The following is a 127,588-nucleotide window of genomic DNA, read 5'->3' on the forward strand; positions in this document are numbered from 1 at the left end:
CGATTCAGGGTCTCTTCTGATTCCATACAAATTTTAGGATTATTTGCTCCAGCTCTTTGAAGAATACCGGTGGGATTTTGATCGGAATGGCATTAAAAGTATAGATTGCTCTAGGCAGTATAGACATTTTAACAATGTTTATTCTTCCGATCCAAGAGCATGGAATGGTCTTCCATCTTTTTGTGTCTTCTTCAATTTCTTTCATGAGTGTTCTGTAGTTCCTCGAGTACAGATCCTTTACCTCTTTGGTTAGGTTTATTCCCAGGTATCTTATGGTTCTTGGTGCTATAGTAAATGTAATCAATTCTCTAATTTCCCTTTCTGTATAAGAAAGCCACTGATTTCTGCACATTGACTTTGTATCCTGCCATGTTGCTGAATTGCTGTATGAGTTCTAGTAGTTTGGGGGTGGAGTCTTTTGGGTTTTCCATATAAAGAATCATGTCATCTGTGAAGAGAGAGAGTCTGACTTCTTCATTGCCAATTTGGATACCTTTTATTTCTCTTTGTTGTCTGATTGCTGTTGCTAGGACTTTTAATACTATGTTGAACAAGAGTGGTGAGAGTGAGCATCCTGGTCGTGTTCCTGATCTCAACAGGTAGGCTGCAAGCTTTTTCCCATTGAGGATGATATTTGCTGTGGGTCTTTCATAGATAGATTTTATGAAGTTCAGGAATGTTCCCTCTATTCCTATACTTTGAAGCATTTGTACATAATACTATAATCTCAGGAAAACAAATAACAACAAAAACACTAGGCCACCTACTAATTAATTTTAATTTCTTTTCAGGGTTCCAGAATTTATTGTTTATGCACACACCCAGTGCTCCATGAAATACTTACCCTCCTTAATACCCAGCCCCAGAATCACCCATCCCTCCACCCCCTCCCTTCCAAGACCCTCAGTTTGTTTCTAAGAGTCCACAGTCTCTCATGGCTCATCTCCCCCTCTGATTTTCCCCAATTCATTTTTCTTTTCCTTCTACTAATGTCCTCCATGTTATTCCTTATGCTCCACAAGTAAGTGAAACCATATAATTGAGTCATTCTGCTTGACTTATTTCACTCAGCATAATCTCCTCCAGTCCCATCCATGTTGCTACAAAAGCTGGGTATACATCCTTTTTGATAGCTGAGTAATATTCCTTTGCATATATGGACCATATCTTCTTTATCCATTTGTCTATTGAAGGGCATCTTGGCTCTTTCCACTGTTTGGTTATTGTGGATATTGCTGCTATGAACATTGGAGTACCTATGGCCCATCTTTTCACTACATCTGTATCTTTGAGGTAAATACCCAGTAGTACAGTTGAAGGGTCATAGGATAGCTCTATTTTTAATTTTTTGAGGCATTTCCACACTATTTTCCAAAGTGGCTGCACCAGCTTGCATTCCCAACAGTGTAAGAGGGTTCCTCTTTCTCCACATCCTCTCCAACACTTGTTGTTTCCTGCATTGTTAATCTTTGCCATTCTAAGTGGTGTAAGATTGTATCTCAGTGTGGTTTCGATTTGAATTTCCCTGATGGCTAATGATGATGAACACTTTTTCATGTGTCTGTTAGCCATTTGTGTGTCTTTATTGGAGAATTATCTGTTCATGTCTCCTGCCCATTTTTTGACATGATTATCTGCTTTTTGGGTGTTGAGTTTGAAAGTTCTTTATAAATCTTGGATATCAACCCTTTTTCTGTAGTGTCATTTGCAAATATCTTCTCCCATTCTGTGGGTTGCCTCTTTGTTTTGTTGAATGTTTCTTTTGCTGCGCAGCTTTTTATCTTTTAAAAAAATTTTTTTTTATTTATTTGACAGACAGAGATCACAGGCCGAGAGGGAGGCAGGGAGGGGGGAGCAGACTCGCTGCTGAGCAGAGAGCCCGATGTGGTGCTCAGTCCCAGGACCCTGGGATCATGACCTGAGCCGAAAGCAGAGGATTTAACCCACTGAGCCACCCAGGCGCCCTCACAACTTTTTATCTTGATGAAGCCCCAAAACTTCATTTTTTTTTTTTTAACTGGGTGTTAACTAACTGGAATTTTATTTTTAAGTTTCTTGTTAGTGTTCCAGAATTCATTGTTTATGCACCACTCCCAGTGCCCCCATGCAATCCGTGCCCTCCACAATCCCCACCACCTGGTACCCGACCTCGCATGCCCCTCCTCTCCAAAACCCTCGTTAGTTCCTCAGAGTCCACAGTCTCTCATGGCTCGTCTCCCACTCCAACTTCCCCCAACTCTCTTCTGTCCATCTCTGCATGTCCTCCGTGTTGTTACTTGTGCTCGCTTTCATTCCTCTTGCCTTTGAAGATGTGTCTTGAAAGAAGCTGCTGTGGCTGATGTCGAAGAGGTTACTGCCTAGGCCGTCCTCTAAGATTTTGATGGATTTCTGCAACACGTTGAGGTCTTTCATCCATTTAGAGTTCATCTTTGTGTACGGTGTCACAGAATGTTCGAGTTTCATTCTTCTATACGTAGCTGTCCAATCTTCCCAGCACCAGTTATTGAAGAGACTGTCTTTTTTTGACTGTATACTTTTTCCTGCTTTGTTGAAGATTATTTGACCATAGAGTTGAGGGTCTGTATCTAAGCTCTCTACTCTGTTCCACTGGTCTATGTGTCTGCTTTTGTGCCAGTAACGTGCTTTCTTGGTGATCACAGCTTTGTAGTAAAGCTTGAAGTGAGGCAACTTGATGCCCCCAACTTTGGCTTTCCTTTCCAACGTTTTCTTGGCGATTCAGGGTCTTTCTGGTTCCATACAAATTTTAGTATTGTTTGTTCCAGCACTTTGTAAAATGCTATTGGTGTTTTTTTTAATTTTTTATTTTTTATAAACATATAATATATTTTTAACCCCAGGGGTACAGGTCTGTGAATCGCCAGGTTTACACACTTCACAGCACTCACCAAAGCATATACCCTCCCCAATGTCCATAACCCCACCCTCCCTTCTCCCAACCCTCCTCCCCCCAGCAGCCCTCAGTTTGTTTTGTGAGATTAAGAGTCACTTATGGTTTGTCTCCCTCCCAATCCCATCTTGTTTCATTTATTCTTCTCCTACCCCCTTAACCCCCCATGTTGCATCTCCACTTCCTCATATCAGGGAGATCATATGATAGTTGTCTTTCTCTGCTTGACTTATTTCTCTAAGTATGATATGCTCTAGTTCTATCCACATTGCCGCAAATGGCAAGATTTCATTTCTTTTGATGCTGCATAGTATTCCATTGTGTGTATATATACCACATCTTCCTTATCCATTCATCTGTTAATGGACATCTAGGTTCTTCCCATAGTTTGGCTATTGTAGACATTGTTGCTATAAACATTTGGGTGCACGTGGCCCACATACTTTTGTACCGTTAGTGTAAATACCCAGTAGTGTGATTGTTGGGTTGTAGGGTAGCTCTATTTTCAACTTTTTAAGGAACCTCCATGGTGCCTTCCGGAGTGGCTGCACCAGCTTGCATTCCCACCAACAGTGTAGGAGGGTTCCCCTTTCTCCACATCCTCTTCAACATCTGTCATTTCCAGTCTTCTTAATTTTAACCATTCTGACTGGTGTGAGATGATATCTCATTGTGGTTTTGATTTGTATTTCCCTGATGCCAAGTGATGTGGAGCACTTTTTCATGTGTCTATTGGCCATCTGGATGTCTTCTTTGCAGAAATGTCTGTTTATGTTCTCTTCCCATTTCTTTTCTTTTAATTTTACTTATTTATTTGACAGACAGAGATCACAAGTAGGCAGAGAGGCAGACAGAGAATGAGAGGGGGAATCAGGCTCCCCGGCGAGCAGAGAGCCTGATGTGGGGCTTGATCCCAGGACTCTGAGATCATGACCTGAGCTGAAGGCAGAGGCTTAACCCACTGAGCCACCCAGGCGCCCCAACCTCTGCCCATTTCTTGATTGGATTATTTGTTCTTTGGGTGTTGAGTTTGGTAAGCTCTTTATAGGTTTTGGAATCTAGCCCTTTATCTGATATGTCATTTGTGAATATCTTCTCCCATTCTGTCAATTGTCTTTTGGTTTTGTCGACTGTTTCCTTTGCTGTGCAAAATATTTTGATCTTGATGAAGTCCAGATAGCTCATTTTTGCCTTTACTTCCTTGCCTTTAGCTATATCTCTAGGAATAAGTTGATATGGCTGAGGCCAAAGCGATTGCTGTCTGTGTTCTCCTCAAGGGCTTTGATGGATTCCTTTCTCACATTGAGGTCTTTTATCCATTTTGAGTCTATTTTTGTGTGTGGTGTAAGGAAATGGCTCAGTTTCATTCTTCTGCATGTGGTTGTCCAATTTCCCCAGCATCATTTACTGAAGAGACTGTCTTTTTTCCATTGGACATTCTTTTCTGCTTTGATCATAGAGTTGAGGATCTATTTCTGGGCTCTCTATTCTCTTCCATTGATGTATGAGTCTGGTTTTGTGCCAGTACCATACTGCCTTGATGATGACAGCTTTGTAATAGAGCTTGAAGTCTGGAATTGTGGCGCCACCAACTTGGGCTTTCTTTTTCAACATTCTGCTGGCTATTCAGGGTCATTTCTTATAACATATAAATTTTTGGATTATTTGTTCCATTTCTTTGGAAAAAAGGGGGGATGGTATTTTGATAGGGATTGCCTTAAATGTGTAGATTGCTTTAGGTAGCATAGACATTTTCACAATATCTGTTCTCCCAACCCATGAGCATGGAACGTTTTTCTATTTCTTTGTGTCTTCCTCAATTTCTTTCATGAGAATTTTATAGTTTTCTGGGTACAGATTCTTTGCCTCTTTGCTTAGGTTTATTCCTAGGTATTTTATGGTTTGGGGTGAAATTGTAAATGGGATCAACTCCTTAATTTCTCTTTCTTCTCTCTTGCCGTTGGTGTATAGAAATGCAACTGATTTCTGTGCATTGATTTTATATCCTGACACTTTACTGAATTCCTGTATGAGTGCTAGCAGTTATAGAGTGAAGTCTTTCTGGTTTTCCACATAGAGTATCATATCATCTGCAAAGAGTGAGACTTTGACCCCTTCTTTGCTGATTCCAATGCCTTTAATTTCTTTTTGTTTTCTGATTGCTGAGGCTAGGACTTCTAGTACTTTGTTGAATAACAGTGGTGATAATGGACATCTCTGCCATGTTCCTGAACTTAGTGGAAAAACTCTCGTGTTTTCTCCATTGAGAATGATATTCACTGCTGGTTTTTCATAGATGGCTTTGCTGATTTTGAGGTATGTACCCTCTATCCCTACACTGTGAAGAGTTTTGACCAAGAAAGGATGCTGTACTTTGTCAAATGCTTTTTCAGCATCTATCGTCATCTATTGAGAGTATCATATGGTTCTTGTTTTTGCTTTTATTAAGGTATTGTATCACATTGATTGATCTGTGGATGTTGAACCAAACTTGAAGCCCAGGAATAAATCCTACTTTGTCGTGGTGAAAATCTTTTAATGTACTGTTGGATCCTATTGGCTAGTATTTTGGTGAGAATTTTCACATCTGTGCTCATCAAGGATATTGTTCTGTAACTCTCCTTTTTGATGGGGTCCTTGTCTGGTTTTGGGATCAAGGTAATGCTGGCCTCATAAAATGAGTTGGAAGTTTTCCTTCCATTTCAATTTTTTGGAACAGTTTCAGGAGAATAGGAATTAATTCTTCTTTACATGTTTGGTAGAATTCCCCTGGGAAGTTATCTGGCCCTGGGCTCTTGTTTTTTGGGCGATTTTTGATGACTGCTTCACTGTCCTTGTTGGTTATGGGTCTGTTCCGGTTCTCTATCTCATCCTGGTTCAGTTCTAGTAGTTTCTACGTCTCTAGGAATTTCTTCCAGGTTGTCAAACTTGCTGGCATATAGTTGCTCATAATATGATCTTATGTTTATTTGTATTTCTTTGGTGTTAGTTGAGATCTCTTCTCTTTCATTCATGATTTTATTTATTTGGGTCCTTTCTTTTTTTCTTTTTGATAGGCCTGCCCAGGGGGTTATCAATTTTAGTAATTTTTCCACAATGAGATACCACCTTACACCAGTTAGAAAGGCCAAAATTAGCAAGACAGGAAACAACATGTGTTGGAGAGGTTGTGGAGAAAGGGAAACCCTCTTACACTGTTGGTGGGAATGCAAGTTGGTGCAGCCACTTTGGAGAACAGTGTGGAGATTCCTCAAGAAATTAAAAATAGAGCTTCCCAATGACCCTGCAATTGCACTCCTGGGTACTTACCCCAAAGATACAGATGTCATGAAAAGAAGGGCCATCTGTACCCCAATGTTCATAACAGCAATGGCCACGGTCGCCAAACTGTGGAAAGAACCAAAATACCCTTCAACGGACGAATGGATAAGGAGGATGTGGTCCATATACACTATGGAGTATGATGCCTCCATCAGAAAGGACAAATACCCAACTTTTGTAGCAACATGGACGGGACTGGAAGAGATTATGCTGAGTGAAATCAGTCAAGCAGAGAGAATCAATTATCATATGGCTTCACTTATTTGTGGAGCATAACAAATAGCATGGAGGACATGGGGAGTTAGAGAAGAGAAGGGAGTTGGGGGAAATTGGAAGGGGAGGTGAACCATGAGAGACTATGGACTCTGAAAAACAATCTGAGAGGTTTGAAGTGGCGGGGGTGGGGGGGAGGTTGGGGTACCAGGTGGTGGGTATTATAGAGGGCACGGATTGCATGGAGCACTGGGTGTGGTGCAAAAATAATGAATACTGCTATGCTGAAAATAAATAAAAAATAAATTTAAAAAAAAGGAAGCAAGATGCCCTTCAACAGATGAATGGATAAGGAAGATGTGGTCCATATACACTATGGAGTATTATGCCTCCATCAGAAAGGATGAATACTAAACTTTTGTATCAACACGGAGAGGACTGGAAGAGATTATGCTGAGTGAAACAAGTCAAGCAGAGAGAGTCAATTATAATATGGTTTCACTTATTTATAGAGCATAACAAATAACATGGAGGACAAAGGGAAATGGAGAGGTTAAGGGAGTTGAGGGAAATTGGAAGGGGAGGTAAACCATGAGAGACTAAGGACTCTGAAAATCAATCTGAGGGTTTTGAAGGGGCAGGGGTTAGAGGGTGGGGGAACCAGGTGGTGGGTGTGAAAGAAGGCATGGATTTCTGGAGCACGGTGCTGTGTGGTGCTCTTACACTGCCTCTTTGTTTTTTAGACTGTTTCCTTGGCTGTGCATGAGCTTTTCATCTTGATGAAGTCCCAAAAGTTCATTTTGACTTTTGTTTCCTTTGCTTTTGGAGACATATCTTGAAAGAAGTTGCTGTGGCCTATGTCGAAAAGGTTACTGCCTATGTTCTCCTCTAGGATTCTGATGGATTCCTGCCTCATGTTGAGATCTTTTATCCATTTCGAGTTTATCTTTGTTTATGGTGTAAGGGAATGGTCAAGTTTCCTTCTTCTACAAATAGCTGTCCAATTTTCCCAGCACCAATTATTGAAGAGACTGGTGTTTTTTTCCCACTGGATATTTTTTCCTGCTTTGTTGAAGATGATTTGGCCATAGAGTTGAGGGCCAATATCTGGGATCTCTACTCTGTTCCACAGGTCTAGGTGTCTCTTTTTATACCAGTACCATGCTGTCTTGGTGATCACAGCTTTGTAGTAAAGCTTGAAATTAATCAACGTGAGGCTCCCAGTTTTGTTTTTCTTTTTCAACATTTTCTTAACAATTTGGGGTCTCTTCTGGATCCATACAAATTTTAGGACTGTTTGCTTCAGCTCTTTGAAAAATGCCAGTGGAATTTTGATCAGAATGGCATTGGAAGTATAGATTGCTCTAGGCAGTATAGACATTTTAACAATGTTTATTCTTCCTATCCATGAGCATGGAATGGTCTTCCATCTTTTTGTGTCTTCTTAAATTTCTTTCATGAGTGTGTTTCTAATTAGAACATCCACATGGCCCGGAGATGGCAGCAACAGTGGGATCACTTCAGGGCAGGGAATGACGTGATATGTGTTGACACCCAGCTCAGTAACAGACATAATAGTAACAATGACCATATTGGGGACAGCAGATCTCTGATATAGGAGTTCAAAGTGCCTGCCAGTCACTAACCTTATGCAAACAATGTCCCCTTCACTGCCTCCTAGGATTTTTAAGAAACACCAGTGTACTGGTTCACTCAAATGACCTTTCCACCAGAGGCCTTTTTCTTGCCCCATCCCCATCTGCCACAGCTCCATTAGCTTCCCATCAGTGACAGCTTTGAGAATTGAGTGAGTAGAATAAGAAGCCAGGTTACCCCAATATAGGGATGTAATAGCCTTCCCTTTATTTAACATTCTTGTCCTGGCCCCAGGATTCAGGGCTGGCCAGCATCCACCATTGGTTAGGGGACACCATGGGCATCATTGTACAGGATCTACATCCCTAAAAGGCCATAATTTTAGATCTTTGACTTATTTCCCAATAAAGGTACATACATTGGTTTTAACAACACATGTTTATTTGTTAAGGCCAACATTTAAATACTGGCACTAAATACCTAATGACATTTAAATTTAAATTAAATTAAAAAATTTATAATTATGTCTCAGCATTTCTTCATTTACTATATTTGCAATCTCAAAATATGGAAGTGCCCTGGTCCTCTTGATCTCTGAGAGATGCTAGAGCTAGGTGAACCAAGTGGTCTTGAGTCAATACTCTGCTGGAGTTCTTTTTTTTTTTTTCTATGAGACCAGTATTACCTTTATTCAATATCAGAAAAACCCCTATAAAAAGAATTACAGACCAATATCTCCGATGAACATGGATACAAAAATTCTCAACAAGATACCAGCAAATCAAATCAAACAGTACATCAAAAGAGCCATTTGCCATGATTAAGTGGTATTTGTGGTTCAATATTTGCAAATGGATCCAGGTGATATACCACATTAATGAAAGAAAGAATAAGAACCATATGTTCTTCCCAGCAGAATAAGCATTTGACCAAGTACAGCATCCATTTTCAATAGAAACTCTCAACAAAGTAGGTATAGATGGATCATACCCCAACATCATAAAGACCATATATGAAAGACCCACAGCCAACATCACCCTCAATGTGGAAAAACTGAGAACAGAAATGTCCCCTCTGCTGGGGTTCTATTCCTCCTTCCCAGCTAGCAATGCTGACAAAGCCTGAAAACCAAGTTTACAAATTCCAGTGTGCAGACATTTTATTTCCAGTTCAGGTTGGGAAATCTGGACCTAGATCCCTGAGACAAAGGGCTAATATTGACAGGATTTTACTAGGAATAAGGATGATGGGGAGGCACAGAGAAAGTCATGGCATGTGGGCATGGTTAGAATCCCGTTTTGGGGTTTCCAATTACAACCTTGACAGGACAAATGGCCCTCCCCAGGCAAGGCATGTAGTGTGGACACACTGCATCCTCCCAAAGGGAGAAATCAGCTTGACCTTAGCCTCACTCATGTGGAGCATTTCTCCTCCTGTAGGCCTAACTTTGGTGGTTGTAAGAGAACAAGAAAGCTTCTCAGAAGATAACAGGTTCAAGGGACAATAGGAGGTAGTTTCTTATTGGGCAACTTGAGGGTCAGAAGTCCCATGTTCTGGGACAGTCTGTCCACTTGCTTCTGCCATCATTTCTTTATACTGACGCTTGAAGAAGCCAACCTGTGGGGGAGGAAGGAAAAAAGGATTAGGAAACCCAGTGGAAGAGAGGAAAAGAGATGGCTCAGGGGAGAGGGATCACCATTTCTGGAACATCTACTCTATGTTCAAGCACTGTACTAGAGTCTTTGGACATACTGGGTCATTTAGACTTTACCACGATTTGTGAACTAGGTGGAATCACCTTCAGAACAAGAAATCAAGGTCCAGCATGGACCAGACACTGCCTACAGCTACAGACAGAATCAGTGGTGGTGTCAACACCTAATCCAGGCCACTGTTTTTATGTTAATATTTGCCATGAAAAGAAACATGTAGTGAGGAAGACAGTACAAAAGACAGGAAGAAGAGAGTGGAAAAGTCTCACCTTGTACAGGACGGCTGTGATGAGAGCCAACAGCAGCAGTCCTCCCACAGAGCTGCCCACAATGATGGGGATAGGATTGTAGACCTCATACTTCTCCAGCACCGTCTCCATCTGGAGTGGAGATGACCTTATCAGAAAGTATCAGAACTCTTCCTCTCCCAGACTCTTTCTAGGTTCACCAAACTTTAGCTCCCTCCCCTCCTTCCTTTTCTCCAAAAGGTGGGATATAGAAGCACTCATGGGCTTAGGGACAGATTTCCTGCTGATGGACCTTCATCCTTCCTCCCTCCAGGCTTCTGAGCCTCCCACACAGCACCACAGATTTAGCATTAAGAGCCCTCTTACCAGCCTGGCCACTCCTACTACATGGTCACTACCTGAGCTCTCAAGAATGCCTCCTGTCCTGGAAGCTGGGAATACACGGATCTGTTGAACGTGATTTCAGCCACACTCACCACAGATACCTTCTTCTGCAAGGTCTGCAATACAGAGGGGCAGAGCTGGGGACTATCTCTGGGAAAGGCTCAGAGGTCAAGTAAAGTCCTGGTTTGAGGGTGGCCACAGACACATATGGTCCACCTGGATTCAGGGAAGAGACTCTGCTGTTGGGCCCACACACCTGGCTGACCCAACCAAAACTGATGTTGCCCTTCAGGATGAAGTCAAGTTCCTCCTGGATGCCAAAGGAAGGGAGGTCACAACAGAACCTCAGACAGTCAGCAATGGAGCAGTCCTAGGAATAGAGAAGTAACACGAGGCTAGAGATAGGTGGTTTTAAAGATAGAAGACAGCATTAAACTGACTGATGAGAGGAGTAGCCACATTTGAATTCAAGAGGATTGTTCAGCAGACAGCCATCTGAATATAATATTGATTCCTGAATTAAATTCCTCTGAAGTGTGGCTTCAAGTGGAAATGGCCCGTAACCCTCCTTACCAGCACATAACTCTTCTGATTTTTGGTCAGGAAGTCAGACTTTGTGTGAACTATTCTCTCTGAAGAGCACTGAATGGAGGGATTCTAGGAAAATACAAAGCAAGCATTTCAATGGGGTCATTGGGAATTCATGAGGGACAAAGAGAATCCAGGTAAACTACATGAGCTGTACACAGTCCTGGAGTACCTGGGGGTGGAAGACCTCTAATTGTGTCCACACAGGTACCCCATTCAGCTTCACAGGCACAGAGAAGATGATGCTGATAGGCAGGTCCCTCTGTCCCAAGTTGTTCACCTGCACAGAGGACAGTGAGGGCAAAAACCATGTCAAAACCCATTTCTCTCCCTAATTATTGGATACCAGGTCCCTGCCATAGCCCCCAGTCCTGAGTCATCATCACTTACCTGGTATCTATGCTGAGCTTGGCTGCTTTCCTCCTGGTCTGAGGCTGAGAAGTTGAGGTACTTGGTGGACTGTTCAAGGCTGGTGAGAGAAAAGGCATGGATGAATTTGAGGTCCCATGGGGGCCTCCTAAAGAGTTCTGGCTAGCAGCATCACAGGATAGGTAGTCACTGGGGTCTTGGGGTGGTCTTCAATGAAGTCTATTACTGATGTTGGATAATGGGAGTGTTTATGGAGCAGGACTGGGCTTCAGGCTGGGTGCAAGATTCTCAAAAAGAGCTCCCAACAGAGGAAACTAACCAGGGGACTGGGCAGAGACTACAGTGAAATGGACCCAGAACTATGTCATTGACTCACTGGAAAGCATGGGCCAGGCCATCCCTCCCTGTGACTGTTTCCCTTTCAGGCTTTCATGGGCACAGAGGATACTAGATATGCATGTGAGACACAGTAGAATTTTGGAGAGATTTATGCTGATGCTGTTGACAAATGTCTACTGAACACTACCCTTGTCTGGCCTCCCACAGGCCTTTTCTCATCTCCTGTTTCCTTGGCTTTTCTGGGATTGGAGCTTAGAGGTGAGGGAAGGTCTAACAGTAGACTGTTGGCTAGATCTCAGTGTAACAATTCCTCCTGAGGCCTTCCCAGACCCATGTGTGGAGACCCAGTGGCCAGCCTGGTCCCTTGAACATGTGGTCTCACCCCCACCCCTTCTTGCTCTACTTCTTAAGTATCTGTCCTTTGCCAGCAAAGTCCTAAATCTAGACTACTTCTATTCTGAATTCTCATCCCTCTTCTGTGAGCAACTCCCCCCAAATGCCCCAGCTTCATCTTAAGGGCCTCTCTGAACATCCCCACCCACAGAGTTGGATCAGCAGAGCACAACTGAACTGTAGAGCCACATACACTTAGATGTAGTGTACCCTGCATATGGGTCCCCAGGGCACACTCTAGAAAGCAAGCTCAGAGCATGCACCTGGCCAGGCTGCTGAGAGCTCCTGGTATGGAAGTGTGAATTAGAATGTGAAACTGGGTGGAAAAGGATGTCCAATGAGTCACAAGGACAGAACTTGTACAACAGAATGTACCCATACTAAGCCACATGGGTTTGTTGTACATCATGAGTGTACACATCACACAAGGACAGGTCGTTACTTCTGGTTTTGATCATACATAATAGAGGCTCAATAAACCTTTGTTGAATGTTAAATGAATTTATATAAAGCAAATATAGCCCTGTCTTAGAACACAGCAAATGCTAGGAAGGTATTTACAGAAGGAAGGTATATGCTCAAATATATTACTTGACTCCTAAATTTTAAACAACTCATCTATTATCCCTCCTGGAGCAGCATTTTTTTTCCTTTTTTTTAAATTAAATTTATTTATTTTCAGCATAACAGTATTTATTATTTTTGCACCACACCCAGTGCTCCATGCAATCCGTGCCCTCTATAATACCCACTACCTGGTACCCCGACCTCCCACCCCCCGCCCCTTCAAAACCCTCAGATTGTTTTACAGAGTCCATAGTCTCTCGTGGTTCACCTCCCCTTCCAATTTCCCCCAACTCCCTTCTCCTCTCTATCTCCCCATGTCCTCCATGCTATTTGTTATGCTCCACAAATAAGTGAAACCATATGATAATTGACTCTCTCTGCTTGACTGATTTCACTCAGCATCATCTCTTCCAGTCCCGTCCATGTTGCTACAAAAGTTGGGTATTTGTCCTTTCTGATGGAGGCATAATACTCCATAGTGTATATGGACCACATCTTCCTTATCCATTCGTCCGTTGAAGGACATCTTGGTTCTTTCCACAGTTTGGCAACCGTGGCCATTGCTGCTATGAACATTGGGGTACAGATGGCCCTTCTTTTCACGACATCTGTATCTTTGGGGTAAATACCCTGGAGCAGCATTTTAAGGTTTTTCTTTTATCTACCTTCTCCCTGACACTCGGCTTCTGCAGCAAACAGTTCATTTCTTCCTATACCTCCCGAAGGGAACTGGGAAAAGGAGGAATAGCAGTTCTAAAAGACCTATGTGGTGTACATCTGCTCCTTGCAATGAATTGTCTTATCCAAATGCCAAGGTCTCCTTTGAGAATCACTGGCTAAGCTCAAAGTTATGGACTTTTCAACATTTAGCTGAGGCCTCCCTGAAAGGAGTCTCTAGCTGCTCTTGGGAATTCATAATAGCTTCAGGGTACAGAACCACAGAGAGGTCATTGATGAGATTCTACCTTGGATCAGGGTAAACTCCCTCCCCAACAAAGCTGTAAAAACTTTAAGACTGGAAAATGTCTCATATGTCTCAGGAAACCCAGGACAATCTTGGTACTTTTAAGAAAAACTTCTAAGAACCATAACCTCAGGACATCTGAGTGGCTCAGTTGTTTAAGCATCTGCCTTCAGCTTGGGTCATGATCCCAGGATCCTGGGATCAAGCCCCACAGTGGACTCTCTACTCAGTGAGGAGCCTGATTCTCCCTCTCCTTCTGCCTACACTCTGCCTACTTGTGCTGTGTGTGTGTGTGTGTGTGTGTGTGTGTGTGGTGTGTGTGTGTGAAATGAATAATTTTTTAAAAGGACCCATAATCTCTATTAAACGTATGATGTAATGATAATAATATCACAATTATTATCATCATAACAAGCTCACAATAAACACTCAATACTTGATCATCTACCAATAGAAAGGGTGGTGATAAAACCTGAATGTCTCGGGTGTTCAACTGCTGCAGTGGCTGCAACACTTGCCTAGACCCATCAGAGTGGAGAAGTCATGTTATGGTACCTGCTAATCACGGTGTAGATGGCATACTTCACTATGAGCTCCATCTGAAAGGTGCTCTTGCTGGTCCTGGGAGTGTTATTTTCACTGGAGAAAGAGGAGGAGCCTAGTTGGTAAACATCCCAGAGGAGGAGGCAAGGTGCAAGGAGATCTAAATTCGCCCAGCTCACCTGCTCACATTAGCAGTCAGAAGCAGCCGGTCCCCGAGCATGGCCTTGGGGGAGACATCAAAGGTGACCAGGAAAGTGATCTGAGGAAGAGGCAGTAATGAGGGAGGTTACAGGGAATGAGATAGGGTGAGGGCAGGGGAGCTGGGGGTGGACACAAGCAAGACTAACCCGGGCACCCTCATGGAGGATGAGGTGGTTGATGCTGCAGCGAGTGCTCTGAGTACCCTGGCCCTGGGCTGGGTTGCCATCACAGGTCAGGCGTGGGGAGTGTGGCTGCAGCTGGTTCTAGGCAAGGAAGGTGGAAAAAAAACAGGTGAGCATCTGTTCATATTCCAAAGAGACTCCATGAAGTAGTGATAGTTTCTACCTTCAGTGAAGTATCTACCTTCAGATTATGTTTTTAAAAAAAAATCCTCACACTAAAAATAAAATAAAATAAAAATATTTAGACACTATTCGGTCAAACTTCTTCCTAATAGAAATGCCAGATTTATTAGAGTCTACCCCCTTTTTCTTTACTGTTCTTTTTAAAAGGCTTTTTATTATGGAAATTTTGAAACATACTTAGTAGGGTAGAGAGAGACTAGGAAAGTAACGCCCATGTTCCCATCACTCAATTTTAATTACTAGCATTTTTCTACTCTTTTTTGTTTGTTTGTTTGTATTTCCATTTTTTAAATCTATTTATTTTCAGCATAACAGTATTCATTATTTTTGCACCACACCCAGTGCTCCATGCAATCCATGCCCTCTATAATACCCACCACCTGGTACCCCAACCTCCCCCCCCCCGACACTTCAAACCCCTCAGACTGTTTCTTGGAGTTCATAGTCTCTCATGGTTCACCTCCCCTTCCAATTTCTCCCACCTCCCTTCTCCTCTCTATCTCCCCATGTCCTCCATGCTATTTGTTATGCTCCACAAATAAGTGAAGCCATATGATAATTGACTCTCTCTGCTTGACTTATTTCACTCAGCTTTATTCAGCTCTTTGCCACTTTTTTCCTGAAAAATTTAAAGCACATTCTGAATATCACATCATTTTATCCAGAAATACTTTAATGTATGCCATCAACAGATAAGGGGGTTTTTTTGCATTTCTTTTTTTTAAATTTTTTATTTAAATCCAATTTAGTGAACATATACTATATTATTAGTTTCAGGGGTAGAATCTAGTGATTTAACAGTTACGTATAACTAACCCAGTGCTCACTACATCCAGTGCCCTCCTTAAAGCCAATCACCTACTTACCCCATACCCCCAACCCACTTCCCCTCTAGCAACCCTCAGTTTCTTTCCCATAGTTAAGAGCCTCTCATGGTTGGACTCCCTTTCTGTTTTCATCTTATTTTATTTTTCCTTCCCTTCCACTATGTTCATTGCTTTTATTTCTTAAATTCCACATATGAGTGAAATTATATGGTATCTGTTTTTCTCTGACTTATTTTGCTTAGCATAGTACCCTCTAGTTCCAACCACATCATCACATATGACAAAATTTCATTCTTTTTGATGGTTGAGTAATATTATATTATAGATATACCACATACTCTTTATCCATTCATCTGTTGATGGACACCTGTGCTGTTTCCATAGTTTGGCTATTGTGGACATAGCTGCCATAAACAATTGGATGCAGGTGTCCCTTCAGATTACTATGTTTGTATCCTTTGGATAAATACCTAGAAGTAAAATTTCTGGGTCATAGGGTAGCTCCATTTTTAACTTCTTGAGGAACCTCCATACTGTTTTGGAGAGTGGCTATACCAGTTTACATTTCCACCAACAGCGTAAGAGGGTTCCCCTTTCTCCACATCCTCACCAACATCTGTTATTTCCTATCTTGTTAATTTTAGCCACTCCAACTGGTGTGAAGTTGCATCACATTGTGGTTTTGATTTGTATTTCCCTGACCCCTGATTCATATGTTTGTTGTCCATTTATATGTCTTTTTTTCAATGATTTAACTCTTTTTTTTTCATTTATTTATTTTCAGCATAACAGTATTCATTATTTTTGCACCACACCCAGTGCTCCATGCAATCTGTGCCCTCTATAATACCCACCACCTGGTACCCCGACCTCCCATCACCCTGCCACTTCAAACCCCTCAGATTGTTTTTCAGAGTCCATAGTCTCTCATGGTTCACCTCCCCTTCCAATTTCCCCCAACCTCCTTCTAACTCCCCATGTCCTTCATGCTTTTTGTTATGCTCCACAAATAAGTGAAACCATATGATAATTGATTCTCTCTGCTTGACTTATTTCACTCAGCATAATCTCTTCCAGTCCCGTCTATGTTACTACAAAAGTTGGGTATTCGTCCTTTCTGATGGAGGCATAATACTCCATAGTGTATATGGACCACATCTTTCTTATCCATTTGTCCAGTACCAGAAAACAAAAGCCCCAGTTTTCACTGAATCCATCTCCTCGCCATAGGGGGCAGTACAACTCTGCCCGAACAGGGATGCCTGAGTAACAGTGCACCACCAATCCCCTCCACCAGAAGATAGGATGGAGAACAAGAAAACGACAACCCTAAGTTCCCTATAAAACAGGTACATCTTGCTGGGTCATGGTCAATACTTTGGACTCTGTACATTCCCTCAACTGCCCCTAAGGAGAATGACTAAGAGGAGGAACCCAAAAAAAGAATGGACATGGATAAAACCAAGATGTCAGAAATAGACTTCAGAGTAACAATTAGGAAGTCAGTATCTAGGCTTGGGAAAAATATTAATGACAATATAGGGTCTCATCAGGCCAAACTTTAAAATGTTATGAATGAAATGCAGTCTAAATTGATACTCTAATTGCCAGGGCAAACGTGGCAGAAGAAAAAAATTAGTGAGCTAGAAGATAAGATCATAGAAAAGAAGGAGATGGAGGAGGCATGGGAAAAACAGATTAAAGCCCATGAGATCAGATGGAGAGAGATTAATGACTCAATTAAATGTTCCAATATCAGCATTATTGGAATCCCTGAGTGGGTGGAGAGAGATAGATTTCAACAAATCATAACTGAGAACTTCCGTAATCTGGGGAAGGAGACAAGCATTCATGTCCAAGAGGCACAGAGGACCCCTCCTAAGATCAAGAAGAGACCAATGTCATCACATACAATACTAAAATTCGCAAATCTTAAATCCAAGGAAACAATCTTGAAAGCACCAAGGGGGAAGAGATTTATATGTACAGAGGGAGGAGGAATATCAGAATAATATCAGACCTCTCCACAGAGACCTGGAAAGCCAGAAAGAGCTGGAAAGACATATTCAGGGTACTAAATGAGAAGAAGGATATTTTATCCAGCAAGGCTGTCCTTCAGAATGGATGGGGTGACAAGGAGCTTCTAAGACTGGCAGAAACTGAAAGAATATGATCACCAACCCAGCCCTACAAGAAATATTGGGGGGTTTCCTGTAAAAGAGAAAGGCATGAAGAGTGATATACATCAGAAATTTACAGAGACAATCTATAGAAACAAAGACTTTACAGGCAACACGATGAAAATAAAATCTTATCTTTCAATAATCACTCACAACATGAACAGCCTAAATGCTCCCATGAAATGGCACAGGATTGCAAATTGGATGAAATGACAGGACCCATCCATATGCTGTCTACAAGAGACTCGTTCTGAACCTAAAGATACATCCAGACTGAAAGTGAAGGGATGGGGTACTATTTTTCATGCCAACATACCCCAAAGAAAGCTCCGGTAGCAATTTTCATATCAGACAAATTAGACTTTAAGCTAAAGACTGTAGTTAGAGATACAGAAAGACACTATATCATTCTTAAAGGGTCTCTTTACCAAGAAGATCTAACAATTGTAAGTATCTATGCCCCCAACATGGGAGCACCCAACTACATAAACCAACTGTTAACTAAAATAGAGACATATCGATAATAATATGTTAATTGTATGAGACTCCACCATTCTCCTCTCAGCAATAGACAGGTCAACTAAGATCAAAAAAGAAACAAGAGCTTTGAATGACACCCTGGACCAAATGGACCTCACAGATATATACAGAACATTATACCCTAACCCAACAGAATACTCATTGTTCCTGAGCACACATGGAACAGTCTCCAGAACAGACCACATACTGGGTCACAAATCAGGGCTCAACTGATACCAAAAGATTGAGATTATTCTCTTCACATTATCAGACCACAATGCTTTAAAACTGGAACTCAATAACAAGAAAAAAATTGGAAGGAATTCAAACACTTGGAAGCTAAAGGCCATCCTGATCAAGAATGTTTGGATCAACTGGGAAATCAAAGAAGAACTTAAACAACTCATGGAAACCAATGAGAATGAAAACACATCGGTCCCAAACCTATGGGATATGGCAAAGGTGGTCCTAAGTAGAAAATACATAGCCATCCAAGTCTCACTCTAAAAAAAAAAAAAAAAAGAAAAGAAAAGAAAAATCTCAAATACACAAACTAACTTTACACCTTAAAGAACTGGAGAAAGAACAAAAACTAAGCTAAGCAGGAGAAGAGAAATAATTAATATTAGAGCAGAGATCACTGGTATAGAAGCCAGAAGTATAATAATAGAACAGATCAATGAAACTAGAAGGTGATTCTTTGAAAGAATTAATAAGATCGATAAATCACTGACCAGACTTATCCAAAAGAAAAGAGAAAGGACTCAGATAAGTAAAATTATGAACGAAAGGAGAGATATCACGACTAACCCCAAGAAAATAGAAATCATCAGAAATAATTATCAACAGCTACACGGCAATAAGTTAAACAACCTAGAAGAAATGGATGCCTTCCCGGAAATCCATAAACTACCAAGACTGAAAGAGAAAAAAAAATTGACAGTCGGAATAGACCAATAATCAGTAACAAGAGTGAAGCAGTGATCAAAAACCTCCCAAAAAACAAGATTCTAGGACCTGATGGATTCCCAGGGGAATTGTACCAAATAATTAAGGAAGAAATCATACCTATTCTCCAGAAGCTCTTTCAGAAAATAGAAACAGAAGGCAAACTTCCAAACTCATTCTTTGAGGCCAGCATTACCCTGATCCAAAACCAGGCAAAGATCCCATCAGGAAGGGAATTTCAGACCAATATCCCTGATGAAAATGGATGCCAAAATACTCACCAAATCTTAGCCAAAGGATCCAACAGTACATTAAGAGGATTATTCACCATGACTAGGTAGGATTTATCCCTGGGATGCAAAGGTGGCTCAACATTCACAAATCAATCAATGTGACTGAACACATTAATAAGAGGAAAGAGAAGAACCACATGGTCCTCTCAATTGATGCAGAAAAAAACATATAGCATCCTTTCCTGATTAAAACTCTTCAGAGTATAAAAATATATGTTTATAAAAAATAAAAAATTAATAAAAAAAAGAACTCTTCAGAGTATAAGGATAGAGGAAACATTCCTCAATATCATAAAAACTATTCATGAAAAGCCCACAGCAGGTATTATTCTCAACGGGGTAAAGCTGAGAGCCTTTCCCTTAAAATCAGGAACACGACAAGGATGCTCACTCTCACCACTATTGTTCAACATAGTACTAGAAGTCCTAGCAACAGGAATCAGACTACAAAGAGAAATAAAAGGTATCCAAATTGGCAATGAAGAAGTCAAACTCTCCCTCTTCACAGATGACATGATACTTTATATGGAAAACCCAAAAGACTCCACCCCCAAACTATTAGAACTCATTCAGCAATTCAGTAATGTGACAGGATACAAAATCAATGTACAGAAATCAGTTGCTTTCTTATACACTAACAATGAAAATACAGAGAGGGAAATTAAAGAATCGATTCCATTTACTAGAGCACAAAGAACCATAAGATACCTGGGAATAAACCTAACTAAAAAGGTAAAGGATCTGTACTCAAGGAACTACAGAACACTCATGAAAGAAATTGAAGAAGACACAAAAAGATGGAAGACCATTCCATGCTCATGGATCGGAAAAATAAACATTGTTAAAATGTCTATACTGCCTAGAGCAATCTATACTTTCAATGGCATTCCAATAAAAATTCCACTGGCATTTTTCAAAGAGCTGGAGCAAACAATCCTAAAATATGTATGGAACCAGAAGAGACCCTGAATTGCTAAGGAAATGTTGAAAAAAAAAAAAAACTGGGGGCATCACACTGCCTGATTTCAAGCTTTATACAAAGCTGTGATCACCAAGACAGCATGGAACTGACATAAAAACAGACACACAGACCAGTGGAACAGAATAGAGAGTCCAGATATGGACCCTCAACTCTATGGTCAAATCATCTTCAACAAAGCAGGAAAAAATATCCTATGGAAAGAAGACAGTCTCTTAATAAATGGTGCTGGGAAAATTGGACAGCTATGCGTAGAAGAATGAAACTTGACCATTCTCTTACACCAAACACAAAGATAAACTCAATGGCCACAGTTGCCAAACTGTGGAAAGAACCAAGATGCCCTTCAATGAACGAATGGATAAGGAAGATGTGGTCCATATATACCATGGAGTATTATGCCTCCATCAGAAAGGACAAATACCCAACTTTTGTATCAACATGGACAGGACTGGAAGAGATTATGCTGAGTGAAATAAGTCAAGCAGACAGAGTCAATTATCATATGGTTCCACTTATTTGTGGAGCATAACAAATAGCATGGAGTACAAGGGGAGTTAGAGAGGAGAAGGGAGTTGAGGGAAATTGGAAGGGGAGGTGAACCATGAGAGACTATGGACTCTGTAAAACAATCTGAGGAGATTGAAGTGTCAGGGGGGTGGGAGGTTGGGGGATCCAGGTGGTGGGTATTATAGAAGGCATGGATTGCATGGAGCACTGGGGGTGGTGCAAAAACAATTTATGCTGAAAATAAATAAATTTTTTTTAAAAAGACCTCAAGGTGAGGCAGGAATTCATCAGAATCCTAGAGAACATAGGCAGTAACCTCTTTGACATCAGCCACAGGAACTTCTTTCAAGATATGTCTCCAAAGACAAAGGAAACAAAAGCGAAAATGAACTTTTGGGACTTCCTCAAGATCAATAGCTCACACACAACAAAGGAAACAGCCCACAAAACAAAGAGGCAACCCATGGAATGGGAGAAGATATTCACAAATGACAATACAGACAAAGGGCTGATGTCCAAGATCGATAAAGAACTCCTCAAACTCAACACACACAAAACAGATAATCATGTCAAAAAAAAAAAAAAAAAATGGGCAGAAGACATGAATAGACACTTCTCCAATGAAGACATACAAATGGCTAACAGACATATGAAAAAATGCTCATCATCATTAGCCATCAGGGAGATTCAAATCAAAACCCCACATTGAGATACCACCTTACACCAATTAGAATGGCCAAAATCAATGGGACCAGAAACAACAAGTGTCAGAAAAGATATAGAGAAAAGGGAACCCTCTTAAACTGTTGGTGGGAATGTAAGTTGGTGCAGCCACTTTGGAAAACAGTGTGGAGATTCATCAAAAAATTAAAAATAGAGCTACCCTATGACCCTGCCATTGCACTACTAGGTATTTACCCCAAAGATACAGATGTAGTGAAAAGAAGGGCCACAGAAACCCCAGAGTTCATAGCAACAATGGCTACAATCACCAAACTGTGGAAAGAGTGAAGATGCCCTTCAACAGATGAATGGATAAAGAAGATGTGGTCCATATATACAATGGAATATTACAGAGCCATCAGAAAGGATGAATTCCCAACTTTTGTAGCAACATGGACAGGACTGGAGGAGATCTTGCTGAGTGAAATAAGTCAATCAGATATAGTCAATTATTATATGTTTTCACTTATTTGTGGAGCATAAGGAATAACACGGAGGACATTAGGAAAAGGAAAGGAAAAGTGAATAGGGGGTAACGAGAGGGGGAGATGAAGCATGAGAGACTGTGGACTCTGAGAAACAAACTGAAGGGTTTGGAGGGGAGGGGTGGGGGTTAGGTGAGCCTGGTGATGAGTATTAAGGAGGGCACATATTGCATGGAGCACTGGGTGTGGTGCACCAACAATGAATCTTGGAATACTTTAAAAACAAGACAAATTTTTAAAAAGAAAGAAACTAGTATTGTGCCTGGTACTTAATAGGAACTCTCTAAACATTTATTAAATAATTAAAAGAATGAAAAAAAATTAAATTTTTAAAATTTAATCTTTTTTTCAGTTTTTATTATGTTATGTTAGTCACCATACAGTACATCATTAGTTTTTGATGTAATGCTCCATGGTTCATTGCATATGTATAACACCCAGTGCTCCATGCAGTACATGCCCTCCTTAATACCCATCATGTCTTAACAAAAGTTACTCATCTTGTCCTACTTCTCTCTATACGATACTGTAGAGTAAATGAACTTGACCACATGAGGCCCCCACACTTCTTCCTGGATAACCTTTTACCAATTATACCAAACTTAACTATATTCTCCTTGGTTTCAAATGATACCTTCAATGATTCTACATAGTGAATGTATTCGCCCCAATAAATTAAGAGAAGTGCTATATGAACCCCCATGTTACATTTTTGTCTGTGGATATCAAAACTTCCCTTGGCAATATGAATTATTAAATGGCAGGAGCATGGAAGGTACTTGTCTTTTAGGATATTTGGTCATCCCTTTTTTTCATATGTAATTCTAATTAAATCAGCCATTGGACCAGTACTATCAACTATTCTCAGGTTAAAAAGAGAAATCACAAAGTATTCTGATCATCTTCCCAGAAATCAAGAAGATGGAATTGGGTACATGTTTAGGATACACGTTTAGGAGAACATTACTGCCATGGTGGGCAATGGTATCACATGGAAATACAATTTGAAATTTTTCAATAACTTTAGAAATTATAGCAAATGAAACTGCCCAAGACAAACAGCCCAACAAAAGGCCTTAAACCCTTTGGCCAGAATATTGTTTAAGATAATATAATTGCTTTAGATTATATATTAAGATTTTATTTATTTATTTGACAGAGAGAGATCACAAATAGGCAGAGAAGCAGGCAGAGAGAGGGGGGAATCAGGCTTCCTGCTGAGCAGAGAGTCCAATGTGGGGCTTAATCCCAGTAGACTGGGATCATAACCTGAGCTGAAGGCAGAGGCTTAACGCACTGAGCCACCCAGGTACCCTGCTTTAGATTATATTTTAGTAGAGCAATGTGTTTGTGTAGAAGCTAATTCATCCTACAGTACATATATTAATACTTCCTCAGAAATTTGAAGTTTGTCCTCACAAAATAAGAACATGAGCTACTTGGTTACCATAAATCTCCCCTGAAGTCACAGATTCAGATTTGGACTGGTTTTCAGTGTTATTTTCTTGGGTCCTCCAAAAAATTAGGTCAATTTTCCTAGGATATGTAGAATATCCATATTCTTAACTCTTCTTCTTTGCTACTTAATCATAAAATGTAGTATAAAATGTTGTACAAAAACAAAAAAAGTACAAAAATACTGATAATGCAGAATGTTGGCTTACAAACTGGAACAAAGGAATATTTCCAGGTGAGTACAAAAAGTTTCCATTCCTCTAACCCTGGTTTCCACACTATTTCAGCAGGAAATAGCTAAAGCAGTCATCTTCCCAATTCCCTCAAGAATGAGGAATGATCAAAAGACAGTGGAAGTAGAAACCAGTAACCAAAGGGTTAATGGGATTAATAAGTATAACAGCAACTTTTTACCCAGATCTGCTTGTTCTCAGAATACAGCCTGCCACTCAGGTTCTATAGAATCTTTCCTGACACCATGATAGCAGAATATTGATTTAGTTGTCTTACTCAAGACTTCACTGAGAAAATGACCAAAACCAGTCAGGAACACTGTCTCTGAGCATGCACAAGTGTCCAATGGATGAACTTTTGACCTAGAAAGTCCTAAAACCCCACCCTCTGATCGTGTTAAGGATGCCATTTTCTGGTTATGGATTGCATGAAAATACATACAGAAGCTTTTAGCAGGCAGAGATAACAAAATCAACCCTCCCCTACTTAGTAATTTCCTTTATCTATTCTGAAGTCACATCCCTAAACTCCTCTCCCCTAAACAGATCAAAAGGATCTAACCAGATCCTTTTTTATTTGCCTTAAAAATCTCTGACTCTGTCATACCCACCACCTGGCTCCCCCAAGCTCCCACCCCCCGCCCCTTCAAAACCCTCAGATTGTTTTTCAGAGTCCATAGTCTCTCATAGTTCATCTCCCCTTACGGAGGGCACGTATTGCATGGAGCACTGGGTGTGGTGCATAAACAATGAATTCTGTTACACTGAAAAGAAATAAATAAAATTAATAAAAATAAAAGTAAAAATAAATAAATAAATATCTCTGACTCTCCCACTTAGAGGGGGTAGTTTTGAGGCTGGCTTTCCTGTCTCCTGGTTTGGCTGTCTCTTCAATAAATTCTTTCCTTGCTTCAAATTCAATGTCTCAGTGATTGGCTTTGCTGTGCATCAGGCATACAGACAGGTTTGGTTATCAAGGTATGCAAAACCCTTAACTAGAGTTAGTGATAAATTCAACTCTTTCTTATACAGAACAATGTTTTAAAATATTTGATGGTAGAGATATATTTTCTTTCAAAGGAATATTGGTATGATGTGGAATACGAAGAAATTTAAGGCAGGGTCCCCTCTCTCTCCACATTAGCAGCCTTGTGAGAACTCATTCCTAATAGTCAATGTCTCTAAAATGCAATACCCAGAGTTGAACACATTATGAGGCAAAGCAAGCCCCAGAAACATGACTAAATCCATCACCCAACCATGAACAACCTAGACCTCTTGGCTTACAAGAGGCTGCCAAGCAATGGCAGCACCCTCCTGGGCTTTGAACCCAGCACAGGAGTTTCTGCTGATCTCCAGGCATCAGATGCTTTATTCCCCAGAAAGAAATACCTTGCTCTCTGCCACACGTCGATAAGACAACCCCGGAGGGTAGAAGAAGGTGACTGTGGTTCCATAGGAGTCCTCACCATCATTCCACACCATCACTGTCATATTCAGCTCCAGGGTACTCCCCACCAACAGGGTCTTCAAGCTAGGTGTTGGGGTAGAGGGCAGAAGATAATCCTGGAATTGGGGCTAGAAATGGTCTGGAGATGAAACACAGAGTGGGGAGGTAGAGGAGAAACAGGGAAGAGGAGGTCTTTCTGAGCACAGGCTAGAAATGTTAGGGAGAGCCAGGGCAAGAGTCCCAGGCTCCAGAAGAGGTGCTGGGGAACCAGGACGGGTCTAAGGGAGTGGTAGCTCACCCTGAGAAGCCAAAGGAGATGCCAAGGTCATCCTGACAGACATGGTCAGTTCCACAATTCTTCTCAAAGGGGAGCTGAGAGGGAAGGCAAAGCAGGGTTTTCCTCAAGGTCTGGAGTCTACACCCTCCACTCCCTTCTGGAAGATTACAAAACCAAGACTTACAGAGGCTGTGTAATATCTCTGAGCATCCATAGCCAACATAGGCCGGAGATTTCCAAAGGAAAGTATAGGCTTGCCCACCAGGGAGAAGTTGAGACGCAAGGTGATGGGGGTCACCGTGTCCTCCACGCAGGCCTAGAGGATGGACATTAAAGACAGCAGGGACTAAGGAATGCGTCTTCACAGTCACTGTCCAGTTCCTTCATCTGTAAAATGGGGTAATAATGATACCCAGCTTTGTTCAATTGCTACAATTCCACCATGCAGAACCTCTGCTTTGCCTGCTTTCTGCCTTATTCCTTCCCTACAGCATCCCCCATGGCTCACTCATTCTATTCAGGATCTTCCCAAAATTTACCTGATCTAAGAGGTCTCCCAACATCTTCTCTACTCTCCTCCTTGACTTCATCTTTTTTCATAGCATTCATCACTACCTGATATCTATTACCTAGGAAGTTGATTGTTTTTTGCCTTCTCTCAGAGTTTCCGGTGGGCACGACTGTTTTGTCCACTGCCGTGTCCCCAGTGCCTAGGACAGGGCCTATCTAGAGAAGCAGCTCCTCAAAGAATCCCAACTCATCACCCCATAGTTCTCTGAAGCAGTAATACTCTCCTAAAATCCAGCTGTGTAGCCTCAGCAGTTGTAGATGACCCATCCATTTATACATGTGCTTGCTCACTTACTCATCAGCTAACCAGTGTTATATGCCTCCTTATTCCAGGTTCCTTCCCTGCCCATCCCACTGCCAGCCTCAGAATCTCTGCCATCCCCAGGACTCTGAGGTCCACTTACCAGGAGACGCAACTTCACAGTCTCACAGTGTTGACTCAGCCCAAGGACTCGGACACGAGTCAGATTCCGTGTTTTTGTCTCCTCAAAGATGGCACGGGGACTCTGGCGGCCAGGGTCGAGGGTTAGGTCAAAGGTCACAGAGCTTTGGAGGTCACCTGTAGGGGAAAGGAAGATGAGGAGGGCTGAGAGAGCGAGGAACTCCCCAGATGGACAAGTGTCAAGGCAGGAGACAGAAGTCTTGAGCTGAGGGACTCTAAGGACCAGACATCTTGGGTCAGAGAGGCGAGGACTCACCCAGTCGATTCTTGGGACTTTCATAAATACGAAGGCAGACATTAGCATCACCCAGTGCGTTGACAGAGGAGGTCTCTTCCCGACACTCAAACAGAGACCTGGCTATCTCTGCAGGATTGAATTGGATTCGCATCCACACCCTGAGTACAGGTCTGGTCCTATGGGCAGAACACTGAGCTGAGGGTAGGTCCTTGGTCCCAGGAGGGCAAACTGGGATGGGGGTGGGGAGGCTAAAATCCTAAGCAGACTTAGAATGATCTGGAAGTGTTTGATAAGGACTTTCTCACCTGAGCAGCAGCGCCTGTCCCTGGGCCCCCACGGCCAGGTCCACCAGTCCATCCAGGGTAAGGTCTTGGCCCCCACTCAGTGATTGCCCAAAATACTGGAGGCTGGGAGAGAGCTGGGAGGCTGAGATCCTCTGAAAAGAGAGGGAAAGGCAAGGCAGATTAAGGGTGATGGAAACAAGTTGGAAATGAGCAATAAGAGGAACAGGAAGGTGGGAATGTAGGACACAGGAAAAGATGAGTAATGAAAAGATGTCACCAGAAGTACCTAAAAAAGGTGGGAAAATGATGACCAGAGAAAAGATCCCTAAGACATAAATGAAGAAGTGGTGGTTGAAGTGTTGGCCTGGTGACCTGTGTCTCATTCATTCACTCATCCACTTACTCTCAGGTCAGTTTCTGGCTCTTGTCATGAGCCATGAGGCCTTGGGCTAGGATCTAATCTACTGTGCTTCAGTCTCCTCATCTTTCACATGGGGATAATAATATCTTAGACTTTAGCAGTAAGTAGTAAATGAATTAACGCATATATGTCTTTGAGAAAAGTTTTCAATTAGCAATAATCGCACCTCGGATAAACCTCATTGGCTACGATACTGCCACTGCGCAAAGCTTAAATGCATATATGTCTTTGAACAGAAGACATCACTAGTCATTGATTATGATGAGTATTAGAGCTAGAGGGGAAACTCAGAGCTCATTTAACCCCACTTCCATACTTTGCAGAAAGTGCCAAGGCCACAGAGCCTTTAAGAGGTCACCTCCAGACCTGAAATCAAACCCTCTGACTCCGTGTCAGGGCCCCTTTCTGCTTTCCAGGACCACCCTCTCTCTTCAGAGGACAAGGAGGGGGAAAGTTGGGATGAGAAGTGGCTATTGCCACAAGAAAATACTAAGCTCTGGAACATTGCCTCCCTGTGGGTTCCTTCTCTTTTATTTCCATTGTTCCTATAATGACCAACCCTTTGGAGAATGTGCCCTTTAAAATCTCTAAGCACAGCTGGACTGGCAGGCATTAAGCATAGTAATAATAAAATGAAAGATAAATTTACTAATTACTAAGGACATCTAAAAAGAAAGAGGTAGGTAGAGTTAGCACAAATCCAGTCGAGCAGCCTCATGCTCAAGAACACTGATCTCACGGCCACATCCTCAGGTCAGTGTGTGGGCCCCGTGGGAATAAGGCCAGTCCTTCCCAGTCAAGTAATGGGGTGGGATACCTCATAGTAGGAAGGAAGAAAATCATGGTGGACCGGCAAATCTGAAAGGCCTTCTCTTAGAGTCAAGACTTTCAGGTATAACTCAAGTGATACTTGCAATATCAAGTGGTACTTGCAATATCAAGTGGTACTTGCAATTGCGGGTGTTCACACACATGCCTCTAAACTGCGGCAGCAAAGGGAAGGTTAGACCAGTTGGTGTAGAATGAATGCGATTCCCGAACATCTGGTGTTACTGTCAACAAAGACTTTCATTCTCTTCTTAAAGTTCCAAGTTCCTTAGAACCCTTTCAATTGTTAAATTGTATTAACAATCATTGATTATAATACTCTAATACCTATTATATGCCAGGTACATATATATATTTATACTATGTAGATACTGTATATGTACTAACTCATTTAATCCTCACAGTAGCAGCCCAGTGAGATTGGTTCTCTTACTATGACCATTTTACAGATGAGGAAACTGAGCACGGAGACATGTGTAATATCCTATAGCTAGGAAGTAACAGTACTATAGGGATCTTCTTTGACATTTTTTTCTAAAAACTTCTTAAGATGTAATTCATAAAGTATACAACTCAATGGTTTTAAGAAGTTGTCAGAGTTATGCCACCAACACCAAATCAATTTTAGAACATTTTCATCACCCCCCCCCAAAAAACCCTTTATCACTCAGCCCCTTATTCCTATTTTCATCCACCACCAGCACCTGACAACTCTTATCTACTTTCTGTCTCTATGGAGTTACCTATTTACCTTTCATATAAAAAGAATTATATAGTATGTATCCTTTTGTTTCTGGATTCTTTTACTTAGCATAAGGAAAAGAAGGGGTTCATTCATAGAGCAAATACTAGTTCTTCATTCTTTTTATGGCCAAATAGTATTCCATTGTATGCATATCTATTTACAATAGAATGTATGTGTTCACCAGTTAATGGACATTTGGACTGTCTCTACATTTTAGATACCATCAATAATGCTATTATGGACATTCATGTATAACTTTTTGTGTGGACATAGGTTTTCAAAATTTTCTTGAGTCATACAGTGTACAATTGCTAGGTCATACAATGACTCTACAGATAACCTTTCGAGAAACTGCCAGATGTGTTCTAAAGTGACTGCAGCGTTTTATATTCCCACCAGCAGAGTTTGAGGGTACCAAAGTTTCCACATTCTCATCAACACTTGTTATTATCTGTCTTTTTTACTCTAGCCATCATAGTGGCTGTGAAGTAGTGTCTCATAGTGGTTTTGATTTGCTAATGACTGATGATTAATGATGTTCAGCATTTTTTCATATATGTATTGGTCCTTTGTATATCATCTTTGAAGAAATGTCTGTTCAGATCTTTTACCTATTTTTAAATGGGGCTTTCTTTGACTTTTGCCAAGGGAAGAAGTCTTCCCTTTTCAGGGAGCTTTCCCCATCAAGACAGACATCTGGCAGGACAGCTGATGGCATGAGGGAATGGTCATATAGCATCTATGGAGAAGAAGGGGTGGGTAGACAGGCAGACTAAGGCAGCCAGACCTAGATTGGCACCAGGGAGTCATCAAAAGACCAAGAACCGGGTTAGAAGTCAGGAAATTGGAACCTAACTCATCACCATTCCTGATCCACTATAAACCTTGGACAAGTCAAATCACTGGTATTCTCCATGCCCCAGATTTCATTTCTAAAATGAATCTGTTAATACCAGGCCTATGTACCTTATAAAGCCACTGTGGGATTAAAAGTCCTGAATGGAGATCTCACTCAAAAATCAAGTCCTCTGGGGCACCTGGGTGGCTCAGTGGGTTAAGCCGCTGCCTTTGGCTCAAGTCATGATCCCAGGGTCCTGGGATTGAGCCCCGCATCGGGCTCTCTGCTCGGCAGGGAGCCTGCTTCCTCCTCTCTCTCCATCTGCCTCTACTTGTGACCTCTGTCAAGTAAATAAATAAATTAAAAAAATAAATTAAAAAAAATCAAGTCCTCATACAAAGCAGAGAACATTCCAATGTGTTCATTTTTAAGTTCCACAGATTTTGCTTGCTGCCTACAAGGTGCCAGTGCTGGGCAAAGAAGTAAGATGAGGTAAAGGAGAATTTTCTGGTGGCAGACTAGAAAACAAGAAGAAGCAAGGAAAAAGCTGCTGTAACAAAAGAACACGTGACGGGGCCTCACCTGACTGTGGGAGGGGCTGATGCCCAGCCCTGAGGTTCCATGAAAGACGTAGACAGCACCCCGGCTCTCCTGCTCTCCTGGGGCCCCGACGGCCACGTCCGTCAGCTTGTCCCCATTCACATCCCCCAGCACCGTCAGCGCTGCCCCAAAGCGGCCCCAGGGGTGGCCTTGCTCCCCGAAGAGAATGGCCCCACACTGCCACTTAGCCCTCTGCAGAACAAAACCAGTGTCAGGTCCCAACACAGGCAATCCCTCCACCCCTCACCCAGGCCCCACCCAGCCCTGGGCTCATCAGACACTCACCCCCTGGGGCAAGGGGCACACAGACACCTGCCCCCCTCGGGTTGGCTTGTAGTAATGAGGGGCCCCGATGAGGACCAGGTCTGAGCTGCCGTCTCTACCCACATCCACAGCGCAGAGGGAGGCCCCAAAGTAAGAGCCGATCTGCAGGGCACAGCCAAAAGTCATCCCGCCTGCCCCTGCCAGAGGCAGCCCCTTCTGGGACAGGTCCCACTTCTCCCCAGCCACCGGGACGTCCCCCTACAGGCTCCCAGACCCCTTCATCTCCTCTCTCTCTGCCCCTGCAGACCCTGCCTCCCTCACGTTCCACTCTGGCTTCCTCAACATCCAACCTGAGTCCCTGCGACTTCAGCCTTCGGCCTCCATTTCCCAGACGTCTTGGTGAAGATGACAGCCTTCCCAGTATGCTGATGGCGGGGGGCCCCCAGGATCAGGCTCTGGACCCCCTTCCAAAAGGCCAGCTCAGTGGAGTAACCTGAGGAGGGCCCAGCTCAGCACAAAGGCTTCCTCCCCACCCCCGAGCTCCTGCCCACCTGTGCCCCCAACCACAGCCTTTTCTCACCCAGGTAAGAGTCCCTCATGTCCACATTCTCTTGAGACATGTTGATGAAAGTGGGGCTTTGGTTTTGGGGGTACAGGAAGGCACCTCCAGACCAGCTGAAGCTCCCCACTGCCCCCAGAACTGGTCCATCCTGGGAGGAAAGGGTTCCAGGGCTGAGCCAGACCAAGCCTAAAGAAGATGGCCTGTTCCACAGCAAGGCCTGCCACCGACTCTGCTCACTGTCTGGAATTCTCTTCCTCCACTCACTCACCAAACACCCTCCTCACCTTCCCTCCTAGCACTTATCCCTCTTCCTACATCAATGGCTTGAAAGGGGCCCGACTCACAGGTGTGATCACAGCACTGAAGCCCTCCTGGGACATCTCCAGTTCAAAGGAACTACTGCTTATGGTCTGCGTACCTGGTGGAAGGCATGACACCTGGGTTTCAGAGAAAAAGACAGGCTTTGCCAAGTCGGAGAAGGACACCTCCGCTTTAGAGGATCTAATGTGGGAGATTAACACCCAAAAGGATGGGTTTATGCCTGGGATCCAGGTTCAAGAAGCATTTATGGGTGAGGGTTTCTGAAATGAGTATTTTCTTCTGTAGCTTACCCTCAATGGCAAAGATCTTCTCTTTTAGTTGGTTTTGAATGTCTCTCAAAGCATCAAAATTCTCCACTCTAAAAATGTACTCCTGTGAGGGCTTCGATGCAATGTCATTTAATTCTTTCCGGGAACGTTGATTTTGAAAAGCTGATCCCACCTGTCCCCAGTGAAGACCAACTCAGTGAAAACAATCATGAATCTAATATGCCTGGCACATGCTGGATGCTGACATACGCCAGTAACCCCTCAAGGTCAATATTATTACACACAGTGTACAGATGAGAAAAGTGAGGCTCAAACAGCATCAAGGAGGGTAGGGAAAAGGATCAGGGTCCCCAGACACAGCTTTCATCCTGAAGGTAGTAGAAGCTGAGAGAGCTGGCAGGAGGGAGCTTCCCCTCCCTAGAAAGGGAAGTTGCCTTAAGAGGAAGCAAGGGGAGGAAGTGTGACAGGGTATGTCCACATCCTACCCCAACTGCATAGCGGATGATGCCCGCAGCCTCAGCCATAGGGATGACATCCTCATAACCCAGGCGGTCGCCTTGTTTTTGCCCATCTGTGATGACAATGAGGATCTTGGAGGCATCTTTTCGGGCTCCTTTTGAGGCAGTGAACAGTTCGTTTCTGTCAGAGAAAAGGATCCAGAGACCTATGAACAGGCCTGCCGCTCGCTCCTAATGCCTTTGGGGAAGGAGATGCTCCCTATCCCTTGGAGGCCCTGCTCCCACCCCTAGGTCCCCAGCTGGATGAGGAAACCACAGGCTGAATTTCAGTACCAACCTGTCCCTCTCTCATGGAGAGAGATGAGGCCCAAAGGAAGACCCAGATGCTTTAGGGAAGGACCCAGGAGAAGCCAGGACTCACGTGACCATTCGGATGGCTGTGGCTGTGTGAGTGTACCCTCCCAGCTGGTCCACAAAATCCAACAGGGCTAGTGGGTTTGAGCTGTCTGTGAACTTTTTGAAAGTGAAGTGCTCCCGGAACTTGTTGGAAAACTGCATCAGGGAGAACTGAGGGAATTGCAGGGGCTGGGGGCCAAGGCCGCCGGAGCAGAACCGCAGGCTGTCCGCCACCAGCCTCCCACACGGGCCCTGCACACTTCCCTTCCCTCTCCCAACGGCACACCTGGGTGCTGGGTTTCTGGAACTGGCTCATCACAGCCTTCACAAAATTCAGCATCTTGGCAAAATCAGGGAAGGAGATGCTGCCCGAGCCATCGATCAGGAACACGATATCCTGCTCTTGCCTTGGACACTCTGGGAAAAGAGGTGGCACCCGTCCGCCAAAGAGCACTCCAGAGCCGAGGACCTCAACCTCTTGGCTGTAAGAACTCTCCACCCCCGACCCAAGGGCTTCCACAAACCCTGCATAGAACGGGGCCCTTTGGCCTCCTAAAGTCCTTAAAGAAGCTACATCTGTGACACAGCTGCTCACACCTGTGTAGTCAGCCTGGTTTATTAAAAAAAAAAAAAAGTAAAACTTCCTCAGATCCAATCTGAGGGGTTTGAAGCGGCGGGGGGTGGGTGGTTGAGGGAACCAGGTGGTGGGTATTAGAGAGGGCACGGATTGCATGGAGCACTGGCTGTGGTGCAGAAACAAGGAATACTGTTATGCTGAAAATTTAAAAAAAAAAAAAAAAGAAGTTCCTCGAATCCAGACGGTAAGAAGCTAGGAGCCATTCCCCACGGTAGCTTGGCTGTCCATGTCTCTTTCCCAAGCTCTACTCTACCTCTTTCCCCACATCTCCATGATCTAGCACGAAGGGGGACTGCTTCTGCCCTGGCCAGAGTCCATCTTCATTAGTCAGTGCCAAACTGTACTTTTGCTGAATATTTTTAATGTCACCCCGACAACAGCCACATACTGGCCCTTTTCTGTTCTCAGCTTAAATATAGGCTCTTAAGCCCCTCCTGAGTGAATTCAGAAGTGGTCAAAAAAAAAAAAAAAAAAAGAGGAACCTCTCCCAGGTTCCCCTTTCTGTTCCAGAGGTTCCCACCTGGGTGTTCTGAAGGGAGCCCAGGCTCCTATGAGTAAAGTCTAGAGTCTACGAGGTACTGTAAGCGCACTCCATTCAGTGGCCAGATGTCAATCTCCACAGGAGCCTGAGGGTAAATGTGAGACCAAGGAGAGGCCTAGGACTGCCGTGGTTAGATCTGAAAACTTACTGTTCTTACTCCGTATCTCCCACCTCTATCAACATGGGGAAAGCCAGACCCTATGCCTCAACCTGCATGCACACACACACATGCATACATGTACCTATATACATGTGTGCGTATGCATGTGTGTGCATATATGTGTGTATACACATACATTCATACATACATATTCACATATACATACACACATATACAGATGCATGCTCATACGCACACACAGACACACATACTCATGTATACGTTTGCATGGAAATAGACATCAGACACATGCATACACATATATATGCATACGCACAGATGTATACATCCATCCATACACACACACACACCACTCAGACTGGCTTCACTCTCATGACACATTTCCACAAACCAAGTGGTTAGACCCTAGGAGGTACTGTGTGCAAATAAATCCCCTTCTCCTAAAATAATAGCAGCGAACATTAAATGAGCCTTCACCACTTGCCAGGCACTGTGTTAAACCCTGGCCATGGATAATCTTCTGTCCCTCTTAGGCTTGGTTGTGTCATTATCACCATCAGACAGATGAAAAAACTGAGTCTCCAAGAGGGTAAGTGGGACAGTGACAGGGCAAGGTGTAAAATCAGGCAGTGACTCTCCAGCCCACATTTGGAACCACTCTCCCATCCAGTAATGTTTTTTTCCAGATATCCTTTTTTTTATCCAGTCACAAGGCGTGTATGCCCCTCAAAGGAGCCAGTGGACGCCCAACACTCACCCTGCAGGGCAGCCGGGAGCCTCTGGGCTTGCCAAGAAGAGGAGCCCATCAGGAAGCAGAACCCCGTCAAGTACACGTTCTCCCTGCATGCATGGTGCACTGTGGGGCCACAGGCCTAGGGACAGAGGCGCCTGAGGGGAGGGCCTGCTCCTCCTTCCATCCTGTCCTCCTGTCCCAGTACCTTCACCCTCCCCTAGACCCCGAGCCGCACCAGCTACAGGTCCCCACTCCTTCCCTCAGGACAGTTCCACAACCCAAGGCAACTCACCAGCAGCTGAGAGGGACTAGTGGAGGCTGCCAGGGACAGGCCCAGGGACATGTTCACAGCTTCTGGGGGGACTGAGGGGACATATATGTGTTACCCACAGGGCAGAGGGGGCTGTAAAAGATCTGGGCAGGGGTCACCTCAACCCTGAAAGACAAGAAGTCTGACTGGTGAAGGGCTTTCGGGTCTTGATGGAGCCGTGGGGGTGTGGGGGTGTGATGGACAGGGAGGCCATAAGGGAGTCAGGAAGCCCGGAAGGTTAAGGGTCTCAGACAGAGCTGGAACTGAGAAGGAGGGCTTCTGTGCTCCCCGCAGTTCCCTAGAGCGTGACAGTCTAGACCTAAGTCCTAAGGAGGGGCAGTGACTTACTCTGCAGGTGGATGGGCTCACACTTGCCCATGCTGTAGTCACACCGGTAGAGACTGCCTGTTTGGTTGGTACGCTTTATCTCCTGGGGGGCTCCAACCACCACCCTGGAGGGAGACAAAGAACACTATAACTAAGAATGTGGACAGCAGGGTGCCTGGGTTGTTCAGTCATTAAGCGTCTGCTATGGCTTAGGTCATGATCTCAGGGTCCTGGAATCGAGCCCTGTATCAGGCTTCCTGTTCCACAGGAAGCTGGCTTCTCCCTCTCCCACTACTCCTGCTTGTGTTCCCTCTCTCACTATCTCTCTCTGTTTGTCAAATAAATATATAAAAGTCTTTATAAAATTTTTTTAAAAAGAATGTGAACAGCAGAGCCAGACTTCTCAGTAAGTTTGTCTCACTCCTCTAAGCCTCCCATCCGCAAAGTGGAGATTAATACATTGTAAGTTCCACATGGGAGGGGTTTTTTTTTTTGTCTGTTTTGTTTTCTGGTGTATTGCCTGGCTCCTGAAATATTTAGTAGTAGGGGTTCAATAAATATTTGTTGAACAGTTGATACCTATGTACCTCATAAGGTTATTGTGAAGAATGAATCAGTGTTCACCTAAAAATTCACATTAAAACTACAGTGAGATATCACCTCACACCGATCAGAATGGCTAAAACTAACACAAGAAACAAGAGGTGTTGATAAAGATGGAATCAGGAGGGAAACAAGCCATGAGAGACTCTTGATCTCAGGAAAACAACTGAGGGTTGCTGAGGGTGGGGGGTAGGGAGAGGGTGGCTGGGTGATGAACATCGGGGAGGGTATGTGCTATGGTGAGTGCTGTGAAGTGTGTAAGCCTGATGATTCACAGACCCTTACCCCTGTGGCATACAATACATTATATGTTAATAAATTTTTTTTATTTAAAAAAAGGGGTGTTGATGAGGTTGTGGGAAAAAAGGAACACTTGTGTACCATTGGTGGGAATGCAAACTGGTGCAGCCCCTGTGGAAAAGAGTATGGAGGTTCCTCAAAAAGTTAAAAATAGAAATATCCTATGATCTAGCAATTGTACTACTGGATATTTACCCAAATAATACAAAATCTGAAAGGGCTATATGCACCCTGATGTTTATAGCAACAATATTTATAACAGCCAAGAGATGGAAGCAGCAAAAGTGTCCACCAACCGAAGAATGGATAAGGAAGATGTGGTATATACAGATAAACAGAGATAGAGATATTATTCAGCCACAGAAAAGAATGAAATCTTGCCATTTGCAATGGCATAGATGGAGCTAGAGAATAGTATGCTAAGTGAAATCAGTCAGACAAAAACAAATACCATGTGATTTCACTTACATGTGGAATTTTTTTTTAAGATTTTATTTATTTATTTGACAGATCACAAGCAGGCAGAGAGGCAGGCAGAGAGAGAGGAGGAAGCAGGCTCCCCGCTGAGCAGAGATCCTGATGTGGGGCTTGATCCCAGCACCCTGGCATCACGACCCGAGCTGAAGGCAGAGGCTTTAACCCACTGAGCCACCCAGGCGCCCCTTACATGTGGAATTTAAGAAACAAAGCAAACAAAAACAGGGAGAGACAAACCAATCACAGACTCTTAGTTATAGAGAACCAGCCAATGGTTACCAGAGGGTATGGGCATGGGGCTGTGTACAACAGGTGACAGGGGTTACGAGGTGCATTTGTCATGACGAGCACAGGCGAGGTATGGGATTTTTTTTTAATTTTTTATTTTTTATAAACATATATTTTTATCCCCAGGGGTACAGGTCTGTGAATCACCAGGTTTACGCACTTCGATCTTGTCTGATCTCGGAAGCTAAGCAGGGTCGGGCCTGGTTAGTACTTGGATGGGAGGTATGGGATTTTTGAATCACTGTATTGTACACCTGAAACTAATAGTGACACTTTGTGTTAACTATACTGGAATTTAAAGTAAAGTGAAATAAAATAAAACAGACCAGGGCCCACATGAAGGGCGCTGGACACTTAGTAAGCACTCAATAAATATTAGTTGTGATTATCAAGATGGCACGACAACACCTGCTTTCAGTCCAACTCTCCATAGCACTGGGGGAACTGCCACACCAGACAGAGGATAAGAGGGTCATGGGAAAGGACCGGACCCTATGCATGGAGAGGAGCTGGTAAAAATCAAAGGCAAGTCACCACCCCGTCCTTACCAGGTATTGCCATACTGGACCACGCTGTGTCCAAATCCAGCACTGTCCATAAGGAAGATTGTTGGCTGGTCTGTGTCCAAATTGAAGCAGAGAGAAGAAGCCGAGGCTGAGGAACGGGGTGAGAAAAGGAACTCTGAAGAAGGGTCTTCCTCCTGTTCCATCTCCCCAGCCCCCAACACCCGTTGTCCCCTGTAGGCCCTATGTCCCAGCACCTCCAGGATTTCTCAACGCCCAGCCTGGCCTCCCTCGCCCGGCCTTCTCTCCTCAGGCAACAGAGACAGTTCTTCACCCGCTGACCCACTGGCCAGCTTCAATTCTCCATTTTCACAAGCAACACACAAGCTCGAAAGACACTCCTTTGTCACCCCTGCCACTGGGGGCTTCCAAGAGGAAGAATCCAGGAAAACTTAGGCCAAAGTAACATTGTGAATAGAGTGCAAGTTTGACTTGTTCTTCCTACTTGGGAAATCACTGGATTATTCAGGCAATCGGCTCCTTTTCTAGTGTCTCTTAAACTCCCCTAAAATTAGTTCTTCAATATCCTCTCCCTCCAAAAACTCCAGATCCAAAGCCCTATGCATTTCCAGATACCCCCTTAATGTCTGGGTCTAAAACATGTACAGTCTCAGCTCTCTCTCTACCTGGACCCCAATCTTCTCATATCCCTTCACTGGGGCCCATGACTTACCCATCAACAAGAGGAGGGATGTTCTGATCCTGGTCATGACTGGAAGGTCAGACATGAGCTTCTGTGCTCCTCAGCTGCTGAGAGAACAGCTGAACCAGGGTGCAGAGGGAACAAGTGTGCAGAGAGGTGACCAGGAGGCCAGAAGCAGGAAGGGAAGCTGTCAGCATGAGTCAGAGGTAGAGGGCGGAGAATAGGACTAAATTAAGCAGAAAAAAAGGGTCGACATAGCCACATATGCTGTATGTCAGAGTCTTTCCTTCTTTTTTTTAGATTTCATTTATTTATTTGACACAGAGGGACAGAAAGCACATGCAGGGAGAGTGGGAGAGGGAGAAGCAGGCTCCCTGCTGAGCAGGAAGCCCAATGCAGGGCCTGATCCCAGGACCCCGGAATCATGACCTGAGCTGAAAGCAGATGCTTAAACCAACTGAGCCACACAGAATTTCCTTCAGGAGTCTTTCTAACCATAGATTTCTTGCCTTACCAAACTAGGTTTAGGTGGTTGTAGATCCCTGCCCTGCAACACCTCTCCAAGTTTCTCTAGTTGTACTGGCAGAAGATTCCTCTTGACCTTGAAATTTCAGTTCACCTGCTGAGGGAAAACCACCAGATGCCAGAGTAGTTAGGGCCCTAAGGAAGACCCTGATGGGGACCCTCCACTTCAGACCTGGAAATCTCTGGGCCACAAGTCATGAATCCAGGCCTTAGGAGGAGAACAGAGTGAATATTCAATCAGTTACACAACATGCTAATTTGAGGCTGATCATGTACCTCTCTAACAACAAAAAGATAAAACAAAAACACAAGCCCTGGGGTCAGTAGAGAAGACAGATGTGCAAACAGCAAGATGTTGCTATGAAATGAGAAGGCCACAGACCACAGAGTAGCTTACTCAAGTTAGAAGGGTGTGGATTTCCTGAAAGTCTTCCTGGAGGGGCACTTGAGCTGAGTCTTGAAGGCAACTGACCATAAGGGTGTGTATTTTAGAAGAGGTAACCAAATATAGAAGAGGCATGAGAATGAGTGTGCATCTTGGGAAAGCAGTGATGGGAAACCAGAGAGTAGGAGGTAGGAAGTGGCAAGAAATGAGGCCAATACCATGGGAGGCGGGGGAGAGGAGAAGTAGGACCCAGGTCTGGAAAGCCCCATTAAGGCATGTTTATTTTATCCTGAGGGCAAAGGGAAGCATTGTATCAAATTAGGGAGAATGAAGTCTTCAAATTTACATTTTAGGAAGCTAAAAAGAGGGGCTATATGAATTGGGTTTCATTGGGAACTCGCCGAAGACAGATCAGTTAAGAGGGAGGTAATGGGGCCCTCTAGGGTGAGCTAGTGGCCATGGGAATGGACTGGAGGCTAACAGCTCCCTAAGGGGAGGACTGTGGTGATGGTCCCTGAGAATACTTGTAGGAGTGGGGTGGCGGAGGGGAGCAGTGAGGTAGGACTACTTTGATTTTGAAAACCAAAATTCAGTGTTTAAGAGCTTGGACTCTCTCAACCTCTCTAGGTTCCAGTTTACTCATCCACAATGTGGGAGGTGATAATAAAAGTACAAATGTCCCTGGGTGCCTGGCTGGCTTAGTCAGTGGAGCACATGAATCCTGGTCTTGGGGTTGTGAGTTCAAGCCCCACGTTGGTGTAAAGACTACATCAAAAACTAATGATGTACTATACAGTGGATAACTGAAAATAAATAGATAAATAAATAAATAAACAAAAATAAATTAAACATTGACCCTCAGATTCACAACGGAAAAAAAAGAGATTACTTAAAAATAAAATCTTCAGAGTCCATAGTCTCTCATGGTTCACCTCCCCTTCCAATGTCCCTTAACTCCCTTCTCCTCTCCATCTCCCCATGTCCTCCATGCTATTTGTTATGCTCCACAAATAAGTGAAACCGTATGATAATTGACTCTCTCTGCTTGACTTATTTCACTCAGCATCATCTCTTCCAGTCCCGTCCATGTTGCTACAAAAGTTGGGTATTGAAGGAGTGGGGGGTGGGAGGTTGGGGGAGCCAGGTGGTGTGTATTAGGGAGGGCACATATTGCATGGAGCACTGGGTGTGGTGCAAAAACAGGTGGTGGGTATTACAGAGGGCACTGATTGCATGGAGCACTGGGTGTGGTGCAAAAATAATGAATACTGTTATGCTGAAAATAAATAAAAAATAAATTTTAAAAATATGTATATATAACCATGGGAAAAAAATGAATACTGTTATGCTGAAAATAAATAATAAATAAAGAAATAAAGAAAAATTAAAATTAAAAAAAAGAGAATGAGCATAAAAAATAACAAAATCTTCAAAAAAATACACACCTTCTATTGTTGCCAGGAAGTTTGAGTTAGTAAGTGTGAAATGTTAAGAAGAATGTATAAGAGCTTCTGTTATTGACTATTATCAATACTATGCTGTGATGATTATTGTGTTAGGTAAGAGGGTACTAAAGGCTTTCAAAGAGGAGATGTCCTAGAGGAGGACTGAACCAATGGGGCTAGATCTCGAGAGAAAAGTCTTGGTTGGAGATGAGTTTTGTATCCATCAGAAGTGCTGGTTGAGATCCTGATGGGAGTGTAAAGAAGGAAGAGAAAGATGCTCAGAGGAGGGAGAGAAAAGTCAGTGTTGGCAGCAGAGCAGGAGCAGAGGAAGACTGAGAAGAAAGGAGTCTTCAAAGAGAAAGAAAGAAGCCCAGGAGAAGAGAAGAAGGACATCATGGAATGGCTGCCTGGAAGGGAGGGTATACAGGGTCACAAGCTGTCAGATGCAAAGTGAGGAAGTTCTCAGTTATGACAACAGAAGCTTCCAGGGACCCTGGAGTCAACGGTGCCAGGGTAATGGGAAAGGATCTGGGACTGAAGAATGTGGGCACCAATGTCACTTGGAGATAAGCAGCCCTGAAGAGACCTCAGATACAATACGGATGGAGAAAAGCCCTGGAATTCTTGGAGATGAAGAAAATCTGAGGGAGAAGGAAATTATGACAAAGAACCCCAATAAAGAAAAAGGAGAAGTGGCACAGAGTCCAAAGAAAATAAAAGACAAGGCAGAAATGACTCAAGCCAGAAGATGTCTGTGAGACTAGAGCTCACAGACAGGGTGAGTATCAGAGAGGACCCCAGCCTTCGAAGGTGAGTCCTGACCTTTCCATTGCTTCCTTTCCTTGTGCTTGGGCTCCACCTTTGGTGGGTTAGAGTACATAAGACAATTATATTGGACAAATAAGACTTCATTTCTTCTTTCAAGCTGCCCAGCATACTTCCATGATACTTCAGAGAAAATCCAAGAAAGGTAAGACATCTAACCTGCAGCAAAGATAACTTAAACCATAACAGTGAGAACAGGATATGTCTTTAGTTCAGCCCATCCATTTTACAAATGAGAGCAGTGAGGCTCCAACCAGGAACTAAAACGCACAGCCCCTTTTCATTTCAATGAATCATGATGTGACACTTTCAGAAAAAGGAAGGCAGGTGAGGGAGACAACCTAAGCAAAGAAGGAGTGGACGCCCAAATTCCCCAATCTCGTGAGTCCTGTGGGACCCTGAATCAGTCGCATCCAGCTCTGTCCATCTGGCACAGCTCAGGTATTCACATGGGGAGGTCTAGGGAAGTTTGGAGGGCAGCCAGCCTTTCCCACTGCTGACATTCCTCACTCAAAAAGTTTTTGCTCTGTCCCTGAGCCTAGAGGTGCTGACTGAAGAAGATTCTGGCAGGGCAGTGGGGCAGTAAGGGCTGCATCTGCTCTGTGACATACTGGTGGGGCCGGGGAGGGGGCGGTTGTTAGTGGAGAAACACAACACAGACATAAGCTGCTTTAATTCAGGTTTGATTTGCCTGAGCTAAGTAGAACTGAATCATCTTGGGTCTGTCTCCCATGTTTCTTTTCCATGGAAAGAGAACCGATATCTGGTGGGTGGAAAACTTGTATTTTTTAGTCCATTTCCACCCCACTCTTACTGGTGTAGCCTGAACGGATTTTCCCTAGAGTTTCTGCCCTTCCTCTTACTACATGAAGTCTGTCTCACTTCTCTGTCTTTGAAGGACATTGCCTGCCTCACCTCCAGATTTTCTCAAAACAGAATTTATTTTAATTCTATAGTATAGAAACACACATGCATACTCATGTTCTCAGGGAAAAAGCTGTCCTCCAAAAGCAACTGGTTCTCCTGAATTCCTGGAGCTCTAGGCCTGGAGTTGTGTTATGATGAATGATTTGAAAGTGCTAGAGGATTTTTGCCAGTAGTTAGGAACTCGGGACGTGGACAGGAGAAGCTGGCATAAGGTAATAACATCTTGGTGGCAGAACAAAAGAACTGAGGTAATACTAACATATTGTACACTTTATGTATGTTAGCTCACTGAATGTTCACAACAGTCCATTGCAGGTGGGGAGTTGCTATTACTCTCATTTTACAGATGCAAAATTGAGGCACAGAGAACTTGAGTCATTTGTCTCAAGTTTCCCAGCTAGTACAAGGTAAAGACAGATTTCAAGGAACCAGAATCTTGACCACACTGCTAATGATCTTACTGCCTCCTCTCTACCCCATATGCTGCCTGGGCAGCATTTGTTCACTCAACCATTTATCCTACACACATGAGCTTCTCATGTGACCCAGACTGTGGGCTAGCTGCTGGGGAAGCAAGACAAGCAGGAAAGCGTGCTGGCCCTCAAGGAGACCATACCCTACAAGGGAGAAAATATTTTCATGCATTCAAATCACAAGTTTTACTAGACAGAAGAATGATTGTATGGCTCAGAAAGGAAGTGATTAACTCAGCTTTGATGAGTCTAATAAGGAGATGCTTGGGGAAAAAATGTCTTGAAACACCAGGGATTGAGATAGGGACTATAGACTTCAAATTGGGACTTTGTCCTTCCGGCTCCTCTGACCTCAGCATTCAGCACAACACCTGCCACACAGGAAGCACCCAGTGAATACTCGGTACCCACATGAAGTTAAAGAATGGCAGAGCTAATCCCAGGCAAGGGAACAAGTCTTTTTGTACAGAAGATCCAACAGTTCTGGTCTCGTTCGCTGTTGCAACTCAGCTATGTGCCTGGGAAATAGCACTTGCTGCTGTTTGTTGCTGCTGTTGCTATAAGCTGAGGACAAAGGTGAAAATTAACAATCAGTCTTCCTTAGTGAAGAATAAAAGGTGACACCCTCTCAATGAGGCTCATTGAAAGCAGACAGTCATTTCTCTTTTTCTCTCCAAGGATCACCTGTAGGATTGGAGTAGATACAACCAGGGCTCAAACATTCTGTTGAGTATGTGGATGAATGAGTGTGATAAGAGGGTAGATGAGGGGCATCTGGGTTGCTCAAATGGTTGGACATCTGCCTTCGGCTCACCTCATGGTCTTAGGGTCCTAGGATTGGGTCCTGTGTCAGGGTCCCTGCCCAGCAGGGGGCCTAATTCTGCTTCTCTCTCTGCCACTCCCTCTGCTTGTATCCTTGCTCTCACTCACTCTGTCTCTCTCTCTCTCTGTCAAATAGATAGATGACAGATAGATAGATGATAGACAGATAGATGATAGACAGATAGATAGATGTAGATGAGTATGTGCATGGACAGATGAGCAAGTGACAGGGTAAATGGAAAAAGTGAATGGATAAGTGTGTAAGTGGGGTGGACAGGTATGTGGAAAGGGAGTCTGCAAAGATTTGAAGTTAATAGACCAACTCTTCCATCCAGATCACCGTGCAATCTGCTTAATTGTTGCATAAATCAGAACACTGCCTCAAAACAAGGCAGAGGCAGCCTTACTAGAATGCAAACTAACTTGAATTAGGACAAATATTGGATACAACAGGGATTTGTTTAGGTTGAGTAAAAGGCTTTAGGAAATAAGAAGAGGGATGTTAGGGAACCCAGCAAATGTGTACCTGGTGGATGAGGAAAACCCTGGGGCAACAGTGAAGGAATAAGGAAGGAGCACTGGTTTGGTTCATGTACAGACATTGGCAAAACTCCTAGGAGAGTCAAAGTGTTGTTCTTGCTCTGACTCCCACTGCTGGCAAGTGACTTAGCTGGAATGAGAAGAACATAGTACTTAATTTGTACTTAAGTTCTGTGAAATCGAGACAGAAGAGAAAAGAAGAAGCAAAGACAAGTCACTGGGAAATGAGGAAAAAGAAGAGGAAATTATGTGGTCAGAGTAAGGGGGGTAGGGGCTTAAGCATTGATAACTGAGCTATCTCCTTCTGTGTTTCCGTTGGAGAGAACATACTTTCCATCTGAAGGCTCCACAATGCTGTCCCAGCTCCCAGCCTTCAATTCAGCTCTCAAAGGTGAGTGGGCAAAGCTGGGTTGGAGTCTCAGCTATGAAAAGTCTACCTGACCTTGATTAAGTTAACATAACCTCACTAATAATCAGTATCCTCTTCTGCAAAATGGGAACAATAATATCCACCTCATTGAGCAGCTGTGAAGAATTTCATGAGAACTGGATTAGCCTTCAGGACAGGACTTGTCCAGCCTTGTCTGAACTAGAATCTGGTCATTACACTCCTTAAAAATGCATGAAAACCTTCTCTTATTTATGTGTTCTATCACACTGATTGAGTTGCAAATATTGAACCATGCTTGCATTCCAGGGATAAATCCCACCTGGTTGTGATGGACTGTGATGGACTGTTGGATCCTATTAACTAAGATCTTGTTGAGAATCTTGGTATCCATATTCATCAGGGATATTGGTCTGAAATTCTCCTTTTCGATTGGGTGTTTGCCTGGTTTGAGGATCAAGGTAGTGTTGGCCTCATACAGTCTGGAAATCATCCTTTAGTTTCTATTTTTATTTTTTTAAAACAGTTTCAAGAGAATGAGTATTATTTTTTTCTTAAAATGTTTGGTGGAATTCCCCAGGGAATCCATCAGACCTCGGACTCTTGTCCTTGGGGAGGCTATTGATCACTGCTTCACTCTTGTTACTGGTTATTGGTATATTCAATTGTCAATTTCTTCCTGTTTCAGTATTGCAGTTTATAGGTTTCCAGGAAGGCATCCATCTCTTCTAGGTTGCTTAACTTATTGGCATATAGCTGTTGATAATAGTATCTGATTATTCTTGCTATTTCCTTGGTGTTAGTCATGATTTCTCCCTTCTCATTCCTAATTTTATTAATCTGCATCCTTTCATTTTCTTTTGGATAAGTCTGGCCAGTGGTTTATTGGTCTTATTAATTCTTTCAAAGAACCAGTTTCTAGTTTTGTTGATCTCCTTACTGTATTACTCATTTCTGTTTCATTGATGTCTGCTCTAATCTTAATTATTTCCCTTCTCATACATGGGTTATCCTTAATTTGTTGTTGATTCTCCAGATCTTTAAGGTGTAAAGATAGTTTGTGTATTCTGGATTTTTCTATTTTTTATTTGAGTGAGGCTTGGATGCCCTTGTATTTTCCCCTTAGGACCACCTTTGCAGTATCCTATAGGTTTTGGACTGATGTGTCCTCATTCTCATTGGTTTCCATGAATTGTTTAAGTTCTTCTTTGATTTCATGGTTGACTCAAACATGCTTGAGCAGGATAGTCTTTAGCTTCCAAGTGTTTGAATTCCTTCAAAACCTTTTCTTGGGATTGAGTTCCAGCTTTACATAGTTGTCTGAGACTATGCAGGGAATAATCTCAATCTTTTGGTATCAGTTGAACCCTGATTTGTGACCCAGTATGTGGTCTATTCTGGAGGAAGTTCTCATTGAGAAGAATGAGTATTCTGTTGTATTAGGAAGCAATGTTACAGATACCTATATATATCTATACAGAAATATAGATATATATTGTCCATCTGCTCCAGAGTGTCATTCAAAGCACTTGTTTTGTTTGTTTTCTGCTTAGTTGACCTGTCTGCTGCTAAGAGTGGAGTGTTAAGTTCTCCTACAATTAATGTATTATTTTTTATTTAATTTATTTTCAGTGCAACAGAATTCATTGTTTATGCACCACTCCCAGAGCTCGATGCAATACGTGCCCTCCATAATAACCACCACCAGTCTTCCCCACCCTCCCACCCCCCGCCCCTTCAAAACCCTCAGATTATTTTTCAGAGTCCATAGTCTCTCATGGTTCATCTCCCCTTCCAATGTCCCTCAACTCCCTTCTCCACTCCATCTCCTGATATCCTCTGTGTTATTTGTTATGCTCCACAAATAAGCAAAAGCATAAGATAATTGACTCTCTCTGCTTGACTTATTTCACTCAGCATAATCTCTTCCAGTCCCGTCCATGTTGCTACAAAAGTTGGGTATTCATCCTTTCTGATGGAGGCATAATACTCCATTGTATATACGGACCACATCTTCCTTATCCATTCGTCTGTTGAAGGGCATCTATATGTAGAAGAATGAAACATGACCATTATCTTACACTATACACAAAGATAAACTCGAAATGGATGAAAGACCTCAATGTGAGACAGGAATTCATCAGAATTCTAGAGGAGAACATAGGCAGTAACCTCTTTGATATCAGCCACAGCAACTTCTTTCAAGATATGTCTCCAAAGGCAAAAGTGAAAATGAACTTTTGGGACTTTATCAAGATCAAAAGCTCATGCACAGCAAAGGAAACAGTCCAGAAAACAAAGAGGCAACCCACAGAATGGAAGAAGATATTCACAAATGACAGTACAGACAAAGGGCTGATATCCAGGATCTATAAAGAATTGCTCAAACTCAACACACACAAAACAGATAATCATGTCAAAAAATGGGCAGAAGACATGAACAGACACTTCTCCAATGAAGACATACAAATGGCTATCAGACACATGAAAAAATGTTGATCATCACTGGCCATCAGGGAGATTCAAATCAAAATCACATTGAGATACCACCTGACACCAGTTAGAATGGCCAAAATCAGCAAGACAGGAATCAACGTGTGTTGGAGAGGATGTGGAGAAAGGGGAACCCTCTTATGCTGTTGGTGGGAATGCAAGTTGGTGTAGCCACTTTGGAGAACAGTGTAGATTCCCTAAGAAATTAAAAATAGAACTTCCCTATGACCCTGTAATTGCACTACTGGGTATTTACCCCAAAGATACAGATGTAGTGAAAAGAAGGGCCATCTGTACCCCAATGTTCAAAGCAGCAAAGGCCAAAGTCACCAAACTGTGGAAAGAAGCAATAAATGTATTATTATCAATATGTCTCCTTATTTTGGTTAGCAGTTGGCTTATATAGTTGGCTGCACCCATGTTGGGGGCATAGATATCTACAGTTGTTAGATCTTCTTTTTGGATATACTCTTTAAGAATGATATAGTGTGGGGTAGGAGTCATGATGGCAAAGAAGTAGCAGGCTGAGACAACATCAGGTAGCAGGAGATCAGCTAGATAGCTTATCAAACCATTCCAAACACCTAAAAATCCAAAATGAGATTGAAAAGAAGAGCAGCAATTCTAGAAACAGAAAATTGACCACTTTCTGAAAGGTAGGACCTGCAGAGAAGTGAATCCAAAGTGATGGGAAGATAGATCGCTGGGTGAGGGGCTGGCTCCCCGCAAGCAACAGAGCAATGGAGCACAAAATCAGAACTTTTAAGTCTGCTCCACTAAAGGGCACCGCTCCAGAGGCTAAGCTGGGGTGAAGCCCATGCAGGAACAGTGGCCTGAAAATGGTGGCCTCCTGCTCTCTGGCCCAAGGACCTGAGAGCTCGGGCCCCCACTCCTCAGAGGCCTCAGGTCCCAGGGGGGTCACAGAAGGATCGGGGCTGAGTGTCACAGAGCTCACAAGTATTAGAGCAGGGAAGCTGGCTACAGAGACGGAGCCAAGGAGTGAGCTCTCAGCTCAGGGTTACCTTACCATGATCTGTGGCACAGGCCACTGTTCTGTGAGCAGGGACCCCACAAGATCTGGGGAGACCCCTCGGAAGAGCTTAGGGATCTGCAGGGTTTGGAGAATCCATGCGGGGCTGTTTGCCAGAGACAGAGAAGCTTGGTCACAGGCTGGGTGAGGTCAGAGAGCAGCCAGAGGCCAGGGAGATGGGAGTTATTGAGCACTTTTCTCCAAGGACGCACTGAGAAGTGGGGGCCCGAGCTCTCAGGTCCTTGGGCCAGAGAGCAGGAGGCCACCATTTTCATTCCCATCCTCCAGAACTCTACAGAAAGCGTTCAGGGAACAAAAGCTCCCAAAAGTGAACCCAAGCAGATTACTTCACCTGGTCCCTGGTAAGGGTGGTGCAGTTCCGCCTTGGGCAAAGACATTTGAGAATCACTACAACAGGCCCCTCCCTGAAATAATCAGCAAAAAATCCAGCCAAGACCAAATTCACTTACCAAGGAGAACAGTGGAATTCCAGAGGAGGAGAAAGCAAAGCATGGAATTCATGGTTTTCTTCCCGTGATTCTTTAGTCTTGCAAAGTTGATTAATATTTTATTTTATTTTATTTTATTTTTCTTCTACTAAATTTTTTTTACTTTTACCCTTTTCTCTTTTAACATTTTTTAAATAGTTTATCTTAACAATATCTTTCATTTAAAAAAATCTTTTTTGAACCTTTTTTATTATACTCATATTTTATCCTTCATTGTATACAACTTTTTTTTTTTTGTATACGCAGTTTTCTTTTTGTATACACATTTTTTTCTTCTAAAAAAATTGGGGTACAACTTCTTCTAATATATCAAAATACACCCTAAATCTAGCACAGGGCTTTGGTCTAGTCTCCAGCCTGAGCAAATACTCTCCACTTTCTTTTTCTTTATTCTCCCAACCAACTTATCTTATTAACTCTATTTTTTGAAATTTTTTTAAAAATAAAAATAATTTTCATCTTTATACTCTTATTCCATCCCTTCATTGTGCTTACCCTTAGACATGTTTTTCATTCCTTAAAATTTGGGGAGGTAGTTTCTTCTAAGAGACCAAACTACTCCCCAATTAAGTGGGTGACCCTGTTCTATTCAACAGTCTAATATATATATATATTTTTATCTTTATTTGTTTTCTTTTTTTAATTTTTTTTTCTGGACTTCTTTTTACCCCCTTTCTTCCCCCCAATGATTTGGAGTCTCTTCCGATTTGGTTAAAACACATTTTCCTGGGGTCTTTGCCACCCCTTTAGTATTTTGTTCGTTCCTTCATATATTCTTTTTTTATTAATTTTTTTAAATCTTCTATAAACATATAATGTATTTTTATCCCCCAGGGGTACAGGTCTGTGAATCACCAGGTTCACACACTTCACAGCACTCACCATAGCACATACCCTCCCCAATGTCCATTACCCCACCAGCCTCTCCCTAATCCCCTCCCCCCATGCAACCTTCAGTTTGTTTTGTGAGATTAAGAGTCACTTATGCTTTGTCTCCCTCCCAATCCCATCTTGATTCATTGATTCTTTTCCTACCCTCCAAACCCTTCACTTTGCATTTCCACTTCTTCATATCAGGGAGATCATGTGATAGCTCTTTCTCTGACTTATTTTACTAAGCATAATACCATCTAGTTCTAGCCACGTCCCATTCCAAATGGCAATATTTCATTTCTTTTGATGGCTGCATAGTATCCCATTGTATATATATACCACATCTTCTTTATCCATTCATCTGTTGATGGACATCTAGGTTCTTACCATAGTTTGGCTATTGGGGACATTGCTGCTACAAACATTCGGGTGCACATGCCCCTTTGGTTCACTACGTTTGTATCTTTAGGGTAAATACCCAGTAGTGCAATTGTTGGGTCATAGGGTAGCTCTATTTCCAGCTTTTTGAGGAACCTCCACCCTGTTTTCTAGAGTGGTTGCACCAGCTTGCATTCCCACCAACAGTGTTCCCCTTTCTCCGCATCCTCGCCAGCATCTGTCATTTCCTGACTTGTTAATTTTAGCCATTCGAACTGGTGTGAGGTGGTATCTCATTGTGGTTTTGATTTGTATTTCCCTGATGCCAAGTGATGTGGAGCATTTTTTCATGTGTCTGTTGGCCATCTGGATGTATTCTTTGCAGAAATGCCTGTTCATGTCCTCTGTCCATTTCTTGATTGGATTATTTGTTCTTTGGGTGTTTGCTAAGAGTTTGCTAAGCTCTTTATAGATTTTGGATACTAGCCCTTTATCTGACATGTCGTTTGCAAACTTCTCTCATTCTGTCCATTGTCTTTTGGTTTTGGTTTTGTTTTGATTACTGTGTTATTTGTGGAGCATAACAAATAGCATGGAGGACAAGGGGAGATGGAGAGGAGAAGGGAGTTGAGGGAAATTGGAAGGGGAAGTGAACCATGAGAGACTATGGACTCTGAAAAACAATCTGAGGGATTTGAAGTGGCAGGGGGTGGGAGGTTGGGGGAACCAAGTGGTGGGTAATAGAGAGGGCACGGATTGCATGGAGCACTGGGTGTGGTGCAGAAACAATGACTACTGTTACACTGAAAAGAAATTTTAAAAAACTAAAAAAAAAAAAAAAAAAAAAAAGAAGTGGGCAGAAGACATGAACAGACATTTCTACAAAGAAGACATCCAGATGGCCAACAAACACTTGAAAAAGTGTTCCACATCACTCGGCATCAGGGAAATACAAATCAAAACCACAATGAGAGTACCATCTCATGCCAATCAGAATGGCTAAAATTAACAAGTCAGGAAACAACAGATGGTGGATAGTATGCAGAGAAAGGGGAACACTCCTACACTGCTGGTGGGAATGCAAGCTGGTGCACCCAGTCTAGAAAGCAGCATGGAGGGTTCTCAAAAAGTTGAAAATAGAGCTACCCTATGACCCAGCAATCACACTACTGGGTATTTGCCCTAAAGATACAAATGTAGTGATCCATAGGGGCATGTGCTCCCAAGTGTTTATAGCAGCAATGTCCCCAATAGCCAAACTATGGAAAGAACCCAGATGTCCATCAACAGATGAATAGATAAAGAAGATGTGGTATATACATAGAATGGAATACTATGCAGCCATCAAAAGTAATGAAACCTTGCCTTTTGCAATGATGTGAATGGAACTAGAATGTATTATGCTGAGTGAAATAAGTCAATCAGAGAAAGACAATTATCATATTATCTCCCTGATATGAGGAATTTCAGAGGCAACGTGGAGGGTTTGGAGGGTAGAGAAGGAAAAATGAAGAAAGACGGGATTGGGAGGGAGACAAACCATAAGAGACTCTTAATCTCACAAAACAAACTGAGAGTTTCTGGGGTCGGGGAGAGGATGGTTGGATTATGGACATTGTGGAGGGTATTTGCTATTAAAGCCTGATGATTCACAGGCTTGTAGCCCTGGGACTAATACTACATTATATGTTACTTTTTTAAAAAAGAAAAAACATAAATCTGGATTTCTCTCAGAAATCTCTCAATTTTAAGATGGGGAGATGGAGTAACTGGTTGATGGGCATTAAGAAGGGCACATGATGTACTGAGCACCGTGTTATATATGACTGATGAGTCACTGAACTCTATCTCTGAAACTTATACTATATGTTGATTAATTGGATTTAAATTAAATTTAATTTTTTTAAAAAAAGCTCTCGGTTTTAAAATGTTAGCGACTAATAAAAAAACAAATAAACAAAACCATATAGGCTAAATAAAATCTGAGGGCTGGATTTGGCCTAAGCATTGTCATTTAGAAATCTCTTTTTTTTTTTTAATTATTATTATTGTGTTCAACTAGCCAACATATAATACATCATTAGTTCTTGATGTAAGGCTCAACAATTCATTAATCGCTTATAACACCCATTGCTCAGCACTACAATGTGCCCTCTTTAAAATCCATCTAAACTGGAAATGAGTAAAGGGGAAGGATTAAAAAAATAAATTAAAGACCATGAGCTTTCCCTGGGAAGGGAAATCCATACCATCAAGATATACGTCTCTGGTAATCTCGAGAAAGAAGAAAGAGAAGTACCTTCCAAGTACCTTTCTCATGCATCTACAGGGGAAACAGGCCAGTTAATTTCTCTATCAGGTCATTTAGCCACCTGGAGGGAGGAAATAAATGGGTGGGATCCCAGCTTTGTGCTCTCAGAGGTTGAGGATAAATTCTAGAGACCAAAACCAAGAGGGTTCATCAGAAAGGCCCCACAGATGGAGAAAAGTATAACTGAAGCCTGTGACCATCCTGAGGATGGATAGAGTGGAACACTCCCAGCCCCCCTTTCTGGATGCCAGCCATATCCTAAGTCCTGACGAGAAGGAGGGGACTGAAATGCTAGGAATTAGGCTAGCAGCACTACCATGAAACTTTCAGGCTTTATGACAATTTCTTAGATCAAGTAAGAAAACAAAGCTTTTGAGAAGGTAGTGGTATTACCATACAGGGGCAGCTGCTGTATTGGAAGTTCAGAATACCAGTGCCAAAAAGATTAGTTTTCATTTCTCTTTTTTATAACAATATGAGATTATGGAGCCCAGGGTTAACATAGTAGTTCTACAGAGTTAGAACCTAGATTTCTGCTGTCTCACTCTAGCCTTTTTGTATGTTGCCCTTATCTGCAAGGTCCAAAATGGTACACCATGGCATTCATGCCCCAGCTGGTAAAAAATGGTAAGGGGAAAGGAAGCACACTTCTGTCAGTGGGCTGACTCCAAAGTTGTTCATTCAACCTACTCATATCCCACACAGAACCTAGCCATACAGCCATCATAGCTGCATAGGAAACGAGGAAATATGCTCTTTAACTGAGTGGTTATATTAGTTACCCATTGTGGCATAACAAACCATTCCAAAGCATAGAGAATTGAGATATCAACAATATATTATTTCTCACAGTTCTGAGCAATTCTTTTGTTGGACTTGCCTGTGGCTGCAGTCATCAGATGGCTAGACTGGGCTGGAAGGGCCATGAGGACCTCAAGCATGCAGTCTTGCTGGCTGTCTACTGGGGGCCTTAGTCATCTCCTCCTGTGGCTGCTCATTCTCTAATGTGTTCAGTGGATCTCAGGATGGTGGTCTTGGGATTCTGAGAAGGTGAGAGCAGAAGCTGTAGTGCTTCCCAGCCCAAGCTCTGGAACTCCCACACATCCCATAAGCCATCACATTCTATTGGTCAAAGCAAGCCACAGAATCCAGCTCAGATTCTAGTTGGTAGAGATAGACCCCTCTACTTAATGGAAAAAGCAATAAATGAGTGGTATATGAGGAGACACACTCATTGGGGGTCATAATTCTTTTTCTTTTATGTTCAGTTAGCCAGAATATAGTAAATCATCAGTTTTTGATGTAGTGTTCACTGATTCATTAGTTGCTTATAACACGTAGTACTCCATGCAATACATGCCCTCCTTAATACTGACCACCCAGTTACAATTTCACCCCACCCACCCTCAGTTTGTTTCCCAGAGTCCAGAGTCTCTCATGGCTTTTCTCCCTCTCTGATTTCTTCAGCATGGAGGTCATAATTCTAACGATCTTCCATGGTGGCCCAGATAAGGACCCTATTCCTGAGTAAGAAAATGAGGATTGAAACTGAAGGGCTCTATGTATTCTGAAGCAAGGGACTCTAAAAAGTAAAAACAAGAGATTTCCCTGGGGTTGGCTGCTTATCATGAGATTTGTGGCCCTGTTTATTAGTAACTTTGTGGTTATACTAGGGTAATTTGTCACTAAAAATTATTTATTTTCCAACCCATCATAAAACTCCTATCTGGCTGAATTCAACAGAATCTTCCAACTCAATGATGTAAATGTGGACTCTGAGCCCTCAGGACCTTAACTGTTCATTCAAAGACAGGCCTCTGCAAATACAGAAGCCCTCCCCTTTCCTGGCTCAGTTAAGGACTTCTGGAAATATTAAGGTCCTTTATCTTTCAACTTAAGGAAGTAGAAAAACATTTTTAACGAATTTTGAAGTCAGAAGAGGAAATTGTGCAGAATCATCCAAAGGTGACATGTGCTATGGCACCCCCAAGGATACGAGGACCATTGTCTCATTAGTCACCCTTTAATGACATCATATTTCACTTTTGAGTAAAATGGAAACTCCTCACTCTGGCTTACCAAGCACAACTGCCCAAGCTCCTGCCCACTCCTTGACCCCATCTGTGCTTCACTCTGACTGGAACATTCCTGCCTCTACTTGAGTCAGGTGTTGCCTCCCCTGGGGACCCTTCCCACACCTTCCCAAGTAGGAGAAGCTGCCCCTCCTTCCTATCATCTCTGTTCTTATCCTGGAACAGATGTCTAAGACATGATTTTCTGTATTTTGATGAGCCCCATGAAATTGCCATTTTTGTCAAAAAAACATGTTGACAATTTCGTATGGTTTATCACCTAATATTATAACATCTAGATAACAGCCACAGTCTCCCCACACCTCCCTGTGCCTGCCCTGTCACAGGGTATTCCTCAAAAGCCATCAGGACAGTAAAAGAGAAAAGCTTTGGAACCAGACAGAGCCAGGTTTTAATCCCAGCTCCCTTCTATTCCTATATGTATGATCTCAGGCCATTGGGATGATCTCTAAGTCTGTTTTCTCATAAGTGAAATTCAGGTATTATTAAATAGCAAGTGGTGGCTGCTTAGCAGGACTGGCGTCAGAATTAGGATGCACACTAAGGTGAGAGTCATAGTTAACTGCATTGGCAAAGGGATGGGAGAATGGGAACTGATAGTGCTCCCCTGAGGAGGGAAGTTTGCCTAGAAACAGCTTATCAAAAATTTACATGCCCTTGATAGCAAGTGCTACCAATGCCCTGTTTGGATCCATGTGGACCTTGACAAGGGACCATAAGCTCATCTTTCATATTTCCAACTAGCAGAACTTGTTATCTCTTTGGCCACCAGAGCCCATTCTGTCTTCATTCAGGTGAGGTCAGAAGTGCCAGGGAACTGATGACACCGCTGCCCACCAAGAGCAGACCTCAGCCAATAATTATGTAGAGCTGCTGTACAGTTCACTATTGAACAACACAGGTTTGAACTGCACAGTTCCACTTATATGTGGATTTTTCAAAAACTGCATACAATACAACAAATGTATTTTCCTTAACAATTTTTTAACTTACATAATTTTATTATTTTAATTTTATTTTTTGTGTTCCAAGATTCATTGTTTATGCACCACACCCAGTGCTTCATGCAATACATGCCTTCCTTAATACCCACCACCAGGCTTAACATCCCCCCAAGCTCCCCCCTTCAAAACCTTCAGTTTCTTAGAGTCCACAGTCTCTCATGGCTCATCCAAAAATACAGATGTAGGGAGAAGAAGGGCCATATGTACCCCAATGTTCCTTAAGATTTTTTTTCTCAAGTAACCTTTTTTAAAAATTTCTTTTCAGTGTTCCAGAATTCATTGTTTATGCACCATACCCAGTGCTCCATGCAATAAGTGTCCTCCATAATATCCTCCACCAGGTTCACCCAATGTCCCACCGCCCTCCCATCCAAAACCCTCAGATTGATTTTCAGAGTCCACAGTCTCTCATGGTTCATCTCTCCCTCAATTTCCCTCAAGTCCCTTCTCCTCTCCAGCTCCCCATGTCCTCTGTGTTATTCCTTATGGTCCACAAATAACCAAAACCATATGATAATTAACTCTCTGCTTGACTTACTTCACTCAGCATAATCTCCTCCAATCCTGTCCATGTTGATACAAAAGTTGGGTATTCATCCGTTCTGATGGAAGCATAATACTCCATAGTATAAATGGACCACATCTTCCTTATCCATTCATTCATTGAAGGGCATTTTGGTTCTTTCCACAGACTGGTGACTGTGGCCATTGCTGCTATAAACATTGGGGTACAGATGGCCCTTCTTTTCACTACATCTGTATCTTTGGGGTAAACACCCAGTAGTGCAATTGCAGGGTCATAGGGAAGCTCTATTTTTAATTTCTTAAGGAATCTCCACACTTTCTTCCAAAGTGGCTACACCAACTTGCATTCCCACCAACAGCATAAGAGGGTTCCCCTTTCTCCACATCCTCTCCAACACACGTTGTTTCCTGTCTTGTTAATTTTGGCCATTCTAACTGGTGTAAGGTGGTATCTCAATGTGGGGTTTTGATTTGACTCTCCCTGATGGCCAGTGATGACGAACATTTTTCATGTGTCTGTTAGCCATTTATACGTCTTCATTGCAGAAGTGTCTGTTCATGTCTTCTGCCCATTTTTTTGACATGATTATCTGTTTTGTGTGTGTTGAGTTTGAGGAGTTCTTTATAGATCCTGGACATCAGCCCTTTGTCTGTATTGTCATTTGCAAATATCTTCTCCCATTCTGTGGGTTGTCTCTTTGTTTTGTGGACTGTTTCCTATGCCATGCAGAAGCTTTTGATCTTGTGAAATCCCAAAATTTCATTTTTGCTTTAGTTTCCTTTGCCTTTGGTGACATATCTTGAAAGAAGTTGCTGTGGCCAATGTCAAAGAGGTTACTGCCTATGTTCTCCTCTGATGGATTCCTGTCTCATGTTGAGATCTTTTATACATTTTGAGTTTGTCTTTGTGTATGATGTAAGAGAATGGTCGAGTTTCATTCTTCTACACATAGCTGTCCAATTTTCCCAACACCTTCTATTGAAAAGACTGGTATTTTTTCCCACTGTATATTTTTTCCTGCTTTGTCAAAGATTATTTGACCATAGAATTGAGTATCCATATGTGGGCTCTCTACTCTGTTCCACTGGTCTATGTGTCTGTTTTTATGCCAGTACCATGCTGTCTTGGTGATCACAGCTTGTAGTAAAGCTTGAAATCAGGCAACGTGATGCCACCACTTTTGTTTTTCTTTTTCAACATTTCCTTAGCAATTTGGGGTCTCTTCTGATTCCATGCAAATTTTAGGATTGTTTGCTGCAGCTCTTTGAAAAATCCAGTAGAGTTCTGATAGGGATAACATTGAAAGTATAGATTGCTCTAGGCAGTATAGACATTTTAACAATGTTTATTTTTTCAATCCATGAGCATGGAATGCTTTTCCATCTTTTTGTGTCTTCTCCAATTTCTCTCATGAGTGTTCTGCAATTCCTGCATTTCTCATTCAGAAGAATCAAGGGTACAGATCCTTTACCTCTTTGGTTAGGTTTATTCCCAGGTATTTTATGGTTATTGGTGCTATAGTAAATGGAATTGATTCTCTAATTTCCCTTTGTCTGTTTTCATTGCTAGTGTATAAGAAAGCAACTGATTTCTGTGCATTGATTTTGTATGCTGCCACATTACTGAATTGCTGTAGGAGTTCTAGTGGTGTGGGAGTGGAGTCTTTTGGGTTTTCTATATAAAGTATTATGTCATCTGTACAGAAAGTTTGGCTTCTTCTTTGTTAATCTGAATACCTTTTATTTCTTTTTGTTGCCTGATTGCTGTTGCTAGGACCTCTAGTACTACTTTGAGCAACAATGGTCAGAGTGGGCATCCTTGTCGTGTTCCTGATCTCAAAGGGAAGGCTGTCAGCTTCTCCCCATTGAGAATGATATTCGCTCTGGGCTTTTCATAGGTGGATTTTATGAAGTTGAGGAGTTCTCCCTTTATCCCTGTACTTTGAATGGTTTTAATCAGGAATGGATGTTGTATCTTGTCAAATGCTTTTTCTGCAGCAATTGACAGGACTATGTGGTTCTTCTCTCTTCTCTTACTGATTTGTTCTATCCCATTGATTGATTTTCAAATGTTGAACCACATTTGAATCCCAGGGATAAATACCACCTAGTCATGGATAACCTTTTAATTTACCGTTAGATCCTATTAGTTAGGATCTTATTGAGAATCTTGGCGTCCATATTCATTAGGTATATTGGTCTGAAATTCTCCTTTTTGATGGGGTCTTTGCCTGGTTTGGGGATCAGGATAATGCTGGTTTCATAAAAAGAGACTGGAAGTTTTCCTTCTGCTTCAATTTTTTGAAACAGCTTCAGGAGAATAGGTATTATTTCTTCTTTGAAAGTTTGGGAGAATTCTCCAGGGAATCCGCCAGGCCCTGGGCTCTTGTTTTTTGGGAGATTTTTGATCACTGCTTCAATCTTTTTACTAGATATTGGTCTATTCAGATTATGTTTCTTCCTGATTCAGTTTTGGAAGTTTATACGTTTCTAGGAATGCATCCATTTCATCTAGGTTGCTTAACTTATTATTATTAACTAATTTCTAATTATTATTAACTAATTTCTGATTACTGTTTCTATTTCCTTGTTGTTAGTCGTGATGAAGTCCCAGAACCTTAAGTCAGGTTCGGTGTGGTGAGGAGGTTCGGAGCCGACGACTAAAGAAAGAATTCTTAAGACGTCATTGGTGCAAAATGGTGGTTTATTAAAGCACGGGGACAGAACCCGTGGGCAGGAAGAGCTGCTGCCCCGGGTTGTGAAGGTGGGCATGTTATATACCCCACGGTTGGGGGGGAGGTGGTAAAGGAATGGGGGATTTCGACAGAGTTCTCACATGCTAGGGAGGGTCTACAAGGTGCGGGGGGGGGGGGAGTCTTTGCCATTATGGCTTGATTAATGTCGTCTTTAGGTCAAGCACTAACGTCAAGATAATGGGGGATTCTTGGTGGGGCATTATGATCTGGCTATCATTTACATTCCTTTCTACCCCAGTCTCCTCCAGTTTATGGTGGGAGGGGGACATTAGGGCTTCAGGAACCAAGAGTTATTCGCCTCTGGAAATTTGTGCTATTGATAAGGTAACCTCCCTGTTCAGGTCTCTAGGACATCTTGTAGGGCAAGGGAGATTCCTGTTCTGCAGGATTGTGATCCCTGCAAGTTAACTATTTATCGCTTTATGGCAGTCAGGGGTGCCTGAGGAATGCTACACATATGGAGGGGAGCGGGTGAAGAGGGGGTGCAAGGCGCCAGCTTTTGCTTTGTCCTCAGCCAGCCTCCTGCTCCCTCATCAGTCGTGCATTCATAATTTTATTAATTTGGGTCTTCTTTCTTTTCTTTTGGATTAGTTTGGCCAATGGCTTATAGAGCTTATTGATTCTTTCAAAAAACCAGGTTTAGTTTCATTGATGCATTCTACTGTATCTCTAGTTTCTATCTCATTGATCTCTGCTCTAATCTTGATTATTTCCCTTCTTAAGTGTGGGGTTGGCGAAATTTGTTGTTGATTCTCCTGTTCTTTAAGGCATAAAGAGAGCTGGTGTATTCTGGATTTTTACTTTTTTTTTTTTTGAGGGAGGCTTGGATGGCTATGTATTTAATAATACTAGAGGCCGAAAGGTTTCCCCACAAGATTACAGATTCTCGAAAGTCCTCGAGACACCTAATGAAAGACCCGCGGATCCCCTTACCCAAGAATTCAACTCAGCCACAGGATGCAAACAGCAAGAGGTTCTTTATTGTATCGCAGGCGCCTGCGGGTGGGCGCGCCTGCGGGTGGTCAAAGGCCAAGCGGTTACAAAAAGGCAAGAGAGCGGTTAATCAGTTAACAACTGGGGGAAGGGAAAGGCCAGGCGGTTACAGAAAGGCAAAGGCAAAAGAGCAGTTAATTAGTTAACAACTGGGGGAAGGGTCTTTCACTAATAGTAAGAATGAAGAATTATAATTGTAGGCAGAACCTCTTGAAAGCAGCTAGGACAAAGAAAATCCTTACATACAGAGGAAAGCCCATCAGAATAACGTCAGACCTGCCCACAGAGACCTGGCAAGCCAGAAAGGGCTGGCAAGATATATTCAGGGCACTGAATGAGAAGAACATGCAGCCAAGAATACTTTATCCAGCAAGACTGACATTCAAAATGGATGGAGAGACAAAGAGTTTCCAGGACCGGCAAGGCTTAAAAGACTATGCAACCACCAAGCTGATACTGCAGGAAATATTAAGGGGGCTTCTTTCTTTAAAGGAGGAAAAAAGCCCAAGAATAGCACTGAACAGAAATATAGAGACAATCTACAGAAAGAAAGACTTCAAAGGTAACACGATGTCAATAAAAACGTATCTATCAATAATCACCCTCAATGTGAATGGCCTAAATGATGAGGGAGCAGGAGGCTGGCTGAGGACAAAGCAAAAGCTGGCGCCTTGCACCCCCTCTTCACCCTTTCCCCTCCATAAGTGTAGCATCCCTCAGGCAGCCCTGACTGCCAAGAACAATAAGCAAATAGTTAACTTGCAGAGCTCACAATCCTGCTAGACAGGAGTCTCCCTTGGCTTACAAATGTTCTAAATCTCACCAACAAAGACTATTGATAGCAGGATTGTGACACCCCACCAAAAAGTCTCCCAAAGATCTTAATGTTAATGGCTGGTCTAAAGACAACATTGATCCAGCAGCAAGGGCAAGGCCTCCGGCAGGCCTGGAACATCCTGGCACCTTGTAGGCCCTCTTTAGCATATGAAAACTCCACTGAAACCTCCCTTCCCCTCACCTTCCCCCAACAGCAGGGTACATAACCTGCCATCCCTCACAACCCGGGGCAGCAGCTCTTCCTGCCCACGGGTCCTGTCCCCGTGCTTTAATAAACCACCATTTTGCACCAAAGAGGTCTCAAGAATTCTTTCTTGGTCATCGGCTCCGGACCTCAGCCCACCAAACCTCACCTAGGTTCTAGAACTTCATCATAAATGCACCCATAAAACGGCACAGCACAGGGTTGCAGACTGGATAAAAGGACAGGACCCATCCATATGTTGTCTACAAGAGACCCATTTTGAACCTAAAGATACACCCAGACTGAAAGTGAAGGGATGGAGAAGCATCTTTCATGCCAATGGGCCTCAAAAAAAGGCTGGGGTTGAAGGAGCAGGAGGCTGGCTGAGGACAAAGCAAAGGCTGGCGCCTTGCACCCCCCTTCACCCGCTCCCCTCCATATGTGTGGCATTCCTCAGACACCCCTGACTGCCATAAAATGATAAATGGTTAACTTGCTGAGATCACAATCCTGCAAAACAGGAGTCTCCCTTGGTTTGCAAATGTCCTTGAGATTTACAAACAAAGAAGTTACCTTATCAATAGCCCAATTTCCAGGGACACAGAACTCAGTTCCTCAAGCCCTAATGTCACCCTCCCCTCCATAAAAAACCGAAGGTGGCGGAGGTAGAAGGAAAAGTAAATTAAGTTAAATTTCTTCTAAACCTAAATCTCATTAACAAGGATGCTTAATAGCAGGAATGTAACATTCCACCAGGAGACTCCCAATTGTTTTTACTTGATAGTAACCAGGCCTTCAATATCCTGATAGTGCTTTTTTCCGCATGCGTGGGCTAACCGGCCAGTTCTGCTTCTGTAAGATTGCTTTGTCTGCTTTCCCGCGGGGTCCCCTGACCCAATTCACTGACGCCAAGTGTGCCTGTTCAAACTGTCAATCAATCAGCTCAGCCCCACCCGAAACTTGTTTGTACCTGTCTATAAAAACCCTGCACGAACCCAGCTCTGGACCTCTCGGCGTTATTGGCAACAGCGGCGCAGAGGTCCAGGTTCAAACCTGCAATAAACGACCCTTGCTGATTGGCTTTGACTCACGTCTCTGGTGGTCTTTTAAGGTGGGGGTAATACTCTATTGGCATTTCAGGGTAGCGATTCTCATATCAGACAAATTAGATTTTAAGCTAAAGACTGTAGTCAGAGATCCAGAAGGACACTACTACATCATTCTTAAAGGGACTATCCACCAAGATGATCTAACAATTGTAAATATCTATGCCCCCAATATGGGAGCAGCCAATTACATAAGAAAACTGTTAATCAAGATAAAGAGTCATATGGATATGAATACACTAATCGTTGGAGATCCTAACACGCCTCTCTCAGAAATAGACAGATCATCGATGCCACGTGGTTTTTTCAAGCAGTCTTGCTGGAGTTGAGTCCTGCCCCCTATCAAGGGGCTGGGCTCTGAGGAAACCGGTTTTTCAGGCTTTTGTTCTCTGGAGGGTTTTTTTGTTTGTTTTGTTTTGTTTGTTTTTCTTTTTCCTCCCTTGGTGGCTTTCGGTGATTCTTTGGAGGTTTAGACAAAAGCAAACTGCAGTTTGCTGAGACCTCTGTCTCACAGAGAAGCCTCAGTCTGGGCAGGGCTCAATCCCAGGACCCTGAGATCATGACCTGAGCCGAAGGCAGAGGCTTAACCCACTGAGCCACCCAGGCGCCCCTATTTTCTTTTCTTTCTTTTTTTTTTTTTTTTAATTTTTTTTTTAAAGATTTTATTTATTTATTTGACAGAGAGAAATCACAAGTAGATGGAGAGGCAGGCAGAGAGAGAGAGGAAAGCAGGCTCTCTGCTGAGCAGAGAGCCCGATGCGGGACTCGATCCCAGGACTCTGAGATCATGACCTGAGCCGAAGGCAGCGGCTTAACCCACTGAGCCACCCAGGCGCCCCCTATTTTCTTAATGACATTTTCTTTTCTTGAGTTTTACTATAAGAATACATAATACACACAATATGCAAATTAGGTGTCTGTTTATGTTATCAGTAAGGCTTAGTAATTAGGTTCTTGGGGAGTCAAATACATGGATTTCCAATGGCATGAGGGATCAGTGCCCCTAATCCCAGCATTGTTCAAGGGCCAACCATAGACATACTCCAGTTCCTTCTGTCTTCAAGTGGAACAATGCTGAGGTTTCCATTCTACTGTCTCCCAGAACTCCCAATGAGGTGACTCTGCAGGGATACACGGTGGTGTCTCTTAAATATACTTTCCTTCCCAGCTCACATCCCTCCCCTATCTCTTAGGGACACTCTTAAATAAACTTCTTTCACTCAAATTCTTTTTTTTTTTTCATTTCTTTTTTTTTTTTTTACATTCTTTTATTTCTTTTCAGAGTAACAGTATTCATTGTTTTTGCACCACACCCAGTGCTCCATGCAATCCGTGCCCTCCCCAATACCCACTCCCTGGTTCCCCCAACCTCCCACCACCTACCCCTTTTCAGTGTCACTCAAATTATTATCTTGGGTTTACTTCTGGGAGAACTCAAACTTCTGAGAACAAAACCTATAAATTATACATATGCAAAAGTAACATATTCAATTTATTAATTCACCATGTTTTTATTTGCTAGAGGTTGGGAATATCAAAGGAAACCGGTTAAATACATTATGACCCACCCACACAAAGGGACACTATGCAGCTGTATAAAAGAATGAAAAAATGCTTTATGTATCGATATAAAACATCTGAGCTATATTAATGAATAAAGCAAGATGCAGAACAGTATAAATAACATGTTATAATTTGTGTAAAAACCTTGTATTTGTGTATGTGTTTGCATATGCCTAGAATCTTTGTGAAGGAGACCCCAAAATACACACAACCTTGACAGCCCCTTAGGAGGGACCTGAAAGGCTGTGGGGACCAGAATGAAGGAAAACTTCACCACAAATGCTTGCACATCTTTTGATTTTTTTAACAGATGGGTTTATCTATCCAAAAAATAAAAATAACATTAAAATAGTAAGTAAATACATAGATAAAGGGAGGTGCACCACTGCTGCTCCTTGGACCTTATATAGCTCAAGTGTGGAATGGGTGGACAGGCTCCTGGTGGCTGACCAGACCCTGACTCCACCATGATTCTTCCAGTGTGGTCTCCACCCAACTGAACAGGCTCCCGCAGGTCTATGTCCTTGCCGATGAAAGGAGGTCTCTCTTCCTGAAGAGAATCTGTTGCATTTCCCTTTATGTTCACCCACAAAAGCTGCCATCACCTCTGTCAGAAGGAAGGTCCAATGGTACCTTCACCCACATGTAAGGAATCTCAAGCAATTCCCTTCTTCCTGAGAGGTTGTACTGAAAGCACTCATCCCCTTCCAAGAGACATCTGAGTCATGCATACAACTCATGCATATGCTTGTACACACACTTGAACAAACATATACACACATGAATGGAAGTCCAAGCTGTTCTTTCCTGAATGAGTTGCTACCACCCCACTCCCCTAATACATGAATCTGTCCAACAGCCTGAGGACCTGCACTGTAGGTCTAACCAATGTCTTACTTCTTGCAGGAGAGGCCACTCGATGGGGAAGGAGCTGCTACTGGGCCTGGGCAGCACTGGGACCAGCTTCACTCATCATGTCCTTGTACTGCCGCTTGAAGAAGCCAAGCTGCGGAGGCAGAGACAAAGGGAGTAATGACCAACAAAGCCAGGGAAGTGGTGAAGGCCATGCAAACCAGGAGGGGGACAGAGATCAGGAGGCACAAAGAAAAATGTGGCAGACTCTAAAGACCTGGGGGAAATGGGGCAGGGAAAGAGAGGCATTAACGCTAGAGACAGGAAAGATAGAAAAGAAATAAAATACAGAAGGAGAAGGGAAAATTCATACCTTTTTTTAAATTTTTTTATTTTTTTATAAACATGTATTTTTATCCCCAGGGGTACAGGTCTGTGAATCGCCAGGTTTACACACTTCACAGCACTCACCAAAGCACATACCCTCCCCAATGTCCATAACCCCACCCCCCTCTCCCAAACCCCCTCCCCCCAGCAGCCCTCAGTTTGTTTAGTGAGATTAAGAGTCACTTATGGTTTGTCCCCCTCCCAATCCCATCTTGTTTCATTGATTCTTCTCCTACCCACTTAAGCCCCCATGTTGCATCACCACTTCCTCAAAATTAATACCTTTATAGTGGTCATTCTATACCAGGGACCATTCTAAGTGTACTACATATATTGGGTTAATACCCAATTACCTTCACAAAATGGTACTGACACTCATTTTATAGCTGAAGAAACAGACTCTGTGACTTGGTGGGAGTCAAAGCCAGTAACGAGCTGCTGAGTAAGAAGCAGTGCGGGAGAAGGGAGCAGACAGGAAAAGGGATACCTTGTACAGTCCAGCGGTGATGAGGGCCAGAAGCACGAACCCCCCCACTGAACTGCCCACTATAAGTGGTAAAGGGTTGTGCACTTCAGTTGGCTCCACTTTGGTTTCTGTCTGTGGCAGAGGGAGAGAGGGGTAATGATGAACTTCAGATTTCTAGGGGTTCCCCCGTCAGAACTTGTGCACTCCCTGAACCCAATGACTAGTCCCTCCCTGGACCCTCACTCCTCCTTTTTTTTTAAAGATTTTATTTCTTTATTTGACAGAGAGAGAGAGACATCACAAGTAAACAGCGCAGCAGGCAGAGGGTGAGGGGGAAGGAAGCAGGTTTCTGCCAAGCAGAGAGCCCAATGTGGGGCTCCACCCCAGGACCCTGGGATCATGACCTGAGCCGAAGGCAGAGGCTCAACCCACTGAGCCACCCGGGCACCCCCTCACTCCTCCTCCGTCTCCTCCTCCCTTGTCTCACTCTATCGCTTTACCTAGAGATTGCCACGAGCCCAGCCTCCTCTCCTGCCTCCCATAGTCCCTCTGGGTCAGAGGAAAATACCTGAGCCCTCAGAAATGCCTCCTGTCCTGGAAGCATGGCAAACTCCGAATCATTAAACAAGACCTCTGCTGTGCTCACAACCCGAAGGTAGTGTGTTGAAGTCTATGGGAGAGAAAGGATGGACGTTGGACCTGTGGGCCCCCTGGAGTATCGTGTCTGTGCCCAGCTGAGCCTTGGCCCTCACGTACCTTGATATACCAGTCAAATGAGAGGTTGCCTTGGAGGGTGATATTGAGCTTTTCCTGGATGCCAAAGGTCAGGATGTCACACTGGATTCTCTGGCAGACAGCGATGGAACAGTTCTGGGGAGAGAGCAGAGGGCAGGAATGACTAAGCTGGATACAGAAAATATCCATGCACCCAATCCACACTGTTGGCAGGCGGTACTCAGCACTAATAAAGGAACAGTGCTGAGTCTGCACGTGTCCCTAAAGCTGGGTTAGGGTTATTCTCACCACAACTGGAGTCTTCTTAAGCTCCACCAGGAAATCAGAAAGAGGGGGTTCCCACTCCTTGCTGTGACAAGTGCTGGAAAGGTTCTAAGGAAAGAGAGACACTGTGAGAAGGACAGAAAATGAGGGCTCATGGGTCCACCATCAAGGAGACTGAAATGGCCAAGGTCCAGGAGAGGGTCAAAATGGCTCCAAAATCCAACAACAACCAAAAAAACCCAGAGATTTTAGGAAAGACCAGGGCTGTGGTGGTAGGAGTTGGGTCACTCCTCAAGCCCAGCTAGACTTACCTTGGAAAAGGTGACTTGAGGGTTGTCCCACACAGTGACCTGGTTCAGCTTGGTAGGCACCCAGAAGACCACGCTGATGGGGAGGCTCCTTTGCCCCAAGTTGTTGAACTGCACAGTGGGAGGAGGGCGGTGGATATCAGCACTCTGCCCTTCTGCTCCCACCAGCACCCAGAGTCGGCCTCCCGACTCCTGACAGCCCCGTACACCTAATAAGGCCTCGCAGTCCCGAGCAGCCTGCCTCCTGATGCTTTCTGGGAGTCAGAAGACGGTAGGGGTTAAACACACATTTGAAAGCCAGACAGGCTGGTACTAAGTAGTGGCTCTTCCACTACTAGCAGTGAGTCCATGGCTGTGTTCTGTTAACCTCTCTGAGCCTCATTTGTTCCATCTACGAACTGGAGATAATGACAGTCCCTGATTCAAAGAATCATTGTAATGATAAAATGAGGTGTGTGTGTGGGTGTGTGTGTGTGTGTGTGTGTGTGTATACGCATGCGCACGCAGTCCTGGGTGTGTACAGAATGAAAGTGAGCCTGCAACAGAGCCCAGCACGTAGTAAGCATCTGATGCGTGCCTCCCGCCATTATTTCCCATTATCACATGCCCATCCCACTGATTTCCCTCCCTGGCTTCCTTCTCAGCTACCCACCTCATACTTGTGCTCTATAATGCGGCTGGTCTTCTCTGCAGCTGTGAAGCTGAGATATTTAGTGGAGACCTCATGGCTGATGGGAGAAAGAAGAAAGTAAAGGAGGTGTCAGGACTTCAAATGTGTCCTAAGAGGAGGTCTTGGGCTAAGTGTGTTAGGGAATAAACAGACATAAGGGTAAGGCTGCCCTGAGACAGTGCCAGTGGGATGGTGTATAGGGGGCCAGACACGTCAGACACACAGAATGTACTAGCTTGGGCAATGCAGACACATGCACACACACATGCACAAATACACACCCATGCTCACAGATGCTAGACACACACACACACACACGCGCACACACAAATACACAATGGGCCATGTTTGGCCCAGTGGTAAAGGCAGGGCTAAAGCCCTAGAAGCCAGCACCTGGTGACTACCACGAAGACAGTGTATTTCACAGGCAGCTCCAGCTGGAATTCAGTTTTGTTGGTCCTAGTCGTGTTGTTCTCACTGAAGGGAAACAGAGAGCTTTCTTGTATATCTTTTTCACGAATTTATAATCTATGTAAGGGCAGGAACCACACACGTCTTATCCATGCTGTCGCACCAGCAGCACTGAGTACAGAGCCTGGTGCATGGTGGGCGCTCAGCTGGTATTTACTGAACGAATGAGTGAATGAATGAGCTGAAGGGAGAACCAGTGGGGAGAGAGGGCAGTGGTCCACACTGGGGAGGGCTTTGGGACCTCAAAGTGGGGAAGCTGACTCAGCACACCTGGTCACATTGGCCTTGAGGAGTAGTCTGTTTCCCAAGGAAGCATCAGATTCCACGCCAAATGTGATAGTAAAAGTGACCTGGAGTTAGAGAAAAGAGAGACAGTGAAAAGAATAGAAGAAACAACCCAAATGTCTATCAACTAAAGAATGAATAATAAAATGTGGTGCATCGCCCAGCAATTGCACTACTGGGTATTTACCCTAAAGATTCATGTTTGTAACAGCAATGTCCACAATAGCCAAACTATGGAAAGAACCTAGATGTCTATCAACAGATGAATGGATAAAAAAAGATATGGATATATATATACACACACATATATATAGATATATATATCCATATTTATCCATTCATATATAATCTCCATATATATATCTATAGATAGATAGATATTCCAGAAAGATTTCATTTTTTTATTTATTTTCAGCATAACAGTATTCATTATTTTTTCACCACACCCAGTGCTCCATGCAATCCGTGCCCTCTCTAATACCCACCACCTGGTTCCCCAACCTCCTACCCCCGCCCCTTCAAACTCCTCAGATTGTTTTTCAGAGTCCACAGTCTCTCATGATTCACCTCCCCTTCCAATTTACCCCAACTCCCTTCTCCTCTCGAACTCCCCATGTCCTCCATGATTTCATTTTTTGATGGCTGCATAGTATTCATATATATGTATCTATACATATATGAATAGGTGTATTTACATATATAACTATATTATTCATGTATGTATCTGTATATGTATATATACATACGTATATACATGTATTTACATATATACTCATGTATACATATATACATGTATATTTTTAAAATTTTTTTAAATTAAAGAAAAAAAAGAAAAACAAATCACTTGGGGAAAAAATGAAATCTTGCCTTTTTCAATGACATGGTTGGAACTAGAGGGTATTATGCTAAGCAAAATAAGTCAATCAGAGAAAGACAATCATCATATGATCTCTCTGATATGAGGAATTTGAGAGGCAGGAGTGGGGGTTCGTGGGGGGAAGGGAGGGAAAAGTGAAACAAGATGGGACCAGGAAGGGAGAAAACCTAAAAGATTCTTAATCTCAGGAAACAAACTGAGGGCTGCTGGCAGCGGGGAGGGATAGGGCGGCTGGGTGATGGACACTGGGGAGGGTCTGTGCTATGGTGAGTGCTGTGAATTGTGTAAGACTGCTGATTCACAGACCTGTACCCCTGAAACAAATAATACAGTACATGTTAATTTTTAAAATGTGGTGCATCCATATACACTATGGAGTATTATGCCTCCATCAGGAAGGATGAATACCCAATTTTGCAGCAACATGGACGGGACTGGAAGAGATTATGCTGAGTGAAACAAGTTAAGCAGAGTCAATTATCATATGGTTTCACTTATTTGTGGAGCATAACAAATAGCATGGAGGACATGGGGAGTTAGCGAGGAGAAGGGAGTTGGGGGAAATTGGAAGGGGAGGTGAACTGAAAGACCCCCCCCCTCGTCGTTAAGTAATTAACTGCTCTTTTGTTGTGTAAAAGTACCCCTCCTCCCCTTGCAATGAAAAGACCCTTCCCCCAGGGTTGAATTCAATGTAACTGCTCTTTTGCCTTTCTGTAACCGCTTGGTTTTTAGGGCATGACACTTGACTCCTGTTTGAACAAGATACCCTCTCCTAATAGCCGGGGCATAGTCACGTAGGCAAGGGGGCTGCATAGTCACGTAGATAGGATGTCTTTCTGCTGAAGTAATAAGATTAAAACTTCCCCTCTTTGTTTCCCCTTCCCGCCTTTTTCTTCGCGCGTGGGGGTCTTCCAGGGCCAATCCACTAACACCGAGTATGCCTTTTTTTCAAATGTTCACATTGTCAGCCAATCGGCCCCGTCCCATCCGGGACTTGTTTGTACCTGTCTATAAAAATCCTGCACCACCCCAGCCTGGTGTGCTCAGCTAGCAGGAGCTGCTGACCACCCGCAGGCGTGCGCTGACCACCCGCAGGCGCCTGCGTAACAATAAAGAACCTCTTGCTGATTGCATCCAGTGGCAGTGTTGGATTCTTGGGTAAGGGGATCCGCGGGTCTTTCAGAACCATGAGAGACTATGGACTCTGAAAAACAACCTGAAGGTTTTGAAGGGGTGGGGGGTGGGAGGTTGGGGGAGCCAGGTGGTGGGTATTATAGAGGGCGCGGATTGCACGGAGCACTGGGTGTGGTGCATAAACAATGAATACTGTTACGCTGAAAAGAAATTTTTAAAAATGTGGTGCATCCATATATCAGACTGCTATCCAGCAGTAAAAAGAAATGAAGTATTGATACATGCTGCAAACGTGGATGACCCTTGGAAACATGGCCACATACTGTATAAACCCATTTACACGAAATGTCCCGGATAGGTGAATCTAGACGCGGGAAACAAAGTACTGGCTGCCTAGAGCTTGGAGAAATGACAGGACTGGAGCTGATGGCTAAGGAGAGCAGGGTGTTTTCTTGAGGTAAAAAAAAATTCTAAAATCGATCATGGCGATGAATGTATTAACTCTGTATTAACTAAAAGCCATTGAACTGTGTGCCTGAAATGGGTGAATTCAATTATATCTCAATAAAACTATCTTTCAAAATAAGAGCCAAGAAGAGAGAGAGAAGAATTCAGGAGAAAACAAAAGAGAAAAAGACAGGAGGACAGCAGCCTGACCTCTGAGGAGTTTGGGAAGATGGGGTGGTTTATGCCGCAGCTGCTGTTCTTCAAGCCTTCAGGCCCATTGGTGGAGTCCTCAGACTCACAAATCAGGCGCCAGCGTCTCCAGGAGAGCTGCTTCTGGAAGGCAAGGGAGACAGAGGTAGCGATGTCAAGCACCCACTGGAGAGACAGGGAAAATAAAGTCAAACAGAGCCTGACAAGGATTTGGTTACCTGGGCCAACGACACCCTCCGATAGGACAAGCCAGGTGGGTAGAAGATGGTGGCCTGAGTTCTGTAGGAGTCCTCACCCTGGTTTCTCACAGTCAGTGTCACGTTGAAGTCTCGGAGACCACCCACCACCAGGGCATCCAGGCTGTGGGAAGAATAAGCCAGGCCATGAGATGCTGAGGGCTTCCATGTGGCAAGTCTGCCCTGGTGGGAAGGAGGCACAGATGCTTGGAGAGAGAGGACAGGGGATGGGGCAGCCACACAAACACCTCTGAAGCAGCTGCTCTGTGCCAGGCTCCCTTACAGGCCTGGAGAAGAACAAAGCACCAGGTTGTGGTGCAGATTTGCAGGTAGCAGTGAGGAAAAGAAACTCACCCCATAACAGTGAAGGTGATGCTGAGGTCATCACGGCAGATGCCGTCACTGCCACAATTCTGCTCAAAGGGAAACTACCAAAAAAAAGAGAGAGAGAGAGAGAGAATATGATGGAAGGAAAGAATGAAATGATGTGAAATGAAACAATAAAACCAATTATTGAAATAAAATTACGTGAAATGAAATAAAATGTGCTTCAGTGATCTTGGCCTCTGGTCCCTTCCATGCTCCTGCAGGACCACAAGTTGAGGACTCACCAAAGCTGTGAAGTGTCTCTGAGCATCCACAGCCAGCAATGGCTGGAGGTTCTTGAATGAGGGCAAAGGCTTCCCCACCAGAGAGAAGTTGAAGTGCAGGATGATGGGGGTCACTGAGTCCTCTACACAATACTGAGAGATAACAGGGGTTTAAGAGTCTGCCTTCCTCAGCTTCCCAAGCCCACCCCATGCTTGAAGGACCCAGAAGTGTGGCCATCTCTTGCTCACCACTAATAGTAGCTTTAGGCTTTCACATTCTTGATTCAGCGTCAAAATCCTTGTCTGTCTGCGTGTGCTGTTCTTTGTCTCATCAAAGACAACTCGGGGATGTGGGAGACTTGGGTCCAGAGCCAGGTCATATGTAACGATGCTCTGGATCTCTCCTGAGGGGGGCAGGGCAGCATGGTGGTGAGGAGGCCAGCTTTGGAGTCAAACAAGCATGTGTTTGAGGTTCATATCTATTGCTCTCCAACCATATATGACCTCTTTGAATCTCCATTCCTTATTTTTAATTTGAGAATAATAATTGTACCTTCTTCATGGTGAAAGTTAAATGAAATAGTGTCCATAAAGCATTTAGCACAATGCCTGCTACATAGCAAGTGCTCAATAAATGGCAGTTATTCTGTTACATCCTAAAATATTAAGTATATTTTCCTGGAAACTCTCAACTTTTTTCTTTACTTTGGTCTTCAGAAGTTTGTGCTTTGGTATGGTACAATATATAATGTCTTATACATCGGTATAATATACTATGGTATGGTTTCCTTTATATTTATCCTTCTTTGATTTGGCAGAGAATCTTGATGTCTTTCATCAGTTTTAGAAAATGTGTTACCACTATTTTGTTGTTTCTTATTCTCTCTCTTTCTTCTGTTTGGAATTCCAATTATATATTTATTAAATTTTCACTGTGTTCCATATGCCTTGTGATTTCTCTCGGTATTTTTCATCCTTTTTTCTCTCCGTGTGTTAATTGAAATATTTTCAGTTGATTTATTTTCCAGTTCACCAATTCTCGATACTGCTTCTAACCTATTAAATGTATTTATTGAGCTCTTAATTTCAGTCTCTGTATTTTTCAGTGCTATATTTCCATTTTAATCTGTTTTATGAATTCCAGGTCTTTTCTAAACTTCACCACTTCCTCTTTTTTCTTGAAGATATTCACTGTAGTTATTTTTAAATTCCTAATAACTAATTCCTGAATCACCTATCAGTCTATTTCTATTATCTACTGTTTCTCTTGGTTGCTGGTCTGAATAGACATTGTTCCAATAGAAAGACCAAGTTGCTTACCAATCTCTCTCTCACATTTCTGTCTCCTCAGCACTGGAGAGTTCAACTTCTACTCAACTCTTTAGCTGCTATCTTCTACTGAGTTTCTTAGAGTCCTGACCTAGACATACATGGCTTAAGAATTCAGCCAATGACTTGAGAGGAATTTATACTGCACCTTCTATGCAATTCTCTACTCTCCAACATTTTGCTCTCAGTGTCTTGCCATGCTGGCTGCCCGAAACTGACTGCTATCTCCTCAGCCCTGTAAGATTACTGCTAGAAACCTAATTTTATTTCCTTCCCATTTTTCCCTAGTACCACCGTTACAATTCCTCCATACCAAGCACAGTGCTACTTTTTCAGAATAGAGATAAGGAGAAAGTCAAGTCAGTTGTGAAAAAATGCATGTTTGAATGTTTTGTGAATTTGTGTCTAGCTTCATCAACCCAAACTCCCATTTAAATGAGTCATCTCTTGAGCTTGAAAAAAATCCTGGTTAGTTCACAGGTGTGGGGCCATTGCTTCTCTGGAGAACTGAGAGAGTAAGGGAGTACTGCATACTCACTTTTTGGTGGGGTTTGCTGGGGCTCTCCACCCAGCCAGAGAAGTGCCTTGTCACTCCAGCCAAGCTTATAAAAGCCTGCCAAAACCTGTCTGGAAGTTTGCTCTAAACTGAAAGAAGGCTGGGAGGACTGGAGTGGTCCACCCATCAATGTCTCTAGTCATTTAACCCTTTCAGACTTACCTACCCAGCCTCACCTGCTCTTAGTCGGTCCCGTGTGTTCTTGCGAACATGGAGGCAAACTCTGACCTCTCCAGCAGTCTGGCCTTTCTCCACCTTTTCATGACATTCAAACACATTTCTTGCCACTTCCTTGGGTGTGAACTCCATGGTCACCTCAAGACGCAGCACAGGCTGGGATCTATAGGGACACCAGAGGGCCATCAGGGGCCTTCAGGCAATAAAGCCATTTCTTAAAGAGAAGATATTGGGTGTGCTCTAAAAGAAGTTCTCACCTGAGCAGCATCACATGGCCCTGGGCCCCTATAGCCAGGTCTACCAGTCCATCCATTGTGAGGTCTTGGCCCCCACTTAGTGACTGACCAAAATACTGGAGCCTGGGGGAGACCTGGGAGCCTTGAATCCTCTGAGGGTAGAAAGGGGGAGAGAAAGGGAGTGGGAAAGAATAGGAAAGTGTGTGATTCAATTGCCCAGAGTGACCCCAGGACGTATTGTCTGGGCTCCACTTTGGTCGCATCTCCTACAGCTTCTCAAGGAAATTAAGGCATTATTCAGCTTTAGACCACAGCCTTGAGATGACAACCAAAATTTCTATCAATTACCCAGGTTTTCCAAGAAAAACAAAGTTTTACAGGAAAGACATGACACAGCATGCTATTTGACTAAGCTGAATCTTTTCACATGGTCAGGATAATGCAAACACTGAATACTGATCTTACCAAAATTCTCATCTAAGGAGTGGAGCAAGAGGGCAAAAGGTCAGAGGTGGCAAGCTTTCTGAAAGCAAGGTCAGTCTTCACCTCCCACAATGGGAAGTCAACGTTAAAACAATAATGAAGCAGCAACAAAATCATGTCATTGAAAATTATGGAGAATCACTGAAAGAGCTGCAAGAAGTTTCAAGAGAAGAGAAAATAAAGAGGAAGTTACTGTGTGAGTGTGGTGATTGTTATTTTTCATAATGATACTTTAAGAATAATTTTCACTCTTTAATCTATGTGCAACATTAAAGAGGGCATGTGATGAGCACTGGGTGGAAGGTGCAACTGATGAATCATTGAACACTAAATCTGAAACTAGTGATGGAGTATATGTCGACTAACTAAATTTAAATTTTAAAAAAACACTCTACAAATAACAGCCAAATAAATTTAAAGGAAATTTTAAAAGTGATTTTTGTTATGCATTTAATACCACTGAATTGCACACCTGAAAAGTGGTTAAAGATGGTAAATTTTATGTCATGTATATTTTACCTCAGTTTTTTAAAAAGTGATTTTCTCAACTGAATCGAAGGATGAGGAAGGATGAGTTTCTGGGAATGTGCCAAATCTTAGTCTAGACGGTGCTTACGCAACTTCACGGACACGTAAAAACTCATCACTTAAGATGGGTGTGTTTACTGGATGCACATTATGCCTCGAAGTTTTTTGAGAAAAATTTATGGTATTCTGTTGGGAGGAAGTTTTGTTTTGTAATTAAGCATAATGTAAAATTAAGTAGCTGGGAAAGCCACAGCATGCTTACTTATCCTAACACTAACCACCCTCCTCCCTAACCATAGAAAAAAAGCGAGACAAAACACAAACAGTGGAACAGGATAGGATAAGTAGAACAGCAGAAAAGGACAGAATGATCTTTTTTTGAAGATAAAGTAAAACTAGAGCCTTCACACCCCAGATACACAGAGAAGCAGCAGGTGTGAGTGAAAAAAGGCCTAATTATAAGAGTCACACAATGGTGGAAAGGGGCTCCATGGCGCAGAGAGAAGAAAGGCCGCGGCTCTTAGCCCTCCCAGCAACTAACAAACACCTTTGAAATACTAGAGTGGGTTTAGCATGTAAGTGATGAATCACTGAATTCTATTCCTGAGACCAATATTGCACTATATGTTAACTAACTATAATTTAAATAAAATTTTAAAGACCCAATAAAATAATAAAGATATAAAACTTTTAATAAATAAATAAAATGCTGGAGCCTACATGGTATATACTATTCTATTTATATGAAGTTCTAGAATGAGTAAAACTAATCTATGGTGGAAAATAATCAGAACAGTGGTTTCCTTTCTAATAGAGCAGTGTCAGAAACTGACTGGATAGTGGCAGGAGAGAACTTTCTGGAGTGGTAATTATGTTCTATATCTTGATAGGAATGTGGGTTACACAGATGTATGCATTTGTCAAAATCATTGAATGGCAAAGGATTTGTGCATCTCCTGTCTATAAATGTTATCTTAAAAACAACAGTCAGTAAATATTGAATTCTAATTACTGATATTCTGACTAGATATATTTAACTAGAATATCCAACTAGATATTCTAAGTAGTGAATTCTAGTTAAGTACTTAAGTAGTTAAGGGCATTGTAACTTACTTGGAAATGCATTAAAAAACAGGATAGACTCATGGATGGATAGAAATAGAGTGAATCAAAGAATGGAGTTGAGGGAAATTGGAAGGGGAGGTGAACCAGGAGAGACTGTAGACTCTGAAAAACAATCTGAGCACTGGGTGTTGTGCAAAAATAATGAATACTGTTATGCTGAAAATAAAAAATAAATTTATAAAAAAACAATCTGAGGGGTTTTGAAGGGGCGGGGGGTGGGAGGTCGGGGTACCAGGTGGTGGGTATTGTGGAGGGCATGGATTGCATGGAGCACTGGGTGTGGGGAAAAAATAATGATACTGTTATGCTGAAAATAAAATGAAAAAATAAATAAATAAAAACAGAAAAAAAAGAAATTTTAAAAAATGGATGTGTGATAACATAAATGGTCAATGTTAACTGTAGATTCTAGGTTGTAAATATATGGGTGTTCGTTATACAGTTCCTTCAACTTTCCTGTAAATTTGAAAATTTTCTAAATAAGATGCTGGAAATTTCTATTGATAGCTGGGGCACCAACTCCAGACTAATTAAATTAGAACCCATACTAGCAGGGCCTAAGCATCTGTGTTTTTTTAAATCCTTCAGGTTATTTCATTATGTTGACAAGATTGAACCTCTGGCATGAGAGATCTGGCAGGTGCTATGGAGGGACTGGAAGGAAAAACACTTAAGAAAAATGTGAAGCGGGAAAAAAGCCAGAGACCCAAGGGTGGAAGCGCAGTGGGTGTGATGGTGGTGACGGGAAGGAACCAGACTGTGGGAGTCCCTCTACATAGTGGACTCCATCTAGCAGGTAACAGGGAGGTATTTCAGAGAGGAAACCAGTTGTGGCAACCAAAATTTCAAGTGGCCAACTACCAAGATGGGCTGCATAATTTGCAGGATCCAGTACCAAAAATAAATAAATAAATAAAAGTGCAGAACACCTTGTTCAAAAATTAATAACATCAAGAAAGCAAGAGCAGCATTAAACTAAGAGCAAGATCCTTCTTACTTTCAGAACTAAAACTAGGACAGATCTGAGCAAAACAGGACTATTGGTCTCCCTACCAAGATTGACTGAGATTCAGAAGAAAACAATGCCTACATCCCAACACGTCCAGCTGGTCAGGTACAACCTCTGAGCTTTAATCTCCTCATCTAATCTATAAAGTGGGAGTGGTGATGTCCCATGCGCCTCCTATAGTCGTGGCAAGAATTTCCATAAAATGTGTTATTACTTTTAAAGGTTCTGAATAGTAGTATTGGGAGAATTGATCTGGCAGCCATGGGGGTGCTGAATGAGAAAGGAACAGATCAACAAAGAGGCTACTGACATGATGGGCACAGCGACCCGACCTCACCTGGCTATGGGACAGGCTGATGCCTAGCCCTGAGGTTCCATGAAAGACGTAGACAGCACCCTCGTTCTCCTGCTCTCCTGGGGCCCCGATGGCCACGTCCGTCAGCTTGTCCCCATTCACATCCCCCAGCACCGTCATGGCTGCCCCAAAGCGGCCCCAGGGGTGGCCCAGCTCCCCGCGGAGAATAGCCCCACACTGCCACTTAGCCCTCTGTTGAATAAAAAGAATGTCAAGTCCCAACCCAGGCAACTCCTCAACTCCACACCCAGGTCACACCCAGCCCAGGCTCCAGGAGCCACTCACCCCCCGAGGCAAGGGGCAGACAGACACCTGCCCCCCCCTTGTCTGCTCGTAGTACTGGGGAGCCCCAATGAGGACCAGGTCCGAGTTGCCGTCTTTGTCAATATCCACAGCGCAGAGGGAGGCCCCAAAGTAGGAGCCGATCTGAAAGAGATGAGCCCAGGATCACATCTCTTGCCACCAAAATCAATGTGTGAGTGTTTTCTCCCTGTGAGGAAAAAATCATACCAGCTGGGGAAAGGACTTAGAAGCAGATGTTATTTTCTTTATGATTCAAATTCTCATTTGAACGCACTGTCAGCTAGAGGAAAATATTAGAGAGGTGATGGGAAGGGGCTGAGTATTGGCCAACAATGGCGTTCCAGGGAGATGATTAGTACAGCAAGGAAGAAGTTGAATTGGAAACTACACAGAAAAGCCTAGGAGAGAATACAGAATATCTTCAATGTTGACCGTCTGGCTAGCAAGGAATCAACTGGCTTAAGTTAAAAATAACTTCCTGCAGGAATTTTTTTTGCATGGTATTGAGCAGTATTGTCTATCTTTTAAAATAATTTTTAAAGTATGTTTCCAAAAAACAAAAATATGTTCAATCTGTAGAATTTACCCACAAGACTCATCCATTTAGTCATTCATTCGTTCACTCATTTGTTCATTCATTTACGAAGTTTTGCTCTTTGCTGAGCATGAGACTGAGTCGTGGAAACACAGTGCTTTCCAGGGCTCTCCATGGAGCAGGAGACAAACAGGGAGATGTATTTAGCAATTTCAAAGTGGGGCAAGTTCCAGGAAGGAAAAGCGCCAGAGATGTCAAGACATGAGTCAATACAATCTGATTTCTGCACCACACACCATTGATGAAGGCCTCACTCATTGCCCAATAAAGGCATTTAAGCTTTCACCTAAAGTCAGTAGGATTTTTTTGTCTTTAGGTCAAGTTGATTAGGGAGTAATTTATATACAATAAAATTCAGCCTCTTTAGTACAGTTTTGTAAGTTTTGACAAATACATGAAGTAATGTGACCACCACCAATGATCAAGATACAAGTTTCATCACTCCCAAAATATTCCATGTTCTAATGTAACCAACCTCTTCTCTCCAACACCAACCCTGGCAACCACTGATCTGTTTTCTGTCCCTAAAGTTATTCCTTTTCCAAAATGTTGTATGAATGGAATTGTATAGTATGTAGCCTTTCATGTCTGGCTCCTTTCACCCAGAGTAATGCATTTAAGATTCAGTCGGGTTGTTACATATATAAGTAGTCCATTCCTTTTTATTTCCAATATTTCTGATATTCCATTATATGGATGTACCACAGTTTGTTTATTCATTCCCCAGTTGAGTGACACTTGGACTGTTTCTCGTTTTTAGCAATTATGAATAGAGCCACTGGAAGCATTCACATACAGGTTTTCATGTGAACATCTGTTATTGTTTTTCCTAAGTAAATACCTCAAAGTGAGATTGCCAGTATGGTAACAGCATATTAAACTTTGTAAGACACTGACAAATTGTTTCCAAAGTAGGCATGCCATTTTTCATTCAGGCAGAAATGTATGAGGATTTTAGTTGTTGCACATCCTTGCCAGGACTTGATATTGCCAGTTTACTACCTTCTGTTAATCATTCTCATAGCTATGTGATAGTATCTAATAGTCATTCTAATTTGCCTTTTTGTAATGATTAATGACATGGAGGATGTTTTCATGTGTTTACTTGCCATCTCTGTATCTTCTTTGGTGAAGTGTCTGTTAAAATATTTAGCTTACTGGGATGCCTGGGTGGCTCAGTCAGTTAAGCGTCTGCCTTCCGCTCAGATCATGATCCCAGGGTCCTGGGATCAAGCTCCACGTCAGGTTCCTTGCTCCGTGGGGAGCCTGCTTCTCCCCCTTCCCTTTCTGCTTCCCCTGCTTGTGCTCTCTCTTACTCTCTGACGAATAAATAAAATCTTTAAAAAAATATTTAGCTTGTGCTCACTTTGGCAGCACATATACTAAAAAAAAAAAAAAAAAACTTAGCTTACTTCTTAATTGGATTGTTTAATTTCTTAGTGTTGAGTTTTTGAGAATCTTTTATATATTCTGGATATAAGTCTTTTGTCAGCTACATAATTTAAAAAAGAAGGAAAATTGGCAAATATTTTCTCCCAGTCTGTAGCTTGTCTGTTCATTCTCTTAAATGTATCTTTCCTTTTTTTTAATTATGTTATGTTAGTCACCATAAAATGAATCATAAATTTTGATGCAGTGTTCCGAGATTCATTGTTTATGTACAACACCCAGTGCTCCATGCAATACGTGCCCTCCATAACACCCACCACCAGGTTCACCCAACCCCCATTCCCCTCCCCCTCTAAATTGCTCAGTTTGTTTCTCAGAGTCCACAGTCTCTCGTGCCTTGTCTTCCCCTCCAATTTCCCCCAATTCACTTTTCCTTTCCTTCTCCTAATATCCTCCATGTTATTCCTTATGCTCCACAAGTGAAACCATATGATAATTGACTGTCTCTGTTTGACTTATTTCACTCAGCATAATCTCCAGCCCCATTCATGCTGATAGAAAAGTTGGGTGTTCGTCCTTTCTGATGGAGGTGTACTATCCCATTGTATATATGGACCACATCTTTATCCTTTTGTCTGTTGAAGGGCATCTTCACTCTTTCCACAGTTTGGCGACCGTGGCCATTGCTGCTATGAACATCGGGGTACAGATGGCCCTTCTTTTCTCGACATCTGTATCTTTGAGGTAAATACCCAGTAGTGCAATTGCAGGGTTATAGGGTAGCTCTATTTTGAATTTCTTAAGGAATCTCCACACTGTTTTCTTTTTTGTTGTTGTTGTTGCTCTAATTTTACAATTTATTATTTTGAATTATATACTCAGTGCAATTAGCAAGACAGCTATTTTACATCTTTGTGTTTAGATTTTTTTTAATTTTTAATTAATTAATTAATTAATTTTCAGAAAAACAGTATTCATTATTTTTTCACCACACCCAGTGCTCCATGCAATCCGTGCCCTCTATAATACCCACCACCTCGTACCCCAACCTCCCACCCCCCACCACTTCAAACTCCTCAGATTGTTTCCACACTGTTTTCTGAAGTGGCTGCATCAACTTGCATTCCCACCAACAGTGTAAGAGGGTTCCCCTTTCTCCACATCCTCTCCAACACATGTTGTTTCCTTCATTGTTTATCTTTGCCATTCTAACTGGTGAAGGTGGTATCTCAATGTGGTTTTGATTTGATTTTCCCTGATGGCTAATGATGAAAATTTTTTCATGCGTCTCCTAGCTATTTGTATGTCTTCACTGGACAGCTATGTATGGAAGAATGAAACTCGACCATTCTCTTACACCATAAACAAAGTAACTCAAAATGGATGAAAGACTTCAACATGAGACAGGAATCCATCAAAATCCTAGAGGAGAACATAGGCAGTAACCTCTTCGACATCAGCCACAGCAACTTCAAGACATGTCTCCATAAGGGGAACCCTCTTCCACTGTTGGTGGGAATGCAAGTTGGCGCAGCCACTTTGGAAAACAGTGTGGAGATTCCTCAAAAATTTAAAAATAGAGCTACCCTATGACCCTGCAATTGTACTACTGGGTATTTACCCCAAAGATACAGATGTAGTGAAAAGAAGGGCCATCTGTACCCCAATGTTCATAGCATCAATGGCCACAATCGCCAAACTGTGAAAAGAGTGAAGATGCCCTTCAACAGATGAATGGATAAAGAAGATGTGGTCCATATATACAATGGAATATTACGGAGCCATCAGAAAGGATGAATACCCACCCAACTTTTGTATCAACGTGGATGGGACTGGAGATTATTCTGAGTGAAATCAGTCTAGCAAAGACAGTCAATTATCCTATGGTTTCACTTGCAGAGCATAAGGAATAACACGGAGAACATTAGGAAAAGGAAAGGAAAAGTGAATTGGGGGAAATCGGAGAGGAGACAAAGCATGAGAGACTGTGGACTCTGAGAGACAAACTGAGGGTTTTGGGAGAGAGAGGGTGGAGGACGGGTGAGCCTGTGCTGGGTGTTATGGAGGGCGCAGATCACATGGAGCACTGGGGGTGGTGCATAAACAGTGAATCTTTGTTCACACTGAACACTGAAAAATTAAAATAAAATTTTAAAAAATTTAAAAAGAGTCATTTGTGGTTTATCTCCCTCTGGTTTCAACTTATTTTATTTTATTTTATATTCTTTTCCTTTTTTGTTCTGTTCTTTTTCATCCTTTCTTTATGAAAGTGAATATTCTTGTTTTATTTCCAATTTTAGGGGGTAAAAGTTCTATTTTTTAGTGTGATGTTAGCTGGACTTTTTTAAGGTTTTGTTTATTTATTAATTAGAGAGAGAGAGAGAGAGAGAGCATGAGTAGATGGGGGGGCAGAGGGAGAGGGAGGACCAGACTCTCTGCTCAGCAGAGAAACTAACCCTGAAACTAATAATACACTCTATGTTAATTAATTGATTTTAAATTTTTTTAAATCCAGAAAAGTGGAAAAAGATCACTGCCAAATCTAAGTTTACAAAAATTAATGTGATTCCTCCTAAGAGGTTTATAGCTTTATTTCTTGCCTTTGGGTTTTTATCTATTTTGAGTTAATTTTTGTATATCATGAGGCAGGGGATATCCAAATACCCAGAACCATTTGTTGAAAGATTACTTTTCCCCATTAAATGAACTTGGTACCTTTGTCAAAAATCAATTGATTGCAGACATATAGATTTATTTCGGGACTGTCAGTTCCATTCCATTGATCTGTAGGCCTATCCTTTTGCTGGTACCACACCATCTTAATTACTGTAGATCAGCAGTAAGTTTTGAAATTGGAAATTCTTCTCTTTCAAGATTATTTTGGCTATTCTGTGCCCTTTGCATGTCCATATGAATTTTAGAATCAGCTTGCCCATTTCTCAGCACTACTGAACAAGCCTTGCATTCCTGGATAAACCACATTTGATCATGATGTATTATCCTTTTTATAAGTACTATTTGTATAGACTTAAAATTTTATTAAATATTGCTCTGTAGTCAACAAAGAGTTTTAAACTGCAGATTGATATAAACAGTTTCTCATTTGGAAAGGTCACCCTCCCTCTATGGGTTAGAGGGAGACAACACGAGCCTATGAGAGACCAGCAAGGCTACAGCTAGGTCCACAGGAAACATGATGATGGCCTGGACCAGGCTGATTTCAGTAGAAACGGAGGGAGTGGATAGATCTGAGATTGATCTTTTTCTTGCCCTTGCTCCCAGTGTGTTCACCCACACCCCCCAACCCCAACATGCACACCCTGAGCTCTCTCTTGCGCTCTCCCTTCTTCGGTGCTTTATTTCCCCATTCTTCACTTCTCTAGTTCCTCCCCTGAACTATCACTTTCTCCAGGAAACCTTCCCCAATACTCCTTTGTGGACGCCCCTCCCATTTGCTCTCATAACACCCAGACTGTTCCAGTTTAAGTATTTATCACCGCTGACTATAATTTGCATGTGTAATACCTGTGTGTGGTGAAAGAGTTCACTAGCTATCCTTCTCCATGTGATCTCAGACTACACACACAGAACAGAGAAGTAGCATCACACCCACAGTCGGCTTCCTGGAATTCCCTACACATTCTCCCCCACCCCACCCCTTGTATGTGTCAGGCACTTATGCCATCAACAGTCAACTTGTGTGGATAAAACCTATGAAAAGACCATTTGAAGAATTTGAGTAATCGCAAAGAATTATGAAAAACAGACTAAATTGGTTTCATCCACATATGATGCATTAATTACCGGTGAGCCAGTGATGAAAATTAAAGGAATACACACAGAACTACAGACACAGCATCATGAGCACAGTACTATTTCAGGAATTTGCAAGGATAATTGGAACTAGAAATTTTTGCCTCTCATACCACATAAGATACTCCACATAAGATGAAATCACACTGCTTTTGCAGGAGTGATACTCAAAAATTCAAACCCCTAGGGCTGCTCAGGCACTGAGCAGGGGCTTAGCTGGAGTATGTCTGAACTCCTCCTCTGAGGTGACCTGTCTGACCTCATAGTTGCTGGATCATGGGGAAGTTCAAAGAGTATTAGGGAAGTGCTCTGCACTTACCTGGCTGCCCTTGATAACACCACTGCTCTCCCAGGTACCAGCACTCTCTCTGAACATCACCACCAGGCCAGTGTGCTGATATCGAGGTGCACCAAGAACCAGGTTTTGTACCCTGCTCCTCAAGATGACTTCAGCAGCATAACCTGAAGATGGTGATCTGGAGAAGGTAAGTGTTTCCTTCACAGACCCTGCTCCCTCTGAGAGACCTATCCCTTAAGTAGGGGCAATGCAGTAGCCCCATGCTTAGTAGGTTGGGATAACTGGACCCTGCACTATATTCCCCTTTGTTAACACAATTAAATTGAAATTTTGAAATTTCTGTCCTTACAGTTATTCCAAGGGTCCAAAAAGAGCCAATGATATATATGTTAATTGAATTAGGCCATATCCTGACCCCTTCTTAAAGTTACCCTGCCCTTTCCACTTACCCAAGTAAGCATCATTCATGTCTGAATCTACCCTGGTTGTGTTGATGAAGGTAAATTTATCCTCTGACACATGGAGAAAGGCTCCACCAGCCCAGTCAAAGCTTCCCACAGCACCTAGCAAGAGACCATTCTGGGAAACAGGGTAGAACAAGATTGAGCAGCCTGCAACTTCAGTTCAATCTTTATCAAAATTCCAATAGCATTTTTCACGGAAATAGAACAAACAATACTAAAATTTTTGGAACCACAAAAGACCCCAAATATCCAAAGCAATTTGGTGCAGCAACTGTGGACAACATAATGGAGGTCCCTCAAAAATTTTTAAATAGAATTACCAAATTATCCAACAATCCTACTTCTGAGTATTTATCCAAAGGAAATGAAAACCCTAAATCAAGAGATACCCCACGTTCATGAAGCATTATTTACAATAGCCAAGACACAGGGACCCCTGGGTAGTTCATTCAGTTGGGCATTCAACTCTTGATTTCAGCTCAGGTCATGGTCTTGAGGTTGTGGGACTGAGACCCACGTTTGGCTCCATGCTCAGCATGGAATTCACTTGAGATTCTCTCCGTCTGTCTCTGCCCCTCCCCCCACTCACACTCACTCACTCTCTCTTTCAAAATAAAATCTTGAAAAAAATAATTTAAAAAAACAATAGCCAAGGATGTGGAGAAAGGGGAACCCTCTTACACTGTTGTTGGGAATGCAAGTTGATGCAGCCACTTTGGAAAACAGTGTGGAGATTCCTCAAAAATTTAAAAATAGAGCTACCCTATGGCCCTGCAATTGCACTACTGGGTATTTACCCCAAAGACACAGATGTAGTGAAAAGAAGGGCCATCTGTACCACAATGTTCATAGCATCAATGGCCACAATCGCCAAACTGTGGAAAGAGTGAAGATGCTCTTCAACAGATGAATGGATAAAGAAGATATGGTCCATATATACAATGGAACAATACTCAGTCATCAGAAAGGATGAATACCCAATTTTTGTTGCAACACAGACGGGACTGGAGATTATGCTGAGTGAAATAAGTCAAGCAGAGAGAGTCAATTGTCATATGGTTTCACTTGTGAAGCATAAGGAATAACATGGAGGATATTAGGAGAAGAAAAGGAAAAGTGAATTGGGGGAAATTAGAGGGGGAGACAAGGCATGAGAGACTGTGGACTCTGAGAAACAAACTGACAGTTTTGGAAGGGAGGGGAATGGGGGGATGGGTGAGACTGGTGGTGGGTGTTAAGGAGGGCATGTATTGCATGGAGCACTGGGTGTGGTGCATAACAATGAATCTTGGAACACTGAAAAAATTTAAAAATTAAAAATTTAAAAAAAAAAATTAAAAATTTAAAAATACCCAAGATATGGAAATAATCTAACTATCCATCAAGGCATGAATAAAGAAAATGTGATATATAATACAATGGAATATTATTCGACCATAAAAAAGAAAATCCTGCCATTTGTAACAACACATATGTGCCCACCTTGAAGGCATTATGCTAAGAAAAATAAGTCAGAGAGAGACAAGTAGGGTATAATCTCCCTTATATGTGGAATCTAAAGACAAAACAAAACTCAATTATATAGATGCAGAGAACAGATTGGGGGTTGCAAAAGGCAATGAGTTGGGAGGGTAGGCAAAATGGGTGATGGTGGTCAAAAGGTACAAATTTCCAGTTATTAAATAAATAAATGCAGGGATGCAATATAAAGCATAGTGAGTATAGTTAGCTAAATTGTAATGTATATTTGAAATTGCTAAGAAAATAAATCTTATTACCAAGAACCAGTCCCAAATGGAGGCTATAAAAATTAGAGTGAATGAGACAGAAGAACAACTCAGTGATATAAAAGATAAGATGACAAAAAATAAGGAAACTGAAAAGAAGAGAGAAAGAGGGCACCTGGGTAGGTAGTTAAGCATCTGCCTTCAGCTCACATCATGATCTCAGAATCCTGGGATCAATTCCCACATCAGGCTCCCTCAGGGAGCCTGCTTCTCCCTCTGCCTGCTGATCCCCTTGCTTGTACTCTCACTCTCTCTCTGTCTGTCAAATAAATAAAATCTTCTAAAAAGAGAGAAAGAAAACTACTGAACAATAAAGGCATACTTAAATAGAACTCAGCAGTTCCATAAAGTGAAGTAACAGCTTGATAGTAGGGATCCCAGAAGATGAGGAACAAGGGAGAGGGACAGAAGGCTTATTTGAACAAATTATAGCTGTGAACCTAATCTGAAGGGAAGGAAACAGGCATTCAAGTCCAAAAAGTCCATAAAAATAGGCCAACACATCAGCATATGATAATGAATTTTTCAAATTTCAGAGATAAACAGAAAATCCTGAAAGCACCTTGGGACAAGAGGTCCCTAACCTCCAAGGGTAGAAACATAAGGTTGTCAGCAGACATGCCTACAGAGACAGGGCAGGCCAAAAAGAACTGGCATGATATATTCAATGTGCTAAATGGGGAAAATATGCAGCCAAGAATACTTTATCCAGCAAGGCTGTCATTCAAAATGAAAGGAGAAATAAAGAATTTCAGTACATAGTCTCTCATGATTCACCTCCCCTTCCAATTTACCCCAACTCCCTTCTCCTCTCCATCTCCCCATGTCCTCCATGCTTTTTGTTATGCTCCACAAATAAGTGAAACCATATGATAATTGACTCTCTCTGCTTGACTTATTTCACTCAGCATAATCTCTTCCAGTCCCATCCATGTTGCTACAAAAGTTGGGTATTCATCCTTTCTGATGGAGGCATAATACTCCATAGTGTATATGGACCTCATTTTCCTTATCCTCTGAAAAACAATCTGAGGGGTTTGAAGTGGCGGGGGGGTGGGAGGTTGGGGTACCAGGTGATGGGTATTAGAGAGGGCATGGATTGCATGGGGCACTAGGTGTGGTGAAAAAATAATGAATACTGTTATGCTGAAAATAAATAAATTAATTTTTAAAAATGGGGGAAAAAAAGACTTTCAGTACAAACAAAAATTAAATGAATCTGTGAACACTAAACTAACCCTGCAAGAAATATTAAAGAGGATCCTTTGAGTGAAGAGAGAGCCCAATGGTAACAAAGACCAGAAAGGAACAGAAACAATCTACAGAAATAGCAACTTTACAGATAATACAATAGCACTAAATTCATATCTTTCTCTTTTTTTATTTTTTTATTTATTTTCAGCATAACAGTATTCATTGTTTTTGTACCACACCCAGTGCTCCAAGCAATCCGTGCCCTCTATAATACCCACCATATCAAAAAATGGGCAGAAGATATGAACAGACACTTCTCCAATGAAGACATACAAATGGCTATCAGACACATGAAAAAATGTTCATCATCACTAGCCATCATGGAGATTCAAATTAAAACCACATAGAGATATTACCTTACACAGTTAGAATGGCCAAAATTAGCAAGACAGGAAACAACATGTGTTGGAGGGGATGTGGAGAAAGAGGAACCCTCTTCCACTGTTGGTGGGAATGCAAGTTGGTGCAGCCTCTTTGGAGAACAGTGTGGAGAGTCCTCAAGAAATTAAAAATAGAACTTCCCTATGACCCTGCAATTGCACTCCTGGGTATTTACCCCAAAGATACAGAAGTCATAAAAAGAAGGGCCATCTGTACCCCAATGTTTATAGCAGCAATGGCCACGGACACCAAACTGTGGAAAGAACCAAGATGCCCTTCAACGAATGAATGGATAAGGAAGATATGGTCCATATACACTATGGAGTATTATGCCTCCATCAGAAAGGACGAATTCCCAACTTTTGTAGCAACATGGACGGGACTGGAAGAGATGATGCTGAGTGAAATAAGTCAAGCAGAGAGAGTCAATTATCATATGGTTTTACTTATTTGTGGAGCATAACAAATAGCATGGAGGACATGGGGAGATGGAGAGGAGAAGGGAGTTGGGGTAAATTGGAAGGGGAGGTGAACCATGAGAGACTATGGACTCTGAAAAACAATCTGAGGGGTTTGAAGCGGCGGGGGTGGGAGGTTGGGGGAACCAGGTGGTGGGTATTAGAGAGGGCACGGATTACATGGAGCACTGCATGAGGTGCAAAAACAAGGAATACTGTTATGCTGAAAATTAAAAAAAAATAAGTAAAAAAAAATGTATCTTTGGGGGGGAAAATTAAAAATAAAATGGAATAAAATAGTAAAAAAAAAAAAAAAAAGAAAGAAAGAAAGAAAAGAAAGTAATGGGCAGAAGACATGAATAGACACTTTTCCAAAGAAGACATCCAGGTGGCTAACAGAACATTTCAAAAATGCTCTACATGCTATTTTCCAGAGTGGAGGGAGACAAATCATAAGTGACTCTTAATCTCGCAAAACAAACTGAGGGTTGCTGGGGGAGGGGGTTTGGGAGAAGGAGGTGGGATTATGGACATTGGGGAGGGTATGTGCTTTGGTGAGTGCTGTGAAGTGTGTAAACCTGGTGATTCACAGACCTGTACCCCTGGGGATAAAAATGTATGTTTATAAAAAATAAAAAATTAAAAAAAAATTGAACAACTCAGGAAACAATAGATGTTGGCAAGGATGTGAAGAAAGAGAAACCCTCTTACACTGTTGGTGAGAATACAAACTGGCGCAGCCACTCTAGAAAACAGTAGGAAGGTTCCTCAAAAAGTGAAAAATAGAGCTACACTATACCCAGCAACTGCACTAGTCAGTATTTACCCAAAGGATACAAACATCGTGATTTGAATGGGCACATGAACCCCAATGTTTATAGCCACCAATGTTCACAGTAGCCAAAATATGGAAAGAGGCCAGATGTCTCGTGACAGATGAATGGATGAAGACATACTGTGGAATATTACTCAGCCATTAAAAAGAATGAACTCTTACCATTTCGGGTGACATGGATGGAAATAGAGAGTATTATGCTAAGTGGAATAAGTCTGAGAAAGACAAATACAGTATGATTTCACTCATGTATAATTTAAGAAATAAAACAGATGAACATAGGGGAAGGGAAGGAGCAAAGGAAAAATGAAATCAGATGAAAATAGAGAGGGTAGCGAAGAGATGCTGAGCTGCTGAGCTTAAGGAAATAAACTGAGGATGGCTAGATGCAACTGATGAATCACTAAATTCCTCCCCTGAAACTAATAATACAATATATGTTAACTAAATTGAACTTAAATAAAGAATTTTTAAATTTTTTAATTTAAAAAAGAAAATAAATCTTAAAGTTTTCATCAAAAGAAAAATTTTTGTGACATATGTAGTGATACATATTAATTAGACTTATTGTAGTGATGTTTTCACAATATACACATATATCAAATCCTTATGTCTTACACTTGAAGCTAAAATATTTTTTTTAAGATTTTATTTATTTGTTTGATAGAGATTACAGGTAGAGAGGCAGGCAGGGAGAGAGAGGAGGAAGCAGGCTCCCTGCTGAGCAGAGAGCCTGATATGGGGCTCAATCCCAGGATCCTGGAATCATGACCTGAGCCAAAGGCAGAGGCTTTAACCCACTAAGCCACCCAGGCACCCCTTGAAGCTAAAATCTTATCATATATCCATATCTGTGTCATATACCCTCAATGACAACAACAACAACAACAACAACAAAAACAGGATTAAAAAGGAAAAGAAAAGGGACCACTGCTCCCCATCAAAGAAATGCCTCCCAACAGGTACTCATTGCAGATAAAAGCCACCAAACCTCTTGCCCAATCCCAATTTAATGAAGGACCACTTACAGAGGTGACGGCAGCACTGAAGCCTTCCTGAGACATCTCATGCTCAAAGGAGCTGGTACTCCCTGTCTGAGTACCTGAGAGGAAGAGAGATTTCTATAATAAGGAAAGCAGAAGAGCTGGAACTCAAATGCTATGGTGACCAGACAAAAGGAGGCTCAGATGGCAGCTATGCTGAATTAGAAAGTATATACCCCTTTTATAAAGATGTAGCTATTTGGCTCCAACTGGTTTTTGCCACATGAGAATGCAGTCTAATGTTCCAACTTTTTAAGACAAACCATAAATCCAAATTGTATATGAACCCTCCCCCAGTTTTTAAAATTCTCTTAATCAGTTAACATTTATTGAGCATCCTCTATGGACCAGACACTATTCTAGACACTGGAGATTCAACAATGAAACACACACACAAATATTGGCAGCATATCCAAATTCTTGGAAAAATAGTGTGTGAGGTTTGGCTCCCCTACCCTCCAATTTTCCAGGCTATCGCCAATGCAAAGTAGAGATAAAATCCAGATCCTTTGATTTCAAAGGAAATGACCAAGAGAGGCCAGAGTTGCTGGGAACTAGAGGAAGTGGAGAGAGTTGAATTAATCCTAAGAGTCAAGATATCAAGGGTTAGGAAGTCCTAGTTTCTAAAGGAGAAAGGCATATTGGAGGGTAAAGGACTGCCTCTGGAGCTGCTGCAGGAATGCAGAACCTTAGCTTACCCTCAATTGCAAATATCTTTTCCTGGAGCTGGTTTTGAATGGTCTTCAGAGCTTCAAAGTTATTCACCCGGAACACATGATCACGAGAAGGCTTGGATGCAATGATATTAAGCTCTTCACGATTTTTTGGAACATTGAAAGCATCTCCCACCTGTTACCAAGGACAGTGACAATCAGACACCATCTGGAGTTAACTGTCTCATTCAGAAAAAAAAAAAAAAAAAAAAAAAAAATCTGAAGGAAAAGATTCTGAAACAGAATATGTCAAATGAGGGAATGCACCATAAGGCCCCTGGGACAGGGCCACCAAGTTGAGTAAAACAGAATGCTCTGCATGGGGCATTCTGTCAAGGAAGTTATTAGGAGCTGAAATACAGCCTTTTGTTCCTTTGTTGTGCCATGTCTCTTGGTGTGGGGCTGACGTCTCCCCAGAGTAAAGAGAGTCTTTTCCTCTTTATGAAGAGGTTTCCTACTTGTCAAACCATGCACCAAAGATGATACATTTTTCTGTCATACGAGATAATGTGGTAGTTTGACTACAATGATGATCTGAACTCTTTACCTGTTCCTATATCCAAGCTCTTTCCCCCCAGAACTTTGCTGTATCTTCTCACTCATGAAAGAGTAATCTACCCTGCTTCCATCTCTGGGTGCAGCCATGCATCTTGCTAATATCCATTGGCTAATGGATATTATCATAAATGATGCAGACAGAGGCTTCAAAGAGTGTTTGCAACACTTTAATTTGCTCTTTTGTTCCCCTGCCTTCACCATGAAGACATGTCCAGGCTAGCACACAGAAGGATCACACAGGGAACAGAAGAACCAAGTTACTCCAGTTGTTCCAGCCGTTCTAGTCCAGCAAACAGACATGACTGGAAACCCTCAGAAATGGAGAGAGCTCAGCCAAGATCAGCAAAGCTGCCAACCAACCTTCAAATGAATACAGATATAAGAGAGAGCCAGTCAAAATCAGAAAAACTCCTCAGCTGAACTACAGAATCGTTTGTTTCAAAGACTGAATTCTAATTTGTTACACTTAACTGATATAGGCCCATATGGGCTAGAAGTGACCCTTGGCCCACCTTGGTTTTAGGGATATTTTCAAACTGAAGGGAACGTATATCCAAACAGAAACCCTCCACAGAAACATCAGGCCAGAAAGCCACATCTCCTACCCCAATGACATAGCGAATGATCCCCTCTCTGTCTGCTTCAGGGATGACATCCTTGTAATCCAAGGGATCATCAAACTTCTCTCCATCTGTGATGACAACTAGGATCTTAAAGACATTCTCCCGGGCTCCTGTGCTACTGTGAAATAGTTCTCTTCTGTCCAGGGAAGAGGAAAGAAAAGTCAAATGTGAACAGACAGAGACACTCGTTATGCTAGGGAGGGAATGTCAGTAGTCACAGGCACAGATGCAGCTAGGAGAGCTTTAGGCTCCCCTGGAATGAACATGGAGATGTGGTTGCCCCAAGACCTGGAAAGGCAGCAGAAGGGAGAAGAGAGGGAGGAAAGGAAAGCATCACTGCCTTTATATACGTTTGCATAAACTGATTTTTTTTAATGATTCTTTTTTTTTAAAGATTTTATTTATTTATTTGACAGAGAGAGATCACAAGTAGGCAGAGAGGCAGGCAGAGAGAGAGGAGGAAGCAGGCTCCCCGCTGAGCAGAGAGCCCGATGTGGGACTCGATCCCAGGACCCTGAGATCATGACCTGAGCCAAAGGCAGAGGCTTAACCCACTGAGCCACCCAGGCGCCCCCCATAAACTGATTTTTTAACTGAGTATTATACCCTTAAATTAAAACAAATTTTTAAGCTTAATTGGGCTTTCACAAACCCTTCCTGGTTTGATTCAACAACTCTGTAGCTCATCTTCCTGAACTTTTGTCCCAACCCCCACCCTCACCTCTACACACACACACACACATCACATCATATCAGAGCGAACTTCCCGAACAAGATATGGTGACATCTCCCCACGGCTTAAAACATTCAGTAGACCCCCACCCACTTTTCAGTTGCCTTAAGTGACCTGACCTCAACTAGTCTCTGCAGCCTCTCTCTCACCTTCCTCACATCTCTCCTTCACTCACAACCTGTCGCTCCTGAGTGCGCCATGCGAGTCTCTCCTCCACCTTTACTCGTGTCCCTTACCCCGTCCCTGTCTGAATAAGCCCCTTCATTCTTCAAAGTCCAGCAAAAAAAAAAAAAAAAATCACTTCCTCCTTCCACCCTAAGCAAAGATCTTCTTGTGTGTGTTATGTTAGTCACATAAAATACATCATTAGTTTTTGGAGTAGTGTTCCAAGATTCATTGTTTAAGTACAACACCCAGGGCTCCATGTAATACATGACTCCTTAACACCCATCACAAGGCTCAGCCATATCCCCATCCCCCTCACCTCTAAGACTGTCCGTTTGTTTCTCAGAGTCCCCAGACTCTCATGGTTTGTCTCCCCCTCCGATTTCCCCCATTTCACTTGTCCTTGCCTTCTCCTAAGTCCTCCATGTTACTCCCAAGCAAAGACCTTACACTACTTTGCGGATTCCTGTGGCAGTGTGTGTTCTCCCATAGAGCTGTCTTATTGGCTTCACCAGAAATTCTGGGTCAGGGTTTTTCTTGAACTGATTGAAGGTGAAATGAAGCCGGAAGTCTTCAGAGAACTGCATCAAAGAAAACTGGGAACAGGCATCTGCCATTACATTGGAGAAGATGACTCGCCTCACACTTACCCATCTCCCAGGAAGCTCTACATAGATCTTGAAACATTGCAGTCTCCAAATCCCTCCAAATTCTATACAGTCCCCAATCCTTCCGCCTCACCAGGACAGAGATCTGTAATCCGCTCCCACTTCTAAGTACTAGAACTCACCCAGAGAGGATATGTGAGTTTTATCTCCCATATCAACCCTTATCAATGAGCCAGAGTCGTATGCTATACAGATGGCTGGAAGAAGCTGAAGCTGCATCCAGACAGAGAAGGAAAAAGAACCATGAAAGAAAACCATGACCAATTTGCAATTTAACAATGTCTGCAATAGAAGTAAAAGGGGGAAGTGGAGACCTGGATGCCATATATTTGAGCTCTTTCCTAACCTACCCATATGCCCTCACCAAGGTTTTGGACTTCTTGAATAGATCCATCACAGTTGAGACAAAGGCCTTCATCCGCTGAAAGTCACTCGGGATGATGCTACCAGAGCCATCAATCAAGAAGGCAATATCACTGTCTTGCCGAGGGCACTCTTGGGGAACAAAAGAAAGGATGAACTAATTAAGTACTAGTACATGCACTAACTAAATGCATTCATTTTTTTGCATGTCAGCTCTCTGCTAAGAAGTCAAAATAAAAGGTAAACAATATCCAACCCATGTTCCACGCTTAATAAAAACATGAACACAATCTCATGATCACAGCCACTATGAAGAAGACATCTGCCAGAAGATGTCAATGTTACTTTTTTTAAAATTTCTTTTCAGCGTAACAGAATTCATTGTTTATGCGCCACACCCAGTGCTCCATGCAATACGTGCCCTCCATAATACCCACCAACTGGCTCCCCCAACCTCCCACCCCCCTGACACTTCAAACCCCTCAGATTGTTTTTCAGAGTCCATAGTCTCTCATGGTTCACCTCCCCTTCTAATTTCCCTCAACTCCCTTCTCCTCTCCATCTCCCCATGTCCTCTCTGTTATCTGCTATGCTCCACAAATAAGTGAAAACATATGATAATTGACTCTCTCTGCTTGAATTATTTCACTCAGCATAATCTCTTCCAGTCCCATCCATGTTGATACAAAAGTTGGGTATTCATCCTTTCTGATGGAGGCGTCATACTCCATAGTGTATATGGACTACATCTTCCTTATCCATTCGTCCGTTAAAGGGCATCTTGGTTCTTTCCACAGTGCCAATGTTACTTTTGAAGATCAACAAAAGATAAACAAATTTTCATGAATACAAGTAGATTCACATAGCTGAAGGAAGAAATAGAAGTAAACAAGAAAAACTACAAAATTTAAAGATGCTTGTAAGGACATCATACTTGCAGATAGACGACTACTGCTTAATGATTCCTTATCAATTTTGTGATGTTTTCATTAGCCATTCACAAGAATAAACACAGGAAATGTTAGGAGAAGCAAAGAAAAATTTGCAGGAAGAAACTGAAGCCTTTGAGTCTATAGTAGAATCAATTCAGCAGATGTCAGCATATTAAAGAGTTCAATTATATGCAAAATTTGGGAGCAAAATAAACCTTGATGCTGATGAGAGTTAAACATTTTATAATACTTTTAAAGATCTGTTTAATAAACTTGAATATTGTTTAATACAATTTAGAATATGGATGAAGTGTGGGAAAATTTGGTAAATTCTGCCCAAGGAAGTCAGGAAAAGTAGTAGTATTAGCTCAGAGCTAACTCTGAGAAGGAGAAATAATTTGCCAGAAATACAAAGGGTGAAATAAGTTACAGGAAAAAGGAACAGCACATACAACAACATGCTGGATATCCTCCTCCTTTCTGTTCCCAGCCCCAAATCCACTTTCTACCTCCTCCAACTGCTCTGCCCCCCAGGAAGTCAGCCCACATAAACCACATGCATTCGGGATTCCTTTGCCTCTGATTTCTACTTGGATTTGCCCAATTAGGAGCCTCAGTAGAAGACGGGAGGGCGGGAAGAGTGAGATCAGAGTTTTCTCCCCTTACTCCCTTCCTGGAAGGTTGCTTTGGGCCAGCTGTGGCCCTCAGTGGAAAATCACTGCTCCTTCAAGGAGGCACACTCCACACAACTCTCTCCTTCTGAATTCTCGTTATTTCTCCCTCTCCTTGTCCAGTCAGCCTAGGAGTGGTAACGGCTCTGCTGCTGCTTGCCCTTAGGGTCCACTATAGTTCCCTAAGACTCTAACAAACCTTTAAAATTAGTCCCTTTGTAAATAAAACCTTCTCAACTTATTTTAACTGGAGTGTACCATCCCTGACTGATAAAAAGGAAATGAACTTAAAATAATTCTGCAGAATTGAGGGATTGAAATGGCTCTACTAAAATCAATCTATGTGAAGAGAATGGAGATAAGCCTATGTCATTAAGCAGAGGAAAGTTGGGAAGGGCCTTTCCATCCCCCCAAAATAGTTAGACTTTGTCCCTTAGGCAGTGGAAAGCCACAGAAGTTTTCTTAGAAAAGGAGGTGAGGGGATCTTTTTTGTAGCTAGAAAGATTACTGTAGCAATGGAAAGTTTCTAGCCACTCTAATCATGGTTGCCAAACCCTGGAAACAACCCAAACATCTTTCAGTGTGTGAACAGACTGGGTTCCGGGACTACTGTAAATCTCTGCGATGGAATACTGTTGGGCAATAACAAGGGAAAGAACTAGTAACACAACAACAACATGCATGAACAATGAGGTGAATACCTCATGCTAGTGAAAGATGCCGATCTCAGAAGGTCATAATTCCATTCATGGAGCATTCTTAAGACAAACTAAACAGTGATGGAGAACAGACCAGTGAGTGCCAAGGGCTAGGATGGAGAGGGAGAAGGCAGCTAACTATAAAGAGAGAGCACTGAGGGGCCCCTGGGGGGTCCAGTCGGTTAAGTTTCTGCTTTCAACTCTGGTCATGATCCCAGAGTCCTGGGATAGAGCTCCATGTTGGGCTCTCTGCTCAGCGGGGAGTCTGCTTCTTCCTCACCTTCTGCCTGCCACTCACCCTGCTCAGACTCGCTCTCTCTGTGTCAAATAAATAAATAAAATATTTTTTAAAAGAGAGAGAGCGTGAAGGATGTTTTTAGGGGAGTAACAGAACTCTTGTATTCTGTCCATGTTGGGGTTTTTTTAAGATTTTATTTTTAAGGATGCCTGGGTGGCTCAGTCAGTTAAGCATCTGTCCTCGGCTTGGGTCATGATCCCAGGGGCCTGGGATGGAGTCCTGCATTGTAAAGTAATCTTTACAACCAGCATGGGGCTGGAATTCACAACCTGGAGCTCAAGAGTCACCTGTTCTACTGACTGAGCCAGCCAGGCAGCCCATGTTCATGTTGTCTTCTAATGAAAATCTATACATACCTTAAAATTCAGGGAAGTGTATACTAAAAGAAAAAAGGCCAATTTAACTGTATTATCTTTGAAAAAATAAAATTACCCCCAAACGTATTGGCTTTTCAAAAATAGATAAGCAGATTCTAATATCTGTATGGAACATATACAAAGAAAATTAAACAGAAAAAAATTTTGAAAATCTCAAAGATATGTTAAATGAAAAGAATCAAGTGTGTACAACATGCTACCATTTGTGGCACAAAATGAACATTAGAGATATGTATATGTTTGTGAATACAGAGTATTACTGGAAGACACAAGAGACTGGTAACAGTGGTTGAATGCCAGGAAGAAAACGTAGGCTGGAATAATCAAGAGAGAGAAGTGTTATGTGCTTGAGTGCTGTTTGAATTCTGAATAATTTTTAAAGAGCTGAAAATGAGGGCGCCTGGATGGCTCAGTGAGTTAAGCCACTGCCTTCAGCTCAGGTCATGATCTCAGGGTCCTGGGATCGAGCCCCACATCGGCCTCTCTGCTCAGTGGGGAGCCTGCTTCCCTCTCTCTCTCTGCCTGCCTCTCTGCCTGCTTGTGATCTGTCTCTGTCAAAGAAATAAATAAAATCTTTAAAAAAAAAAAAAGAGCTGAAAATGTGTTTTTAAAAGAAAAGTATGGAATCCCAAGAGTGAGGACTGAAGAGAGCAATGTGAGGGTAAGAGCTGCAGCTACAGAACTGAATGCAGTTGGGCAGGAAGAACACATGGACGAGAACAGAAGCTGAAACCTGGTACCCCTACCTACATATGCAAAGGCGACAGAGGAAGATGGCCTGGAGATGAGGTTCAGCAGAAGCCTTGGCAGGGGAAGAAGCAAGAGGAAGGGGTGGTAAGGGGATGTGGGATGGGAGAAGAAGGGAGGACAGGAGAAGGGAGAAATCTGGAGCCCAGGTGTTTAGGGAAGGAAGAGATGATCTATAGGTCACATCAGAGTCAGTAAACATGAGAACAGGATAGAGATTTGGCATTTAGGGAATCACAAATGCCATCTGTAAGAGGAAGATGTATATGATGGTTGGACAGAAGCCAGATTTCAGAGGGTAAAGAATGGTGATATGGGGAAATGGAAATAAGATGAGAGAACTCTTACAAGAAGTTTGGTGGTGAAAGAAAGGAGAAATAGCAGAAGATGTAGAGAAGACCAGGGAGAGGAAAGGTTATTTTCAAAGCTATCAATTCTGGTGGTTGATTTTTTAAAGATATAGGTAGGCATGAGCATGTTTACATTCAAAGGACGGGGAGAAATTTAAGCTCCTGGAGAGATGATGATTGAGGGTGTGGGCTTCAAGTTGGCAATATGATAAAGCCTCAAAAGCCCAGATAGAAGAGTGATTCATGGAAAGGTGGACAGTTAGGTCTTCCTCTAAAACCAGTGAGACACTGCCAAGGGTGGTACCATTGCAAAAATTTGAACAAGAAGAAGGAGTAAGTAGAGGGAGTTCATCCCTGGAAACCTTGATTTTCTTTGAAGGTTATCTGTTTAGAGTAAAGTACAAAGGAGCAGTGCTTGAGGGGGGAACTACAAAAGAAAGACATATCTGCCTTTGTTAAAAGGCAACTTGAAAAACAAGCAAAAGGATGGCCAAGCAGTTGAAGAAGTAAGTGGCAGAAAGCAGCTCGGAAAAAAGATTTGATCACTCTCACTCACTCTCTATCAATCAACAAATGTTTAAGGAACAAGCATGTGGTAGGCAGCCACCAAGATGATGCACAAGGTTCTCACCTCCTAGAAATAACACCCTTACATAATCACCTTCTCTTGAATGGGAGATGGATTTTTTTTACTCACTTCAAAGGAACATAAGATGCCAGAGGTAATGTTCTACTACTTCTCAGATTAGATTATGGAAAGACTAATTTCTTTCTTGGGTGTTTTCTCTCTTGTTTTCCTACTCCCTTGTTCACTCTGAGGGAAGTCAACTGCTCTAGGGGGAGCAGTTGTAAGCTGCTTTATGGGGGACCTCATGTGACAAGCAACTGAGAGAAACCTCCAGCCACCAGCCAGTGAAAATTGAGGTCCTCGGTTCAACAATCTTGTAAATGTGCTTGGAAATGGATCTTCTTCCTCCAGTCAGGCCTTTATGAGACCACAGCTCCAATTTAACAGCTTAACTTCAATTTCATGAAAAAACCTGAGGCAGCGGCACCCAGCTAAACCATGCCCAGATTCCTGACTGATAGGAACAGTAATATACATGTTTATTGTTTTTAGCTAAGTTTAGGGGCAATTTGTTAAGCAGCAATAGATACAAGAGCAAAGAGCAATCAACAAAGGTAAGCAGTATTCCTGCTATCATGAAGCCAATGTTCTAGAAGAAAACACAGAAAAGAAACAAAATATGTATATACAGATATGAAGATGGTAAAGTATAATAATGTGGTAGGAATTAATGGTGGAAATGATTATAAGAGCCACTCAGGAAAGGCCTCTTTGGGAGATGACAGTTGAGCAGCGATGACAATAATGGGTTGTGAGCTAAGATCTGAGGGAAGAGCATTCCAGCCTGGAGGAATAGTAAAGGCCCTAAGGCAGGGACAACTTGGTGTCATTCTTGGAGAACAGAGGCAGCCAGGGTGCCTGGAGCACAGTGGATGAAATAATAATGTTGGGAGAGCCTCAAAGGCTATGGTCAGGAGACTTAGACACTTACTCTAAGGATGATGGCAGGGCTGGGGGATGGAAGAATCATCTCGCAAAGATGAGTAGCTACCTCAGGACTTTTCTATTATTATTTTTTATTGTTGTATTAGTCACCATACAGTGCGTCATTAGTTTTTGATATAGTGTTCCAAGATTCATTGTTTACATGTGAACACCCAGTGCTCCTTTCAATATATGCCCTCCTTAATACCCATCACCCCACCCCACTCCCTTCTAAAACCCTGTTTCCCAGAGTCCACAGTCTCTCAGGGCTCGTCTCCCCCTCCAGTTTCCCTCCTTCATTTTCCCTTCCTTCTCCTAATGTCCTCCGTGCTATTCCTTATGCTCCACAAGTAAGTGAAACCATCTGATAATGGGCTTTCTCTGCTTGATTTACTTCACTCAGTATAATCTCCTCCAGCTCCATTGATGTTGATGCAAAAGTTAGGTATTCATCCTTTCTGATGGCTGAGGAATATCCCGTTGTGTATATGGACAACATCTTCTTTATCCATTCACTGTTGAAGGGCATATTCACTCTTTCCACAGAGTGGCTATTGTGAACATGGCTGCTATGAACATTGTGATGCATATGGCCCTTCTTTTCACTGCATCTGTATCTTTGGGGTAAATACCCAGTAGTGTAATTTCTGGATCATTAGGGTAGCTCTATTTTTAACTTTTTGAGGAACCTCCATACTGTTTTCCAAATGCCTGTACCAACTTGCATTTGTTGTCCCACCAACAGCAGAAGAGGGTTCCCCGTTCTCCACTTCCTCTCCAACATTTGTTTCCTGCCTTGTTAATCTTTGCCATTCTACCTGGTGTAAGGTGGTATCTCAGTGTGGTTTCAATTTTAATTCCCTGATGACTAATGATGATGAACATTTTTTCATGTGTCAATTAACCATTTGTGTGTCTTCCATTGGAGAGTGTTTGTTCATGTCTTCTGCCCATGTTTTGACTTGATTTTTTTTTTGGGGGGGGGGGTGTTGAGACTGAGTAGTTCTTTATAGATTGGATATCAGCCCTTTGTCTGTGTGTCATTTGTGAGTATCTTATTCCATTTCATGGGTTACCTCTTTGTTTTGTTGACTGTTTCCTTTGCTGTGCAGAAACTTTTTATCTTGATGAGGTCCCAAAGTTCTTTTTCATTTTGTTTCCTTTGCCTTTGGAGATATGTCTTGAATGAAGTTACTGTAGCCGATGCTGACGAGGTTACTACCTCTGTACTCCTCTAGGATTTTGATGGATTCTCTCAGGACTTTTCTTAAAGTTGAAGACCCTCCCATCTTCCCCCACCTTCTCTACTGGAGCCCAGTCCCTCTAGCTTCTGCACCTAGACCTCTAAGTCACCACTCAAGCTATGAACAGTCCTCCCCTTTCCCTCACACTGCCCATCTGCAGTTTCTGCCAAAAGCCACTTACCTCTGAGCTTTGATGGAAAAGTCTGGGGCGGCTGCCATAGGTTGGATCCAAACAGGAAGCATAAGCCATTCACATAGGTGTTCTCCTTACAAGTTTGGTGCACGGTGGGGCCACAGGCCTGGGAAAGGTTGCAGGTGGGCGGGGTTGTTCCGGATTCCTGTCCTTTCACCCCAGAACCTCACCCTCCACAGACCACAGCTCCACCAGCCATGGACCCCCAACTCCTTCCCTCGGGACACTCCCATGACCCAGGACAACTCACCAGCAGTCGGAAAGGCCTGGTGGCAAATGCCAGAGACAGGCCCAGAGACATATTCACCGCCTCCAGGGGGACTGGGGAGACATAAATACATGGTCAGCTTTGGGGAGTAAAGGGGGCTCTGTGAAGGTGAACAGAGGTCACTTTGACCTGGGATACATGGAGACCTAACAGTTCAAGAAGGAACCCAAGTCCTAGGAAAGGAGCATGAAGGGAGTACCTGAGGATGTCTGAGGTTAAGGCTGTGTACACACAGAGGCTGGGGAGCTGAACCCCTGAGCCCCTCAATCACACATCCCCAAAGCAAAAGGAATTCCTGGAAAGTTCAGGTGTATGTACAGGTGGAAACCTATCCCTGGGTCCCAGGGAGGGGCAGTGACTCACCCTGCAGGTTGATGGACTCACACTTGCCCATGCTGTAGTCACACTGGTAGAGACCACCTGTTTGGTTGGCAGCCTTTATCTCCTGGGGGGCTCCAACAACAAACCTGGGGAGGTGAGATAGGAACAAATCACCACAGGGACAAGAGCAAACTCTGATGTCTGAGGAGAGAAAGAGATCATAGAAGTTTGGCCACCCAGAGGAAAGTGAGGGCCCATGACCCTCACACGTATTTCCCAATTCCCCAGAAATAGGAGGAAGACTCCGCAAAGAAAAAAAATTGGAAAATTTTAAATTGTGGAAGGGGAATGGCCTCTCTAAGAATGATACAAAACCAAGAAGTCATTTAAAAGTTATTGAATCCGGGGCACCTGGGTGGCTCAGTGGGTTGGGCCGCTGCCTTCGGCTCGGGTCGTGATCTCGGGGTCCTGGGATCGAGCCCCACATCGGACTCTCTGCTCAGCAGGGAGCCTGCTTCCTCCTCTCTCTCTGCCTGCCTCTCTGCCTACTTGTGATCTCTCTCTCTCTCTGTCAAATGAATGGATAGAATCTTTAAAAAAAAAAGTAAAATAAAATTTAAAAAAAAGTTATTGAATCCTATATTGTACATCTGAAACTAATATAACACTGTACATTAACTATACCAGAATTAAATTTTTTAATGAATACATTTAATCACAGACCACAGTCATTTTAAATAAATTTCTGTACGTGGTATCAGGGAAATCCAAACCAAAACCATAATGAGGTATCACCTTATACCTGCAGCATGGCTAAAATCAAAAAAACACAAGAAACAACAGGTGCTGAGAAGATGCGGAGAAAGGGGAACCTCCTGCACTGTTGGTGGGAATGCAAACAGGGGCAGCCACTCTGGAAAACAGCATGAAGTTCCTCAAGAAGCTAAAAAAAAAAAAGTTAAAAACAGAACTACCTTGTGATCCAGCAATTACATTATTGGATATTTACCCAAAGAATATAAAAACACTAATTCAAAGGGATACATGCATCTCAATGTTTTTACCAGCATTATCCACAATAGCCAAATTATGAAAGAGCCCATATGTCTATAAACTGATGAATGGATAAAGAAGATGTGGCATATTGGGGTGCATTACTGGCTAAGTCAGAGGAGCATGTGACTCTTGATCCTGGGGTTGTGAGTTTGAGCCCCATGCTGGGTGTCGAGATTACTTACAAATAAAACCTTAAAAAAAAAGAAGTTATGGTACATATATACAAAGGAATATTACTCAACCAAAAGAAAGAATGAAATCTTGCCATTTGCAACGACATGGATGAGTTAGAGAGTATTATGCTAAGTGAAATAAGTCAATCGGAGAAAGACAAATACCGTAAGACTTCACTTATAAGATATAAGATTCCACTTATATGTGGAATTTAAGAAAACAAGCTAAGGAACACAAAAAGGAAAAGGAGAGAGGCAAACCAAGAAACAGACTCCACTATAGAGAACAAACTGATGGTGACTAGCAGGGAGAAGGATTGGGGATGGATTAAATAAGTGATGGGGATTAAGGAGTGCCATTTGTGATGAGCACTGGGCATTGTATGGAAGTGTTGAGTCACTGTACTGTACACCTGAAACTAATATACCACTGTATGTTAACCACCTAGAATTTAAATTAAAACCTTTTAAATTTTTTCTGTATGTGCAACAGACACATGAAAAAAAGTGCTCTACATCACTGAGCATCAGGAAAATAGAAATCAAAATCACAAAGAGATATCACTTCATACCAGTCAGAATGGCTGAAATTATCAAGTCAGAAAACAACAAATGTTGGTGAGGATGTGGAGGAAAGGGAACCCTCTTACACTGTTGGGGGGAATGCACTGGTATAGCCACTCTGGAAAAGCATAGAGAGGTTAAAAATAAGACAACTATCATATGATCTCCCTGATATGAGGAAGTGGTGATGCAACATGGGGGCTTAAGTGGGTCGGAGAAGAATCAATGAAACAAGATGGAATTGGGAGGGAGACAAACCATAAATGACTCTTAATCTCACAAAACAAACTGAGGGTTGCTGGGGGGAGGAGGTTTGGGAGAAGGGGGTGGGATTATGGACATTGGGGAGGGTATGTGCTTTGGTGAGTGCTGTGAAGTGTGTAAACCTGGTGATTCACAGACCTGTACCCCTGGGGATAAAAATATATGTTTATAAAAAAAAATAATAATAATAATAAAATATATATAAAAAAATTTTTTAAAAAGAGCTACCCTATGACCCAGCAATTGCACTACTAAGTATTTACCCCAAGATACAAACATAGTGATCTGACAGGGTACTTGCACCCCAATATTTATAGCAGCAATGTCCACAATAGCTAAACTATGGGAAAAGCCCAGATGTCCATCAACAGATGAATGAATAAAGAAGATGCAGTACAAATATACAATGGATTATCAGTCAGCCATCAAAAAAGATGAAATCTTACCATTTACATTGATGTGGATGGAACTGGAGGGTATTATGCTGAGAAAAATAAGCCAATCAAAGAAAGACAAGTATCATATGGTTTCCCTCATATGTGGAGTAGGAGAAATAGTGCAGAGGATCATAGAAAAGGAGGGAAAACTTAAAGGGAAGAAATCAGAGATGGAGACAAACCACAAGAGACTCTTAATCTTGGGAAACAAACAGGATTCCTGGAGGGGACGTGGGTGGGGAGATGGGGTAACTGGGTGATGAGCATTAAGGAAGGCACATCATGCGATGAGCATTGGGTGTATATGCAACTGATGGATTACTAAACTCTACATCTGAAACCCATTATGTTGGCCAACTGAAGTTAAACAAAAATTTTCTGTACATGATAAACTATCACAAGCAATCAAAGGACAAGCAACAAACTGGGCAGAGGGAGATTAGCAACTCGTGCCACAGACTACTTTCCTCAATAGTTAGAGCTCCTACAAACCAATTAAGGAAGAAAAAACAACAGAAAAATGGGCAACAAATAAGAAAAAGGTGTTCACAGAAAAGAAAATCTATCTCTCATTTAAACATAAGTGCAATCTAAAACTAAATTGAGATACCATATCTCACCTATTCAATTTGCAAAGATCAATAAGTTTGATAACACACTGGGCTGGTAAATGGGTGGGGAAGTAGGTGTTTCAATAAATTTCTGGTGTGAATGTAAATTGTTGCCACCTCCATAAAGAGTAATCTGGAAAAACCTATTAACATTACACATGCATATGTATCCTTTGATCCCGGAATCCTAGTTCTGGGAACTTACTTCCAAACATACTTGCACATGTACAAAATGACAGCATTTTTCACATCACAAAAGTTTGGAAACAATCTAATGTCTATTAAGAAGATTTAAGTGTAATATCAATGTAAATTATAGTACATCAAAATAATAGATTATGAAGCAAGCATAAAAAAGAAAGAGTAAGATAAATAAATCTTTCTAAAAAATGGGGTGCCTGGGTGGCGCTGTTGGTTAAGAATCTGACTCTTGGTTTCAGCTTAGGCCATGACCTCAGAGTCATGAGATCGAGCCCCATGCATTCCACGTAGAGTCTGTTTAAGTTTCTCTTTTCCTCTCCCTTTGCCCCTCACCCATGCTTGCTTGCACGCGCTCACTCTTTCTCTCTAACAAATAAATAAATCTTAAAAAAAATAATAATAATTAGTAAGGTCTTTAAACATTTATCGGGTAAAATCACCAAGCTCTATTAAGAAAAAAAAAAATTCAGAGTTCAGTATAGAGCAGAGGCCAGGAAACTTTTTCTGGAAAGGTACTATTATTTCCGTAAATATTATTTCATATAGGCAAATATTTTAGGCTTTGCAGACCATATACTCTCTTTTGAAGACTCTTGATTTCATTTTAAATCCAAAGCAACCATAAACAATGAATGGCAAGTTGGGATGAAGGTTGTGTCAATAAAATTTTTTCACAAAAATAGGCAGCAGGCTGCAGTTTGAGTATAACATGCTACAAATTGTGTGTGGTACAGGGGTTAGGGAAATGTGGAGGCACACACAGCATAGAACCTCTATGGAAGAACCCACAAGAAACCATTTACCAGGGACCCTCCTGAGTAGGGAATGGGGGAAAGGAGTGTGTGCTGAGAAAACTTTACTATTACGTTCTATCTTTCAAATGTAGAACTCTGTATTTCTGATATAAAAATAAATAAATCAAGAAAAAAATAAAGGAAATTGTGGGGGGTTTTAGGCATATATGTTTTAAAGAGAATAAGTATAAAACAACCTCCACCTGCAGTCCTTACCGGGATCCCTCGAGCTGGACCACACTGTGCCCAAAGCTCCTTGCATTCTCTTGGAAGATCGCTGCTTTTTCAGTCTCCAGGTTGAACCCGTCACATAGTAAGACCAAGGCTAGAGGAAGGACAAGCGGTGAGGATCAGGCAGGGATAAGAAGGTAAGAAAGCAACTTACCCTCTTGCTCCATGCATCTACCGGCTGAAACTCACCCAAACCCAGCATGGAAATGTCTGTCTCCCAAGTCCAGCTCTATTAGCCTGAGGCAGAGGTTGTCACACTTTTTCTATAAAGGGCCAAATATTTTAGGTTTTGTGGCCCAATAAAACAAGAGAGAAAATGCATTCCACACATTTTTCAATAAGGAAATGCAAAATATAATAATTGAGTACTGATTAGGGGTGCCTGACTGGCTCGATCAGTAGAGCCTGTGACTCTTGATCTCAGAGTCACAGGTTCAACCCTGTGGGTTCAACCCCTATGTTGTGTGTAGAGATTGCTTAGTAAAATCTTTTCTAAAAATTTACTAATGAGACACATGGAATTCTTTGGGGAAGATAACATCTCTGGGATTCATAAATAGATTGTAAGTACTCATTTGAGGGTGTCTGAGCGACTCAGAGGGATGAGCAGCAGCTCTTGATCTCAGCTCAGGTCTTGATCTCAGGGTCCTGAGTTCAAGCACCACATTGAGTTCAATGCTGGGTGTAAAGCCTACTTGAGAAAATTCTTAACATTCTCATTTATTTAAAAATAAATAAATGCTCATCTGAGACCTATGGCTCACAAGTGGCATAAAAACAGACGGGAAGAAGCCTCCCTGGATCCCCACAAGCCCCAGTTGCTGATTCCTGATAGTTGAACGGGGTGCGTTCAGCCGGTCTCTATCTCCGCCCTGTGCCCCCACCTACTGATTTGCCCAACAATCAGGTTCCTTAAGACTCAATTAGGTAATTTCCTTCCTATGGAATTATCAAGCACTTTTTTTCCCTTTGGTTCATTCTCTACAAATTCTCTACAAAGCATAGGCATAAAAGGAAACAAAACTGAAAAATTTTGGCCAGCCACTCAACATGTACACCTGGATTCTTGGAAAACAGAACTCTGGACAAAGTAAATGTGATAAGATGGAATGCAAGAAAAACACTCAGTATCCAGTATGCGTTGTGCACCCTTGGGCATATCATTCCACCTCTCTGGGCCCTCAGTTTCCTGGTCTGTAAAGTGAAGGGGACAGCCAAACCCCATTGCATAGTCCATGAATTTAATTATTCATCCAAGCTTCTCTGGGTATCTTGGTCTGGTTCTACTCTCGGCTTCTTTTCGAATCCCTTATCTTTCCCCAAGCCCTCTTTATATTCCCCCAGGCTAGTTCCTACATATTCTGTGCTGCCTCTCTCCACTCAGACTCATAAAACCCCTCCTGACCCTGAGTCCCCCTCCCGCTGAAGTCCCTGGTGTACCTGTTAACAGAAGGACTCTGTGAGTCATAGCTGGAGAGAGCAGGAACTGCGGGGCTGCACATACCACTGAGCCACTTCAAGAAAGCCACCAAGCACAGGAAGGACAGAAAAGGAGAAGCTTGAGGCAGAAGTCTGGTAGCGATTCAAAGGAAGAGGGCGGAGGCTCAGGGAGCACACCAGCCCTGCTTGACCTTTTCCTGGGGCTGCAAACAGCCTGTGCTCCCTTCCTAACCAGATTCCTGGCCCAAACCATCAAGATCATTGTCCCAAGTGATGTGGGAAAAAGAGGCAGAAGAAAAATTATTAAATTTCCTTATTAAGTACAGCCCATTGACAAGTCCTTGAAACAGGCAGAGTGACATTCCTCTAGGGACTCAACTGCCTTGATGTTAATACTTTCCTAAGGGCAAAAGGTCATGCTAGCCTGACCCCCTCACCCCAGGATCCTGTAGGTCTACTTCAACTATAAAAATTCCTTTGGAAACTTCCTTTATCTCTAAAACCCCCAAGATACGTTTTAGCAACCATTCCCCAAGCATGTGGCCCACCGATATAATCGGAAGGGTCTCATAACTAAGATTTTATTAGACAGTAATAAATTATCTTTTCCCAACAACAGCTAGCCCTCTCAAGGTCCTGGAAATCTTGCTTCCAAAGTTCCTTAGAGACTTACACTATCCCTAGCCCCCTCCCAACTTGAAAGTATATAACGGACCACTCCTTATGACCCCAAAGCAGTTCTTTCTGCCCACGGGTCTTGATCCATGCTTTAATAAAATCACCTTTTTGCACCAAAGACATCTCAAGAATTCTTTCTTGGCCATCAGCCTCAAACTGTAACATCTTTCCTACATCACCAAAGGTGGGTTGGGGTTTTTGGGGGGAGGTTTGTTCCCACCTGCTTCTAGGGTTGGCTGAACATTATGAAAAGCAAGCTGAATAGACTCAGGGCCTGCCTTCTCCTGGAAAGTGTGTCTAAGCATTTATACAAACCAAGCATTTGTGGGAGGTCACACTGTTTCTCCCTGAAAACACACTTTACAAGAGGCCCTTCCCTCCTGTCCAAGGAAACAAAGAGTACGGTTCGGCCAGTGCTGTCTTCCTTCTGTAGCCATCAGAAAGGACAATTCAGATACAGAGAAACCCAGTACTTTCTGAATATTAATTTGCTTTTTAAAAAAAACAATGAATCGTTGAACACTATGTCAAAAACTAATGATGTACTACATGTTGGCTAACTGAACATAATAAAAGAAAAAAATTTTTTAGGGGCGCCTGGGTGGCTCAGTGGTTTGGGCTGCTGCCTTTGGCTCGGGTCATGATCTCAGGGTCCTGGGATCGAGCCCTGCATCAGGCTCCCTGCTCCGCAGGAAGCCTGCTTCCCTCTCTCTCTCTCTCTCTCTCTGCCTGCCTCTCTGCCTACTTGTGATCTCTGTCTGTCAAAAAAATAAATAAAATATTTAAAAAAAAAAAAGAAAAAAATTTTTAAGCCTCAAACCCTTTGTCCAGGAATTTTCACTTCCAGAAATTTATCCTAAGAAATAGTTGAGAAGTACAGTCAAAAAGGTATGTTCAAGTTTGTTCACTGTGCCAGTATTTTTATAATGAAAAACAAGTATAGCCTAAATGCAACAATAGTGGGATGGTTAAATGATGTCTCTCACTCTGTGATATACACTTACATGCCATTATGTCTACTCACTTCTGAATCTGTTTTCAAAGACATAAGATCATAATTTCATGTGCTAACCCTTAAGACAAAACTGTCAGTTATTTTATTAGCACAACTGGGTTTTTTTAGGAATAGTAGAAATTGCAATTTGAGACTTAAAAGCTAATGACAAAACCAGAGGCAAGTCCCAAAAACAAAGGACAGGAAAGCTCTTTTAGAGAGCAAAGGAAGGAATTGGGAGGAGTTGTTATAAACAAAAAGTTCGGAACACCTGGTGGCTTAGTCAATTGGGTTAAGGTCATGATCCTGGGGTCCTGGGATCAAGTCCGGACTCAGGCTCTTTGCTTGGCTCTCTGCTTCTCCCTTTACCTGTCACTTCCCCTGTTTGTTCTCTCATTCTCTCTGTCAGATAAACAAATAAAATCTTTTAAAAATAAAATTCACCAATAGGGTGTCTGGGTGTCTCAGTGGGTTAAGCCTCTGCCTTCAGCTTAGTTCGTGATCTCAGGGTCCTGGGATCAAGCCCCACATTGGACTCTCTGCTCAGCAGGGAGCCTGCTTCCCCCTCTCTCTCTTCCTACTTGTGATCTCTCTCTGTGTCAAATAAATTTTAAAATCTTTAAAAAATAAAATAAAATTCATCAGTAAAGAATAAACCTGTGCTCAACTCTCTCTCTCTCAAGTAAATAAATAAAATCTTTTTAAAAATAAAATAAACAAAAGGTTCAAAATGTAGTGGCTTTTCATTGCTGAGTTGAAACAGTCCCTTATTGGCAGGTTGTTGGTGGGCAAGGAGAAAATCTTCCCTCTCCTGGAGGAAAAAAATATAAAGTATAGATATCTTCCTGTTGTAAAAGCCGGTCTTTTTTTATATATATAAATTTATTTATTTATTTTCAGAAAAACAGTATTCATTATTTTTTCACCACACCCAGTGCTCCATGCAATCCGTGCCCTCCACAATACCCACCACCCGGTATCCCAACCTCCCACCCCAGCCCCTTCAAACCCCTCAGATTTTTTTTTGGAGTCCATAGTCTCTCATGGTTCACCTCCCCTTCCAATTTCTCCCAACTCCCTTCTCCTCTCCATCTCCCCTTGTCCTCCATGCTATTTGTTATACTCCACAAATAAGTGAGACCATATGATAATTGACTCTCTCTGCTTGACTTATTTCACTCAGCATAATCTCTTCCAGTCCCGTCCATGTTGCTACAAAAGTTGGGAATCCGTCCTTTCTGATGGAGGCATAATACTCCATAGTGTATATGGACCACATCTTCCTTATCCATTCATCCGTTGAAGGGCATCTTAGTTCTTTCCATAGTTTGGCGACCATGGCCATTGCTGCTATAAACATTGGGGTACAGATGGCCCTTCTTTTCACAACATCTGTATCTTTGGGGTAAATACCCAGGAGTGCAATTGCAGGGTCATAGGGAAGTTCTATTTTTAATTTCTTGAGGAATCTCCACACTGTTCTCCAAAGAGGCTGCACCAACTTGCATTCCCACCAACAGTGTAAGAGGGTTTCCCTTTCTCCACATCCCCTCCAACACATGGTGTTTCCTGTTTTGTTAATTTTGGCCATTCTAACTGGTGTAAGGTGATATCTCAATGTGGTTTTAATTTGAATCTCCCTGATGGCTAGTGATGATGAACATTTTTTCATGTGTCTGATAGCCATTTGTATGTCTTGATTGGAGAACTGTCTGTTCATATCTTCTGCCCATTTTTGGATATGTTTGCCTGTATTACCCTGATCCCCAAACCAGGCAAAGACCCTACCAAAAAGGAGAATTTCAGACCAATATCACTGATGAATATGGATGCTAAGATTCTCAACAAGATCCTAGCCAACAGGATCCAACAGCACATTAAAAAGATTATCCACCATGATCAGGTGGGATTCATCCCTGGGCTACAAGGGTGGTTCAACATTCACAAATCAATCAATGTGATACAACAAAGTAATATGAGAAGAGAGAAGAACCACATGGTCCTCTCAATTGATGCAGAAAAAGCATTTGACAAAATCCAGCATCGTTCCTGATTCAAACGCTTCAAAGTATAGGGATAGAGGGAACATTCCTGAACCTCATCAAATCTATCTATGAAAGACCCACAGCAAATACCATCCTCAATGGGAAAAAGCTTGCAGCCTTCCCGTTGAGATCAGGAACAAGACAAGGATGCCCACTTTCACCACTCTTGTTCAACATAGTATTAAAAGTCCTAGCAACAGCAATCAGACAACAAAGAGAAATAAAAGATATCCAAATTGGCAATGAAGAAATCAAACTCTCTCTCTTCGCAGATGACATGATTCTTTATATGGAAAACCCAAAAGACTCCACCCCCAAACTACTAGAACTCATACAGCAATTCAACAACGTGGCAGGATACAAAGTCAATGTGCAGAAATCAGTGGCTTTCTTATACACTAACAATGAAAATACAGAAAGGGAAATTAGAGAATCAATTCCATTTACTATAGCACCAAGAACCGTAAGATACCTGGGAATAAACCTAACCAAAGAGGTAAAGGATCTGTACTCGAGGAACCACAGAACACTCATGAAAGAAATTGAAGAAGACACAAAAAGATAAAAGACCATTCCATGCTCTTGGATTGGAAGAATAAACATTGTTAAATGTCTATACTGCCTAGAGCAATCTATACTTTCAATGGCATTCCAATCAAAATTCTACCAGTATTCTTCAAAGAGCTGGAGCAAATAATCCAAAAATTTGTATGGAATCAGAAGAGACCCCAAATCGCTAAGGAAATGTTGAAAAACAAAAATAAAGCTGGGGACATCACGTTACCTGATTTCAAGCTTTATTACAAAGCTGCGATCACCAAGACAGCATGGTACTGGCATAAAAACAGACACATAGACCAGTGGAGCAGAGTAGAGAGCCCAGATATGGACCCTCAACTCTATGGTCAATTAATCTTTGACAAAACAGGAAAAAATATACAGTGGAAAAAAGACAGTCTCTTTAATAAATGGTGCTGGGAAAACTGGACAGCTATAAGTAGAAGAATGAAACTCGACCATTCTCTTACACCGTACACAAAGATAAACTCAAAATGGATAAAAGACCTCAATGTGAGACAGGAATCCATCAGAATCCTAGAGGAGAACATAGGCACTAATCTCTTTGATATCAGCTGTCGGGAGCCGGTACAGGAGGCCTACTCTAAGAGCCGTAAGGGACTGAATATGATTGGCTGTTCATTTAGGTCCACTCTCGCGGGAGGTGCATGAGCACTGCATTGTGATTGGGTAACACTGCCTATATAAAAACGCATGCGCCGAGGGTAAGAGGGAGGAAGAAAAAAAAGCGATTGAAGAAGGTTCGCCACTACGTGAGTCTCCGAGTCGTTCTTGCGGGCCGAGAGCGACAGGTGGTGCTGAAACCCGGGATTCTCATCGTGAGAGACGCACGGAGTCGGCGACGATCAGGTAAAGAGTGCACCTATTTCTGTCTAGTGACAGGGAAAGTTCCTCAAGTCGAGGACGAGCGTAGAAAGCTTTCCGGGATGGGAAACGAGATGGCTGCATATAAAATGCTGGGGCCGCTAACTGACATTCTTAAAGCAAATGGGACCCCTTTGAAAAATAAGAAGGCTCGCTTATTTCTAAAAGAAGTGGGTCAAACCGCTCCGTGGTTCTTAGAGGAGGGAAATCGCCCAAAAGCCAAAAGGTGAGCAAGATGCAAAAGGAGCTTGCAAAAAAGGAGGAGGAACTAAAAAAGGCTATGGCGCAGCTCAAAATGCAGGGGGAATTTATGGCGCAGCTGAAATTAAAAGTGAAAGAAGGAGCTATGGCGCAGTTACAAACAAAGACGGAAGTGGTAGATAACTTAGATCCTATGCCCACGCGCCCAGCCCCAACAGCGCCACCTTACGAGGGGCCTCCTCCGTATAAACCTTGCTGCACCAAGGCCTGCTATTGTGCGAGCTGCACCGCACGAGTGGCTGCCATAGTAGCCTCTCAGGAGTTTGGGTGGGAACAGGATTCTCATTCAGTCCTAAAATCCCCACTTACTCTAACTCCACCTTTTTTTGGCTATAATTATACCTACCAAGACCCGGCGCAAGGCGCGTCAGCTCACCTTCTAGATAGGTGGCTGCTCTGCAATGCGGCACAAGCATGTACAGGCTTGGAAAGCCTTCACTTTATTAATGGGTTTACATGGCGTAACCGTACATACAACTATCACGTAGGCTCTCGATTTGAAACAAATGTTACTTGCAATTGCACCTCAGCTAAGCACATAAGTTACTCACCAATGCCCGTCTGTGTTAGAGCTCCCTTTCTCTTCATAGTTTTTAATGCTTCTACTATTAACAAGTCATCTAGTCTCTCTTGTGAACCCCGACAACCTGCCGGTGCTGCTTCGACATAAACAAGACTTTGGAATAACAGCAGCCATTATTGCAGCTATCGCATCCGCCGCCGCTGCTACTGCTGCCGCGGTAGCGTTGACAACCTCGGTACAGACAACAGCCGCCATGCTCAACAACGTCACAGGAATGGTCGCTGAAGCATTGGCTACGCAAGAACAAATTAACGGACATTTGCATGCTGGGATCCTTATTGTAAATCAAAGGGTTGATCTTGTACAGGAACAACTTGATATCCTAGAGTCAATTGTGTCAATAGGATGCATACATAATATGGCTGGACTTTGTATCACCCCTATAGCTCATAACAACTTATCCTTAGCAGCTAACCTCTCTAGACAATTGGGAAGAATGCTTAATGGTACCTGGAACCATCAATTTCAAAATTTAACTAGGTAATTACGAGCTCAAATTATATCCATATATTCTACCAAAGTAACTATTGCACCTGTTAGTGAGTGGAAAAAAATGTTACAGCAATCTGTTTCATTCCTCAAACAGTGGGCCGGACTTGGTGCCATGGCTGTTCTCTTAATCACAGCTAACGTACTAATGTTACGTTGGGTGTGTGGCCGTGTCTGTCGCAATGACAATAACACCTCATGGTTCAAGCCATGATGGCTCCTGAAGCTGGTACCTCCCCCCAGATATGGCTAAGTATGCTAGATCGGTAGTCAAAGACGGGTAAGACTGATCCCACACCATAGCAACCTAAGACAGGGGCTCTTCGACCAGGGAGAGTACCCGATGACGGGTAAGCATGTGTGCTGAGGATTGGCAACCTAAGACAGGCACGATCTCAGCCATTATAAATAAATAAAAAAGGGGGAGATGTCGGGAGCCGGTACAGGAGGCCTACTCTAAGAGCAGTAAGGGACTGAATATGATTGGCTGTTCATTTAGGTCCACTCTCGCGGGAGGTGCATGAGCACTGCATTGTGATTGGGTAACACTGCCTATATAAAAACGCATGCGCCGAGGGTAAGAGGGAGGAAGAAAAAAAAGCGATTGAAGAAGGTTCGCCGCTACGTGAGTCTCCGAGTCGTTCTTGCGGGCCGAGAGCGACAATCAGCCACAGCAACTTCTTTCAAGATATGTCTCCAAAGGCAAAGGAAACAAAAGCGAAAATAAACTTTTGGGACTTCATCAAAATCAAAAGCTTCTGCACAGCCAAGGAAATAGACAAAAAAAAAAAAAAAAAAAAAACAAAGAGGCAACCCACGGAATGGGAGAAGATATTTGCAAATGACAGTACAGACAAAAGGTTGATATCCAGGATCTATATGAACTCCTCAAACTCAACACACACGAAATGGGTCTGTTTTTATTGGGGTCTGCAACTGACCATGAGCAGTAGGGTATGAAAGCTGTCCTTTCTGGCCTCCTGACTCCATTTTAAATGAGATTTCCTTTATTCAGTCACATAGAATACAAAACTGTACCTTGTATGTGACTGCTAATATGATTCCCCAAGCCAATGATTTTTTTCACTCTATCTGTAACACATTTTCTCTTTCCCCTAGTCCTACCTTCTTAATTACCAGAGCAAATAAATGTTTGTTCTCCAAAAAAATCAATAAAATTCTATACATTTATAATAAAATTACTTATTTAAAAATATGTGTGTGTAAGAAAACCAAAATGTTAATAGTGACTATCTTTGGATGGTTGGATTATGGATTTGTTCCAGTCATTTATTGCTGCTTAACGAACCACTCCAAATCTTAGTGACTTATTGTGTCATGGTCCTGTAGATTGTCCAGCTTCAGCAGTTCTCATTGAAAGCTATCATGTGGTCACAGTCAGATTATGACAAACACTAGAGTAGAGTCATCTGAGGCTCAGTTGGGCTGGTCTTTCAAAAGTGGTCATTCACATTGGCAGCAGTTGGTGCAGGTGGGGGCTTCGTTGGGACTACTGACTGAAGTACCTCCATATGCCTCTCTGGGTTCCTTGGGCTTCTCACAGCATAGTGATTAGACATTAAGAGTAAGTGTTCTAGGAAATAATAATCAAAAGTGTCCAGTCTCATGAGACTTTGACTTGAAAACTGCCACAGGATCTCTTCCACCATATTCTATTGGTCAAGCAGTCACAGAACTCACCCACATTCAAGGAGAGAGGACTAGATTCCACTTCTAAGTGGGAATTGTGTCAAAGAATTATGGTCTATTTTAATCGGCCACAGGATGATATTCATTTTCTTCTATATTTTTTGTATTTAAAACTTTTATACAAAAAAGAATGATTTTTATAATCAGAAAGAAAATAAAAACACCAATAAATAATTTAAAACAACAAAGTGCCTATACATCTATACATGTTAGCAGTAAAGAGGAAAGAGGAGTAAAGTCATAGGCCCTGGATGAAAGGATCCAATGAGAGTGTGGAGGAATAATTTCATGTATATGCTTGATTTGTTTCGGTAAAAGCTTTCACATGCTGATCAACACAGGACGCTGCTATAGCTCAGACATGAGGGCTTCTTTGTCCTGAAGAGTGGCCAAGGGCCCATTATCTGTAAAGGCATGGGTAAATTTTCAGAATGGCTATCCACACCACGGAGCCTTTCTCACTTACTCAACAATAGGTCTTCATCTGATGAGGTGACCCCTGTCTATGGGTTCCCAGCTGTGGAGAGCCATGCAGCAGAAGCAAGGAGTCACGTACTAGGCGAGGCTTGAGGAGAAAGGCAGGTGAATGTTTATGGTATGTGGGGGCGCTCAAGGGGAACGCACAACCTGTACTGAAGTATTGGGACTAGTATAAGATTAACCAGGGACCATGGGAAAGGCACAGGAGTAAGTGAACAATAAGTTTCGGGAGCTCACGTCATTAGACACGAGCACCCTGCATGCTCCGGACTGAAGTCATCTGTATCCCTTCTGATTGGATGTTATACTAGTCGTGTTATGTGGTGATTGGTTGCTTTCTATCTGCTGTGGTCTATAATTTGGGGCTGTAATCGGTGTACGGGGTCCCGGGGCTGAAGATTGTCAATAAAGAAGTTTGCCACTCACCTCGTCTGCGGGTCGTTCTTACGGGTCGAGAGCGACACCCAGCCATTTCCTCTCATCCATTCCTCAGCCCCTCTCTTGATAAAACCTTAGCTTGGGTTCCACTGTAAATGGACCTTGAAACAAGGATCCAAGTGCAAGTAATTTACTTGGGAGGTGATACAAGAAATACTGGTGTCGACGTGGGAACGGAAAGAGCTCCTTAAAAAATGTGTGATGAAAAAAATTAACACTATGGACAATTGAAGCTCAATAGCTTGAGAACTCTGGAAACCAGTGTAAAACATACCTCAGAGTTATCTGCCTGGGAGGTAAGGGGGTCTATATTCTTTTTTTTTTTTTAAGATTTTATTTATTTATGTATTTATTTGACAGATAGAACACAAGTAGGCAGAGCAGCAGGCAGAGGGAGAGGGAAATGCTCCCCTAAGTGGGGAGCTGGATGCGGGGCTCAATCCCAGGACCCTGGGATCATGACCTGAGCTGAAGGCAGCCACTTAACCAACTGAGCCACCCAGACACCCCTAGATTCTTACCCACAATTCAAATCAGCTATTAGTTGAGGGGTGCTCTCTGGAGTAGCCTTAATTCTCTGGTACTCCCAACATGCCTGCCATTATGCTCAGGAAGAAGAAGCTCCAGAGGCAGAAAGAGCCCTCAGGCAACCACATGAAGGCAATGACAGCTAGAAATCTGGCCGGCTTGCAAGAGAATGTTAAATACTGATGGCGTGTGAGGAGAGAAACTACAATGTCTGCTACAAATACTAATTTTTTTTTCTTAGCACTTATAATTACATGAAATTATATATTTATTTGGGGTTTTTTTATTGTCTAACCCCCAACTAGACTATATAAGATCCCTGAGAGCAGAGATTCTTGTGTATCTTGCTCAGTGCACAGGACAGTGACTGGCTCATAGAAAAGATTCATAATAAAAATTAATTGAATCAAAATGAAAATTTCAGAAAGATAGCAGAGTAGAGAGTATCAGGAATCCTTCTCCCTACCTGGACAGCAATTGTACTGGCAGAACATGTCTTATGTGACAATATAGGAATTCTGGAGTCTATTCAGAGACTCGTGGCAAATTTCAGTCTATTTCAGTTCCCAGTACTACGGCAGCTATGGCTCCCCCATCTCCCACAGGTGGAAGGAAACTGTGCTTGTGTTCTAGGAGCAGCTTGCATGCAGCTTGCAGGAGTGTTCTGACTGCTGATTGCCCCTTCTGATCTCAGAAGTTCAGACACAGCCAGGCAACCATGTTGGACCCCACCCATTTATGCAAGCACTTCCATCTCTGGCAGAATCAACTTCCAGGATATTTAATGGGCTGGTGCCTTTTTCTCCTCCATTTTTCTCTTTTTTCACTTTTGGGAACCAGAATAACACATGCATTTCAAGAACTAGGCCATTTGGGATGCCTGAGTGGCTCAGTCAGTTAAGTGTCTGCCTTCGACTCAGGTCATGATCCCAGGGTCCTGGGATGGAGTCCCACATCAGGCTCCTTGCTCAGCAGGGAGTCTGCTTCCCCTTCTCCCTTTGCCTGCCACTTCCCCCACTTGTGCTCTGTCTTTCTCTGTGACAAATAAGTAAATAAAATCTTTAAAAAAAAAAAAAAAAAAGAACTAGGACATTCAAAAGCAACTACTAATCCCTATCAAAATACCACCAACTTTTTTCAAAGAAATGGAACAAATAATGCTAAAATTTATATGGAACCAAAAAATAGCCAGAGGAATGTTGAAAAAGAAAACCAAAGCGAGGGGCATCACAATTCCAGACTTCAAGCTCTATTACAAAGCTGTAATCATCAAGACAGTATGGCACCAAAAAAGACACATAAATCAATGGAACAGAATAGATAGCCCAGAAATAGACCCTCAATTCTATGGCCAATTAATATTTGACAAAAGCAGGAAGAATATCCAATGGAAAAGATAGTCTCTTCAACAAATGGTGTTGGGAAAATTAGACAGCTACATGCAGAAGAATGAAACTGGACAGTTTCCTTACACCACACACAAAAATAGACTCCAAATGGATGAAAAACCTCAATGTGAGACAGGAATCCATTAAATCCTTGAGGAGAACATAGTCAGCAAACTCTTCAACCTCAGCCACAACAACTTCTCCCTAGGAACATTGTAAAAGACAAAGGAAGCAAGGGCAAAAATGAACTACAAAAAGCTTTTGATTTAAGTGAACCAGAGAAAGACAATTATCATATGATCTCTCTGATATGAGGAATTTGAGAGGCAAGGTGCAGGGGTCGTGGGGGATAGAGAGGGGAAAAAACAAAACAAGGTGGGACCAGGGAGGGAGACAAACCATGATACTCTTTTTTTTTTATAAACATATATTTTTATCCCCAGGGGTACAGGTCTGTGAATCGCCAGGTTTACACACTTCACAGCACTCACCAAAGCACATACCCTCCCCAATGTCCATACATGATACTCTTAATCTCGGGAAACAAATCGGGCATTGTTGGGGGGTGGGGAGGAGGGACAGGGTGGCTGGGTTATGGACATTTGGGAGGGTATGGGCTATGGTGGGTGCTGTGAATTGTGTAAGACTGATGATTCACAGACATGTACCCCTGAAGCAAATACATTATATGTTCATTTTTTAAAATTAAAAAAAAAAAAAACTTTTGTACAGCAAAGGAAACAGTCAACAAAACCAAAAGACAACCAACAGAATGGGAAATGACATATCAGATAAAGGGCTGGTATCCAAAATCTATAAAGAACTTATCAAATTCAACACCCAAAGAACAAATAATCTAATAAAGAAATGGGCAGAAGACATGAACAGACGTTTCTGCAAAGAAGGCATCCAAATGACCAACAGACACATGAAAAAGTGCTCAACATCACTCGGCATCAGGGAAATATAAATCAAAAGCACAGTGAGATACCATCTCACACCAGTCAGAATGGCTAAAATTAACAAGTCAGGAAATGACAGATGCTGGCGAGGATGCGGAGAAAGGGGAACCCTCCTACACTGTTGGTGGGAATGCAAGTGGTGCAGCCACTCTGGAAAATAGTATGAAGATTCCTCAAAAAGTTGAAAATAGAGCTACCCTATAACCCAGGAATTGCACTACTGGGTATTAATCCCAAAGATACAAATATAGTAATATGAAGGAGCACCTGCACCCCAATGTTTATAGCAGCAATATCCAGAATAACCAAACTATGGAAAGACCCAACATGTCCAGCAACAGATGAATGTATAAAGATGTGAGATATATATACAATGAAATATTATGCAGCCATCAATAAATATCTTGCCATTTGCAGTGATGTGGATGGAACTAGAGAGTATTAGGCTATGTGAAGTAAGCCAAGCAGAGAAAGACAATTATCATATGAGCTCACTGATATGAAGAATTTGAGAAACAAGACAGAGGCTCATAGGGGATGGGAGGGAAAAATGATACAAGGTGAAACCAGAGAGGGAGACAAACCATAAGCAACTCTTAATCTCAGGAAACAAATGGGGTTGCTGGAGGGGAGGAGGGTGGGGAGGATCGGGTGGCTGGGTGATGGACATCGGGGAGGGTATGTGTTATGGTGAGTGCTGTGAAGTGTGTAGACTTAAGAATCACAGACCAGTACCCCTAAAACAAAGTTTTAATTTCAAAAACTAAGAAATAATAAAATCTTTTTTAAAAAAACAACTGCTACAGAAAAGAGTTTACAAAGTCTCTATAATTGCCCTAAGAAGACCTTAATACCTCAAGCTCTTCCCTGGCACAAAGATAACCTATAACAATGAGAGAGAGAGAGAGAACAAACCCCTGGGGAAAGGAGAGAATCTGACTTCCAGAGTTACTATATTGTTAGAAAGTATGGCCCATTCAAAGGGAAAAAACAGAAACTATTCCAGAGAAAGACCAGACGGTAGACCTACTAGATAAAACTTTAAAACAACTATCTTAAAGTTGCCCAAATAACTAAAGGAAAACATAAAGAAAAAACAAAATGAAAATATCAATAAAAAGAAAACCAAAATTAAAAATAACCTGAAAAGAAACCAAAAAATTCTAGAGCCAAAAACCACAGTAACTGAAGGGTAAAATTCACCAGAAGTATACAAAAGCAGGTTTGAGCAGACAGAAACATGAATCAGCAAACTTAAAGGTAGGCCAATAACCTGAAGTTATTGAGTCTAGGAAACAGAAAGAAAAAAAATTAAAGAAAAGTGAAAAGAGCCTATAGGACCTGTGGAACATCATTAAGCAGACCAATACAAACATTGTGGGAGTGCTAGAAGAGAAAGAGAATCGGAGAGATTATTTGAAGTAATAATGACTGAAAAATTCCCAGCCTTTTTGAAGGACCTGAGTATATAGATTACAAAAGTTCAATAAAATCCAAGTAGAATGAATTCAAAGAGACCCATACAAGATATATTATAATGAAACTGTCAAAAAATAAAGACAAGAGAGTCTGAAAGCAGCAAAAGAGAAATGAATCACTGCACAGAAGGTATATTAAATAAGATTTCAGACAATTTCTCATCAAAAACTCAAGCAGAGAAAGACAACTATCATATGATCTCCCTGATATGAGGAAGTGGTGATGCAACATGGGTGCTTAAGTGGGTAGAAGAAGAATCAATGATACAAGATGCAATTGGGAGGGAGACAAACCATAAGTGACTCTTAATCTCACAAAACAAACTGAGGGTTGCTGGGGGGAGGGGGGTTGGGGGGAGGGGGTGGGATTATGGACATTGGGGAGGGTATGTGCTTTGGTGAGTGCTGTGAAGTGTGTAAACCTGGTGATTCACAGACCTGTACCCCTGGAGATAAAAATATATGTTTATAAAAAAATAAAAAATTAAAATAAAAAAAATTTTTTTTAATTTAAAAAAAAAAAAACTTTGGAGGCCAGAAGGCAATGGGCTGATATATTCAAAGTACTGAAAGAAAAAAACTGTAAGCCAAGAATTTTATATCCCGCAAAACTGTCCTTCAAAAGTGGAGGAGAAATCAAGACATTCTCAGGTTAACAAAAGCTGAAGGAGCTCATTACCACTAGAGCTACCTGGAAAGAAATACTAAAGGTAGTCCTGCAGTTTGAAATGAAAGGACACTAGACAACAGCTTGAAGTCATATGAATAAATAAAGATCTCAGTAAAGAGGAATACCTGCAATTATAAACACTAGTATTATTATAAAAAGTTTGCATTATAGGCACCTGGGTGGCTCAGTCAGTTAAGTGGCTGCCTTCAGCTTAGGTCATGATCCTGGCGTCCTGGGATCAAGCCCCACATCGGGCTCCCCAATCAGTAGAGAGTCTGTTTCTCCCTCTCCCTCTGCCTATTCCTCTGCCTACTTCTGGTCTCTCTCTGTCAAAAAAATAAATAAAATCTTTTTAAAATAATAATAATAATAAGGTTGCATTATGAATTTTTTGGTTTTCTATAGGATTTAGGAGATTACTACACTTTGTAAACCATTGGTTTGTATGCCACATTTTGTTTTCTACATATTTAAAGAAACTAATGCATATTTTTAAACAACTGTTAGCCTGTGTTTTTGTTTTTACATCTTTTATAAAGATGTAAATTAGTGATGTAAGTAAGCAAAATGGCATGCTGATGGAGCTGTAAGGGAGCAGAGTTAGTATATTCATGAAGTGAAATTATAAATTCAAATTAGAGGGGTGCCTGGGTGGCTCAGTGGGTTAAAGCCTCTGCTTTCAGCTCAGGTCATAATCCCAGGGTCCTGGGATTGAGCCCCACATTGGGCTTTCTGCTCAGCAGGAAGCTTGCTTCCCCTTCTTTCTCTCTCTGCCTACCTCTCTGCCTACTTGTGATTTCTGTCTGTCAAATAAATAAATAAAATCTTTAAAAAAAATGTTTTTTAAAAAAAGAATGTTATAACTTTAGGATGTTAAATGTAATCTTTTGGTAACCAAAAAAATAACTACACAATATACACAAATGGAAATGAGAATGGAATTAAAATGTTTCACTGCAAAAAAAATCAACTTTATAAACACAAAAAAGGTGATTAAGAAAGTTTTAAGACATAAGAAAATAAACTGTGACATTACAGAAGTAAGTCCCTCCTTATCAGTAATTACTCTGAATGTAAATAGATTACCCCCCTACAAAAGATAAGGATTGGCAGAATGAGTTTAAAAACCATAATCCAACTATAAGCTGTGTGCTCTCCATAAGAGACTCACTTTAGGTAGAAAAGACACAAACAAATTGAAAGTAAGCAGATGGAAAAAAGATACTTGCAAATAGTAACCAGGAAAGAGCAAGCAAGGGTAGCTATATTATCATCAGATAAAATCTTTTTTTTAAGATTTTATTTATTTATTTGACAGAGAGAGAGAGATACCACAAGTACACAGGGATTCAGGCAGAGAGAGTGGGGAAACAGGCTCCCTGCTGAGCAGAGAGCCTGATGTGGTGCTTGATCCCAGGATCCTGAGATCATGACCTGAGCCTAAGGCAGAGGATTAACCCACTGAGCCAGCCAGGCACCCCCATCAGACAAAATCTTTAAAAAATTTTTGAGAGCTAGCGAGGGAGCCCATCCACATGCATGAGCAGAAGGTGGGGGAACGGGGCAGAAAGAGTGGGAGAGAATATCAAGAAGACTTCTCAGTGAGCACAGAGCCCAACCTGGGGCTCAATTTCACAACCCTGAGCTCATGACCTGAGTCGAAATCAAGAGTTAGACACTTAACCCAACTGAGCCACCCAAGTTAAATTTTAAATCAAAAACTTAACACAAAGGGTAAAGAAAGACATTATATGTTAATAAAAATTTTAATACAGCAAGAAAATATAGCAATTATAAACATTTACATACCTAATAATGGACCATCAAAATATGGTCTATGAAGCAAAAAGTTGACAGAATTTAAGGGATAAATAGACCATCCTATAATAATTCTTGGGAGACTTCAATACTCTGTTCTCAATAATGGGTAGAATAACCAGACAGAAGATAAGCAAGGACATAGAGGAATTGAACAACAAAATATGCCAAATAGATTAAGAGACATACAGAAGAATTTACCCCACAGGAACAGAATAAACATTCTTCTCAAGTTCATATTGGATGTTCTCTAAGACAGACTTTAGGTTATGCAAAAAATTAAGTCTCAATAGATTTTTTATTAAGTAAGCACTATGCCTAACATGAGGCTTAAACTCACAACCGCAACATCAAGAGTTGCATGCTTGTTGTTGCAAGTGATCCAGCCAGGTGCCCCAAGTCTCAATACATTTTAAAAGACAGATATCATACAAAGTATCTTTTCCAACCATGGTAGGATAAAGTTAGAACCAATAATACAAGGAAAACTGGAAAATTCACAGATTTGTGAAAATTAAGCAATGTACTCTTTTTTTTCAATATTTTATTTATTTATGTGACAGAGAGGAAGAGGGGGAGACCAAGCAGGGGGAAGAGCAGAGGCAGAAGGAGAAGCAGGTTCCCTGCTGTGCAGGAAGCCTGATGCAGGGAGCCTGATGCAGGGCTCAATCCCGGGACCCCAGGATCATGACCTGAGCCAAAAGCAGACACTTAACCAACTGAGCCACACAGGTACCCCTAAGCAACATACTCTCAAAGATCAATGGGCTAAAGAAGAAATTACAAGGGAAATTTTTTTAATATTTAGAGATGAATAAAGTAAAACCACAACATACAAAACTTAAAATGGGATGCAGTGAAAGGGGAAATTTATAGTCAAAAACACACTAAAATAAAAGGAAGATCTCAAATCAGCATCCTAACTTTACAATTTAAGAAACTAGAAATTCAGGTGGATTTTCCATCCAGACTACGGATTTCTGCATCAGTAAGGATAAGTCAGGCTTTGCTGCAGTAACAATCAACACCAAATTCTCAGTGCCTAATATAATAGAATTTATTTCTTTTTTTAACATTTTTAATTATTTATTTCTTTTCAGCATAACAGTATTCATTGTTTTAAAGATTTTATTTATTTATTTATTTATTTATTTATTTATCAGAGAGAGAGGGAGAGAGAGCACATGCACAAAAAGGCAGAGTGGCAGGCAGACACGGAGAGAGAAATAGGCTCCTTGCTCAGCAGGAGCCTATTTAATGCAGAACTCCATCCCAGGACCCTGGGATCATAATCTGAACCAAAGGCTTCGGCTTAACCAACTGAGCCACCCAGGCATCCCAGAAGTTTATTTCTTATTTGTCCAAAATTTACTACAGGAAAGAGATTCTCTCAAGAAGTTATCTTTTATGTGTTATCTCAGAAATCCAGGCAGGGAAGAGGAATTGTCTCCTGCACCTGGAAATAGAAGGAAAAAATAGTGACCAGTAGTGATGGCTATCATAGAGTCCTAATTATGAAATATTCAAAACTTGAAATAATTTGAGTGAACCAGTGTTCTTTTTTTTAAGACTTTTTGTTTATTTGACAGACAAAAATCACAAGCAGGCAGAGAGGGGGGGGGGGGAAGCAAGCTCTCTGCTGAGCAGAGAACCCAATGTGGGGCTCAATCCCAGGATGCTGGGATCTTGACCTGATCCAAAGGCAGAGGCTTTAACCCACTGAGCCACCCACGTACCTGAGTGAACCAGTGTTCTTTTTTTTTTTTTTAATATTTTATTTATTTATTTGACAGTGAGAGATCACAAGTAGGCAGAGAGGCGGGCAGAGAGAGAGGAAGGGAAGCAGGCTACCGGCTGAGCAGAAAGCCCGACGTGGGGCTCGATCCCAGGACCCTGAGATCATGACCTGAGCTGAAGGCAGCGGCTCAACCCACTGAGCCACCCAGGCGCCCCTGAACCAGTGTTCTTAACACCAAATAAAACTAAATAGAAAATAAAGCAAATTGCTGGGGGATTCAAAAGTAAACACGACCACCATTTACCTAGCACTTTACAAGTCACTTTCACAGACATAACCTCTTCTGATACTCATGCTCAAACTGCAAGTTAGATGCTGTTATCAATTATAACTGGTATTTCTCTTGGGCATATATTTTTATGTTTAATATAGATTATTATTACTGACCTTTCCTGTGACTTAAGAAATCTCCAAAGTTAGAAAAACCATTTTCCTTTGATATATTATCCAATATTTGTTTTACTTACATTATTTAATTTCTGACTTGCTGCAATGTTTTAATTATTTTTTATTTTTTATTTTGTGTGTATGTGGTGTGAAATAAGGAGTCCAATTTCATTTTTGTCCATATGAACAAATAATTTCCCAGTTCCATTTATTGAAAAGATTTTAAAACAAGCTTTTAGAAGGAAATTTTACTTCTCTATATTTATTTGGGGTTTTTGTGTGTTTTTTTAGCCATTCATCTGTTCACTATGCAAGTCAATATAAAGCAAGATTCCAGTATTACATAGCACCACCAATGCAATTATTTTCTCTTTCAGTTTGAGTAAACCTGGCACAGCTAGGAAACCACTTCAAAGAATTGTTCTGATCATTTTGTTGACTCCCCAAGAGCAAAAAATATGGGCAGGAATAACATCCAGTCATAACTCTTTCCCACACAAGGTATGTTCAGCGGTCAAAAAGTCATCATTTGCAGCAAGTATGAAAATCCAAGACCATTAACAGTAACTTGTTAGAACTAATCTTATTCAGCAAGATGAACATTTATATATTCATATATAATCTAATCTATTCCTTGTTCAGCTAAGGTTGACTAATCTTCTAATGAGAAAATATAACGGGAAAACACCATGTGCAAAATACATAAGCACAAATCTAATATGAAATATGTAAAAACTGTATTTTTTAACTATTGGGCTTTCCTCAAGGACATCAAAGAATCGAGGGATAAGCCATATTATTAGATAACAAGGCTTAACACTATAAATACATCAGTTCTCTATCAAAGAAATCAGTAATTCAGTATGATCTCACCCAACAGAATTATTATTGAATTTGACAGCTGATTCTAAAATTTATCTGGCAGTGGGGTGCCTGGGTGGTTCAATCAGTTAAGCATCTGCCTTCAGCTCAGGTCATGGTCCTGGAGTCCTGGGATGGAGCCCTGCATTGGTCCTTGCTTAGCAGGGTCTGCTTCTCCCTCTCCCTCTACTGTTCACCTACTTGTGTGTTCACTCTCTCTCTGTCAAATAAATAAATAAAATCTTTTTTAAAAATCATAATTATATAATACCACCCACATATATATAGATATATCTAGAGAGAGAGACAGAAAAAAATGTGAGAAGAAAGAAAAATATAGTAGTGGTATCTTCTGCTTGATGGTATTATAGTGTACAATGAAAAACAATTCCTTCTGTTTTTCTGATTTTCAGAAATTTAAACAATAAATGTGCATTGTTTTAAAATGAAATAAATAAATAAGTTTTTAAAAAATAAAACTCACCTGGAAGAGAAAACACATAGAAATAGCTTAGAAAACTATGAAGCAACCTTATTAGATCATACCATTCACATACCATCACAGCCAGAGATGCCACATCAGAGTAAAACCCCAAACCCATTGTAAGTTAAAGTATGGTATGGGTTCCTGAGTAAATGCATAAGGCCAATGAAAACAATACTGAATGTATACACAGAAATCTGGTATTCTCATCAGAATAATTTATTTGTCTTCATGAAAAAGCAAATATTTTCTTTTCATTGCTCCCTTTTTTGCTTCCTTTTTGCCGAACAGTTTCTAAAACAGTAGACAATGTTTGCTTGCTGCGCTCCGTTCTGCTCCTCCCGCTCCCCTTTAAACCCATCTCGATCAGTCATTTGCCTCACACCAGCCCCCACCCCCATCAAAACCATCTTCATCAATGTCACCAGGGATACATGGTTGACTGCAGGAGCTGTTTCTCAACCTTCTTAAGTGATCCAGCGCACCTTTGGCAGTTGACCGGTCCTTCCTGGAACGAATTTGTACTTTGGCCTCATCCAAGTCCCTCCTTCCTCTTCCTGTTGTCAGTCCCTTGTACTCTCCCAGACTCCTAAGGAGGATCTCAGAGCTCAGTCTTTGGGCCTTTTTTTTTTTTTTTTAAATCTATACTCTGTTCTTGGGTGGCCTCCGGGCTGTAAATATCATCCACATGCTGACAATGTCCGAGTTTATACCTCCAACCCAGACACCTCTCTTGAGCTCCAGACTCAGGTATCCCACTGCCTGCTCGATGTCTAACAAGTACTTCAAACCAAGTATGTCTAAAACAGAATGCCTGGTGGCTCTTGATCTTCCTTCCCTCGGCTGGCCCCATCTCAGCTTCAAGCAGACAACAAAGCTAGGTCAGGCCAAGGCCTGACTGATTGATTAGTCAAGACACAATTAGCCACTGTTAGGTTCAGACCGTTTATTACTTACCTGGATGGCAAACAAATTTCTACAGGATTCTTGCCCTGAGAATCAGAAAGGGTGAATTGGAAAAGGGGAGGCAATATTCTAGACTAATAGAGGAGGCAGTTTTAGTCTGTAGCCCTTAGGGGTGGGGGCTGGTGCGCAAGAAAGTTCTATACCTCTTCAGAACCCGGGAGATCACAGAAACTGGTTT

The 127,588-nt window shown here is 42.2% G+C and overlaps 2 protein-coding genes, 2 long non-coding RNA genes and 1 pseudogene across 14 annotated transcripts in view; 2 read left to right on the forward strand and 3 right to left on the reverse strand.

Moving 5' to 3' along the window:
* Positions 1–8,457: 8,457 nt before the first annotated feature.
* On the reverse strand, positions 8,458–39,369 carry LOC309854793 (integrin alpha-X-like). Of its 3 annotated transcripts, none has more exons than XM_082714285.1 (31): positions 39,292–39,369; positions 38,400–38,595; positions 37,712–37,817; positions 35,517–35,620; positions 35,151–35,221; positions 34,883–34,997; positions 33,113–33,243; positions 32,852–32,997; positions 32,458–32,611; positions 31,994–32,144; positions 31,727–31,800; positions 31,401–31,530; positions 31,171–31,313; positions 30,842–30,982; positions 30,539–30,748; positions 27,146–27,276; positions 26,859–27,016; positions 26,565–26,719; positions 25,775–25,906; positions 25,612–25,685; positions 25,256–25,397; positions 14,493–14,609; positions 14,325–14,404; positions 14,158–14,241; positions 11,361–11,439; positions 11,143–11,250; positions 10,956–11,039; positions 10,639–10,752; positions 10,397–10,498; positions 10,020–10,130; positions 8,458–9,655 (listed from the first exon to the last, which is right to left on the reverse strand). In XM_082714285.1, exons 2-31 carry the CDS (start codon positions 38,452–38,454, stop codon positions 9,557–9,559), a joined length of 3,501 nt encoding a protein of 1,166 aa, XP_082570411.1. In that variant the 5' UTR covers positions 38,455–38,595; positions 39,292–39,369; the 3' UTR covers positions 8,458–9,556. The 3 variants fall into 3 exon arrangements, with proteins under 3 accessions (XP_082570411.1, XP_082570412.1, XP_082570410.1); XM_082714286.1 differs by lacking the exon at positions 39,292–39,369 and adding an exon at positions 38,884–39,100; XM_082714284.1 differs by lacking the exon at positions 39,292–39,369 and having other exon boundaries at positions 32,852–32,982; positions 38,400–38,566.
* A 1,904-nt stretch (positions 39,370–41,273) lies between these two features.
* LOC309854873 lies at positions 41,274–47,560 on the forward strand. The gene is made up of 4 exons (XR_014306470.1): positions 41,274–41,534; positions 41,650–41,694; positions 44,633–44,702; positions 46,617–47,560. It is a non-coding gene; the product is annotated as an uncharacterized lncRNA (long non-coding RNA).
* Positions 47,561–62,694: 15,134 nt separating this feature from the next.
* ITGAM (integrin subunit alpha M) lies at positions 62,695–107,089 on the reverse strand. 8 transcript variants are annotated; one of them, XR_014306434.1, is made up of 32 exons: positions 106,950–107,089; positions 105,495–105,603; positions 101,221–101,324; positions 100,840–100,910; positions 100,578–100,695; positions 93,529–93,659; positions 92,947–93,092; positions 91,581–91,734; positions 90,403–90,553; positions 89,690–89,763; positions 83,932–84,061; positions 83,504–83,646; positions 77,370–77,510; positions 77,067–77,276; positions 73,606–73,736; positions 73,348–73,511; positions 71,536–71,690; positions 71,308–71,439; positions 71,051–71,124; positions 70,679–70,820; positions 70,461–70,583; positions 67,778–67,857; positions 67,430–67,513; positions 67,019–67,094; positions 66,370–66,477; positions 66,083–66,166; positions 65,816–65,929; positions 65,628–65,729; positions 65,081–65,191; positions 64,252–64,360; positions 63,168–63,246; positions 62,695–62,912 (listed from the first exon to the last, which is right to left on the reverse strand). XR_014306434.1 is itself a non-coding variant. In XM_082714290.1 (31 exons), exons 1-30 carry the CDS (start codon positions 106,975–106,977, stop codon positions 64,289–64,291), a joined length of 3,462 nt encoding a protein of 1,153 aa, XP_082570416.1. In that variant the 5' UTR covers positions 106,978–107,089; the 3' UTR covers positions 62,695–62,912; positions 64,252–64,288. The 8 variants fall into 8 exon arrangements, 7 of the variants coding, with proteins under 7 accessions (XP_082570416.1, XP_082570419.1, XP_082570417.1 ...); XM_082714290.1 differs by lacking the exon at positions 63,168–63,246; XM_082714291.1 differs by lacking the exon at positions 62,695–62,912 and having other exon boundaries at positions 63,019–63,246.
* Positions 94,243–97,741, forward strand: LOC309854858 (prefoldin subunit 4 pseudogene; annotated as a pseudogene). The gene has a single exon. The product of its transcript is annotated as a prefoldin subunit 4 pseudogene (transcript).
* Positions 107,090–124,024: 16,935 nt separating the features above from the next.
* The window catches only part of LOC309854871, a 7,500-nt gene continuing 3,936 nt past the window's right edge, over positions 124,025–127,588 (reverse strand). The window contains exons 2-3 of the long non-coding RNA XR_014306468.1: positions 125,973–126,178; positions 124,025–124,370 (exon numbers count right to left, since the gene is read on the reverse strand). This is a non-coding gene — a long non-coding RNA (uncharacterized lncRNA). The remainder of the gene's footprint in view (positions 124,371–125,972; positions 126,179–127,588) is intronic.

Source organism: Mustela nivalis (genome assembly GCF_964662115.1).
Source record: "Mustela nivalis genome assembly, chromosome: 19".
Classification (NCBI taxonomy): domain Eukaryota; kingdom Metazoa; phylum Chordata; class Mammalia; order Carnivora; family Mustelidae; genus Mustela; species Mustela nivalis.

What these genes read in the sequence shown, in the direction of transcription:
- LOC309854793 (XM_082714285.1), bottom strand. Translation starts at nt 38,454, where the DNA reads ATGTCTGACCTTCCAGTCATGACCAGGATCAGAACATCCCTCCTCTTG. An exon ending in TCATCCGCTATGCAGTTGGG is followed by an intron (nt 32,145 to 32,457) that starts GTAGGATGTGGA and finishes CACTGGGGACAG; the next exon opens with GTGGGATCAGCTTTTCAAAA. An exon ending in AAGTCCCAAGAATCGACTGG is followed by an intron (nt 26,720 to 26,858) that starts GTGAGTCCTCGC and finishes TTTCCCCTACAG; the next exon opens with GTGACCTCCAAAGCTCTGTG.
- ITGAM (XM_082714290.1), bottom strand. Translation starts at nt 106,977, where the DNA reads ATGACTCACAGAGTCCTTCTGTTAACAG. An exon ending in TCAGCCTGTCCCATAGCCAG is followed by an intron (nt 73,737 to 77,066) that starts GTGAGGTCGGGT and finishes TTCTACCCTCAG; the next exon opens with AGGATTCAAGGCTCCCAGGT. An exon ending in TCACCGCTGGACTGTACAAG is followed by an intron (nt 64,361 to 65,080) that starts GTATCCCTTTTC and finishes CTGCCTCCGCAG; the next exon opens with CTTGGCTTCTTCAAGCGGCA.